This window comes from Phyllobates terribilis, unplaced genomic scaffold (assembly GCF_046119375.1).
Source record: "Phyllobates terribilis strain yellow unplaced genomic scaffold, ASM4611937v1 Scaffold_4__5_contigs__length_816908805, whole genome shotgun sequence".
Taxonomy (NCBI): domain Eukaryota; kingdom Metazoa; phylum Chordata; class Amphibia; order Anura; family Dendrobatidae; genus Phyllobates; species Phyllobates terribilis.
The window spans coordinates 694,606,557-694,750,735 of NW_027362764.1; the positions used below are offsets into that span (position 1 = coordinate 694,606,557).

Genomic DNA, 144,179 nt, shown 5'->3' on the forward strand with positions numbered 1-144,179 from the left:
GGTATAAAGGGACCCGGTGTCCGGTATATATATCGGGGTGAGCCTGGAATGCTCCTCTGCCCCCTCGCTACTTCTTCCTTCTCCTCTCGCCTTCAGCCACACTCAGGACCCTCACTAAGCCTTCACACGTGCTGTAGACCTTGGCTCGCCTAAGCACGGCAGCCAGCGTGCTGCATCTTCGCTGCTCTCTGAGCGTCAGCACGCTCTCTGCTCACAGACTAAACTGAGCTGCCTGGCTCCACCCTCCCTATATACATCCCTAATGGGCTCCCTCTGCTGGTCTGAGAGGGTAGCGTGGAGGTGTGTGAATGTGTGAGGGCCTCTTGTGGAGAAGTCCGTCCATGCATCCTTCTGGATTCTGTGGCACCATTGCGCAGCAGGGCGCCACAATCCCCTCTAGTAAAACTCAGTACTCCTGGACTGAAGCAATTTTTTTAAAACAGGTTAAACAATAACATTTCTTCCCTTTATGGGAGGCACTTTTCTTGAATGTTACAGGTAACATTATAATGCAATAATAACAATTATAAATAACATTAATTAAGTCACAGTAAGTCCCGTAACCTGGTGTCCATTTCACCGGTGAAAAAACATGAGGGACCCGCCTGAAAACCCTCAATGTAGGCCCTGGGCGTGGCTACAGGGCATAGGTGATCCAGGTGCAGGACCACGTCTTCGGCCACGCCAAACGGGTTTTTGTTCCGTGGTCACTTAAGGGGTACTCCAGGGAGCGCAACTATGTACATGACAGTTTTTGGGCTGCTCACAGTCCTCAGCCACCGAGTCCTTTATATATATACCCTTACGGGTAACTAAGTGCAATTAGAAGTGTCCGTGTCACATAAATTGTCCATTAGCAAGGCAACATAAATCAATAAATAAATACATGAAATTATTACAAGAACATACCCTACGGGGTAACTATTTATACTGTCAGTGTTTCTCTATTTACTCCCTATACCTCACAGGAGTCTGGCCTTTTGTGCTACGCGATGACCTACGTAGTACTGGAATGCGTGTAGTGTGGATGCTTGCGCTATTTTCCGCTCTATCAGCTCTATGTGTGGGTGGACTGCAAGACTGCCTTAACCTCTCTACGGGACTGGCAAGTACACTGGTTACTGGGCCTACTGGCTCTGCTTCTACCGGTGATCCTTCTTCCGAGGATTCTTCCTGAGCAGGCTCTTCCGGGACACTTACAGGTCTTACTTGCAGTGGAGAGTCTTCTGGCTGTTGGTAGAAGTGTATCACAGGTATTATTACCGCTCCATCCAGTTGAGGCCAATCTGCCGGGAAATCTCCTAAGACAGTATGGAGTACTTCTTCTTTAGGCTCCTCCGGTACGGTGAGAGGCACTTCCTCTGGGGGCTTCAGCGGACTTGGGCACAACTTCAGATGGTCTCTTGATACCGTTGCAGTTGTTCTTCCTCCGTCTTTGCTAATTAGACAGGTTTTCCTATTGTCAAATCTGGAATTCAACACAGTGTAAGGTTCCCTTTCCCACTGGTCATCAAGCTTGTGGCTTCTTCTCTTTCGTTTCAGCACAACTTCTCCAGGTGTCAAGGGTTCTGCGGGTGCACTCTTGTTGTACTGTGCTTCCTGCTTATCTATCACTCTACTTAGACTGTCTTCGACACAGGCCTGTACCCTCTTGTACTGCTCCTGTCGGGTCACATCCCAGTCTTCAGTGGACATATCTGCTTCTGGCTCTATCACTCCAAGCTCCAGATCCATGGGCAACTTTCCGGGTCTTGCTCTCATGAGGTACGCTGGAGTACAATTGGTGGAACTCACAGGTATGTGATTGTACAGATCTACCAGGTCAGGTAGTTTGTCTGGCCACTGGTTTCTTTCTTCTAGAGGTAAGATCTTCAACGGGTCGATGACTATGTTATTCATCTTTTCACATAACCCATTGGTTTGGGGGTGGTACGGTGTAGTCCGGATCTTCTTACACCCGCACAGATGGCAAAACTCTTTGAACAGCTCAGCTTCAAAGGCGGGGCCTTGATCCGTCAGCACCTTATCCGGCTATCCATGGGGCCTGCAGAAGTATGCTTGAAACGCCCTTGTTGCAGTTTCTGCCATCAGATCCTTGATGGGGGCTACCATCAGGAACCGGGAGTAGTGATCCACCATGGTCAGGGCATACGAGTAGCCTGACCTGCTTCGTGAAAGCTTGACGTGATCCAGGGCGACGATCTCCAGGGGCTTGGTTGTCTTGATGGACTGCAGGGGTGCCTTCTGGCTGCTGTAGTATTTTCTTCTGAGGCTACAGGGTCCACAATCCCAACACCACCTCTCTATGGAACTCCGCATTCCAACCCAATAAAAACGATCCTTCAGGAGGGTTTCCAGCTTCTTCCAGCCAAAGTGCCCTGCTTGATCGTGATAGGCCTCCAATACCATCTGGATGTCTGTCCTGGGCACCACGATCTGCCATACCATCTCATGGGTCCTAGGGTTGACATACCTTCGGCACAGCTTCTCTCTATAGATGAACAGCCGGCTTCTCTCATTCCACAGTTGCTTGGCTTGGGGAGGAGCGTCCTTCTCCAGGGAGGAATCTTCCTGGGTTATCAATTCTTTGATACGGCTGACAACCGGGTCGCTGTTCTGGGTCTCTTTCCAACTGTGATGAGGTAAAGGCTTTAATGTCTTACCACGATACCTCCTGGCGGTACGCTGCTCGTGGACCATCCCATTTCTCTGGAAGGCAGGTAGCTCAATCTCCTCCAGGTCATCCACTTCTTCTTCAGTGTCCAACTGGTGAGGCATTCTGGATAGGGCATCAGCATTGGCATTCTTGTGGCCTGCCCGGTACTTGATGGTGAACTGATAGTTTGACAAGCGGGCCATCCAACGCTGTTCCATGGCTCCCAACTTGGCTGTTTCTAGATGTGTCAAGGGGTTGTTGTCAGTGTAAGCCGTGAACTTACTGGAGGCCAAGTAGTGCTTGAATCGTTCAGTGATGGCCCAGACCAAGGCCAGAAACTCCAACTTGAAGGAGCTATAGTTTTCCGGATTTCTCTCGGTCGGACAAAGCTTCCTGCTAGCATAGGCAATCACCCTCTCCTTGCCATACTGCTTCTGACTCAACACAGCTCCTAGTCCCTCGTTGCTGGCATCAGTGTACAGCAGGAAAGGTTGGTTGTAGTCAGGGTAGGCCAGGATTTCTTCGCAGGTCAGGATCTCTTTCATTACTGCAAAGGACTCAGCCTGTTCTTTACCCCACTAGAAGGGGGGGTTCTTGCCTCTGTTGGACTGTCCTACCAGGAGATCTTGCAAAGGCACTGCCTTCTTGGTGTAGTCCTTCACAAATCTCCGGTAATACCCTACCAGTCCCAGGAACTGACGTACCTCCTTGAGATTCTTCGCTTCCGGCCATTTCTGGATGGCAGTGACCTTCTCCTGGTCTGGTGCTACTCATAGGTGGATTATAATGAGGGCAATCTGGGCTACCGCCTGGGGCCCGGCCGTTCACGAGGGCCCATGGTCCAAAGAGTAATTGCCCCCATTATAATCCGCACAGCGGCCACAGCAGCCGCAGCTTGTTTAAATAAAGCTGGGTCCTCCCTGCCGAATGACGTCTGGCAGGACATACCCAGCAAACAGAGCGCGGGCGCGTCTGTTTAAGTCACACCTACCATCTCTCTGCCGGAGAGGAGCATCTAATGGCGTCGCTCCTGAAGACTGGAGAAGCTGTGCCGGCCTGCGTGGTCTCTCAGTCCTCTGCACATCACCGTCTGCTTCCTCTGTGCGCAATGAGTGTAAAGTATCTACGTGGCAGACTGGGAGTGTGCTCTGTATGTAAAGGCAGGGAGCTCGGGGCCATTGTAATTACTACAACTTGTGGGGGGATGGGAGTGTGATTGAACTACATGGGGCAGATGCCCCTCACAATGTGCCCTCCACTTTGGGAATTAGCTTGTATCATGTATTTATATAGCACATGAAGAGATCACAGTTAAATAGATGTAATGTTTTCAGTCTCCATGTGACCTCCGGCTTTTCTTCTTAGCCTGGATCACCCCTTTCATTTGAGATGGGTAATAGAGGAATTTCTGCTGGCAGCCCAGTAAAATATTACATTTAATTAACTGGCATCTGTTTATGTGGTTTATAAATATATGATGCAAGCAAAATGCCAAAGTGGAAGGCAGTGTGCAGGGGCATTTGCCCCATGTAGTTGCCAATTGCCTTTAGATACAGAGCACTGCTGCAAATTCTGCTTCTGTGTGTTTATACCATTGTCACTATTTCACATGCAGATATGCTGTTAATAGCGTTCAGAAGCAATGTGACCAGTGCACTGAGAGTCCCGCTGCCAGCAGTAATTATACTTTATTCCTCTCAGCTGCCTCAGGCTTCCCATCATAGATGTGCGTCCAGCATGGCTTTATGGCTGTAACCACATCCTAGCACTCAGCATTAGGCAGGATTCACACGGTACCGGAAATATCCGTGTGTCCGTGTGCCACATCAGGATCACACAGACTGGCACCTGGGAATCCGTGTATAGTTAGCGCTTTTCCCAAGCGCCGGGTGCGGAACACTGCTCTCGCAATGTCCCTGTGTAAAAATAAGAATAAAATAATAATAAAATCCTTATACTCACCTGTCCGGAGATGTCCCCTCCTGTAATCCTCCGACCGCTGACGTCGAGGAGCCGGGCAGAATGAGCTGCTCCAGCGAGTCACTCACTGAGCGCAGCTCCGGAGCGGCTCATTCTCCCCAGCATCAGCGGTCAGAGGATTGCAGCGGGGGACATCTCCGGACAGGTGAGTATATGGATTTTATTATTTTATTCTTATTTTTACACAGGGACACAGCAAGAGCTGACACTACTACCCACATCATTGTCCCTGCTGGTGCTGATCACAGGGACAATCAGCGCTTAGGAACAGTGCTAGCTGTAGCGCTGGTTCCCAGGCGCCGGTACGTGTCACACGGATGTCATCCATGTGGGATGTTTTGCGTACCATGCATCCACAAAAAAACGGACATGTCAGCGTGTGGAGCATATGGACACACGGTCTGTGGAAACACACTGACATGTGCACAGACTCATTCATTTGAATGGGTCTGCGTGTGTCAGTGTCTCCTGTACGTGTGAGATTGACTCGCCCCCAGGGCCGTGGGGTACTCGGCAGCCGGGCCTCTGGATGCCGATGGGGGATATCACCGTGGCTGGCCCGGTCCGTGGCCCAGGGCGGTCAACAAAAAGGGGAATTATTTATAGGGGATTTGTAAAGTGTTCGTGACGCCACCTATGGAATGCGGCTAAAGGGAGCCGCCGCTGCGAATCAGTCCTCTGGAGCTGGTGTTATGGCAGCAGGGATAGTGTGGCTCTCCACAGGTAGAGCTAGCTCCAGGGCAGTGTAGGAAGTTTAAGTTGCGCTGGGCGTTGTAGTGCCGGGAGGCAGGAGGGGGCAGATGAACGAATGGACGGAGGCAGTACGGTGCAGTCATACGAGTTTTTACTCACAGTTCTTATGACAGTTCCACTGGTGCACTGTACGCGTGCCAGCCTCCCACGTCGCGCTGCGTTCACCAGGCAGGGGTTCAGCTCTTCCTCAGGCAGATTAGGAGCACCTGACGGAACCCCACTTTCTTGTGTTCCTAGCTAGACCGTCTTCACGCTGGGTCTTTCTCCCTCCTGCCCTGCGCTTCCCCACTCTCAATCCCGCTCGGGTGCTCTCCTGTCCCTCCTGTTCTGTCGGAGTTCCCAGACCTGCTTGACCCTCACGGAGATTAGAATGAGGCTTCGGCAACTGACTATATAAGCCAGAAGCTTCCGGTTTTCCCAGCCGAGACTTGGAGTTACATGACTTGTCCAGGGGCAGGTCCCCTTCTTGCGGCCTACGATCCCTCTGTCTTCTGGCAGATTCGGGGCGTACGGGTGCTGTCCCGCACTCGCCGTACGCCCTGGGATCCCTTCTTTAGATCGGAGCCTACTCCTCAGCTCCCCTCCTGGGCCTCTAGGACTGGGCCCTACTTGTGGAGCAGAGCTCCTAAAGAGACTGTGCTCCCTGTCTGACTGACACTCTCTTCTGTTCTGACCTCCTAAGATGGCTTCCCTTTATATACCTACTACTATGGTGCTCCCCTAAACTGCTTCCTCCACCCACACCCACTACTGGTTCCCCCCTACCTTTGGGTTCCCCCCACTCCAGCCAGGGACAGGGTTCAGCTCTACGCACGCATGTTGCCCTTCCAGCCGGCCTGGAGCAGTGTAGTGTTGGATGCAGGTGTTGGGGTTCCGGGCAGCACTCCCTCCTTACCTGAGAGAAGAAGACACCACACCTCTGGGTGAGGTGAAGTACCTCTGTGGCGACCGAACCCTCAGGGGCGCTACAGAAACGGTCACCACATGGACTGGAAACACGGACGTGTGAAAGAGCCCTTAGATCCAGCTTTCAATCAGTGCAGGGATGCAGTTACAGCCGCTGCTCACTATGCACAGAGCAGTGACTGAAGCCGTGCCGGCCTCACCCCTATGACTGGAAAGTTAGGGTCACACAAGCATATAAAAAAAAATCGGTCCCATTCTCATGAATAAAATTGGTATGATTTTTTTCCTCACTTGTGATATATAGGAGGCTCTGTGCGGGCTCATACTGTATATGGGGGTTTATACTGTTGGGGGTTATGTGCGGACTCATACTTTATATTGGAGGCTATGCGTGGGCTCATACTGTATAAAGGAGATTATATGGGGGCTCACTCTGTATATAGGGAGCTATGTGCGATCTTATTCTGTATATAGGTAGGTATGTGCAAGCTCATACAGTATATAGGAGGCTATATGGGAGCTCATACTGTATATATGGAGCTATGTGGAGCTTATACTGTATATAGGTAGTTATGCAAGTGCTCATACTGTAGGTAGCTATGTGGGGGCTCATACTATATATATATATATATATATATATAATATGTGTATATATATAATGTATATATGCATGTGGGCTCATACTGTATCTAGGGAGTTATGTGCGGGCTCATACTGTATGTAGGGGGCTGTGTCCTCATTGCAGTACAGCTTATGGTCTCCTTTTCTTGTCCTGATTGAAGGAATAACCTGATGAATCCCTGAATGACCAAAAGAGTGGGGAAACGCGTTGGAAGAAAATGCCAATAAGCTAAGTACACAAGTGTTCAGGCTATATACATATATAGGATACTCAATGTCCTTAGAAACGTGACTGAGGTATATGGATGTTTTGGGGTTTTAATTGCAAGGACATCATATACACTTCTTCTTGGACTTTGTTAGGGTTTTTTTCTGATCAGATAGTTGAATAATATTTCTGATACATACCCCTCAGCCCACTAGTATCTATCCTGTATACATTTGTATATGTTCATTACATATTATCTGATCACCTACTGAGGATGCCTGGCCAGTTAGAGTAGTGGTAGGGCTACATAGGGGCAATCGGCGAGGAGCGGGGGCGCCATATTGTTTCAAGTTAGGGTGGCAACCTCCGCTGTCAGGAAGGGAATTGTGAAGGCCAAAACTAATCCCTATATCCCCTCATTTCTGCTCTTATTTTATGTCACTGTTTTTCTGTGCATAGTGTTTGCATTTATGTATGGGGTTTTTAAACTAAATAGAGATTTTTTTTAAGTTTTTTTTTTTTTGTTATGGTTTACATGTATAAGAGCCCCCATAGGTTGATCACTCTGTTCTATTTTATGTAGCGCTATGTACAGTGCTGTACATAAGGGAAAAACATTGTCGTTTTCCATCTACAGATGTGAACTAGAGCACCTGTGTGTTACTCACATGACCCATCACATGAGCTATCAAAGGAGATTATGTGACATGATGGGGAGCCCATGCCGTCCATACTGCCCGGGGCCCTGGCTACTCTTAATCTACCCCTGGTGCTGCTCCTTCAGGACTGACGATTTGCCCCAGGTACTGAACCTTCTGTTTGAGCAGGTGGCACTTGGAAGGCTTCAATTTCATCCCATACCGGGACAACGACTCAAATACTTCCGCCAGGTGCTTCAAATGGTCCTCATACGTCTTGGAGTACACTATCACGTCATCCAGGTATAGCAGCATGGTCTAGAAGTTACGGTGTCCCAAACAGCACTCCATCAATCTCTGGAACGTTCCAGGAGCGTTGCAGAGTCCGAACGGCATACTGTTGAACTCGCAGAGTCCCATCGGGGTAGTGAAGGCCGTCTTCTCCCGGTCCTCTTCAGCAACTGCTACTTGCCAGTACCCACTAGTGAGGTCAAGGGTAGAGTAGTAATTTGCAGACTTTAGTGCAGCCAGGGATTCCTCTATACGGGGCAAAGGGTATGCATCTTTATGTGTTATGCGATTTACCTGTCTGTAATCTACACACATCCTCATGCTTCCATCCTTTTTCCTGACCAGGACCAGGGGAGCTGCCCAGGGGCTACAGCTATCTCTTATTACCCCTGCCTTCTTCATGTCATGCAACATTTCCTTCGCTTTCTGGTAGTGTGCTGGTGGGATGGGCCTGTAACGTTCTTTGATGGGTGGATGGTCACCTGTGCGTATATGGTGTTGTACCCCTTTAATCCTCCCAAAATCAAGTGGGTGTTTGCTGAATACCTGTTCGTATTCCTGGACCACCCTGTATACACCTTGTTTTTGATGGACAGGAGTGGCGTCAGTCCCAACATGGAGCAGTTGACACCAATCCTCCAGCTGAGCTTCTGAGTCATTACCCTCCACTGCGTCTGATGAGGTTAAGGACTCTACTGTGTGTATGGCATCATCATTCACAGTATACAACCTGGCAACCGAGGCGTATCTTGGTAACTTAACTTCATCCTCCCCACAATTAAGGAGACGTACGGGTACCCTCCCATTGGGTACATCAACCACCCCTCTGGCAGTTAAGAGAGTAGGTCTGTGCTATGAGCTAATGGGCTCCACTACCGCCTCGTAGTTCTGTCCCTTGAGTCCTATTGCTGCCCTACACCAAATCAGCATTTCACTCATTGGGGGAATCACAATGGGTATCGGGTCTGTCACCCGTACATTACCAATTTCACCACCTGTTAGATTTACCTGTTGCTGGTACAGGAGGGCTCATATCTCTCTCTGGAGCACCTTCCTCTGCCCTGGTTTGGCAGTGTCAGTAATCTGTTGGAGCAAAAACAACACTTCTCCCAAACAGTTACCGACAATATTTGTACCAAGTATCATATACAAGTCTGTATCACCAGGGTTAGATTCCACTACAATCAGTCCTTGGTCCTTTAGTTCCGCTCTCCCCACCTTCACTGTCACATCCTTAACCCCTACTAGGTTAAGAGGAAGGCCATTAGAGGCATACACGGAGAGGTTCGGGGCTGGCAGCTGGAGTTCATCTACGGACCAGTACCTTTTGTAGAGGACATCAGGTATGATGGTTACCTGAGATCCAGTGTCCAGCAGGGCAGTTGTCACGATGCCATCCAGCACAATGGACAGGAAAGGTCTTCCTTCCACGAACCGATGGTACCAGCTTGATTGGCCTGCTTGATTTACTCCTGGGTGTCGGCCCTCGACCCCAGGGTTTGCTCGTTTAAAGGACAGTTCCGCGCTGTGTGGCCTGCCTTCTGGCAGCGGTAGCAGATGAATTCTCCAGGAGGGTGACGTTGGTCGTTGGCCCTCCCACGGGGTGGCGTTGTCCTCCTCCGGGGTGGCGTTGTCCTCCTTCTTCTCCTCTTCCAGGGGACGTCCTCAGGGCTGTCGGCCAGTAGGATCCTTCCTTCCGGCTCAGGCTCCGTCTGTAGCTGCAGGGTGCTCAGGACGGTGGCCAGGGTTTTACTTAACTGGTGTACTTCAGAGCGTAGGCTGTCCAGCTCGCTAGGAGGCACTGTTTGCATCCTTGTTTCAGCCGTTAATGAAGGAGCAGTGGGTGCTGCGGGCACTGGGGTGGCACCACCCTGGTAACGCTGGATAGCAGTATCTGTTGTTTCCAGGGGCTGCAGCCCCTTTATAGCCATGTCCTTAAGGGTGTCAAAGGTGGCATCTGGATGGTCTAAGGCCCACCACCGTACAGTTCTGCTCTCGTCTTGGGACCTCAACCCCCGGATGAACTGTTCCATCAGCATTTTATTTTCATTTTGTATGATGGCGGGACTAACCTGTTTCAGGGCCCGCAGGACTTCCTGTAAGCGCCAGACGTAGTCCCGGACACTGTCCTCAGGTATCTGGACACAGTGGTAGAACCTCATCCGGAGATCTGTCTCAGTGCGGTTTTCAAACACAGTTTGTAGTCTCTTAAAGATGATGAATACCGACTCCTGGTCTGCGGCTGGCCAGGTTTCAACTTCCCGCTCTGCGGCACCAGTCAATTGTCCCAGCACAACAGCGGCTCTCTCTTACCAGTCATAGAATACATGTCTAGCACACCGCATATTTTTCTCTTGAATCCGGACAGGGTGTCTGGTTTGCCATTATACTGGGGAAGCCATTTTGCTCCAGGGATATACGGCAGGGCCATGGGTATCAACGGAGTCACGATCCCTGCTGGTGGAGGGGCCGCTCCGGCCTGTGCAGCGCCGGGCGCAGGTTGGGCATCAGGAGCGTTAACCGGTGCTCCGGCGGCTTGCTGGTCATCGCCCCTGGTTACGCCCCCCTAGTGAACCGGAGCCTACCTTCTTCACTTTTTATCAGGTAGGCCGCAGCTCCGCGGGCGACGGTCTTCTTCCAGGACCTTGCGTCGCTCACGTCTGACGTCAGAGCGTCCTCCGGGCTCCTTCCAGGACCTGACGCTTCCTGGTTCGACGTCAGGGGGCGGGGCGTGTCCTAGTCTTCATGCGCTTCCAGCGGTTACGCCTCTCCGATTCCTGCGGTTACGCCCCTCTTCTTCCCGCGCGGCGACAGGAAGATGGCGGACAATGGCGGGAAATCTCGGGAATGGCGGGAAATCTTCACCACAGTGAGTATTACAGTCTTTTTAAGGCGCACAGTACCCGGTTGCGACGGGCACCGAATCCTGTTCGTGACACCAAGTCTGACGCGCCCCAGGGCCGTGGGGCACTCGGCAGCCGGGCCTCTTGTGGATGCCGGTGGGGAATATCACGGTGGCTCGCCCGGTCCGTGACCCTGGGCGGTCAGTAAAAAGGGGGATATTTATAGGGGATTTGGAAAGTTTGTGACGCCACCTGTGGAATGCGGCCGAAGGGAGCCACCGCTGCGGAGCAGTCCTCTGGATCTGGTGTTACGGCAGCAGGGATGGTGTGGCTCTCCACAGGTAGAGCTAGCTCCAGGGCAGTGTAGGGGTAGATGGTGGGTGCTGGGTAGAGACAGTAGGACGGTCCCGGAGGAAAGACGGACACTCACACGGGGGTAAGCTTCATTACCTTTACTGGTGATGACGCAGGCACAGTCCAGGGTACTCCGGACGAAGGGTGCACTTTTGAACTCTCCCCAGTGAGCGGGTATAGGGCCTCCTGATCCGTGGCTTTACTCGCTAAGCTTCTGGCCTGCCTGGAACTAGGCCTAGCTTGATTACTGTCTCTCTCCTTGCACCTGCTGACCTGGTGGTAGGGCCTTCTTTTGGAGATCACTCTTGCTGGACGCTTTGGCCTCCTTGACTCCTAGCCCTGGTACTGTAGTCAGCGTTTGGTAAACCTGGGACCTGTAGTCCTCCAGGGGTTCCGGTGGTCCCTACTGGGTATAAAGTGACCCCGTAGGCGCGGACCCGGTGTCCAGTATATATCTCGGGGTGAGCCTAGTATGCTCCTCTGCCCCCTCGCTACTTCTTCCTTCTCCTCTCGCCTTCGGCCACACTCAGGGCCCTCACTAAGCCTTCACACGTGCTGTAGGCCTTGGCTCGCCTAAGCACGGCAGCCAGCATGCTGCCTCTTCGCTGCTCTCTGAGCGTCAGCACGCTCTCTGCTCACAGGCTAAACTGAGCTGCCTGGCTCCACCCTCCCTATATATATCCCTAACGGGCTCCCTCTGCTGGTCTGCGGTGGTAGCGTGGAGGTGTGTGAATGTGTGAGAGCCTCTTGTGGAGAAGTCCGTCCATGCATCCTTCTGGGTTCTGTGGCACCAATACGCAGCAGGGTGCCACACTAACACCAGGGGCATGAAAGGGTAGATTTTTTCTGAGGAACTAATCAATTAAATGGGATGAAGAACCCTGAATGATGCCCGCATGCAAAAAAATGGGTGAGATCCACACATATCATTAACGTTTGATAACACTGTATTTTTTTCATTTACTGACCAGGATTGGTTTGAAATTATTGGCCTTTTTTGGGTCATATGGTTACATTTGAAGAGGGCTATTTAGACATTATATGTCTTAGATCTATTTGTCTGTTTCTGACATCTTCTGCCTCTTGTTTGATGAACTTTAAGAAGTTATATTTGTCCATCTTGATGTGAATAAGATGTAATTAGTGGCTGGTATCAGATATCGGAGGTATTTATGATACACTTTTTTAGAGATTTATTAAAGGTTATATTCTAATCTGTAAAATACCCACAACACCCAAATTTCCTGCGATTTTTACTGAACTGAATTTACATTACCTCAGAACTCCATTGTGATCTAGGTTTGGTTCAATAGAACCATTGTAGTCTAAGGAGCAGGCTTTTATCAGCGGTATCAGTTGTCTAGTGTCTTTCTTACTGTATAGCTCCCGAAAGTCCCGATTTGGTGGAGCTGTCTCGCCATCCAGGGAGGTCAGGACAATCTCCCAACTTCCACTCATTTTATATGATATATGTCCTGCCTTTCTCACTGCTATATAGTTTATCTTCCTCCTCCCCTGACTCCGAGGGAAAGGGGCCAGTATCTCTCTACTCCGTACATACTTACATTCAATTAAATAACTCATTCTTCTATTCCTTTCGGAAACCTGATCTCTTCAGGATTCGAACACCCAGCCTGTATCATTGGAGGCAGTAAAAGATAAGGAGCCACAGACTGTACTGTGTAGCTTTGGATATTTTCTATGCTTGAATGTGAATAGTATTCTATTGCATTACAGGCAAATTGTACTGGTAAATAGATATAATCTCTATTTACCAGTTCCTTTCTATACACTTATATTCTAGGGGTAAAATAAAAGTAATTTTTTTTTTCTTCCTAGAAAATTACTATGAAAATAATGGAAAACAATGACAATAATGACATTTTGCACTACAAAAAAACAGATCAGCAAATAACAGACATATTTGGTATTCCTGTAATCGTAAGAACCAATACAATACAATGAACAGACCATTTATGGTGATCGTAAAATGGTATACAAAATGGCGTGATTGATTTTTTTTTTCTCCAATAAACTCATAAAAAATGATAAAAATGTAACGCTGAGGTTGCATGTTTCTTGCTGGTTTTTAGCTGCACGTTTTCTGCAGGTGTCAGCACCTCAATAACGATCTTCTCTATTTATGGTGTCTTTAGAAATCACATCCACTTTGCTTGGTATTAGTTTAAAAGGAACCTGTCATGTCCTTTTTAGCACGAAAACTGTCTCCAATCTGCATCACTAACACTTTTTTTTCATTAAAAACGGTGGTCTAATCATGTGCAAAAAGCACTTTATATAGTTATATCGTACCTGCTCGTTTAGTCATAGGAGTGTGCTTCATTTCATTCAGTCATGCTTGTCATCGCCCACGCAATTTGAATGATGTTCCCAGGGTAGCGCCTACATCACTCAAATACGCTTTGAAAAATCCTGCGCTTGCTCAGTGTCGATTTGGGAGCCGCGCTTGCGCAGAGTCGATCTGGCAGCTGCGTTTGTGCAGTGTCGATCTGGGAGCCGCGCTTGTGCAGTATAAATCTGGGAGCTGTGCTTGCGCAGTGTCGATCTGGGAGCTGTGGTTGCGCAGTGTCGATCGAGGAGCCACGCTTGCGCAGTGTTGATCGGGTAGCCGCACTTGACGAGTGTATATTATCCAGCTTCACTGACTGTGGAGCTGGAGCTGCTTGTCACAGTGAATGCGCTGATCACCGATTGACACTGCGCAAGCGCAGCTCCCAGATCGACACTGCACAAACAAAGGATTTTTCAAAGCCTATTTGAGTGACGTCGGCGCAAATCCGGGAACATCATTCAAATTGTGTGGACGGTGACAAGCATGACTGAATTAAATTAAGAACACCCCTATTGTTACACGCATGCCGCTAGGTTCAGATAAGGACGAGACAGGTTACATGAATTCTTTGGAATCCTGGGGGAACCGTTACTCAGGGCGACCATAGACCATGTGCTGCAGCTTCTCTCAGGCACACAGTTCTAATGCAAAAGCACATTAATGAACACAGCATTCTTTACAGCACAGTTAGATGGAGGAGGGGGGGGTTTGCTGAGGGAGATGATCCCTGTGACACCATTTCTTCCAGTCCTTATCTTTCTGCCTGACAATACTCTGCACTGTTAGTTCAGGAACTCTACCTGACCTGTGCTTAGCTTCACTCCTGATTTGAATCCTTTTCACTTGCAGGGGCACTTCTGTGAGATACAGTACACACACACCACCTTTCTCTTCAGCTCCAGCCAGACAGTAAACAACTTCCCCACAATCCCCCTGGGGCTCTGCTAAAACACTCCCCTTCTACTGTGACTGTATTAACCCCTCTAGTTGCTGGATGCTTTTAAAGCACCAACATTACTTCTGCATGTCAGACTATGACTAAACGAGCAGGTACAATCTAACTATATAAAGTGCTTTTTACACATGATATTAGCGCCGTTTTTAAATTAAAAAATGTGTTAGTGATGCAAATTGATTTGTAACTTCTTAAAAATTAATAATATTAATAAAATGTTCAGTCTTTTATAGATGTCCTAACCATTAAGAGATTATTTTTTTTACTCTGTGCATTTGTGGCGCCCTGCTGCACATTGGTGCCACAGAACCCTTCTCCACAAGAGGCCCTCACACATTCACACACCTCCACCCTACCACCTCAGACCAGCAGAGGTGGCCCGTTAGGGATATATATAGGGAGGGTAGAGCCAGGCAGCTCAGTTTAGAGTGAGTTCAGTTAGTGTTCAGTCAGACTGAGAGCGTGCTGACGCTCAGAGAGCAGAAAAGAGCCAGCACTCTGGCTGCTGTGCTTAGGCGAGCCAAGGCCTACAGCACGTGTGAGGGCCCTGAGTGTGGCCGAAGGCGAGAGGAGAAGGAAGAAGTAGCTAGGGGGCAGAAGAGCATACCAGGCTCACCCCGAGATATACACCGGACACCGGGTCCGCGCCTACAGGGTCATTTACACCCAGTAGGGACCACCGGAACCCCTGGAGGACTACAGGTCCCAGGTTTACCAAACGCTGACTATAGTACCAGGGCTAGGAGTCACAGAGGCCCCAGCGTCCAGGGAGAGTGATCTCCAAGAGAAGGCCCTACCACCAGGTCAGCAGGTGCAAGGGAGAGAGAGACAGTAACCAAGCTAGGCCTAGTTCCAGGCAGGCCAGAGGCTTAGTGAGTAAAGCCACGGATCAACAGGCCCTATACCCGCTCACTGGGGAGAGTCCAAAAGTGCGCCCTTCACCCGGAGTACCCTGGACCGTGCCTGCATCATCACCAGTAAAGGTACTGAAGCTTACCCCCTGTGAGTGTCCGTCTTTCCTCCGGGACCGTCCTGCCGTCTCTCCCTAGCATCCACCATCTACCTTACACTGCCCTGGAGCTAGCTCTACCTGTGGAGAGCCACACCATCCCTGCTGCCGTAACACCAGCTCCAGAGGACTGCTCCGCAGCGGAGGCTCCCTTTAGCCGCATTCCACAGGTGGCGTCACAAACTTTCCAAATCCCCTATAAATATTCCCCTTTTACTGACCGCCCTGGGTCACGGACCGGGCCAGCCACCGTGATATTCCCCACCGGCATCCACAAGAGGCCCGGCTGCCGAGTACCCCACGGCCCTGGGGGCGCGTCACATTTTTCTAATATTTCCATTATTTAGCATTCAACAAGAAGACCTCAGTAAGCAGAACTCAGTGATATACTGACATAAATCATTTACTGCATACATATTACCAATGTCATTCTCATGGAAGGAAATTTCTCAATAAGTGGAGAAATGACAAACAGGAACTTGTACTAATATAAAGATCAATCTAAGGACAGCTTGTTACATCAGAGATCCTTGGAGAAAATATGTTGTAAATGTCTCATTCGGTTCAGAAGGAACTGACTAAAGGCTGGATTTCCCTTAAAAGACATTTAAAGAAACATAGAATGGGAGTACTTCCATGTCACATTGCCCCTGCAATGCCCCCACTGTTATGAAAGTCCTAAAAACTGAACTGGGTTTCAAAGAACTTGAGTATTTTGGTTACAAAACACTGACTTAACCCAGGACCGACCAAGTCTGTTTGATAATACCCAAGTTTATTGTTTGCAATTTTTTCATTTTTGCATTAAAAGAGACATAACTTTTAAAATTTTGCATTGATATAGTTATTGTATCGCATATTCCTGATGTTTTTTGCAAGATACATATATATATATATATATATATATATATATATATATATATATATTTTTTTTTTTTTTTAAAAAAGGATTTTTGTGTTCCTGCGTCGCGAGAACCATAACTTTATTGTTAGGCAGTATAGTCTGCACAACCTTTATTTTTCTGTACAAAAATAACAGATAGCTGACAGAATGGACGCTTCTGATATATTTTTTTAAACATTAAAGTCTATGGTAAATGGATCACATAGATGGTCATCCATTTAATGGAACGTGCTTTTCTGATGAATCGGACTAAAAACGGACATGCGCGTTTTATCTGCGGATTTTCGATATCTTAAGTTAATGGGAAAAATCCGCAAAGAAAATTTACTGCAAGAGAAATTGACATGTTGAGTATATTAAACATGCACCGCAGGTTAGGTTACGCTATGCAAAAAAAAAGCATCTTGGGCATGAGATTTCTATAAATCTGAGCCTACTCCATACCGGACAGACGCCAGGTGTAATATATATATATATATATATATATATATATACAGTACAGACCAAAAGTTTGGACACACCTTCTCATTTAAAGATTTTTCTGTATTTTCATGACTATGAAAATTGTACATTCACACTGAAGGCATCAAAACAATGAATTAACACATGTGGAATTATATACTTAACAAAAAAGTGTGAAACAACTGAAAATATGTCTTATATTCTAGGTTCTTCAAAGTAGCCACCTTTTGCTTTGATGACTGATTTGCACACTCTTGGCATTCTCTTGATGAGCTTCAAGAGGTAGTCACCGGAAATGGTCTTCCAACAATCTTGAAGGAGTTCCCAGAGATGCTTAGCACTTGTTGGCCCTTTTGCCTTCACTCTGCGGTCCAGCTCACCCCAAACCATCTCGATTTGGTTCAGGTCTGGTGACTGTGGAGGCCAGGTCATCTGGCGTAGCACCCCATGGCTACCACAGCATCTTGCAGCGGTATGCTATTCCATCCGGTTTGCGTTTAGTTGGACCATCATTTATTTTTCAACAGGACAATGACCCCAAACACACCTCCAGGCTGTGTAAGGGCTATTTGACCAAGAAGGTGAGCGATGGGATCCTACGCCAGATGACCTGGCCTCCACAGTCACCAGACCTGAACCCAATCGAGATGGTTTGGGGTGAGCTGGCCCGCAGAGTGAAAGCAAAAGGGCCAACAAGTGCTAAGCATCTCTGGGAACTCCTTCAAGATTGTTGGAAGACCATTTCCGGTGACTACCTCTTGAAGCTCATCAAGAGAATGCCAAGAGTGTGCAAAGCAGTCATCAAAGCGAAAGGTGGCTACTTTGAAGAACCTAGAATATAAACCATATTTTCAGTTGTTTCACACTTTTTTGTTAAGTATATAATTCCACATGTGTTAATTCATAGTTTTGATGCCTTCAGTGTGAATGTACAATTTTCAAAGTCATGAAAATACAGAAAAATCTTTAAATGAGAAGGTGTGTCCAAACTTTTGGTCTGTACTGTACATACATATACATACTGGACCTATGACCTTTTAAAGGGGTTGTCCAGTTGGAACAAGTATCCATAAAATAGATGATAATTTTTAGATCAGAAGGGTCATTGTTGAGACTTACACCGATTGTCAGAACAGTGCACTTTTATCCTCGTTAGAAAGGAGCAGCACTGCACATGCTCGACCGCAGTGCCATTCATTCTCTAGTAGAAAGCCAAATACAGTGCCACATCAACCTCACAAGAAATGAATGCAGCGGTGGGCAGGCATGCGCACTGACACTCCATTCAAATGGGTACAAAAATTAATTAATCTTAAAATTATCACCCATCCTGTGGATTAGTCATAACTTGTCCCAAATGGACAATCCCTTTAAACCAGATCTGTTACCAGATTTCAACATCAAAAACTGCAGATAAATAAATCTCATAGACCTGATGAGACTTTGCAATTTCTTTGGAAAATCTGCTTTGATATGATCATCCGAAGTGAACACTTAGCAACAAATGTTAATATTTAAGATCTGTACAAAGAACACAATGAAATGCCCCCAAATTCCCGCTTTGGATGTGGTTTTACTAATCCTGCCCCTTTTGTGGTTTGATTTGTCCTGGCAATAGTGTGACTGTTCATATGTATGGGAGTGATGCGATGTTCCTGCCATCTGACCAGGTATTAAGAAGAAATTTAACGAGCAAGAATCTAATTATCCAAGAAGGAAAGAATCTGCAGTAATAGCGAGTGGTCAAAGTAATATCTACAGATGTATAAAAACTACATATTCCATACTGTGCCGGTATTAACTATACTGATAATAAATACCCCTCTGCTAACATGATGAGGATTATAATGTGTGTTGAATTTGAGCATTTACTTATATTAGTCAGGTATACGCTAACTGATAATTTTCTTTGTCGAAGTCAAGTGCTCCAACTGACCATGAACGTCCAGATGTCCTTCTTGTTATAGCTTCAAGCCTTTAAATGATGCATTATTGATTATAGAGTTCTCAGTCTCTGATTACTGATGAGCAGGATTTTACTAATCCAAAATGTCCTTTCTAGTCTCATCATGGTTTATTATCTACACAGAGGATTTAAAGAGAACCTATGATTGGGATATTTTACCCCAAGACAAATGATATGTATGCAAAGGTCCTTTAATGCTGATTAAATCCTTACCTTACTTGTAGAAATCCGTTTTGCTGTTTTTGAGTAATCCATAGCAAGTGCAGTGGGGTTGGATATTGCACTTGCAGTTTTCCTATTCTCCTTCCCCATTTTCCACCTGCTGCCTGATTCCTGACCACAGGATTAGTGACAACTCATTGACCGATGGGAGTCCGACCTTTAAATGTTCTATTGATCATCAGAATGGGGAACTTTTATCCCAAATAGAATTGATCATCAGTGAACATGTGTGATCTGCCCTCCACTCACTTCATATGGGGCTGCCGAACATTGCGCTTGGCTTTTACTGGCAGCCCCATAGAGAATAAATGGAGCTGTGGTCAGGCATGCGCACTGCAGGGACACCCACCGATCAGTAAGCTATCCCATGGATAGGCAATAACTTTTTTTAAAACTAGAGAACCCCTTTAAGCCCCACAAATACCTTGATCTGCTTCTTTTCAACTGTCCCCTCTGCCATCCTGCGTTTTTTTTTGCTGTGTTTTATTGTGCAGAAATTCTTCATTTAACTCTCCAAGCGAAGTAGATGTGATTTGGCCCTCGGTGCATCTACAGACGGTGTTGAACTTTGCAGTTTTGGTGCTTTTTTCCTCTAAAGGCTTCTATTAGGAAGGCTGAAAAAAGCATGTAAAATATTTAAGTAAAAAAAGCTGTTGCTTTTTTATGTGCAGAATTAAAGCTTTCCTAAGTTTTCATAAAAATAATAATTTAATAATAATAATAATAATAATAATTAACCCATATGGTAAAAGCAGTAACAAGTAAAAAAAAAATGAAAACAACAGAATTATGTTTTTTCGGTCCCTAAAGAATGGAATAAAAAGCTATTCAAATGTTGTATGTAGCACAAATTTGCATCTATAAAACTGTTATCCCAGCAGGCAATCGGCAGAAAAATAAAAATGTCGTGGGTCTCAGAAAATAGTGAATAAAAATAAAATTCTGAATTAAAAAAAACAAATGATGGAAGTTTTTGCTGTAATCATACTGACCTGGAGTATGATGATTCAGAGTATTTTTTACTGAGGAATGAACGCCGTAGAAACAAAACCCAAAATTCCATGACAGAATAGCATTATTTTTTCAAAATTTTGCAGCACTTTGAATTTTGTTTCCCACTTTTCCATTTATTGAATGTCAAAATGAATGGTGTCGTTCAAAACTGTAACTCGTCCCACACGAAAAACAAGCCCTCATACGGTTGTCGCTGGAAAAATAAAAGTTATGGCTCTTGGAAGAAGGGGAGGAAAAATTTAAAATGGAAAATGAAAAATTAGCTTGACTTTAAAGAGGCTGTCCACTACTTTAACATTGATGACCTACCCTCGGAGCAAAAATACAGTTGTGTGAACAATCCCTAAGTCTATAAGAACCTTGTTCTGAGTCTCATAGACTTACATTGAGAAGTGACGTCCCATCCACCCAGCAAGCACTGGAGAGATCCAACTAGTCATAAGTCACTTGGTGCAGCAGAGGACCGGAACTGCGCTGAAAACGGCAGAAGACAGCAACAGTGAAGACAGATACACACAAGAAGCACAGATTACTGATATCTATCCAGTGGTGAAATACAGAAATCTCAGACTGGTACTTTAAATATTTGGACCACATTGCAGCATGCTGGATAATTATAGAAGTTTTAGCCAGGTCTTAGGCTGTGTGCCCACGTAGCGTTTTACAAGCGTTTTTGATGCGGAATTTCCGCAGCGGAAACGCTTGTAAAATGCTTGGTAACCCGCACCCCATGATCCCCAATGGGTTTCCGCAACTTCTATGCACATGCTGCGGATTTTTCCGCAGCGTTTATGCCGCGTTCAAAAATCCGCAGCATGTCATTTAATTTTGCGTTTCCGCATGCAGAATTGCCTTTGTCCAATGCATAAAAAACGCAAGGCAATTCCGCATGTGGAAAACGCGTGAAAAACGCGCGAAAAAAGCGCGATAAACGCGTGCGGAAATCCGCATGCGTTTTTCCGGGAGAGGACTTGCATTTATGCAGCAGAAATTTTCTGCTTCATAAATGCAACGTGGGCACATAGCCTTACTATCACAGTAAAATATTGTCTCTGGGCGCCATCTAGTGTCCAAGCACTAGATATATCCATAAACTAGTCTGTAGCTTCCATTCATAGAAATAGAAAATTCAAAAATACTTGTGTCGAAGACAAAGACAAAATACATGAAGAGGAAATAGCAGCTTTGTTATATTAGATAAGCCATGGTCCTGATGTAGAGAAAACAGAATGAAACTTTGCTATAAAATATGGACAAGACTATCTGTATTTTGTGATGGGTGGATAAGGGAACCGGGCCCTGAAGGGGGCCACCCCCACCCCCAATATGTAAAAAGAAAAAAATATGTCCCCCACAACTTTAATATTAAATTAATGCACAGGTGCACAAATATTGGCCACATTGCGTATTTGTGAACCTGTACATTAATTTAACTCTAAATGTGTTCGGGCTTCTTCTAAAGCTGCTTCTAAAATGCGTTGTGTGCACATGCCCTTAGGCCTCATTCAATGTAGGAAAAGCTTCATCAGATTTTGCAGATTTTCCTCATTGTTTGGTCCGTGTCTTATTACCATCAGAGTTTCATCAGTGATTTTCTCATTTTCAAAAACAAATGGTAAAACTTCTCATACCCAAAAATGGACCCCGCACGGATAGCATCAGTTTGCTGTCGGTGATTTTCACAGACCCGTAGACTTGAATGTGCGATTTTGATCTGTGAATTGGATCTAAGTGAGACATGTCTCCATGATATCTTCAAGGACACACGGCTCGTAAAAAAAACACAGATGTGAACAGACCCATATAATATAATGGCTAGATGTCCTACACGTGAAAAACAAGCACAGCAGATGTACGTGAATCACAGACGTCTGAATGAGGCTTTAGGGCTTGTTCAATCTGGTGCATTCTATAGGCGCATGTAGTCCACGTGCGCCTCCGTGCCAATTTTCCACATGGACCAACGTTCTGCATGAAAAAAATGATAGCATGCACTACTTTGTCCGATTTCCAGACTAGTGCAAATAAATAGTGCGCAGTTCCTGCCCTTGTCCGCTATGTGAAAGCACGGGGCACGTCACGTCCACACCTGGCACATGGGACAGGTCCAGGTTTTAGTACGGCCATCTGATCCCGGCCTGAGCTGTGAGGTGTTATGAGATTGTATTTTGTTCTAAGGACTAATTCAGACATCAGTGATTTTTCTTTAGTACAAAAAAGTCCAATCGACATCAGTGTTTGGTGATTTTCACATATGAGTAGACTAATTGGGTAATTTTGATCCATGACTGGGACGTCGCTATGATTTATTTGTGGACACACGGTCTCCAAAAATTACAGATATATGAACAGACACACAGATTATAACAGATACGTGTCCTATCCGTGAAAAACAAGTATAAAACAAGTGTGAAAACCCGGTTATCTGAACACTGTGGACTGCCACTTCTCTGCTTTCCCCTGCTGCACTGAGGAATAATAGATTTCGGTGCTGTTAGTCCATCCTATCAGACTCGTATCTTAGCTAAAAGGTTAAATCTTCTTTTACTTATTTAGTTGCTTTGTTCTTGCATATTCATTTATTAAATCATTTATTTTATGGGATAAATATTTGTCCAAGTACTGCACCCAAGGCTAGGGTCACACGAGCGTGGTAAAAAAATGTCTTACTTGTCATCCGTGTATAATCTATTTTATACAGCAGTAATTAAAAATTTACAAGACCATTTACAGTTTCCTATGCTGCAATATATTTGTAAAAATCAGATACTATACTGCGTCTCCATGTGGAAACCGATTTTTTTTTTTTACGCACCCATTAATGGGAGAGTCTAATCCGATTTACAGAAAAAAACAGTGCACCTTGTGATTTTCTTTTCAGCCACAGATTTCATAGTGAAAATAAATCATTCATCGGCACTGCTCCATTGAATAACATTGGTCCGAATTTTTCCCGGACAGCACTCGGACCGAAAATGTGGTCGTATGAACGAGACCTAACAAATAAAATTGCCCCCTATGTGAAGTTGTAATGTTGCTTTATGGTGGCTTCTCTAAAAAAAAATGCAAAGTTTGCTACTTACTTGTCATAACACCAAAATATTTTTTTTTATTATAATGGTGCCAAGGACGCCATGAAAACATCCCATCCTGAGAAAATTGGAAAGTGCTGAAAAGATTTTACATTGTTCTGTGCTGTATGATATTCTATAAAATCTAGGAGATATGGCTGAGGAGCGTCACAGCCATGGATGTCATTATTTCAAAGAGGAGCGCCGTTTATATTGATTGAAGCCCTGTTGGTCAGTTTCTGCTAACATAAGCACAACCACTAGGTGGCACATAGATCCAGATTTGCAGATCTCCTATTCTAGCACTTATTCATCTGGCCTAGACACTACGTTATACTTTCATCCAATACATCACTCAGCCAACTATGACCCCAACTTTTTTAGTAAAATGCATATTTGACTAACCATGCATGTTAAAAATGTTTTTTTAAAAAAAAAAAAAAAGCATAAAAGCTCAAATCTCCCTCTTTTTCCCCCATTAAAAATAAAGATAATAATAATAATAATAATAATAATAATAATAAAAAAACATATATGTGGTATCACCGGATTCAGAAAAGTCTGATCTATCAAATTAAAAAAATAATTAATTTGATCGGTAAACATTACAAATGAAAAATTTCAAGAACACCAAAATTAAGTGTTTTTGGTTGCTGCAATTCTACAAAAAATGCTCTAACATGCAATCAAAATGTCACATCTATCACTAAATGGTATCAATAAAAACAATGTCTCGCCCTGCAAAAAATAAGCCATCACACAAATCTATCGACCAAAAAATGAAAATGTTACGGGTCTCGGAAAATTGTAAAACAGACCAAAAAATTTTTTTTTCAAAACTTCTGATTTTTTTCACCCACTAAAATAATTTGAAAAAAAACTGGATAGGTTGGGTATTGCCATAATCGTACTGATGAGGCGGATCATATTGCGAGGTCATTTTTACCACAAAATGTACATGTACACTGTAAAAACAATTCCCCAAAAAAATGTCAAAATTCAATTTTTCACAATTTCTCCTCACTTGGATATTTTTTCCCGGTTTCCAGTACCTATATATGGTAAAATGAATGATGTCAATTCAAAAGTACAACTCATCTCGCAAAAAACAAGCCCTCATATGTGGACAGAATAAATACAAGGAATCATTTTTTTTTGTGAGAATCTGAAAGCTTTTTGTTTATTTGTTTGTTTTCAAAACTGCAAATCTTAAATGTATGATTTTTTCTGACTTTTTTTTCCAGAGGCCTCTCTTTAGAAGTTCCAAAACATAAGAAAAAAATGGCCCTGATTCATCGAGCCATTTTCACCAACTCCAAGTTGCGCAAACTATTTAATGACTTTTGGTATTTTTATCCTATTATCATGAATTGAGGCCAAACGTTTGCATATTACAAAATAATAAAAGTCATTTCACAAAAAACGCAATGAAAAATACTGGAAAGCTATTTTAACCTTAAAAAAAAAAAATGGGGAGAATTCATCATAAGAGGTACATTTGAAGTTGGTTTTATTTCTGGCTTTGTTGTTATTTGTGCCAAATTTATGAAAGTGCAGCATTTGATAAATCTGACACATCTGTGGAAATAAAATTTTTGTCTGGAACTGTTTCTATACCCCACTGGTGAAGTTGTAAAACAGGCTGGGCTTTTCTGAAATGCACACAGCACAGCTGCTAAATGGTAAGAGTCAGAGAATGTGCATGTTGTGTAATCTGTGGCTTGTGTGTGTGTGTGGGTACAGCACTTTCGAATGTTTCCGGGGGAAGCCAAGTGGAAAAAAGGCCTCAATTCAAAACCACAACCTATGGGAGAATTCACCCGTCACACAGGCCTGAGAACAGCTGCTGGATTTACTAACTTCAACCAAAGAAATAAAACTTGAGATGGAGCAATGTGATGCTTCCATACATCTTTGCTACTGACCTCAAGTGTAAAGTCTTATTTCAATGTTCCTCAGTAAACAAATGGAACTAATAAGACGTTGCGGAAATTTCTTCAACTGAAAACCAGTTACATCTGAATAGGGTTGTATCTGCATCATGCACATGCCACGTTGGCTCCCACTCCTGAGAAAAAATACTGACCGAATACTGATAGAGGGGTCGTGGCCTAAGACTATGTTCCCACAATGAGCTTTTGGTGTGTTTTTGATGTTGCAGAATTTCTGCACCTCTTATTTAAATTCATTGCCTTTTTGTGTGCATTTTTTAAACATGCGTTTTCATTGCGTTTTTGATGCTGCATTTTTTATCTCTGTTTGGTGTGTCATGCTTTAAATGAACCGACTTTGTTTTTGCTACTTCCTGTTTTTTTCCTTTGAGAAAACTTTTTGATATATCTAGGTGTGGATTACATGCGTTTTTGATGCGTTCTGCTGTGGAAACGCACTAAAAAAAAGTAAACCAGACAGCTGAGAGCTGATATTATCAGGCTGAGTAGGTCCATGGTTATGGTGCTCTTCCCAGCCTTAAAATACCAGCCTGCAGGTGCCCCAGAAATGGCACATCACATTAGATGCACCAATTCTTATGCTTCGCTTTTGTTCTTCCCGATTGCCCTGGTGCGGTGGCAATCACTGTAATGGGGCTCAGGGTTCATGTCAGCTGTGATTTGGCAAAAATCACAGATGACATCAAGCCCTGGTGTTAGTAATTGAGAGGTGTCTATCAGACACCCCCATTACTATCCCAGTAATAAAAAATAAAAACACACACAAAAATACTTCATTTGAATAAACACTCCAACACTTTCCCTGGTTCACCAATTTATTAAAAACAAAAAAAACAAAACCCAGGCATGTCCACCATAGTCAAGCGAGGGAATCTGATGTAGTACACAAATGGAAACCTGAAAAACATAAAAAGAGAGAAAAGAAACAAGACGCTGTCTCTCGTTCAAAGAAAGTCACAATTAAGGCTCATACGCATATGAGTGAAAAAAAACGTTCCAATATCTGGACCGAAAAATCGGACAAGTGTCATGCAAGTGTCATGTGATTTTCATGTGAGGACAATGCGATTTTTCAAACTTAGCATCCGATTTATATCCAATTGCGATCCAATTACAATGTGATTTTAACATGGGCTTTTCCATAGAGGAATTCGCTATGTCATTTACTCATACTTTTCCAAGGAAATATTCTTCACTACATATACATATATATGTATATATGTATATATATATATATATATTGTAAGGTGGCTAACGGTCGCATAGTCGATGGCAGGTATGTATCACAGAGATGGCTGTCCTCTGTGATGTAACCCGGAGTGTTGCACTAGTGCATGTAAGCACTAAGAGGACTGATTGGTGCACCTGGGACCGGGTTATGGGACGTTTGGCAAATTGGGCGGGTTCAGCTACCCACATACCTCACCTCTGAGTGTGGTTAACAACCTATAGAATGGAGGCCGTTGTTTGGCACATGGTCTGTGTGTTTGGAGGGAGAAGGCCTCCTGTGTGTTGTTGTCTCCAGACTGAGCCAGGATACAGGACGCTACCTAGCCTGTGTGTCCACAGAACTGGCTAAGCAGAGACTTGCTTAAAGGACACTTTACTTTGTTTGCCTGAACTAAAGGCTGTTTGTATTCCTTTTTGATTTTTGGTTCATGAAGTAATAAACCAACATTAACTTTTAAAGGAACATGCCTCCTGTTTGCATCCCGTCACACCCAAGTGTGATTTCTTGCTGGTCTGAGTGAAAGGGTTAAGGATTTGCTAATTGCATTCCCTGCACCTGAGACTCTGCAGGAAGCTATGCAGTTAGCTGTTCGTGTGGACAGGAGACTGAGGTCCAGGGTTAATGATGTAAAAACTCCTGTAACTTCAGGTCTTAGTTCCCAGAAAATCTGCTCTGACAGCGGAGAACCAATGGAGGTTGGGGCGATGTCACTCCGCTCTCAGGAAAGAAATCGGAGATTCGCCGAGAGTTTGTGTCTTTATTGTGGTAAAGATGATCATTTGATTAAGTATTGTGAGCGTCGTTTAAGTAAAGAAAAAAAAAGGTCAGCTACACCCATATAGCCTGTTTACGCTCTGCAGGAGTGTATCTTTCTGGGAGTACTACTCTGCAGGGAGATTTGATTGAATTTCAGGTATTTGTGGACTGTGGTTCAACACTTAATGTGATTGATAAAGGGTTTTTGGAAAACCTTAAATTGAAATCCAAACCTTTGTCATCACCTATTTCTGTGGTTGCAATTGATAACACTCCTTTGAAATGTATTACTCACAAGACTGCTGCATTTCCTCTCACTATCAATGGAGATCACCAAGAAATTTTGGACTTGGTTGTTTTGGATAATTTGCCCTCTCCAGTTGTTCTAGGATTGCCTTGGTTAAGACTGCACAATCCTTTATTGGACTGGTCTACTAATGTGATTAAGTCTTGGAGTCCGAAGTGCTATGATAAATGTTGTAATGGTCGCATTGCGGCTGTGGAAAAGGGGGAATTACCTGTACCTATTCAAGATTTTTGGAGGGTTTTTTCGGAGGAGGCGTCGCAAGTTTTACCTCCTCATAGGGATTATGATTGCGCCATTGAGTTTGTTCCGGGTGCTACTCTTCCCAAAAGTCTCTTGTTTAATTTGACTATCCCTGAAAGAAAGGCCTTGGAGGAGTACATACAGACTAGCCTGGCTGCTGGTCACATTAAACCTTCTAAGTCACCTGTGGCAGTTGGATTCTTCTTTGTTAAAAAAAAAGGACGGCGGCTTACGTCCATGTCTAGATTTTCGTGAAATTAATAAGATTACCGTACGCAATTCCTACCCATTGCCGTTAATTCCTGACTTGTTTAACCAGTTAGTGGGGGCCAAGTGGTTCTCTAAAATTGATCTCCGGGGGGCATACAATTTGTTACGAGTGAAGGAGAGTGATGAATGGAAAACTGCTTTTAACACTCCGGTAGGTCACTTTGAGAGTCTGGTGATGCCTTTTGGCCTTTTTTTGATGCACCTGCATTTTTTCAGAACCTTATTAATGACATCCTGAGACCTTTGATTGGTAAGAATGTGGTTGTGTATTTGGATGACATTTTGATTGATTCACCAGATCTCGAGTCCCATTGGCAGAGTGTATGTGAAGTTTTGCAGTTATTGAGTGATAATTCACTCTTTGCTAAGCTGGAGAAATGTGAATTCGCTGTGCAGAAAATTTGTTTTTTGGGCTACATTGTCTCCAGCGAGGGCTTTGAGATGGACCTGTGAAGGTTCAGGCTGTGCAGGAATGGCCTAGGCCTATTGGTTTGAAATCTATACAGAGATTTTTGGGTTTTGCCAATTATTACAGGAAATTCATTAAAAAAATTTCTGTAATAGTTAAACCTCTAACCGATCTCACCAGGAAAGGTGCGAATACGGCCCAGTGGACTACTGAGGCCATTGAAGCGTTTGAGTATCTCAAAGAGAGGTTCAGTTCTGCCCCTATCCTTATGCAGCCTGATGAGACCAAGCCTTTTTTGGTCGAGGTCGATGCTTCATCAGTGGGATTCGGAGCAGTTTTGTCTCAAGAGAACAAGTGTGGAGTATATCCTTGTGCCTTTTTTTCGAAAAACTTTTCGGAAACCGAACTGAATTATGATGTTGGAAATTGGGAGTTGCTAGCTATTAAACTTGCGTTTGAACACTGACGTCATTTTTTGGAAGGCGCTAGATTTCCTATTTAGGCTTTCACAGATCATAAGAATTTGATCTATCTGGATGCTGCCAAGTGTTTGAATGCCCGTCAAGCTAGGTGGGCACTTTTTTTTTCTCGGTTTCATTTTTCTGTTACCTATATCCCTGGTACTAACAATGTTAAAGCCGATGCTTTATCTCGCAGCTTCTCTCCTACGGTCGGTGCCGAGGAGGAGGAGAGCATTTTGCAGAAAGGAGTTGTGGTGGCGGCTTTGGACACCGTTTTGGAGAATGGGATTCTGAATGCTCAAGATGATGCTCCATCTAACACTCCCCATGGGAGGTTGTTCGTGCCTAGAGCCTTTAGGAGAGATTTGTTTGTGGAGTGTCATGAGTCTTGGTTGGCAGGTCATCCAGGAGTTTCAGAGACTAAGAGACTTATCAGTCGCAGTTTTTGGTGGCCTGGATGGCAGAAAGAAGTCATCAAGTGGGTGCGTCAGTGTACTGTGTGTGCTAGGTCAACGGCTTCACATACTCCTGCTGCGGGGTTGCTTTGCCTTCTGGAGGTTCCTAGTGCGCCCTAGACGCATCTCACTATGGATTTTATTACTGATCTTCCTGTGTCCGAGGGTTTTACAGTCATCTGGGTGGTCGTGGACCGTTTTAGTAAGATGTGTCATTTGGTTCCATTCATTAAGTTGCCCTGCGCCAAGACACTCGCTAAGACGTTTGTTAAGGAGATTGTCAAGCTCCATTGCGTTCCCACGGATATTGTTTCTGATAGAGGACCTCAGGTTGTGGCTCGCTTTTGGCGTGCTTTTTGTGACAGGTTGGGAGTCCATTTGTCATTTTCGTCTGGTTATCATCCTGAGTCGAATGGACAGACTGAAAGAAAGAACCAGGATGTAGAGCAGTTTTTGCGTTGTTTTGTGGCGGACAATCAAGAGGTGTGGTCTGAGTTTCTGCCTCTCGTAGAATTTGCTCTTAACAATCATACATCCTCCTCTGCTGGGTGTTCTCCTTTTTTTTGTTGTACTGAGAGACATCCGTCTTTTGGTTCGTTCTCCAAATTGGGGTCGGCGGTGCTGGAGGAGGAGAATTTTTCCGGTGATTTGGAGAGAGTTTGGACTAATGTACGTTGTAACCTGCAAGAGGCTAACAAGAAGTCCAAGAAGTATTTTGACAGGAAACGTAAAGAGGTTTTGTTTACGGTGGGTGACATGGTTTGGTTGTCCTCGAAGTCCTAAGTTTGTGGGTCCATTGCTTCAGGTTGTTAACCAGTCTGCTGTTAGGTTGGATGTCCCTACTTCCTGGAAGTTTAATCCTGTGTTTCATGTTTCCTTATTGAAAAAGGCTGATGTATCTAATAGGGACGCCACTGTCACAGTTCCTCCTGTGGTGGAAGACGGCGAATATGAAATTTCTCGTATTTTGAATTCTAGATGGCATAGAGGGAAATTACAGTATCTTGTCTCCTGGAAGGGTTTCGGTCCCGAAGACAACTCCTGGGTAAGGACAGATGATGTCTCTGCTCCTAGGCTTGTTAAAGCTTTCCACAGAAGGTTTCCTGATAGGCCTGGGCCTGGAGGATCCTCATAGAAGAGGGGGTACTGTTAGAACCCTCCTGTTAGTTTTTGCTATCTTGTGTTTTGCGGTCACGTGACCATCTGCCTATTTATTTCTGCTCCGTCCTTCTGGCTTTGCTGGACTTCAGTGTTCTTTGACTGTCTCTCTAGCCAGGTGCTTCGGTGCCTATCTCTGTCTAGTTCGCTTGGTCCTCTGGGACCTCTAGTACTTTTTGTCTGTTTGTCTTTTGTGCTCTGCATCTACTTCTGTTTAGGAGGTGTCCCATTTTCATCCCAGTCCTTAGTTCTTTTAGGGACCCCTCCCTTATCTCTATAGGTCTTCGTTCAGACTAGCCGAGGACTAAGGTGGGTCTGTTCACAAGGAACACGCAGCCCGCTACATCGTAGGGATTCAGCTTAGTCTTAGTGTAGGGATAGCTTTCCCATATCTTTCCTTAGTTCATGTTGCAGATCATAACAGCTGTTGAAGCTCCATGCTTGATGGTCAAACCAGAAGGTGAGGTTGGAGGAGTCGCAATAGCGGAGACGCTAACGGAGGCCAAAAACAGCAGTGTCGGGAGTTGGTTCAGAAGAATAGGGATCTGTTCTCGGAATTGCCGGGCTGCACAAGGGTCATAGAACACAACGTTCTGACGGAGCCACATGTGCGGATGAACTTGAAGCCCTATTGGATACCTGAGGCCCAACGAGAGTTGATCTCGAAAGAGGTGGCTCGTATGCTGAAACTCTGGGTCATTGAAGAATCCAAGATCGGTTGGTCGAGCCCAATTATCTTGGTCCCAAAGCCTGATGGTGAATGGAGATTCTGTAATGACTATCAGAAGTTGAATGAGGTCTCCAAATTTGACGCATATCCCATGCCACGTGCCGATGAGTTGATCGAGAGACTTAGGCCAGGAAGGTACATAACCACATTGGATTTGACAAAGGGATATTGGCAGATCCCCATGGCACAGGAAGCCAAGGAGCAGACTGCTTTTTCAATGCCGGATGGATGCTTCCAGCATGTCCGGATGCCGTTTGGACTGCAGGAGGCCCCTGCCACCTTCCAGAGAGCCATGGATCGAATCCTTGCACCCCATAAGAAATACGCCGTGGCATATCTGGACAATATTGTTATCTTCAGCCCGGACTGGAAAAGTCATCTGGAAAAGGTCCAGGCTGTGTTTGATGCTCTAAGGAAGGCGGGGTTTTCAATAAACCCGAAGAAATGTGCCATGGGGAAAGAAGAAGCCAAATACCTGGGATATGTAGTGGGTAGAGGCGAGATCAAACCCCAAATCAGTAAAGTGGAGGCAATCCAAACCTGGCCGAGACCGCTGTTAAAGAAGCAAGTTAAAGCCTTCCTAGGGATCGTGGGATACTACAGAAGGTTCATTCCAAACTTTGCCACGATGGCCGCACCCCTGATGGACCTCTTTAAGGGAACAAAATCAGCTATGACCAAGTGGACAGCAGAGGCGGGACGACCTTTCAAGAAATGAAAGTGGCTCTGTGTAGGTAACCGGTTCCGGTTGCCCCCGACTTTAAGAAATAATTTATACTCCAAACGGATGCCTCAGATGTCGGTTTAGGAGCAGTCCTTTCCCAAGAGATACACGAGTATGAAGCTGTCGTCATGGGAGAGGAATTATTTGGCCATAGAGAAGAAGTGCTTGGCCATAAAGTGGGCAGTGGACACGTTATGGTACTATCTGTTAGGACAAAAGTTTAGATTGGTATCCGACCATGCCCCACTCAGATGGATGAGGGAAACAAAGGGGAAAAATGCTAGGGTCACCCGCTGGTTCTTAGCCCTACAAGATTTCCACTTCCACGTAGAACATAGAGGAGGGAAGCTACATGGCAATGCCGATGCTCTCTCGAGAATCCCCTGTCTGGTAGTAGAAGGTGCCAAACCGCACGGCTTTAGGCAGAGGGGGGGGTATGTAAGGTGGATAACGGTGGCATAGTCGATGGGAGGTATGTATCACAGAGATGGCTGTCCTCTGTGATGTAACCCAGAGTGTTGCTCTAGTGCACGTAAGCACTAAGAGGACTGATTGCTGCACCTGGGACTGGGTTACGGGTAGTTTGGAGAGTTGGTGTGGTTAAGAACCTATAAAATAGAGAACGTTGTTTGGCACATGGTCTGTGTGTTTGGAGGGAGAAGGCCTCCTGAGTGTTGTTGTCTCCAGACTAAGCCAGGATACTGGACGCTACCTAGCCTGTGTGCCCACAGGATTGGCTTAGCAGAAACTTGCTTAAAGGACATTTTACTTTGTTTGCCTGAACTAAAGGCTGTTTGTATCCCTTTTTGCTTTTTGGTTTATGAAGTATTAAACTGACATGAACTTTTAAAGGAAAATGCTTCGTGTTTGTCTCCTGTCACACCCAAGTGAGTAAAAACACTACAATATACAGTACAGACCAAAAGTTTGGACACACCTTCTCATGTAAAGATTTTTCTGTGTTTTCATGACTATGAAAATTGTACATTCACACTGAAGGCATCAAAACTATGAATTAACACATGTGGAATTATATACTTAACAAAAAAGTATGAAACAACTGAAAATATGTCTTATATTCTAGGTTCTTCAAAGTAGCCACCTTTTGCTTTGATGACTGCTTTGCACACTCTTGGCATTCTCTTGATGAGCTTCAAGAGGTAGTCACCGGAAATGGTTTTCACTTCACAGGTGTGCCCTGTCAGGTTTAATAAGTGGGATTTCTTGCCTTATAAATGGGGTTGGGACCATCAGTTGTGTTGTGCAGAAGTCAGGTGGATACACAGCTGATAGTCCTACTGAATAGACTGTTAGAATTTGTATTATGGCAAGAAAAAAGCAGCTAAGTAGAGAAAAACAAGTGGCCATCATTACTTTAAGAAATGAAGGTCAGTCAGTCCGAAAAATTGGGCAAACTTTGAATGTATCCCCAAGTGCAGTTGCAAAAACCATCAAGCGCTACAAAGAAACTGGCTCACATGAGGACCGCCCCAGGAAAGGAAGACCAAGGGTCACCTCTGCTTCTGAGGATAAGTTTATCCGAGTTACCAGCCTCAGAAATCACAGGTTAACAGCAGCTCTGATTAGAGACCAGGTCAATGCCACACAGAGTTCTAGCAGCAGACACATCTCTACAACAACTGTTAAGAGGAAACTTTGTGCAGCAGGCCTTCATGGTAAAATAGCTGCTAGGAAACCACTGCTAAGGACAGGCAACAAGCAGAAGAGACTTGTTTGGACTAAAGAGCACAAGGAATGGACATTAGACCAGTGGAAATCTGTGCTTTGGTCTGATGAGTCCAAATTTGAGATCTTTGGTTCCAACCACCATGTCTTTGTGCGACGCAGAAAAGGTGAACGGATGGACTCTACATGCCTGGTTCCCACCGTGAAGCATGGAGGAGGAGGTGTGATGGTGTGGGGGTGCTTTGCTGGTGACACTGTTGGGGATTTATTCAGAATTGAAGGCATACTGAACCAGCATGGCTACCACAGCATCTTGCAGCGGCATGCTATTCCATCCGGTTTGCGTTTAGTTGGACCATCATTTATTTTTCAACAGGACAATGACCCCAAACATAACTCCAGGCTGTGTAAGGGCTATTTGACCAAGAAGGAGAGTGATGGGGTGCTACGCCAGATGACCTGGCCTCCACAGTCACCAGACCTGAACCCAATCGAGATGGTTTGGGGTGAGCTGGACCGCCGAGTGAAGGCAAAAGGGCCAACAAGTGCTAAGCATCTCTGGGAACTCCTTCAAGATTGTTGGAAGACCATTTCCGGTGACTACCTCTTGAAGCTCATCAAGAGACTGCCAAGAGTGTGCAAAGCAGTCATCAAAGCAAAAGGTGGCGACTTTGAAGAACCTAGAATATAAGACATATTTTCAGTTGATTCACACTTTTTTGTTAAGTATATAATTCCACATGTGTTAATTCATAGTTTTGATGCCTTCAGTGTGAATGTACAATTTTCATGGTCATGAAAATACAGAAAAATCTTTAGCCGGTTCCCGACCGCCCACTGTAAATAAACGTCCGCGCTGCCTGGGCTCTGTGCAGCGCGGACGTTTAAAAACGGTGGGTGGTCTCGAAGCGCTCAGGACCCCCAGGGTCCTGCAAGTGCTGCGATTCCGGTGCAGAGCGTTAGCTCTGACAGGGGACATCATCGGGACCTGATTGGATCAGGTCCCAGTGATGTTAACCCTTTGCTATGTTCTATATGCCGCGATCTATAGTGATCGCGGCATATAGAAGATAGACAGAGGAGAGGGGGTTGTCTTACTTAACTCTCCGATGACCCCTGATACCTTCCAGGACCTGGGGTTGCTATGGCAGCTGGAGGTCACATGACCGCCTCCAGATCTGCCATATATGGTGTCAGTAAAGATCTCATGTAATGTAATACATGTCTATTACATTACATGAGATCAGTGATCAGAAAAATAAAAATTAATGTCCCATACAGGGACTAAGTAAAAATGTAAAAAAAAGTAAAAAAAAATGTTTTTAAACTGTAAAAAAAAAATCACAAAATAAATAAAAATAAATAAATAAAATATTAAACCAATAAATCCGTATATTTTTACAAAACCAAAAAAAGTACACATATTTGGTATTGCCGCGTCCGAAACAACCCGAACTATAAAACTGGCACACTAATTAACTCCTTCTGTGCACTCCGAAATAAAAATAAATAAAAAACGGAGCAAAAAAATATGCTTTTTCATCATATTGCCAAACAAAAAGTGGAAAGAAATGCAATCAAAAAGCAAAATAGAAATAAAAATGGTACCGCTGAAAACGTCATCTTGTTCTGCAAAAAAAAAGCCGCCATACAGCTCCATCAGCCGAAAAATAAAAAAGTTATAGCGCTCAGAATAAAGCAATGCAAAAAAATATTTTTTTCTCTAAAATTGTTTTATTGTGTAAAAGCGCCAAAACATAAAAAAAATTACAGTAAGTGTAGTATCGCTGTAAATGTACTGACCCGAAGAATAATGCTGCCTTATCACTTTTACCACACGCAGAACGGCATAAAAAAAAACCTCAAAAAACAATTCCTGAATTGTTGGTTTTTGTTAATTTTACCTTCCAAAAAACGGAATAGAAAGCGATCAAAAAATGTCACGTGCCCAAAAATGGTACCAATAAAAATGTCAACTCGTCCCGCAAAAAACAAGCCATCACATGACTCTGTCGGCCGAAATATGGAAAAATTATAGCTCTCAAAATATGGTGATGCAAAAACTAAATTTTGCAAAAAAAAGCGTCTTTTAGTGTGTGACAGCTGTCAGTCATAAAAACCCGATATAAATCTGGTATCTCTGTAATCGCACTGACCAGAAGAATAAAGTAATCTCATCACTTATACCGCACGAGGAACGGCGTAAAAAATAAATAAAACCAATTCTTCATCTGCTACTGATTTGTTTATTATGTCTCCCAAGGATCGCAGTAAGGCTCTGCTCACATTTATCCTGCACTCTGCGCTGAACGCTTACACCAGAGTTTCCGTGTAAATCTCTGAAATACGTGATTCAGATGGAACCCATGATGGAAGATTCCCTGTAATGAGGCAGATATAGGCCACTGTGGACGCCGTCTAGCCTGTGATCCCACGGTGTCATTTGTTTTAGGCGTGCATAAAAGTGCGGTTGGCCACAGTTTTGTGCACTTCTGAAAAAAAGGACACCGCTAAACAGAGGCCAGACGGAGTCCAGAGTAACTCTGCTGCCTCATTACAGTGAATGGATCCCACAGGGGTTTCATCTGAATTACATCACTTGGAAATTTAGATGGAAACCCCGATGTAAGTGCTCAGCCTAGAGCGCCGGATAAATGTTACGTAAAATGTTCCCAATAAAAGCCTCAACTCAGTCCTCAAAAAAAGCTAGTCCCCACTCAGGTCTGTCATCTGTAAAAAATATAAGGGACTTCCAAGTTACTGGTAGCAGAAAGGCTCTGGAAAAGCGAAATGGCCCTTGCCCCCCAAACGAAATTCAGAAAATTTTGTGCTCCCAAATCCAAATGCCTATTCTACAATAATTTGTTCTCCAATTGTCAAATAGCACTCCGTCCCCCCCAGATCTCGCCGTATGGCTGAGCGGTACGATACAGCCACATATGGGGTATTGCCACTTTTAGAAGAAATTGTGTGACACATTTCGGCACCATTTTTACCCATTGCCCTGTGTGAAAATGTAAAATCTGAGGGTAAAACATTTTTTTGTGGTAAAAATATAATTATGCTTTTTTCACTGCCCAATGGTATAAATTTAAAAATTAAAAAATACTCACTACTTCCCTAGATGAATTACTTGAGAGGTGTAGTTTACAAAATGGGGTCACTTGTGGGGGTTTCTGCTGTTTCGGCATGTCAGCGACTCTTCAAATGTGACATGGTGTCTGCCACCTATCCCAGCCAACATAGCGCTCCTTTCTCTTCCGAACCCTGCCGGACACCAAAGCAGTGGTTTTCCCCACATATGGGGTTTCGGCGTACTCAGGAGAAATTGTACAACAAATTTCATGGTGCAATTTATCCTGTTACCCTTATGATAATACAAAATTAGGGAATGAAAAACATTTTTTGTGGGAAAAATGCGAAAATTTTATTTTTACGGCTCAATATTATAAACTTCTGTGAAGCAGCTGGGGGTGCAAGGTGCTCACCACACATCTAGATAAGTTCCCTAAGGGGTCTAGTTTCCAAAATGGTGGCACTTGTGGGGGGTTTCCACTGTTTAGGCACATTAGGGGCTCCCCAAATGCGACATGGCGTCTGCTAATTATTCAAACAAATTTTACATTCAAAAAGTCAAATGGCGCTCCTTCCCTTTCAAACCCTGCTATGCGCCCAAACAGTAATTTTCCTCCACATATGGGGTATCGGCGTGTTCAGGAGAAATTGCACAACAAATTTCATGGTGAAATTTATCCTATTACCCTTATGATAATGCAAAATTAAGGGATGAAAAACGGTTTTGTGGGAAAAATGTGAAAATTGTATTTTTACAGCTCAATATTATATTCTTCTGTGAAGCACCTTGGGGTTCAAGGTGCTCACCACACATCTAGATAAGTTCCCTAAGGGGTCTAGTTTCCAAAATGGTGGCACTTGTGGGGGGTTTCCACTGTTTAGGCACATCAGGGCTCCCCAAATGCAACATGGCGTCCGCTAATTATTCAAACAAATTTTACATTCAAAAAGTCAAATGGCGCTCCTTCCCTTTCAAACCCTGCCGTGCGCCCAAACAGTGGTTTGCCTCCACATATGGGGTATCAGCGTGTTCAGGAGAAATTGCACAACAAATTTCATGGTGCAATTTTTCCTATTACCCTTATGATAATGCAAAATTAAGGGATGAAAAACGTTTTTTTTGGAAAAATGTGAAAATTTTACTTTTACAGCTCAATATTATAAACTTCTGTGAAGCACCTTGGGGTTCAAGGTGCTCACCACACATCTAGATAAGTTCCCTAAGGGGTCTAGTTTCCAAAATTTGTGGGGGGTTTCCACTGTTTAGGTACATCAGGAGCTCTCCAAACGCAGCATGGTGTCTGCTAATTATTCAAATTTTACATTCAAAAAGTCTAATGGCGCTCTTTCCCTTCCGAACCCTGCAGTGCGCCCAAACAGTGGTTTTCCCTCACATATGGGATATGAGCACGCTCAAGAGAAATTGCCCAAAAAAAATTGGGGTCCATTTTTTCCTGTTACCCCTGTGAAAATAAAAAAAATTGGGTCTAAAGTAACATTTTTGTGAAAAAAGTTAAATGTTAATTTTTTTCTTCCACATTCCAAAAATTCCTGTGAAGCACCTGAAGGGTTAATAAAGTTCTTGAATGTGGTTTTGAGCACCTTGAGGGGTGCAGTTTTTAGAATGGTGTCACTTTTGGGTATTTTCTGTCATAAAGGCCCCTCAAAGTGACTTAAAATATGATGTGGTCCCTAAAAAAATGTTTTTGTAAATTTTGTTGGAAAAATGAGAAATCGCTGGTCAACTTTTAACCCTTATAGCTCCCTAACAAAACAAAAATTTGTTCCAAAATTGTGATGATGTGAAGTAGACATGTGGGAAATGTTATTTATTAACTATTTTGTGTGATATATCTCTCTGATTTAAGGGCATGAAAATTCAAAGTTTGAAAATTGCAAAAATTTTCAAAATTTTCGCCAAGTTTCCGATTTTTTCACAAATAAACACAAGTTATATCGAAGAAATGTTACCACTATCATGAAGTACAATATGTAATGAAAAAACAGTCTCAGAATCAGGGGAATACGTTGAAGCGTTCCAGAGTAATTACTTCATAAAGTGACAGTGGTCAGAATTGAAAAAATTGGCCCGGTCACGAAGGCAAAAACAGGCTCTGGTGCGAAGTGGTTAAATGAGAAGGTGTGTCCAAACTTTTGGTCTGTACTGTATATATATATATATATATATATATATATATATATATATATATATATATATAAATACAGTACAGACCAAAAGTTTGGACACACCTTCTCATTTAAAGATTTTTCTGTATTTTCATGACTATGAAAATTGTACATTCACACTGAAGGCATCAAAACTATGAATTAACACATGTGGAATTATATACTTAACAAAAAAGTGTGAAACAACTGAAAATATGTCTTATATTCTAGGTTCTTCAAAGTAGCCACCTTTTGCTTTGATGACTGCTTTGCACACTCTTGGCATTCTCTTAGTCATAGTCATGAAAATACAGAAAAATCTTTAAATAAGAAGGTGTGTCCAAACTTTTGGTCTGTACTGTATATCATAGATAGATACACACAGAAAGATACATACAGAAAAATGTATACATACATACAGAAAGATATATACATAGATTTAAATTTGTGAGTGAGATATATATTCTTTGGTTTGCATGTGTAGCTTACTGTACATGTAATTTATTATTAAATAAATATTTTTTTTTAAAAAATGGCATGGGATTCCCCGTAATTTTGTTAGCCAGCATAGGGAAAGCTGACAGTGGGGGGCAGATGTTTATAGCCTGGGAAGTAGGTAATACCCATGGAGCTTCCAAGGCTATTAATATCAGCTCACAGCTGTATACTTAGCCTTTACTGGTTATTAAAACGGAGGACCCCCCCCAAAAAATGATGTGGAGTCCCCCTATTTTAACAATCAGAAAAGTCTAGGCACAGCGCTCTCCTTAAGCGACGTCGGTCGCACACACAAGCACGTTTTTCTGGGAGTTCCAAACCTAAAGCATTCAGTTCTGATGAAGGTCTGTATCAGGACCGAAAACATTTCATAGAATCATAGAATCATAGAATGGTAGAGTTGGAAGGGACCTCCTGGGTCATCTGGTCCAACCCCCTGCTCAAAGCAGGATTCACTAGATCATCTCAGACAGATGTCTGTCCAGCCTCTGTTTGAAGACGTCCATTGAAGGGGAACTCACCACCTCTCGTGGCAGCCTGTTCCACTCATTAATCACCCTAACTGTCAAAAAGTTTTTTCTAATATCTAATCTGTGTCTCCTCCCATTTAGTTTCATCCCATTGCTTCTAGTCTTTCCTTGTGCAAATGAGAATAAAGATGATCCTTCTACAATGTGACAGCCCTTGACATATTTGTAGACAGCTATTAAGTCTCCTCTCAGTCTTCTTTTTTGCAAGCTAAACATTCCCAAATCCTGCAACCGTTCCTCATAGGACATGGTTTGCAGATCAGTCACCATTCTGGTCGCTCTTCTCTGAACTTGCTCCAGTTTGTCTATGTCTTTTTTAAAATGTGGTGCCCAAAACTGTACACAGTATTCCAGATGAGGTCTGACCAAAGAGGAGTAAAGACCGATAATGACTTCACGTGATCTAGACTGTATGCTTCTGTTAATACATCCCAGAATTGTATTTGCCTTTTTTGCTGCTGCATCACACTGTTGACTCATGTTCAGTCTATGATCTATTAGTATACCTAAGTCTTTTTCACATGTACTGTTGCTTAGCTCTATTCCTCCCATTCTGTATATGCTTTTTTCATTTTTATTGCCCAGATGTAGTACTTTGCATTTTTCCCTGTTAAAAACCATTCTGTTGGTGGCTGCCCACTGCTCCAGTTTATTTAGGCCTTTTTGAATCCTCTCTCTCTCTTCTCTAGTATTAGCTATCCCTCCTAGCTTTGTGTCATCAGCAAATTTAATCAGTTTACCCTCAATTCCTTCATCTAAATCATTGATAAAGATGTTGAACAATACAGGTCCCAGGACGGAGCCCTGTGGTACCCCACTTGAGACATTCATCCAGCTGGATGTGAAGCCATTTACAACCACCCTTTGAGTCCGATCACTAAGCCAGTTATGAATCCACCTAACAGTTGCCTGGTCCATTGCATACTTGGTCATTTTTTCAATAAGGATGGTGTGAGATACTTTGTCAAATGCTTTGCTGAAGTCAAGATATACTATATCTACAGCATTCCCCTGATCCACCCAGTCAGTGATTCTGTCATAGAAGGAAATTAAGTTAGTCTGACATGACTTGTTAGTTACAAACCCATGCTGACTCTGGTTAATCACTTCATTCTTATCCATGTACTTACATACATGTTGTTTAATAATTTGTTCAAAGATCTTTCCTGGTATAGAAGTCAGACTCACCGACCTATAGTTCCCTGGGTCCACCTTCTTCCCCTTTTTGAAGATAGGAACAACATTTGCTCTTCTCCAGTCTTCTGGGACTTCTCCTGTTCTCCAAGAATTTTCAAAGATTATGGAGAGTGGTTCTAAAATTTCTTCTACGATCTCCTTCAGTACTCTGGGGTGTAATTCATCTGGACCTGGAGACTTGAACTCATTTATGTTAGCTAAATATTCCCTCACAATCTTTCTGTTTACAGATAACTTGGATTCCTCTATTCCTTTAAAAGGACAGTGAAGATCAGTTGATGTTACATTTTCTTTCTGAGAGAAAACAGATGCAAAATAGGAATTAAAAAGTTTGGCCTTCTCAACATCCTCTCTTACCATTGCTCCATTTTCATCCTGTAAAAATCCTATAGCATCTTTGACTTTTCTTTTACTTTTGACATACCCCCAAAATCCTTTTTTATTGCTTTTGACATCTCTTGCAAGCCTTAATTCATTGTCAGCTTTAGCTAACTTGATACGTGCCCTGCAGGATCTGCAGACTGCATTATAATCTTCTTTAGATATGCCTCCCTCTTTCCATTTAATAAACATTTCTTTCTTTCTTTTTAGCATGTGTTTAAGTTCTGTGTTCATCCATCCTGGTTTCCTTAAATGCTTCCCATTCTTCCTACTTTTCGGGATTGTTAACGATTGTGCTTTGAGAATCTCATTTTTAAAAATTTCCCATCCTTCCTGGACATTTTTGTCCTTAAGGACATCAGGCCATTGGATCCCTCCTATTCTCTTTCTGAGTCTCTTAAAATCTGCCTTTCTAAAATCTGACCTTGAAGTTTGAGTCTTCACATGTCTTCCTCCTCTAGTTATCCAAAATTCTATAATAGCATGATCGCTGCCTCCTAGGGTCCCAGCCACCTTTACCTCCTCAACCATTTCCTCCCTGTTTATAAGGATTAGATCCAAAGTAGCAGATCCCCTTGTTTTCTCCCCTACCTTTTGGAAGATAAAGTTGTCAGCAAGAGAGGATAAGAATTTGCTTGACCTGTTAGTTTTACTTGAGAGAGATTCCCAACAAATGTCTGGATAGTTGAAATCTAACACTACAGGAATGCAAATAAAAGGAACTTATTTTCAAAGAGTGGCAAGTTTTTCTGCTCTATTTTTCCAGAAAAGGCTAGGCAGACAGCTGGGAGCTGATATTAATAGCCTAGGAAGGGGCCATGGATATTGGCCCCCTCCCAGATTACAAACATCAGCTCTCAGTTGCCCCAGAAATGGAACATCCATAAGATGAGCCAGGGCACCTCTGCTCTTCCCACTTGCCGTGGTGTGGTGGCAAGTGGGGTAATAGGATTGGGGTTTATGTCAGCTTTGTATTGGCAGCTGACATCAAGCCCAGGGGTTAGTAATGGAGAGGTGTCAAAAGATGCCCCCATTACAAACCCCATTGTTAAATAGTGAAATAAAACACCAACACCCAGAATAAAATAATTTATTTGAAATAACCAAACAGACTCCTTTAATAAATCTAAATTTAACCAAAAGCCATATACTTACCATAACACCCACTCCATTGAAGCCCTTGTCACCTGCAATAAAAATAAAATAAAAAAGCAACATAACACTCACCTGCACCCGTCGTGCAGATAATCCTCCTGATGCCCTTGTCCCATGTAAAAGAGTTTAAAAAAATAAACAACCATGTTTCTCATCTCTCCGACATGCTGATATTAATCCATTTGTCCTGCAGCATGTCCAGCTCTGCTACATTTGCTTGTCAGACTGAACGCTGGCATGATGCCAGTGCTCAACCTGTCAGGCAGCAGAGACACTGAGTTGTGCATGCTTGCACAGCTCAGTGCCTCACGATGCCATCAATTACGTGAGTGGAGTTCCTAACTAATGAACTCCATTCACCTCATTGAATGGGTATAGTTACTGATGTTACCACTGTTTAAAGCCACCGGGTCTCGCGGAGCGCAGTGTGGGCCGGTGATTCTGATGAGTGGTGACGTCAGTAGCGGTCGAATGTGAATAGCAGAAACATTACAGCTATTCAGAGTTGCCGGGGCCGGATTCGGGGAACGCTGGACTGCGTCAGATCTGCGTGAGAACATTTTTTCTAATAAATTAGTGAACGTGGGACAGTGTTTTGTTTTTTTCTCTCTTTTTATGTTTTTAAGGTTTCCATTTTTGGACTTTGTCGGATTCCCAGGACTATCGCAGACCTGAAAGTTTTTTTTGTTAAAGTGGTGAACTGGGGAAAGTGTAGGGGAGTGTTTTTTTTCAAAATAAAATATTTTTCTATGTTTGTGTGTTTTTTTTTTTATTACGGGGTTAGTAATGGTGGTGCCTTGATAGACACCTCTTCATTACTAACACCAGAACTTGACACCAGCTGTGATTTTTGACAAATCACAGCTGACATCAACCCTAGTCCCCATTACCCCAATTGCCAATGCACCAGGGCAATCAGGAAGAGCCTGGGTGAGAATCTAAGCGATTTTATACATGCAGATGAGGATAGTGGAGGAAGCTTGGAGCTGTGTTTGGGCAGTGTCTTCACCATGAGTACTGTGAAATTACAGCCTTTGTGTACACAGGCACGATGCAGTCAGCCCTATGCACTTACTGAGAGTCGTGAGAACACGTTCATCATGCAGCTGCTACCCACACACTGCTCCAAGACATCTTTACCATTTTCAGCATTAGTATCAGAGTAAGGATATGTTCACACGGAATTTTTTTTTTATGTGGATTTAACATGCTGAAAAATCCATATCAAAGAAAAGATTCAAAAACTTTTTTTTGTGTGTGTTCTTTATGCATGGGGTCTTCTTTTTTCTACTTGAGTTGTTTCACAAGTCAAATTTGGAGAATTTTTTTCTAGCAGAAATGCCTGAAGAACTGACATGTTATAAAAAGAATATTTTTAAGTTTTTGTAAATGTGACCATAATCTTTGCGTTTGTTGTAGGCATATGGAGAATACTGCCACCTTTACATCCTTTGCCATCACAAAAATATATCCAATAAAAAACTTTATTAATTGTAATTCATCTTACAGTATATAGTTTATCTCATAACTTGCAAAATCTCTGACATTCAATATGTGGGTTGTATGGAGAACAGAAATGAGCCCTCCACAAAATTGGAAACTACAATTGTACAAAATGTCTCGTATGCTGATTTAAGGGGTAATGTCTCTCCTTGTGGAAAGCATCAAGCCAGTGTAAGGAGACTTATAGGCCATGTCATGCTCCTCTAAGAAATTAAAAATGTAAATTGTCTCTTCACAGGACTTGAACTCTAGCACCACCTATTGGAAGTAACAGTCTTAAGAGTCAATATTAACCATTAAATGAGCCTTGCCACGTTGGCTTTTATCCTAAGATTTGTGGCAAGGTTTGTTAAAGGGTCGATTTTGACTTTTAGGATTGCTTCTTCCAATAGTTGGCACTAGAGCTCAGGTCCTCTTCCTTTCTGAAGAGACAATTTGGCATGCAGAAGCATTAAGATTTTCTTTTCTTTCTTTCACAGGAACTAAGGGGTCTAGGCCCACCACTGAAAGAATATCCCTCCTCCACCAAACTTTACAGTTGGCTCAATGCCGTCAGACAGGTAATATTCTCCTGGCATTCGCCAAACCCAGACTTGTCCATCATCACATGATTCATCACTCCACAGAATAATTTACTCCACATTCCAGCAATGTCGGCGCCATTGTTATGCCATGTGAGTCCTGCAGCCAATCAGTTGGCAATGGGTTAATTTCATTTGGATAAACCTTGGATGTCCGGAGGAAGAGTGAGCTCTGCAGCCTATGAGCAGCTGCTGATTGGCTGCAGGGCTCACATAGCATAACAATGTCATTGGATTCTCAGGAGACCCAGGGCCAGAATCGTTGGAACGGCGCCGGTAAGATAGGTGAGAATAAGGTATCTTTATTTTACATTGGGGAATATAGCATTTAAGAAGTAGTCCTAATAGTGGATAACCCCATTAATATGATATGTAAAATATAAATTTATCACCTGTAGGATTCTATAAATCAAGTTATGGGAACCACGGGTAGCAATCACTAGGAAGCAAAGTTCAGGTGTCTGGAGATGAGACATGGTCATTCAGCAGGTTTATATCTGTACAAATACTAATTGGTTGTCAAGTAAATACAGGACAAGCTGATAACGAGCAGAAATAAACCAGACAACTTCCACACGAAATGATTCAATAGTTCCATTATTAGTCAGAGATTCAGAGTCCACATCTCAGGATCAAGAAGCAAATGCCTAACCCTCATATTATCTGGTCATTACACTACACATCAGGTGACAGCACTGGACACTGATTATCTACGGGTGTTGGGAAATGAGCGCCAGCATTAGCAAAGACCAAGTAAAACATTTTTATTGCAAATACAAAGTTCACATTGCAAAATCCATAATCCCCTTACTCCAGCGCATTTCTAAAACGTATGTTTAAAGAAAGGCATGGCGGTTCCTTCAATCGCTGCACTTGTACTTGCTTCCTGCATCCTTTAGGACTCATTCAGATGAGCGTATTTTACATACATGTGTCATCTGAGTTAAAACCCCGTAGCACATTGACCAATGTTATGGAACAGGGCAGATCAGATGACAGTTCTTTCACAATGACCGAGTGTTCAGGTAAAAAGAAATCGCAACATGCACTATTTTCTTCTGTACGTCGGATGACACTTGCCTATCCAAGTTTATGGGTGCGCAAAAAATATCAGACCCCATACAGATCATCAGTGAAGCATCCAATTTTTACAAACTAAGAAGCTGTATTTGATTGTGTGTATTTTAAACTGTTGATGTATAAATATGGATTTCAAAAGCCAGACACATAGATGACAATATGGATGAAAATTGTACAATTTTTCATATGCTTGTCTGAACTTGGCCTTAGGCTGGGACTAGACGGTAACATTGCATGTAGTGATGTCCTATGCCACCTGCAATCATACAGTCGCAAATATTTGGATTTTCTGCTACTGGTCACAAGTCGCACACGACTCCCTTGCCATACACAGAAGCAAGTCCCATGCAACTGTGACTTACATGTGACATTTCTGCAATTGGGCAGGTTTTTGCAATGCTCTAAAATAGTTAAGATACACAAGTTGCACAAATGTTTTTGGCTGTGCAATACATGTTGACGTGTAGTCAAAGTCTTATTTCCACCGTCACCCTTCTCCATGGGCAGTATCTGGTACTACAGATTCATTCCATTCCAGTTTATGGGCTGAAGTGTAGGGGACTGGAAACAGCCAGTAGAGAGGACTGGTGACGTTTCTGGGAAACAATCAGACCTTTTTTATTCAAATTCTAGACATTGCCAAGTATAAACGACTGATACTGCTGCTGGACTTCACTTGGCAGGTGGCCCAAGTGTGAGTTCCCTGTGATTTTGTTTTCTCAAAGGGTCATGTGTGGTGGTACACAGATTGCCTTCAGTTTTATACATTGACAGTCGGCTCCCCGCTGCCTACAGTAGTATATGCAGCCCAATATCACTAACCAGATTAATCACTGTTTTTGGCATAAATTGTATTACCACATGTCAAAGAATTTACCAGTTGGTCCAGTAGATTCTAAGAAAACCGCCAGACTCAGCATCCATGATCTGCATGTTTTTGAGTCTGCGTATTTGAATAAGGTGGCCCTTACTTAACCCCTTTACAACCCAAGGTGGTTTGCACGTTAATGACCGGGCCAATTTTTACAATTCTGACCACTGTCACTTTATGAGGTAATTACTCTGGAACGCTTCAACGGATCATACCTGATGAAGACAGCCGTAGCTGTCGAAACGCGTAGGATTGCACTTTAACCCAGCAAAAGAGGCACCAGCCAGGCCTCCGTAACATCAGTACTTTGCGTACCACGTGACCGTTCGTCACGTCGCTTCTCTCTAGCGCGCTTTCTCCTGGAGCGCGCCCCTTCCCTCTCTTCTCCCCTCTCCTTCCCGCTACCCGGAACAGCGAACACGCGGCAGTCACCGGCCGGGACTCCGCATTCGCCCCGGATCACTGACACCACCTGACATCGCGGGACAACTTACTGTAAGTAGATTCGGGCCACGGCCCCACCGCACCGCACACCATAGTCTTACAGTGACGACAATTCTTCTCCTCCCAGAAGCACCTGCAGTTCCACTCTACCCCCTAGCAATTGGGATAAGCACTACCAACTGCAGCCTCCTACTGCACCATCCTGCTGCCATCCATACCCTCTTCTAGGTACTCCAACCTTACTATACCGACTAATGACCAACGTGCCAGCTCTATTTAACCTTTTTACTGATCTCATTTAGTCCGCCAGACGCTGACCACCTCTAGCTCAGTCAGAGCCTCCTGATGCAGCTGTAGCCCCGTACCTCACATATCTCAGGCTAACAGTCTCAGAAATTACTACCTACTTGAGACATCACTCAGACCAGTCGCTTAATCCTATACCAGCAACCGGGCAGGTAATTATAACCGTATACCTCCAGATAAAGCATCCACTGTGTTTAACTTGGCCACTTCGCCAAGACTGACACCACTATACACTCATTGATCGCTTACTTATTTTTAGAACCAGAGCCTCCTGCTATATGGTAGTCTACTAAACTTTGACCTGACTGGCCCATCCAGAGCCTCCTGGTGCAGTCTTAACCAGCTATTGAACCCACCTAAGGGGACTATATTCACAAGTCTAATTTTACTTTCCCTGAATTCTCTCTGGGAGATTCTTTGGACACCCCCCACCGTTTCTCCAGCATTACAGGTACCCACTCTATTTTTTCCCAAGCAATAGCTTACTATCGCTATACATATTCTTAATATTTTCCTTTCAGTACGATCTAGAACCATTTCCATTCTACTGGCGTCATCACCCTAGGAGGATCGTCCCATCTGTAACTATACTTTGAATCCTACCCCTCACTCCTCCTTCACAGGTACACCCACTAGATCAACCAAATAATCGGGCATCATCCATTATTCCTCTATTTTTACATCTCCTTTATTGTCCCTCCTAGATCCACTTCCATCAACAACCCCACTGGATACCTTGCGTACCCTCTACTACCTGCTGAATGCCACATCTATAGCAGGTATTTTTACAGTTCTTCATCCTATAACTATAATTTTTTAATTTCATAACCATTTACCTAGTGGGACCCCACCCACTATAATAATACTCCCTCTCCCCTTCTCTTGCTATAGGCATTACGAGAGTCCCTACCTATAAACAGGCCCAGCCGATCCTATCTACCCGTCACATCTGAGAAGGAAGATCTCTTATCTATTTTTAATTTGTATTTATTACTTTATTGATGTTCCATCTCCTCATATAATTAGCTTGGTGCACTCTAAAGCTATTGGTCCATTAATCTGAGTGATACCTATCACCTTTTTATATCCTTGTCCTCACCCTCATACATTTTATATCTTTTATTTTATTTGCTTTTTATATCTTCTCAATAAATATTTTTAAATTATCTACCTCTGGCTTCCTTTCTCCCAACCCACTACCACTAGCGCGAATTTACACCTATTACATTAACCTGACTTTTACCTGGACACCGGTGGTTCCCTGTCCACTAATTCGCTGCTTTGCTAGTGATTAGCCGGTAGCGCCTTCCAAACTTACTATTGCTTCAACGGATCCCACTGATTCTGAGATTGTTTTTTCGTGACATATTGTACATTATGATTGTGGTAAAATTTCTTCGATATCAATTGTGTTTACTTGTGAAAAAATTTAAATTTGGCGAAAATTTTGAAAATTTTGCAATTTTCAAAATTTTAATTTTTATGTTCTTAAATCAGAGAGCTATGTCACACAAAATAGTTAATAAATAAAATTTCCCATTTCCCATTCCGGTGACTACCTCTTGAAGCTCATCAAGAGAATGCCAAGAGTGTGCAAAGCAGTCATCAAAGCTAAAGGTGGCTACTTTGAAGAACCTAGAATATAAGACATATTTTCAGTTGTTTCACACTTTTTTGTTAAGTATATAATTCCACATGTGTTAATTCATAGTTTTGATGCCTTCAGTGTGAATGTACAATTTTCATAGTCATGAAAATACAGAAAAATCTTTAAATGAGAAGGTGTGTCCAAACTTTTGGTATGTATTGTACATCAAGAAAAACATATCCAAGTAAACATGTCAAATGTGTTACCACATACATATATATAGTTTCCTTGTCTTAGGAATGTCACATCGCCATTTGACTTTTTGAATGTAAAATCTGCTTGAATAATTAGTGCACGCCATGTTGCGTTTGGAGAGCCCCTGATGTGCCTAAACGGTGGAAACCCCCCCACAAGTGACACCATTTTGGAAACTAGACCCCTCAGGGAACTAATCTAGATGTGTGGTGAGCAACTTGTACCCCCAGGTGCTTCACAGACGTTTATAACATTGAGCCGTAAAAATAAAATTTTCACATTTTTCCCAGAAAAATGTTTTTCAGCCCCCAATTTTGCATTTTCATAAGGGTAACAGGAAAAATTTCACCATTCAGTTTGTTGTGCAATTTCTCCTGAGTAAGCAGATACCCCATATGTGGGGAAAAACCACTGCTTGGGCATACGGCAGGGTTCGGAAGGGAAGGAGCACCATTTGACTTTTTGAATGTAAAATTTGCTTGAATAATTAGTGGATGTGCCCCTGATGTGCCTAAACAGTGGAAACCCCCCACAAGTGACACCATTTTGGAAACTAGACCCCTCAGGGAACTTATCTTGATGTGTGGTGAGCACCCTGAACCCCCAAGTGCTTTACAGAAGTTTACAACATGGATCCGTGAAAATAAAAAAATCTAACTTTTTCCACAAAAATTATGTTTTAGCCCCAATTTTTTTATTTTCACAAGGGTAAGAGGAGAAAATCGACCCAAAAAAACTTTTCTGCAATTTCTCCTGAGTACGCCAATACCCCATATGTTGGGAAGATACAGTGTTTGGGCGCACGGCAGAGTTCAGAAGGGAAGGAGCACTGTGTGACTTTTTGAACGTAAAATTGGCTGGAATCGAGAGCGGACGCCATGTTACATTTGGAGAGCCCCTGATGTGCCTAAATAGTGGAAACCCCCCACAAGTGACCCCATTTTGGAAACTACACCCCTCAATGATTTTATCAAAGGGTATAGTGAACATTTTGAGCCCAGAAGTATGACACAGAATTTGATAACATTAGGTCATCATATTGAATAAGTTGAAATTAGTCTTGAGCGCAAGTGGCCGCTATTTGAGTTTGCATTGGGTACTCAGGTATGCACCATGAATCGCGCGAGCTCGAGTGACATGCTCGAGTCCCCACCCGCATGTTTCACGGTTATTAGACACCCCTCAAAAAAAAAAGGGGGGATCGCTCGTGCATGGCAGGCAATCCCAGCGAGGTTTTTTTGGCCGCGAAGCATATGGGGCAGAGACTCGAGCATGTCACTTGAGCACCCGCGATAATCAGTGCATACCCGAGCACCCGATGCAAACTCAAGTAGCGAGCACTTGCACTCAACATTAGTCGCCATATCGTCATCTTTTTTTTTTTTACTTTTGAAAAAAATCCCAACCCTAACCCTAGCCCAACCCTAAACCTAGCCCAACCTTAACCCTAACCCAACCGTAACCCTAACCCTAGCCGCCCAACCCTAGCCCAACACTAACCCCAATCCTAACCCCAATCCTAACCCCAATCCTAACCCTAACCCTAGCCCAACCCTAACCATAGCCCAACCCCAACCCCAACCCTAACCCTAGCCCAACCCTAACCCCAACCCTAGCCCAACCCTAACCCTAGCCCAACCCTGACCCCAACCCTAACCCTAGCCCAACCCAACCCTAGCCCAACCGTAACCCTAACCCAACCGTAACCCTAGTAGCCCAACCCTAGCCCAACCCTAACCCCAATCCTAACCCCAATCCTAACCCCAATCTTAACCCTAACCCTAGCCCAACCCTAACCATAGCCCAACCCCAACCCCAACCCTAACCCTAGCCCAACCCTAACCCCAACCCTTACCCTAGCCCAACCCTAACTCTAGCCCAACTCTAACCCTAACCCTAGCCCGACCCTAACCCTAACCCTAGCACAACACTAACCCTAACCCTAGAGTTTATTTTTTACACCATTCCTCGTGCGTTATAAGTGATCAGACAACTTTATTGTTCGGGTCGGTGCGATTACAGAGATACCAGAATCATATTGGGTTTTTATGATTGACAGCTGTCACACACTAAAAGACGCATTTTTTTTGTAAAATCTAGTTTTTGCATCGTCATATTTTGAGAGCTATAATTTTTCCATATTTTGGTCGACAGTTATGTGACTGCTTGTTTTTAGCAGGATGAGTTGACGTTTTTATTGGTGTCATTTTCAGGCACGTGACATTTTTTGATCGCTTTCTATTCCGATTTTTGGGAGGCAGAATAAACAATAACTAACAATTCAGGAATTGTTTTTTTTTTTAAATTTTTTATGCTATTCCGCGTGTGGTAAAATTGATAAGGTAGCTTTATATTTCGGGTCAGTACGTTTACAGCATTTATATAGTTTTTCTATGTTTTGGTGCTTTTACACAATAAAAGCTATTTTATAGAAAAAATATTTTTTAGCATAGCTTTATTCTGATAGCTATAACTTTTTTAATTTTCGGCTGATGGAGCTGTATGGCGGCTTGGTTTTTGCGGGACAAGATGACGTTTTCAGTGCTACCATTTTTATTTATATTTGTCTTTTTGATCGCGTGTTATTCCATTTTGTGTTTGGCGGTATGATGATAAAGCATTATTTTTTGCTTCGTTTTTTATTTCGTTTTTTTACCGTGTTCACTAAAGGGGTTAACTAGTGGGACAGTTTTATAGGTCAGGTCGTTCTGGATGCGGCGATACCAAATTTTGGTACTTTTATTGTTTGTTTTTTTTCATAATAATATTTATTGATGGGTACATTATATTTTTATTTTTGTGGATTATTTTTTTCATTTTTTAAAATATTTTTACAATTTTTGTTTATTTATTTTTTATTTTTAAACACTTTTTTTTACTTTTATTCTTTGTCCCACTATGGGACTTTCACTTTTTTTTTATATTCTGATCGCCTGTATAGCATAGGGATGGAGCACCATCCCTGTGCTATACAGGCTGTCAGGGCTGCAGATGCAGAAGATACTTTGGTCATGCACTGCACATAACCAAAATATCTTCCGGGTCTGGTGACCCGGATGTTGTCATGACGACATTGGGTCGACATGGCAACATCCGGGAAGCCGCGGCAGACATCGCTGGACGCCGGCAGGAGAGGTGAGTATCCCGATCACCTCCTCTTGCCCCCGCAATACTGCGATCGACTTCGATCGCAGAATTGCGGGGGTTAATGTGCCGGGAGCGGTGCGGGACCACTCCCAGCACATAGCACTGGATGTCAACTGTGACAATCAGCTGACACCCGGCGGCGATCGCACCCGCACAGCCTGTGTGCGGGCGCGATCGCCAAGATGTACTAATACGTATCAGGCTCTTAAGTCCCAGGGCGCAGATACGTATTAGTTCGTCTTGGGCTTTAAAGGGGTTAAAGGGAAGGGGCCATCAAAAAAATTTTTTGCAACAATTGAAAAAATGTATAGTATTAATGTTTTGATTTTTTAAAAATATTATCATTTGTTTTTAATGAAGTAAAATATGAAAAATAATTTAAAATCATTTGGTATTTCCACTTTTAAACACTAGGTGGAGCAGCTGCTGAAATTTGCCATGAAAGCCTAGTGTTCAGCTAGCTCACATTAGGGGACTGCAGTAAATGTGGGCTGGATCTGCTCACGTGTGTGACGTCACTCTTCCCCTGCTCTTCTGGGTGTTTGCGATCCTAAACTTCATCCTTTCTTATCCTGTTGCAGTATGGAGCCATTTTGATGGTGACTGCCAGTGATGCTGACAAGTACAGTGTCACCGAGGACGGCTGGCAGCGCTGATTCTGTTAGTGCTGCTTGTTGTATCATAAATTGGGGTTAGATATGCAGAGTGTATCACACACTGGGATTATTCACAGCACATGATACACTACACGTATCTACATACAGGGCTCAGTGTAATGTATCCAGGGCCGCCACCAGGAATTTCGGGGCCCCATACTGGAAACATTTTCGGGTCCCCTTGAGACTCCACTTAGGCTCCACTCCAGCTCCGCCTCCATCCCTCGAACCTTCCACAGTCCCACCACCAGGGGTGGGGTGGGGTGGGCTGGGCCGGGGGGGGGGGGCAGGAAGGAAGATGCCCCCCAAGCCGGTCTTCCAGCAGCAGTTTCAGGCCGCTGGCTGCCTGATGCTGTAGAAGTCGGGTACCGACACTGTACATGCAGAATGCGTACAAGTCCCGGCCAGCCCAGCATTGCAGACACGCTCACATTGTGAGCAGTGTCTGCTGAACTTACCTAAACAGTGCCGGGCTGCTTCAATTTCTTCTGGCTGGAGAGTGGAGACGGAGAGGAGCTGGGGAACAAGATGGAGGTCAGCATGGGGCCGAAGCAGGAGGTGACAGGACAATATTCATAGCACTATTTGCAGTCGCTCTGTCTGTGGCTCAGGCTGATTTATTGCTGCAACCTGAATCCTCACACAGATCAGGTCAGTGGGGTCATCGGCTCCAGCGTCACCTGATCTGTATGGAAGGTCAGTCTGCAACGATAACTCAGTGAGAGTCAGATAGAGACTTCAGGCCGCGTATACAGCACCCTGCACTGACTGATCCTCAGGACACCATATATAGGTGCATCTCACTAAATTAGAATATCATCAAAAAGTTAATTTATTTCAGTTCTTCAATACAAAAACTGAAACTCATATATTATATAGAGTCATTACAAACAGAGTGATCTATTTCAAGTGTTTATTTCTGTTAATGTTGATGATTATGGCTTACAGCCAATGAAAACGCAAAAGTCATTATCTCAGTAAATTAAAATAATTAACAAAAAACATCTGCAAAGGCTTCCTAAGAGTTTAATAAAGTCTCTTAGTCTGTTTCAGTAGGTTCCACAATCATTGGCAAAACTGCTGACTTGACAGATGTCCAGAAGGCAGTCATTGACATACTCCACAAGGTCCCAGAGTTCCAATTTTCATTTGGAAATCAAGGTCCCAGAGTCTGGAGGAAGAGTGGAGAGGCCACAATCCAAGCTGCTTGAGGTCTAGTGTGAAGTTTCCACAATCAGTGATGGTTTGGGGAGCCATGTCATCTGCTGGTGTAGGTCCACTGTGTTTTATCAAGACCAAAGTCAGCGCAGCCATCTACCAGGAAATTTTAGGTCACTTCATGCTTCCCTGTGCCGACAAGCTTTTTGAAGATGGAAATGTCATTGTCCAGCAGGACTTGGCACCTGTCCACACGGCCAAAAGTACCAATACCTGGTTTACAAACAACAGTATCACTGTGCTTGATTGGCCAGCAAACTCACCTGACCTTAACCCCATAGAGAATCTATGGGGTATTGTCAAGAGGAAGATGAGAGACACCAGACCCAACAATGCAGACGAGCTGAAGGCTGCTATCAAAGCAACCTGGGCTTCCATAACACCTCAGCAGTGCACAGGCTGATCGCCTCCATGCCACGCCGCATTGATTCAGTAATTGATGCAAAAGGAGCCCGACCAAGTATTGAGTGCATTTACTGAACATACATTTCAGTAGGCCAACATTTCAGATTTTAAAATCATTTTTCAAGCTGTTGTTATAAAGTATTCTAATTTACTGAGATAATGGCTTTTGTGTTTTCATTGGCTGTAAGCCATAATCATCAACATTAACAGAAATAAACACTTGAAATAGATCACTCTGTTTGTAATGACTATAAATAATATATGAGTTTCACTTTTTGTATTGAAGAACTGAAATAAATTAATTTTTTCGATGATATTCTAATCTAGTGAGATGCACCCATATTATACACAGGACCATATATTATAGCATGTAAGGTCCTGTAGGCCGAGGATCAGTCAGTGCATATTATATATCTGTGCACAGTGTAACACACATAATATTGTTACATGTCATCTGATGTCTGTAGCCACAGTATAGCATATACTAATCTCTATATTGGCTGTGCTGTACCGTCTGCACAGACATCAGATGGTCAGAGGTATAACTAGAGTCCTACAGGCCCCACTGCAAAATTTGGACTGAGGCCCCCACCAATATGTTGGTCATATCTATGGGCCCCTGTAATAACGTTCCCCGTCCTTCAATTACGTCCCCATCCTGCAATAACATCCCCGTCCTGCAATAACGTCCCTTGTCCTGTAATAACGTCCCCCGTCCTGCAATAACATCTTCCGTCCTGCAATAATGTCCCCCCTCCTGCAATAACATCCCCCGTCCTGTAATAACGACCCCCGTCCTGCAGTAACGTCCCCCGTCCTGCAATAATGTCCCCCATCCTGCAATAACATCTCCGTCGTGCAATAACATCCCTTGTCCTGTAATAACATCCCCCGTCCTGCAATAACATCCTCCGTCCTGCAATAATGTCCCCCTTCCTGCAATAATATCCCCCGTCCTGTAATAACGACCCCCGTCCTGCAGTAACATCCCCCATCCTGCAACATACCCCGTCCTGCAATAATGTCCCCCGTCCTGCAATAATGTCTCCCGTCCTGCAATAACATCCTTTGTCCTGCAATAATGTCCCCTGTCCTGCAATAATGTCCCCCGTCCTGCAATAACATCCCCCTTACTGTAATAGCGTCCCCCGTTCTGCAATAACATCCCTTGTCCTGTAATAACATCCCCCGTCCTGCAATAACATCCCCCGTCCTGCAATAACATCCCGTGTCCTGTAATAACGTCCCCCGTCCTGCAATAACATCCCCCGTCCTGCAATAACATCCCTTGTCCTGCAATAATATCCCTTGTCCTGTAATAACGTCCCCCCATCCTGCAATAATATCCCCCTTCCTACAATAATGTCCCTTGCCTGCAATGACATCCCCCGTCCTGCAATAACGTCCCCCGTCCTGTAATAACGTCCTCCGTTCTGCAATAACATCCCTTCTCCTGTAATAAGGTCCCCCATCCTCCAATAATGTCCCCCGTCCTGCAATAACATCCCTCCTCCTGTAATAACGTCCCCCATCCTCGAATAACGTCCCCCGTCCTGCAATAACATCCCTTGTCCTGTAATAGCGTCCCCCGTACTGCAATAACATCTCTTGTCCTGTAATAATGTCCCCGGTCCTGCAATAACGTCTCCCGTCCTGCAATAGTGTCCCCTGTCCTACAATAACGTCTCCCGTCCTGCAATAGCGTCCCCCGTCCTGCAATAACGTCGCCCATCCTGCAATAGCGTCCCCCGTCCTGCAATAACATCCCTTGTCCTGTAATAACGTCCCTGGTCCTGCAATAACGTCTCCCGTCCTGCAATAGTGTCCCCTGTCCTACAATAATGTCTCCTGTCCTACAATAACGTCCCCCGTCCTGCAATAACATCGCCCATCCTGCAATAGTGTCCCCCGTCCTGCAATAACATCCCTTGTCCTGTAATAACGTCCCCCATCCTGCAATAACGTCATATGGCAGTAACATCATGCACCACCCATGTCAGTCCCGCCGACGTCAGCTGCCGGTCTATGATAGGCCGGGGGCCACTATAGCTATTGCAGTGCAGGGAGCTGGTGCTTTTCTGCGCCCCAACACATTTGATCAGAATGTGCATCTGTGGGCTCACATTAGCTGCAGAGAGGACAGGCGTCGGCGGCCCCCTGACTCCATGGCCTGGTCACAGTCACACTCTCTGCGAGCCTGAGATGTTATATACAGGATAATAAGGGCTGGCGTAACATCTGATGTCTGTAGTCACAATATATAATACACCGGTGATATATTACCTGTATACTGAATGTGGTATAATATGTGCAGATATCAGATGTTATATACAGCATATTACGTGACTCATGTAATATCTGATGTCTGTACTCATAGTATAGTATAAAACAGTCATATATTATCCTGTATATCAAAACAGGTGTCTGTAGTCAGTATATCATATACCAGTCATATATTATCCTATATAATTTATGTGCTGTACTATGCACAGATATCAGATGTTATATACAGGATATTTCTCTGACACATCCTATACTAAGACCTTTTTCCATTGTGGAGTTCGTGTATATGGGTGAGTTGGTTTGAAAAAAACCAACAACACAAAAAAGGTATTTAGAGGTACAGATATTATGTAGCCCACATAATTATGTGTGAAAACCTTTACTCTAGGAATATCCTTTTTTTTCTTTAGGACAGAGGTTTTCCGGGCTGTGTAGACAGGCTTCTGTAGTCCCTTTGTCACTGCAGACTGCTGAGTCGCGATAGCGCGCTGTACACTCACTGTCACGATTCCCCGCTATTCCCAGCATAGTGACCACAAGTGTTCATAGTTGCGGTCACGTGCCAACTGGAGTCTCAGCTGCTTCTATCAGTAGAAAATTGAGAGAAGCGGATAAAAATCTAGTTGACATTTGACCACAATTATGAAAATCACATATCTGTGATCATCACTGGACCGCTCGCTGGGAATACAGGGGAATCGTGACAGCGTATGAATCATTAGCAGTGTTTCCGAAAACCCCCTTAAGGGTATGTGCGCACAACATCTGGCCAAGTTTTTCCAGGCAAAGATGCTTCAGGAAAATGCCGGCGTTCTTTTTCCTGAAACAGTTTCACTGGTGGCTTTGCCATACTTTTCTGTGGTCACCCCGCTGCTGGAGTCTTTTCTCTTCATTTTACACAATAGTGGTTAGTAACTTCAGCAAAGAATGAGCGTTTCACTTCTTTTAGACTCTTTACGGTTTCAATACACTGAAGCAGTTAAAAGAGGTAACAAACCACTAAACACATGCACAGCAATGTTGATTAAACATTGCTGTGCATTATGTTCATTTTTTTGTGGCTTTTTTGCAGCTCTTTTTCAAGCGGAATCCACCTGACAAACACGTGCATCTACACTGAGCTTTGTTTTGATACCATGTCTGTGTAGTAGGTTGGGGCCTTTCACTGCTTCTATGTAACCCACTCAATGGTGAATTGCAGCTGCCTATAAAAGTCTTAGGCATAAACTCTCAGCTGAGATCTCAACCTGTTAAAAAGACTCACCACCCTAATTAGCTTCATGCCTCTCTGTTGGACGTCCTTGACACCACAGGTAAACCTCTTATACTCCTAGTCAAGCATTGTCATTTACTAGGTCCTATCACTTCTTAAACCCGAGTCCTGTTTCAAGCATAACAAAACCAAACTCATTCCCAACCCTCCGGAAGTGGATGTGTCATCCACCCACGCCGACTTTGGACTATCCCGGGTACCAAGCACCTACTCGGCATCTAAGAAGTACTTGCTATACGCAGTTAAACTGGTACCCCTAATTACTATTCCTTTCTCTCTCTAGGGGACCTTCCACCTCTGAACTGATGTGACATGCAGAAGTAGTGCTGTTGCTTTAAAAGCATTCAGCAACCATTAGAAGTAATACAAGCACATGAGACAGGAAGTGTTGTGCTCCAGAAGCATCCAGCAACTAGATAGGTTAACACAGTCACAGGAGAAGGGGAGTGTTTTAGCAGAGCCCCAGGGGGATTGTGGGGAAGTTATTTACTATCTGGCTGGAGCCGAAGAGAAAGGTGGTGTGTGTGTTCTGTATCTCACAGAAGCTCCCCTGCAAGTGAAAAGGACTCAAGTCAGGAGTGAAGCTAAGCACAGGTCAGGTAGAGTTCCTGAGTATTGTCAGGCAGAAAGATAAGGACTGGAAGAAATGGTGTCACAGGGATCATATCCCTCAGCAAACCCTCCCCCCCTCCTCCATCTCACTGTGCTGTAAAGAATGCTGTGTTCATTAATGTGCCTTTGCATTAGAACTGTGCTGTCCTGTACTACTGGGAAACTGTGAACTGCTGTGCTGCTAAGGAAACTGTACTGTTTGTCACTGGAGCCTGTTGCTCATAAGACTTAACTTGCACTGGCTGTGCGGCTTCTTATTAAATGCTACTGTTCTACCATTTATGAGGACTCTTGTCAAGTGTGTCTGGTCAGCAAGTGAAACAACCTACGTGTTTGTGTATGAGGGTCAACACCCCAGTGTGCCTGAGAGAAGCTGCAGCACATGGTCTATGGTCGCCCTGAGTAACGGTTCCCCCAGGATTCCAAAGAATTCATGTAACCTGTCTCGCCCGTATCTGAACCTAGCGGCATGCGTGTAACACTGACCATCACATCAGCTCGCGCCAATCCAGCATCATCACCCACAATATATGGTTCAAGTCCTCACTCCTTGAGTCTGTGATTTTTATTTATTTTTAATAAACGGTATCTTGTTCAATCACACAAATCTCCTCCAATTAATCGGCTATCACCTTAGCCCCAGTAGGACAAGCGCAGATTCTTTAATATTCATAGCTCTCTTTCACCGCAGTTTTGGTTACTGCTCCTATCCGCAGCAGGTCCAGTGGGTGTACTTACCAGCGCCCCTCCCCAACGACCCTAATGTTTCAGAGAACTAGCATTAGCAATTCAAATAATGTTCTATTAATTCCAACGCGTTTCGCCATTTTTTTTTAACTTGAGAAAGACACTGGTCCGGCAACGAAACAAATTGGAATTAATAATTTTTTTTTTATTTGGAACGTCAAGGCTCTTTTACTCCCGCAGCATAACCCACCTAACATGACACCCTTCATTCTGGCTAACACAAATATGGAAGAAGTTTTTCTTCCAGCCACGGGGCTGCAACAGCGTTTATTCACTCTTTAATCGATGTTGTGCCTGTACACAACATTTCTAGGTGAGTGCTAATGCCACTTTCCTTTTTCATCTTATCGGACACTATTTTTGTGCACTTCTGTCCCTTCATACAGCTTTCCAATGTTTCAGAGAAAACATACTTTGAAAGGCCAGCCAAGGACTATGCGTCTTGGGTGACTAGTCTGAAGCAGTATTTTGCACCTGTGCAGCCCCCGCCTTTTTCATGGGGGTCTGCTGCATCCTGCTGGTGCATTGGTAATCTGACCTGGCATTGGTAAGACTGATGGCTTTTCTGTGATGCTTTTTGAATTTATGTCCTTTTCTGTGAGTCGTTTTTAATCTTGGTGTAGTGACTCGTAAGTGACCCTTGACGTGGGTTGTGAGATTGCGTATTTTTGTCAAAATATCGACCAATACATCATGTATTGTATTTATACATTATTTTTCATCTTTCTATTGCACATTTTTCCATTTTTTACAGGGTGCAGCCAGGCCATTTAGTGTTTATTGGGCGAATTGGGGCGTCTGTCATGTGGGATGCACTTATATAGTTCTAGGCAGCCCGCCCAATCTAATAGTATAGGCGTCATCAATAGGCTGTAAGCCAGACACTGTGCATCACACATATCTGTGTGACTGGTGTCCTATGCAAGCCTCATCTGTGTGCATTTTTAATACTAGGCAGCCACCCCCCTCCATGAATTGGTAGGTTTGTGAGTGGCCGTTTGACTATTTTGCACCTGTGCGCTTTTATCATGGGGGTCTTCTGCTGCATCCTGCTAGTGCATTGGTAATCTCACCTGGTGTTGGTAAGGTTGGTTTCTTTTCTGTGATGTTTTTTGAATTTTTGTCCTTTTTTGTGAGCTACTCTGAAGCTGATCCCCAGCAGCTTCAGGGTTCGGAAACCTTAAAACAATTCAAAGTGACCTGCTCATTTTAAGGATAGTATAGAGTGAAACCCACAAGGGAAACAGGTTCAGGAAAACAACCACCAATGTTTTTCTGAAGCAGCTTCGCTTGGGAAAATTCTGTGTCTGTGCTGGCATGTAAAAGATGCCGTGTGCACAGTAAGACTAAAAGCAGTGTTCTCTTTGTAGAAGCAGCATACAGTATGTCCGTCTAGGGCCTAATTCACACGTCAGTGTGGTGAGTTTTTACAAGTACTGGACACACTTCCACACGTAGACCCATTCAAATCAATGCGTCTGCACACATCAGTGTGTTTCCACAGACCGTGTGTCCGTGAGCAAAGCACGCTGACATGTCCGGTTTTTATCAGCTGCACATGCCGTAAAACGTCCCGCACATGTGCACACTGGAGAGTCGATATTGACTTTTAGGATAGCTACTTCCTATAGGTGGCACTACAGTTCTAGTCTTCTTCCTCTCTGAAGAGACAATTTGCATGTTTCCCAGAGGAGCATTGCAGCAACCACTTCGCGCCAGAGCCTGTTTTTGCCTTCGTGACCAGGCCAATTTTTTCAATTCTGACCACTGTCACTTTATGAAGTAATTACTCTGGAACGCTTCAACGGATTCCCCTGATTCTGAGATTGTTTTTTCGTGACATATTGTACTTCATGATAGTGGTAAAATTTCTTCGATATCACTTGCGTTTATTTGTGAAAAAATCAGAAATTTGGTGAAAATTTTGCAATTTTCAAACTTTGAATTTTCATGCCCTTAAATCAGAGAGATATGCCACACAAAATAGTTAATAAATAACATTTCCCACATGTCTACTTTACATCAGCACAATTTTGGAACCAAAATTTTTTTTTTGTTAGGGAGCTATAAGGGTTAAAAGTTGACCAGCGATTTCTCATTTCTCCAACAAAATTTACAAAAACATTTTTTTAGGGACCACATCATATTTGAAGTCACTTTGAGGGGTCTTTATGACAGAAAATACCCAAAAGTGACACCATTCTAAAAACTGCACCCCTCAAGGTGCTCAAAACCACATTCAAGAACTTTATTAACCCTTCAGGTGCTTCACAGGAATTTTTGGAATGTGGAAGAAAAAAATTAACATTTAACTTTTTTCACAAAAATGTTACTTTAGGCCCAATTTTTTTTTATTTTCACAGGGGTAACATGAAAAAATGGACCCCAAATTTTTTTGTGCAATTTCTCTTGAGCGTGCTGATACCCCATATGTGAGGGAAAACCACTGTTTGGGCGCACGGCAGGGTTCGGAAGGGAAGGAGCGCCATTAGACTTTTTGAATGTAAAATTTGTCTGAATAATTAGCAGACGCCATGTTGCGTTTGGAGAGCTCCTGATGAGCCTAAACAGTGGAAACCCCCCACAAGTGACACCATTTTGGAAACTAGACCCCTTATGGAACTTATCTAGATGTGTGGTGAGCACCTTGAACCCCAAGGTGCTTCACAGAAGTTTATAATATTGAGCTGTAAAAATAAAATTTTCACATTTATCCCACAAAACCGTTTTTCATCCCTTAATTTTGCATTATCATAAGGGTAATAGGATAAATTGCACCATGAAATTTGTTATGCAATTTCTCCTGAACACGCTGATACCCCATATGTGGAGGCAAATTACTGTTTGGGCACATGGCAGGGCTCGGAAGGGAAGGAGCGCCATTTGACTTTTTGAATGTAAAATTTGTTTGAATAATTAGCGGACGCCATGTCACATTTGGGGAGCCCCTAATGTGCCTAAACAGTCGTAACCCCCCACAAGTGCCACCATTTTGGAAACTATACCCCTTAGGGAACTTATCTAGATGTGTGGTGAGCACCTTGCACCCCCAGCTGCTTCACAGAAGTTTATAATATTGAGCCGTAAAAATAACATTTTCACATTTTTCCCATAAAAAATGTTTTTCATTCCCTAATTTTGCATTATCATAAGGGTAACAGGATAAATTGCGCCATGAAATTTGTTGTACAATTTCTCCTGAGTACGCCGATACCCCATATGTGGGGAAAAACCACTGCTTTGGTGTACGGCAGGGTTCGGAAGAGAAAGAAGCGCTATGTTGGCTGGGATAGGCAGCAGACACCATGTCACATTTGAAGAGTCGCTGACATGCCGAAACAGCAGAAACCCCCACAAGTGACCCCATTTTGTAAACTACACCTCTCAAGGAATTCATCTAGGGAAGTAGTGAGTATTTTTTAATTTTTAAATTTATACCATTGGGCAGTGAAAAAAGCATAATTATATTCTTACCACAAAAAAATGTTTTACCCTCAGATTTTACATTTTCACACAGGGTAATGGGTAAAAATGGTGCCGAAATGTGTCACACAATTTCTTCTAAAAGTGTCAATACCCCATATGTGGCTGTATCGTACCGCTCAGCCATACGGCGAGATCTGGGGGGGAAGGAGCGCTATTTGACAATTAGAGAACTAATTATTGTAGAATAGGCATTTGGATTTGGGAGCACAAAATTTTCTGAATTTCTTTTGGGGGGCAAGGACAATTTTGCTTTTCCAGAGCCTTTCTGCTACCAGTAACTTGGAAGTCCCTTATATTTTTAACAGATGATGGACCTGAGTGGGGACTTGCTTTTTTTGAGGACTGAGTTGAAGCTTTTATTGGGAACATTTTACGTAACATTTATCCGGCGCTCTAGGCTGAGCAATTATATCGGGGTTTCCATCTAAATTTCCAAGTGATGTAATTCAGATGAAACCCCTGCGGGATCCATTCACTGTAATGAGGCAGCAGAGTTACTCTGGACTCCGTCTGGCCTCTGTTTAGTGGTGTCCTTTTTTTCAGAAGTGCACAAAACTGTGGCCAACCGCACTTTTATGCACGCCTAAAACAAATGACACCGTGGGATCCCAGGCTAGACGGCGTCCACAGTGGCCTATATCTGCCTCATTACAGGGAATCTTCCATCATGGGTTCCGTCTGAATCACGTATTTCAGAGATTTACACGGAAACTCTGGTGTAAGTGCTCAGCGCAGAGCACAGGATAAATGTGAGCAGAGCCTTACTGGGATCTTTGGGAGACATAATAAACAAATCAGTAGCAGGTGAATAATATTTGTTTTATTTATTTTTTATGCCGTTCCTAGTGTGATATAACTGATTAGATTACTTTATTCTTCGGGTCGGTGCGATTACAGAGATACCAGATTTATATCGGGTTTTTATGATTGACAGCTGTCACACACTAAAATACGCTTTTTTTTGCAAAATCTAGTTTTTGCATCCCCACATTTTGAGAGCTATAATTTTTCCATATTTCGGCCGATAGAGTCATGTGACGGCTTTTTTTTTGCGGGACGAGTTGACATTTTTATTGGAACCATTTTTGGGTACGTGACATTTTTTTGATCGCTTTCTATTCCGTTTTTTGGGAGGTAAAGTTAACAAAAACAAACACTTCATGAATTGTTTTTTGAGTTTTTTTTTATGCCGTTCTGCGTGTGGTAAAAGTGATCAGGCAGTGTTATTCTTCGGGTCAGTACGTTTACAGCGATACTACACTTACTGTATTTTTTTATGTTTTGGCGCTTTTACACAATAAAACAATTTTATAGAAAAAAAAATATTTTTTTTGCATTGCTTTATTCTGAGCGCTATAACTTTTTTATTTTTCGGCTGATGGAGCTGTATGGCGGCTTTTTTTTGCGGAACAAGATGAAGCTTTCAGTGGTACCATTTTTATTTCTATTCTGCTTTTTGATCGCATTTTTTTTCCACTTTTTGTTTGGCGATATGATGAAAAAGCATATTTTTTTGCTCCGTTTTTTATTTATTTTTATTACGGTGTGCACAGAAGGAGTTAATTAGTGTGACAGTTTTATAGCTCGGGTTGTTTCGGACGCGGCGATACCAAATATGTGTACTTTTTTTGGTTTTGTAATAATATACGGATTTATTGGTTTAATATTTTATTTATTTATTTTTATTTATTTTGTGATTTTTTTTTTTAATAGTTTAAAACCTTTTTTTTTACATTTTTACTTAGTCCCTGTATGGGACATTAATTTTTATTTTTCTGATCACTGATCTCATGTAATGTAATAGACATATATTACATTACATGAGATCTTCACTGACTGTTTGTCAGTTTCCTGTCTGGCATCAGCTACATACAGGCTGAAGCCAGACAGGAAGGACACCATATATGGCAGAGCTGGAGTCGGTCATGTGACCTCCAGCTGCCATAGCAACCCCAGGTCCTCAAACGAAACGGAGGTCTTCGGAGGTAAGTAAGATGACCCCCTCTCTTCCTGCTGTCTCCTATATGCCGCGATCACTATAGATCGCAGCATATAGAAGACAACAAAGGGTTAACATCACTGGGACCTGATCTAATCAGGTCCCGATGATGTACCCTGTCAGAGCTAACGCTCTGCACCGGAATCGCAGTGCTTGCAGGACCCTGGGGGTCCTGAGCACTGCGAGACCACCCACCGTTTTTAAACGTCGGCGCTGCACAGAGCCCAGGCAGCGCGGACGTTTATCTACAGTGGGCGGTCGGGAACCGGTTAAAAGTCTCCTAACCTCGGCATGTCAGGCTTGACCTGTCACTCTCCGCAAGGAGAAACAATACCCCTTGGATCCCAGTTAGAAACCTCTCACCCAGCCAAACCAGATCTCACACTTTGCACTGACGAGGGGCAGTACCCCGATACACAGTGTCTGCAAATTGAGATTCTGGTTTGGCTTTTATCCTAAGTCATGTGACAAGGCTCGTTAGAGGGTCGATATTGACTTTTAGGATTGCTACTTCCAATAGGATGCACTAGAGTTCTAGTACTCTTCCTCTCTGAAGAGACACCATGCATAGTGATACCAAACACACACACAGTAAAGTCCCTTATTGGAAATAAAGACACCCCAACCCTCTTTTGGGGTGTCTTTATAGATAATTAAGGGACAAAATGTACAATTGGTGGAGAAAGATTGGACCTGGTCTTTTTTCAACCTATGTAACTATGTAATGCATCTTAGCACCAGATCAGCTATGAAATTAACTTAAAGATTCCTTAAAAACCTATTATAAAAGATTCCAGACTAGTTGCATAGAAGAAGGCAGATTGAATTTTTCAAAGCTGTGAATATATCTAAGTAGATTTATTTTTCTGTTCCAGAAAAAAAAAAAAAAAAAAGATTTTCACAGATTCACTCAACACATCTGTTAAATCGTAGTTTATTATTCCATAGCTGAACTGCAATAACTCAGATGAAAATTCACATTTCAAAAGTCCTGAGTAAAAAAGGGGGTCAGTTTTACCATCTCGAAAAACAAATTTATCACGCGTCTTACCTTCAAAATGGAATAAATGTGCAAAAGCAAGTGGACCAGACACCGTACAGCAATGTACAAGTCAGAGCACTTGTGCACTGCACACAATAAAGGCGGTCATTTTGTGAAAAAAAAGTCAATTTTTACAACCTAAAAAAAAATTAAAATAAATGCTTGTCGATAACTTCTACCGCCACTGTGTGTGAGCAACAAATGCAAGCTTCAAATACAAAAAAATCCAAGCAATGGCTATACATATACCATCTTAAAGCTTATATTACAAGTGGAAATAAAAATAAATAAGCATAAAAATTTGAAGGCCACTCAATAGTCCGTGCTGCAGACAGTCCAGCATTTAAAAATCTAGAGATCTCGCCATCCCCATAAATTTCTAGACATGTATTGTCGATGTACCATATGAGTAAGTAAGCAATACCCTTACAACTACATCTACAAAAATAGAATAAAAAATGATTTTTACAATACATACATATTGCCATGTACCATATAGTATAAGTGAATTGTGTAGAGTCTTACGTATCAGAAAGTCCAACACAATGAGAAGACGTCAAGTCTAAAAAATAGTCAAGAGGGCCAGAACTACTTTAAGTTTAATCGCGCCCTAAAATAAATATGGACTTTTCAAGAGGAGTAATAACTCCATACGGACACACAGCAGTGTGTGTATAAGCCTGAAAGGGAAGGTCTCACAGAAAAAGACATGATTTTAATCAGGTTTTAAGGTTTTTTTTCCTTATCATTATGTAAATTTACAAAAAAAAAAAAAAAAAAACAGACATCTTGCAATTTTCACACTTGCCACTAAGCCGACTACTAGACTCATACTTCCTGTGCTATGGACCAGCTCTCAGAAGTATTTTTTTTTTTGGGCATGCTCTTATTTAGGCAAAGGTCATTGGGAAGGGAGTGGGAGGAGGTGAGCTGTGACCATCACCTATTGTGTGTAGTGGTATTATACTTTATTACACACCTGTCTGTAATGATAATGAAACTGCTGAAAACTCTTATGCATAGAACAGAATGCGTGAATCCATCAAAAGGCTTAGTGGAGCGTGAAAAAAAAAAAGTTGCAGGATTTGTTGTTTTTTTTTTTCCTTAAGGATATGGAAAATTAAAAACCTTATAATTTTTTTTACAAATATATGTTTAACATAAAAACCTGATTTAAAATATTAGCTAATTTTCTGAGGACACATTACGTTCCTTTCACAAATTTCTGCCCGCAGCTGAAAATATATTGTATATTCTAGTTGTTCGGCGCTCGCACGATTGTTTGTTCTTGCCATTATTGTCAGCAGCACTTTTCTAGTTACACGGGGGGGATGTGCTGCCGACAATAGGTTGTTTTCATGCCCACACAAGTAATGCCATCAGCTGGCACAATCTTTAGCGTGTTTATTGGCTGGACACTTTGTATGTAAGCACTACCGTCTCTAGTAGGAAAACGATGACTGTCAGTAGATCTAGCCCTTACATCAACATGGCTTTAACCCGCAACAAACAAAAACTCCAGTTGTGTCTAAGGAACTCAAAAAGGTAACAAAATACAACTGGTTTAAGAGCACTTTGTAGGGGGGGCAACTTCAGAATTGTTTCTCTCGGACAATAAAAATGGTCCTGTAGTTATTAAACACTATCCAGGCAATTATTAAAGAGCTAGTAAGTCTAATACAGAAATATTTTTCTATGAAAGTCACCTAAAACATTCAAAAACATGTAAAAGGTCCCCAAAACTACATGTAGCTGACCAAGCATCTACCGTGGTCAATATATTTTTGTCCTTAGACAGTAAAAGAAGGTCCATCTAAAAAGGGGTTGTCTGGGCAAAATAAAGATAAAATTAATTCATATTCACCTACCAATACCAACCTAGACCCAGCGCAGGTCGCTCCATGGTCTATGCAGAGAGAGGAAGCAGTGAGGTCACAGTTCCATCAGTTGGTGATTGGCTGCAGCGGTCAGGTGACGGAGCAGCGCATCATCATCTGGCCAATCAGGCTGCAGCGGTCAGGCGTCTGGTGGAATGAGGACATCACCGCTTCTCATCTTGACAGAGTTAGATAGATAGATATTTATCTATCTCCAGCCAGTCCACTAGGCAGTGTTTTATTTTTCCCGGACAACCCCTTTAACATTTTTTGTATTGTCCAAATGCATCAAAAACAAACAAAAAATGATGCAAAGTTGCAAATAAGACATTTTCCTTTTGAGTCTACAGCAACTATGCAAACTAATGTGTCACCAAGGTAAAAGAGTACAAACAAACTCCTTATCCTGCCATTCATCCAGCTCTACTTCGAAAGGGAAAGTGCCGATATGATCAGACTACAAGGTTTCTTTGTAGTCTGTTTCCATGGAGACACATAGATTTGTATTACAGCACAAAATAGTTTCAATTTCTTTTTTTAACTAAGCAGATTTGCAAAAAGTTGCTTCATTTTTCATTTAAGATGAACTGGAACAATATAAAATAATACTTCTGAGATGCCCCTTCCCTTTAACTTGACTGGGACTTTTAGATACAGATTTCTGTATCTATTTTTGTTTTCTACGACTTCACCTGTATTTTAGGTGCGGTGATTTTCTAACAATACTATAAATGCAAAAGAAAACATGAAATCACAAACATAATTTAGCATTTTATACAAGTTTTCTTCTTCATTTTGTATGAAATAGCCGTGAGCACTAATAAATAAATATGCCATGACAAATTGTTCTTAAGAGCTGTGCAGGAAAAGTGCATTGCATATGCCATGGCACACACACAAGATGTGAAGATCAAAGGACGCTGCCAACATGGAGATCCTGATGGGCATCCTGGCAAAGGAAACCGCTTAAGGTTCATTTGGAAACTTCTGGCGGAGCCCAAGTCTTCCACACACAAATGGAAAGTCACTGGAATATTGGCAATAATGAAGGCTACACGACTTGAGCGGAAATCATACGATGTTGATCCCACCCATGGATAACAAGGTTCTTTTGCTGCAGAAAACAGAGCTGGCACCATTGAGCTGACTGCCTTTCAGAGACGACTTCAGCTCCATTTCACAAGCCATGATAGCTGCATTCAGTTCAACTTGGGCCCGGTGTACGACATAAAACATAAGAGCTATGCTTATAACAATCTGTGGATGAAGGAGAGAATAAAAATAAATAATTGTCAACCAACTTTGCATAAATCAATAGTAAAAGCAAATATAAGAAACTTTATAATATGCCTTATCTGAGAAATCAGCTTCTTTCTTCACTTATGAGCCACTTCTCTTCCCTCTGCCTCCTGAACTCCTTATGCACTCTGAAATACAGCTCAAATCTATTGGCAGCTCACTGAGGTATCAGATTACAGCTGCAGTGAGAAAAGGGTCTTTTCAAAAAAGATCTGCGCTAGGTCATGTTTTCTGGTATGTTCCCATATCTGCAGTGACGTCTTTCAACGACACAGCGCTAACGCTACTTCAATCTAGCAGCGGGTCGGGTCCATAGTTGACCCTGGGAAGACAGAATCGGTTATAAGCTGCTTCTGTCTTCACTTTTTCAGCATACTTCAGCACAAAGAGCGCGATGTAGGTAATAAAAACATGGCGAATGGCACTGCTTCTTTTAAAGCATAACTCCGATGTTTTTTTTGTATTTCACTCCTCGAGAGGCATAGACAAGGTGGCTGAGTGGTTAAGGTGATGGACTGCTAATCCATTGTGCTCTGCATGCATGGGTTCGAATCCCATCCTCGTCGGTATAATCTGCTTCTTTCCCTTTGACAAGATTGGCTTTCATTTTTGGGATAGTATCTTCAGTAATAGGAGCACGGATAGAAAATGGGAAATTTTCAAAACAGTCCTACATAGTCACTGTAGAAGGTACATACCTTATGGGAATAAAAGGGCTAGGAATAGGAGGAAGCCAATGTGGCTAAATAAGGAAGTCAAGAGGGCAATGAAAAACAAAAAAAGGGCTTTCGGTAAACTTAAACAAGAAGGCAACGAGGAAGCGCTAATATCTTATAGGGAAAAAAACAAAATCTGTAAGAAACAAATAAGAATAGCAAAAGAGGAGACAGAGAGACTAATTGCCAAAGAAAGTAAAACGAATCCCAAACTGTTCTTTAACTATATAAACAGTAAAAGGATTAAAACTGATGGAGTTGGCCCATTGAAAAATAACCTGGGTAAAATCATAGAGGGCGATGAGGGTAAAGCAAACCTACTCAATAGCTTCTTCTCCACTGTTTTCACAAAAGAAAACAATTTATCGGAGGAAATGCAAAGTGATAAAGTAAACCCTCCGCTAAATATCACCCACCTAACCCAGGAGGAAGTTCAGAAACGCCTAAATAATATCAAAATAGACAAGTCACCAGGCCCAGATGGCATACACCCCCGGGTACTAAAAGAATTAAGTAATGTGATAGACAGACCGCTGTATCTTATATTCAAGCACTCTTTATGGACAGGGACTGTCCCACTAGACTGGCGCCAAGCAAATGTGGTACCAATATTCAAAAAGGGGTCTAAAAGTGACCCTGGGAACTATAGACCAGTCAGCTTAACGTCTGTTGTGGGTAAATTGTTTGAAGGATTTCTTAGAGATGCTATTGTAGAATATCTTAATGATAATAACTGTCTAACTCCATATCAACATGGATTCATGAGGGATCGCTCCTGCCAAACAAACCTGATCGCCTTCTACGAGGAGGTGAGCTCACAGCTGGACCGGGGAGAGTCAGTGGATGTTGTATACCTTGACTTCTCCAAAGCGTTTGATACCGTGCCACACAAAAGGTTGGTATATAAAATGAGAATGCTTGGTCTGGGGGATAATGTGTGCAAGTGGGTAAATAGCTGGCTGAGTGATAGAAAGCAGAGGGTGGTTATCAATGGAGTAAGCTCAGGGTGTGTCAGGGTTACTAGCGGGGTGCCTCAAGGGTCTGTCTTGGGCCCTATATTATTTAATATATTTATTAATGATCTAGTGGAAGGGTTGCATAGTAAAATAGCAATATTTGCAGATGATACTAAACTTTGTAAAGTAGTTAACACAGATGAGGATAGGGCACAGCTACAGGAGGATTTAGATAAATTGGGGAGTTGGGCCAAAAAATGGCAAATGGGGTTCAATGCCGATAAATGTAAGGTCATGCACATGGGAAAGAAAAACAGCAGTCACCCATACATATTAAATGGGAAAACGTTGGGGAAATCTGACATGGAGAAGGACCTGGGCGTCTTGGTTAATAGCAAATTAAATTGGAGTGCCCAGTGTCAGGCAGCAGCTGCGAAGGCAAATAGAGTCATGGCATGCATCAGAAGAGGAATAGGGGCATATGATGAGAACATTGTTCTTCCTCTGTATAAAGCGCTGGTAAGGCCGCACTTAGAATATTGTGCACAGTTCTGGGCTCCGGTGCTCAGGAAAGACATATTGGAGCTAGAGAGGGTACAAAGGAGGGCGACTAAGGTAATAAAGGGAATGGAGGGACTAGAATACCCAGAGAGGTTGTCAAAATTAGGCCTATTTACGTTGGAAAAGAGAAGGCTTAGGGGAGACCTCATAAACATGTATAAATACATCAGGGGGCAGTACAGAGATCTCTCCCATGACCTGTTTATACCAAGGATGGTGACTAAGACGAGGGGGCACACTATGCGTCTGGAGGAAAGGAGGTTCCTGCACCAGCATAGAAGGGGATTCTTTACGGTCAGAGCCGTGAGACTCTGGAACTCTCTGGGAGAGGAAGTGGTGATGTCCAACTCACTTAATGAGTTCAAGAGAGGCCTGGACTCCTTTCTTGAGAACAATAAAATTACATCTTATGCTTAGTGATAGTTAATTAATCCAGATTGGTGTCGGAAAGTGAATTTTTTCCTCAATGATGTCAATTGGCCTATACCGCATGTTTTTTTTTTTTTTTTTGTTTTGTTTTTTTTTGCGTTCCCCTGGATCAACGCTGCGGAATAGCTGCAGTGCACAAGAAATAGGCTGAACTGGATGGACGCTTGTCTTTTTTCGGCCTTATAAACTATGTAACTATGTAACTATGTAACTAATGTACGTTCCCTGCCTACAGTAGAATGCTGACCAGTTGCCGTCTTCTGCACCACTCTGGTCCTCTTCTGCTAGTTGTGTCCCGCCAGAACACTCCAGCGTCTGCTGGGTGGACAGGAGGACATTCCTAAAAGTGTAAGCAGTCTAGGTGAGCCAGAACGATGCTCTCATAGACTTACATTGAGTGCATGTGACCAGTAGCTGTGAATTTTGGTCAGTCAAGAGCTGCGGTAACAAGATGGTGGAGAGGGACCAGAGCGGCAACAGAAAAAGCAGAAGGCAGCGGCAGGTAATTATTTTACTTCAAGGAGGGAACATGCATTAATAGTTTTGAAATAAAAAAACAAAACAGCGGAGTAGTTCTTTAAAAGGCAAGATAACCTCCTCTATGGTGCATTATTAATTACTATTATAATTATTAGTAACTTCTATAACTTGCTATTTATCAATCATTTAGCCATAATTTTATAGGCTGGTAAAAACCCTTTAAAAGGGAGTTTGTGAACCCAAACTGCTAGTATAAACTAAGCACATAGCCTATAGCTTTGTACGTGACGGTCCGTACAAAAGAGCTTTAAATTCTGCCTCCATTCTACAGAAACTGAATTTAACTCAGAAATGCTATGTGCACCCTCGGTGTAGCCAAGAGGCTCAGTGGGCCGCTCAGTCCACTAGCTTTGCATGTTGCCACCTCCCTGCACTGTCTGCAGAGAAAGCTCAGGCAAGTCAGCGCTGTCCATCACCAGTGAAGGAGGCAGAGGCGTGCAAAACAAGTGTGTGGAATGGTGCCGTGAGCCTCCTGGCTACACCAAGTGTGCACCGAGCACCTGAATTAGCATATTAACTTCAGTTTGTGCTGAACGTGGGCTATTAGAAGACTGCAGGTGTGATTTTTATAGGGCAGTCTCTCCTACAAGGCTCCGTGCTTTTGTTTATGCTGGCAATTTGGACTCACAGACTCCCTTTATTAAAGCCATGCTGTTTGCCGCAAAGCGCAACTTGTTAATGATTTTAGTAATTTTTTAAATTAAAGCATATTATATAGGAAAACAGTGATCAACTCCATTAAATAGACCTTGTCATACATGTTTGTGCTCCGTGTGACGATGGAAAGTTCGTTACCTGGAAGCTGAATATAAAGTATCCGCTGACGCTTTGCTCTGCAATGACATCCTCCATCGTACGCAACGTGGTCCCCAAGTAAGAATTCAACAACTGGGTTGGGAATAGGCCGACGGAAGATGCCGCAAGGTAGTTGGGCAAGGAAAGATCTGTAATCTAAAAAAAAAATAAAAAAAATTATTAATAAAAATAGGAAAAAAAAAACAAAACTTGCAGTTTGTTTTAGTTCTCAGACCATATTAAAAGGGTTTTCTGGGATCTGAATACAATGATTTATAATGGATATGTCGTCAATATCAGATCGGTGGCAGGGGTCTGACTCTTGGATGTTTCAAGGAGCTGATGAGCACCGCAGCCTCTTCAAGGTTCACATTTGGATCATCAAACCTGGAATGGAAAGGTGTTTTGGCTGGTTACCAAGGGCAACACTAATACCTCCATGGTTCCTTTTTGTGCAGTAGGCCTAGATTAGGAATCTCAATGTCACATCAGGCCCCTCTCTTGAGGGAAACATGTGACCAGGATAAATCAGTGGTGGGACCCCCATCTTTTTAGCGTTTATCACCTGCCCAGTGGTTAGATGAACACTGACTGGAAAATCCCTGTGTGAGGCCCTTATAGAAGTGCAAGGACCTGCAACATCCCCGTCATCAGCAGGTGTCCTATGTGGTAAAAACCTGTCACTTGCCATAAATATGCCATTTTTTTTTTCCTGCTGTAAATGCCGCTGTTCTCCTGAATCTAGCGTTGTTTTCTTTTATTCTTGCTGTCTCTTCCCTTCCTTGTACAGAAATCTAAATCTTTTTAGCCAAAGAGGTGTGATCCTCAAGATGTCGTAGATAGAGAATAGTTGAGGACTACGTCCAGTTGACTAAAAAGACCAGATTTATATACACGGAAGAAGGAGCTTATCTCAGAATTCAAGAGGTGCAAAAAAACACCAGATTCAGGAGAACAGCGCCATTTCCACCAGGTAAAAAAAATAATGATGGAAAATGTCCGGTCGTGCTGAAATAAAGAACTTTTGATATCACAATGCCTGCTTAATAGGCATTTTACTATATCAGAGAATTATGAACCTGGCAACGTGGCAGAAGCCAAGATGGCCGGATTCCTTTCAGTTACTGAAAAGCCTCGATAATGACTTTCTGCCCTTTTATTAAGGGGTTGTTTTAATCTTCTGTCTTCAGGAGCCCACCAATCTCCCGGCTTGCTGTTTGCCTAGGGACGGTGTGCTCCTGAAGATTGATGATCGAGATCGTGCTGTGGACTGCACTAAACTATTCATCGTTCAGATCCTCACTCTTATAGCTATCAACTTCAATATGGGAATGAGTGCTGTAAAATGCTACGATGCTCATTCCCCACATTGAAGAAGGAAGCCTTGCAGCAAGAGGCGCCCCGCTTACTGCAGCACATACCTCGGGAAGCAGGGGCGAGGGGGGCAGGGGTGCTGCAGGTAAACCGCTAAGGCTGTGTGCCCACTATGCGTTTTTTAAGCATTTCCGCAGCAGCAATTCCGCTGCAGAAACGCTTAAAAAACGCTTGGTAGGAGGTCTGCCATGTTCCCCAATGATAATCCGCATGTGCTGTGCACATGCTGCGGAAATTTCCGCTGTGGATTATCATTGCGGAAAAATCTGCAGCACTACCAATTATTTTGCGGAATCACAGCGTTTTCGCCACCATTGACTTGCACTGGACTGCATGACATCTGCATCACTATATGTAACATGCAGATATCATGCGGTTCAATGTGCGGATGGTACCCGGGTTTGGAGAAGAGGAGACTCTCCTCCAGACCCGGGTACCATAGTACCTGTAAAAAAAATAATAAAATAAAAAATATACATTATACTCGCCTTCTGATGGCCCCCAGTGTCCTTATCCGATCCGTCCTGGCTCCCCGGCAGCTCGGGATGGTCTAAAAGGACCTGCTATAACGTCATTTAGTCATGTGACGGGTCACGCGTCCGCTGGCGTCGGCGGTCGCGTGACCCGTCACATGCCTAAATGACGTCATGGCAGGTCCTTTTAGACCACCTCGAGCTGCCGACAAGCCAGGACAGATCGGATAAGGACACCGGGGGCCATCAGAAGGTAAGTATAATCTTTATTTTTTACCATTCTTATTCTTTTTTTTAACTATTACTTGGTCACACTATATAAATCCATGTCGGTTGCATGGATTTATATAGTGTGACCAAGTTGTGAAGCACTTTCCAAGTGATGCTAAAATCGGTTGGAAAGCGCTTGACAACCTTAATACAGAAATGCATGTGAAGAACGCTTCACTTACGCTTGTCCCTGGCAGGAAAACGCATGTACAATCCGCATGTACAATCTGCATGCGTTTTTTTCTGCCAGGGAGATGCAGAAACGCTCAGGAAAAATCCGGAGCATTTCTGCATCGTGGGCACATAGCCTAATAGTGATTAGAAAAATTATTAAACTGCAGAGTTCTGCACGGTAATTCCTGTTGACAGTGGTGGTATGCTTTAACAAAAATCTTACAAGTCACCTTGAGATAGTTTTTTACAATATGTTACACTGGAAAAAATGTCATGATAAATTAAGCAAAAATCACATTTAGTTGCGCAGACTAGCCTTAAGACCTACTTTCAATGGTTCGCGTGAATGAACTTGATGAATTTGCTGCCGGTGTATTATGTAACCAGGATTTGCACAGCTGACAATATGCATGCTACAACCTAGGGCCACAGTGGTTGTAAGTCACACGGGACACACCTGACATAGACAAGTTGCCGGAGACATGAGACCTGTGCATAACTTGGTTTTTTTTTTAATTTACAGCAAAATCAGAGCTGTAAAATAGTCACAACGTGTGAGAACTGGTCCCAGACAAGTCTCCAAATGATTTTGTCGCGTGACACGTCAGATGTGTAGACCCAGCCGTATGCAGTCAGAACAATTATATTAACGCGATCGTTCTTTCCCAAGGCCATAGTTTGTCAGCACTTGCTTACTAGAAGAAATCTGATATAGTCTAAAAGTATAGGAGTTTCCAGAAGAAGAAGCATGAGATAAAATGCATATACCCCACCAATCTCACAAATGCTTGGCTCCCGGTCAATTTTAGCGCACATATGTTTGAGCATGCCTTTTTTCTCTTCAATGAAATAAATTATTGCAAAAATTATGAAACCGAACAAACATAATAAACATGTAAAAAATGACAATACATTTTTATTTTTTTTGCAGTTTTTAAGCATAACCCACTTTTTTTTTCTGCAGTGTGCAATTATAGCATCACCCTGCAAGCAGGCTGACATCTCAGCAGCCCCATGGTGAGGACTTTGGGATCCTTCATTAATGAGATGCTGGCTCTGCTCTTTGTATTTTCAGCAATTTAATCCAGCAGTCAGCAGCAGAAGACACTGCGAAATTTAATTAAAGTAAAGCAAACACGCTGCCAGGAATCTACATGGCGCGGCTGGTAACCACGGAATTGAAATAATTAGGAAAAAAAAAGTCAGAGCAAACAAATCTTATTACAATTCATGACCAACATTTGGTTTGTGTTATTTTTGGAGACAGGAAATAAAAATTGTTATGCGAAAAGGAAAACCTATCTAGACTCTCTCTTATTTAATGACGTAGGATCCGTCGATACATTAACTACTACAGGATATTTTACATTTCCCTACACCTCCATCTGTACCAATGTTACCAAACCGAACCCAAAATTCAGACATCGGTGAAACACAGTCCAACTACAGACCGTGATAATTGAAATCAGTTGCGAGTCTCCTGACTGAAAAGTAACAGCCTCATAGGCATATAAAAGGCTGGTCAGTGCAGGTCAGGAGACACATGGCCTGTCCAGACATTGCAGAGATGGCCAAGTGCTGATCTCAGATAGATCTACCAATCCCATTCTCAGGATCGGTGTGGTTCCTGATTAAAGGGCCTCCCAAGTATCAGCAAGTTATCACCTATCCTAAGTTGTCACAACCCCTTTAAAAGGCAGCCAGACCTGAGACAATTTAATGTTTACTAGAGTCTCCCAACTGTTCAGATGTTGAGATGTTCTCCAGGACACGTCTGGCAGTGGCTTACTTACAAGCGTGCATGTCTATGGGGGAGCTGAAGAGAGAGCAGCTGGACAACCACCATTTAACGATTGCTCACTGAGATGGGATCATGGGAATGAGATTAGCCGGATGCCAAACATGTGACATCCCTTTAAATTTTTAAAATCCAATGAGTATAGGATTTGTGCTGGTGGTTTAAAGTCCATAAGGGTACGTCCACACTTCGCAGCATTGATACTTATTGATGTCCTGCAGATTTCAACTGTTATCTTAGACTTTTCCACAATAGAATAGGTAAATTTGAGATTGTACAACATGCCCTCATTTCTGAGAATATTTTTTGCACATAAATTGTTCTGTAAATTGTCACAAAATCGTAGGTGAAAAAAAAAAATAGTACTAGTGGCTTAATTGGCTCCTAAAATCTACAGAAATGTGTCCATGCCATTTCCCAATTAAACAGTATGGATTACATACACACAACCATACACATGAGACAGCACATGCTGGGGAAAGGGGAAAGCGAGACCCTCATTCTCATCACCCATGAGTGGCCCAGCAGAAGAGGCCAACTAATCCAACACTTATAGTATATGTGCCATTTATCATGGTGGCCAGATGACTATTCTTGGAGGGAATTTGCAGGCACTAGAGATAAAGACCACAACCACCAAGTATAGATGGAGTCAAAATGGCCGATGGCAGAGGTGGTGTTAAGTAATCATCATGGCACAAATGCAGGTTTCATGGCATGTGTGAATGCTCTCCTCCAGACAAGTGAATGTCCCTAGAGTAGCCTATAAATAGCCTAAATAATGTTTCTTAGCTCAGACAGGGACTTACATGGTAGTACTAGAAAGAGCAGATCTGGGAAGAAGTATTTTACACACTTTTTGCCTAGGTAGCATTGCCCTCGAGACTAGCCGGTAGCTCTACCTTTCCAGACATTGATGCCTTAAATGCCATTATTTTACTCGCTCTAATATAGCGCCAATAATTCCACAGCGCTTTACAGACATTATGGACACTGTCCCCATTAGGGCTCATAATCTACATTCCTTATCAGTATGTCTTTGGAGTGTGGGAGGAAACCAGAGAACTCGAGAGGAAACCCGCACAAACACGGGGAGAACATACAAACTCCGTGCCCATGGTGGGATTTGAACCCAGGACCCCTGTGCTGCAAAGCAACAGTGCTTCCCATGTGGTATGTATGGGTAACTATACTACAACTGGACAAGAAAAGCTTCTTTGAAAGGCATCTGTCAGTAGGATCAACCCTCCTAAGCCATCTATACGAGTACTCCGGTCATAGGAAGCTGAATAAAATGATACCTTGATATCTGCAATCCGATGTCTTATTCCAGAGAGATCCACATTTTTCTTATTATGTAAATGAGCTGTTCGGGACTATGGGCCGGACATAGATCTGTATGAGACTCCGCCTCCAGCTTATTGTAAATGAATAGGGCTCATTTGCAAACATGACCATATAGACGGCTTAAAAGGGCATATCCTACTGACCGATTCCCTTTAATTAAAGTAAAGAAACTGGTGTCAGTGAACTGGTATGAATCATACACACATACCAGGAGTCTGTGGGCAAAGGATTACGTAATATACAAATAATTAACTCAGCTGATTCATTTTATGATGACTTGTGAGAACAGCTTTGCTATTGATCTGCATCTACTATAAGCCAGTCATACAGAACATAGAAACACAATGCAAAGACTATCCTGTTAATTACCAGCTCCTGGCTTTCAGGAGATAACAGAGTGCCAGGGACAGTGGCTCACTGACTGGCATCTATACCCTCCAGAGTGCTGGTCGTGTATGCCCAGATTCACGCTATAGTTGTATCAATCAGGAATTATCACGGTAATTCTCTGAATAAGTGCAGAGCAGTGCAGGATGACCGCTTACCACAATATCAGACATATTATTGGGATAAGTATACAGTGAAGCTCGTCTACATAAAAAAAAATAGGATGCAAGCAAACAAGAAGTAAAAGGAAATCCACACCCAACTATATATTAGAGGGTCAGTAGACTAACTTTCTAAATGTCCACATCCTAATGAAGATTGTAGCTGTTTGGCTTGATGTGTAATTTCACGTTCACAATCTATTTATATGGCCCCAATGCATAATACAAAAAATAAAGGCAGCAAGTCTGATCTTCTATCGTTTGTACAGCTCCCATGCAAACCTATATGGTTCCATACGAACTACAAACCCGGCAGTCACAATGTCATCCAGCTGTACTTTGTTATTCTACCAAGTGTACAGTGGGGGAAATAAGTATTTGATCCCTTGCTGTTTTTGTAAGTTTGCCCACTGGCAAAGACATGAACAGTCTATAATTTTAAGGGTAGGTTAATTTTAACATTGAGAAATAGAATATCAAAAAAAAAAAAAAAGAACAAAAAAAACCCAAGAAAATCACATTTTATAAATAAGATACATTTATTTACATTTTGCAGTTAGAAATAAGTATTTGATCCCTCTGGCAAACAACACTTAATACTTGGTGGCAAAACCCTTGTTGGCAAGCACAACAGTCAGACGTTTTTTGTAGTTGATGATGAGGTTTGCGCACATGTCAGGAGGAATTTTGGTCCACTCCTCTTTGCAGATCATCTCTAAATCATTCAAATTTTGAGGCTGTCGCTTGGCAACTCGGAGCTTCAACTCCCTTCATAATTCTTCTATGGGATTAAGGTCTGGAGACTGGCTAGGACACTCCATGACCTTACTGTGCTTCCTTTTGATCCACTCCTTTGTTGTTTTGGCTCTATGTTTTTTGTCATTGTCTTGCTGGAAGATCCAGCCACAACCCATCTTCAATGCTCTTACTGAGGGAAGGAGATTGTTGTCCAAAATCTCGTGATACATGACCCCATCCATCTTCCCTTCAGTACGGTGCAGTCGTCCTGTCCCCTTTGCAGAAATGCACCCCTAAAGTATAATGTTTCCCCCATAATGCTTCACGGTTGGGACGATGTTCTTAGGGTTGTACTAATCCTTCTTCCTCCAAACACAGCGAGTTGAGTTAATGCCAAAGAGCTCAATTTTTGTCTCATCTGACCACAGCACCTTCGTCCAAGAACTCACAGAATCATCCAGGTGTTTATTGGCAAACTTCGGAAAGGGTCTGCATATGTGCCTTCTTGAGCAGGGAGACCTTGCGGACACTGCAGGATTTTAAACCTTTAAGGCATAATGTGTTACCAATGGTTTTCTTGGCGACTGTGGTCCCAGCTGCCTTGAGATCATTGACAAGTTTTCCCCCGTGCAGTTTTAGGCTGATCTCTCACCTTCCTCATGATCAAGGATACCCCAGGAGGTGAGATTTTGCATGGTGCCCCAGGTTGATGTTGATTGACAGTCATTTTGTATTTCTTCCATTTTCTTACTATTGCACCAACAGTTGTCTCCTTCTCACCCAGCGTCTTACTTATGGTTTTGTAGCCCATTCCAGCTTTGTGCAGGTCTGTGATGTTGTCCTTGACATCCTTAGACAGCTCTTAGACTCTAACCTCTACAACATGGGTTAGACCAGACTGATTGAGTCTGTGGACAGGAGTCTTTTATACAGGTGACCATGTAAGACAGCTGTCTTTAATGCATGTAACGAGTTGATTAGGAGCATCTAACTGGTCTGTAGGAGCCAGAACTCCTAATTGTTTGTAGGGGATCAAATACTTATTTCTCACTGAAAAATGCAAAAAAAATTATCTAATTTACACAATGTGATTTTCTTGTTTTTTTTTTGGATATTCTCTCAATGTTAAAATTAACCTACTTAAAATTATAGACTGTTCATATCTTTGTCAGTGGGCAAACTTACAAAAACAGCAAGGGATCAAATACTTATTTCCTTCACTGTACATTCAGAAGAAGCTTAGGAGGGAGCGTGATTGTTGGATCAGACACCTACGGCTGCGCTGGGACTGTAGACTTTACTTATTTGCATTGATTTTCTCTATTTTAGATGCACTGGAGAAAAAAAAAAAAAAAGGTTCTGTAAGTGGACACACCCTTAACCGCTTCCCGACCGCCCACTGTACATAAACGTCCGCGCTGCCTGGGCTCTGTGCAGCGCGGACGTTTAAAAACGGTGGGTGGTCTCGCAGCGCTCAGGACCCCCAGGGTCCTGCAAGTGCTAAGAGAGCGGTGCAGAGCGATAGCTCTGACAGAGAACATCATCGGGACCTGATTGGATCAGGTTCCAGTGATGTTAACCCTTTGCTGTCTTCTATATGCCGCGATCTATAGTGATCGCGGCATATAGAAGACAGCAGGAGGAGAGGGGGTGGTATACTTACCTCTCCGAAGACCCCTGATACCTTCAAGGACCTTGGGTTGCTATGGCAGCTGGAGGTCACATGACCGCCTCCAGCTCTGCCATATATGGTGTCCCGCCAGCATCAGCCTGCAGCTGAAGCCTGGCAGGACACACTGACTGTGTGAAGATCTCATGTAATGTAATATACAGTGCCTACAAGTAGTATTCAACCCCCTGCAGATTTAGCTGGTTTGATAAGATGCAAATAAGTTAGAGCCTTCAAACTGCAAACGAGAGTAGGTTTTATGAACAGAAGCATAAATCTTACAAACCAAAAAGTTATGTTGCTCAGTTGAATTTTATTACATTTTAAACATAAAAGTGTGGTCAATTATTATACAACCCCTATGTTTAATATTTTGTGGAATAACCCTTGTTTGCAATTACAGCTAATAATCGTCTTTTATAAGACCTGATCAGGCCGGCACAAGTCTGTGGAGTTATCTTGGCCCACTCCTCCATGCAGATCTTCTCCAAGTTATCTAGGTTCTTTGGGTGTCTCATGTGGACTTTATTCTTGAGCTCCTTCCACAAGTTTTCAATTGGGTTAAGGTCAGGAGACTGACTAGGCCACTCCAACACCTTGACTTTTTCCCTCTTGAACCAGGCCTTGGTTTTCTTGGCTGTGTGCTTTCGGTCATTGTCTTGTTGGAAGATGAAATTACGACCCATCTTAAGATCCTTGATGGAGGAGCGGAGGTTCTTGGCCAAAATCTCCAGGTAGGCCGTGCTATCCATCTTCCCATGGATGCGGACCAGATGGCCAGGCCCCTTGGCTGAGAAACAGCCCCACAGCATGATGCTGCCACCACCATGCTTGACTGTAGGGATGGTATTCTTGGGGTCGTATGCAGTGCCATCCAGTCTCCAAACGTCACGTGTGTGGTTGGCACCAAAGATCTCGATCTTGGTCTCATCAGACCATAGAACCTTGAACCAGTCTGTCTCAGAGTCCTCCAAGTGATCATGAGCAAACTGTAGAAGAGCCTTGACATGACGCTTTGAAAGTAAAGGTACCATACAGGCTCGTCTGGAACGGAGACCATTGCGGTGGAGTACGTTACTTATGGTATTGACTGAAACCAATGTCCCCACTGCCATGAGATCTTCCCGAAGCTCCTTCCTTGTTGTCCTTGGGTTAGCCTTGACTCTTCGGACAAGCCTGGCCTCGGCACGGGAGGACACTTTCAAAGGCTGTCCAGGCCGTGGAAGGCTAACAGTAGTTCCATAAGCCTTCCACTTACGGATGATGCTCCCAACAGTGGAGACAGGTAGGCCCAACTCCTTGGAAAGGGTTTTGTACCCCTTGCCAGCCTTGTGACCCTCCACGATCTTGTCTCTGATGGCCTTGGAATGCTCCTTTGTCTTTCCCATGTTGACCATGTCTGAGTGCTGTTCACAAGTTTGGGGAGGGTCTTAAATAGTCAGAAAAGGCTGGCAAAAGAGATCTTTAATCCACACATGTGAAGCTCATTATTCTTGGTGCCTGAACTACTTCTTAATACTTTAGGGGGACCAAACAGAATTCTTGTGGTTTGAGGGGTTGAATAATAAATGACACTCTGAATTAACTTTTAAAAAAAAAAAAAAAATTTGCTGCAGTGCATTTCGCACTTCCAGGCTGATCTACAGTACAAATGTCACAATGCCAAGTTAATTCCGCATGTGTCAACCAGCTAAATCTGCAGGTGGTCGAATGCTACTTGTAGGCACTGTATGTCTATTACATTACATGAGATCAGCGATCAGAAAAATAAAAATTATTGTCCCATACAGGGACTAAGTAAAACTGTAAAAAAAAGTAAAAAAAATGTTTTGAAACTGTTAAAAAAAAAAAAATACAAAATAAATTCAAATAAATAAATAAAATATGAAACCGATAAATCCGTATATTTATGCAAAAATAAGTACACATATTTGGTATCGCCGCGTCCGAAACAACCTGAGCTATAAAACGGTCACACTAATTAACTCCTTCTGTGCACACCGTAATAAAAATAAATAAAAAACGGAGCAAAAAACTATGCTTTTTCATCATATCGCCAAACAAAAAGTGGAAAAAAATGTGATCAAAAAGCAAAATGGAAATAAAACTGGTACCGCTGAAAACGTCATCTTGTTCCGCAAAAAAAAAAGCTGCCATACAGCTCCATCAGCCGAAAAATAAAAAAGTTATAGCGCTCAGAATAAAGCAATGCAAAAAAAATATTTTTTTCTATAAAATTGTTTTATTGTGTAAAAGCGCCAAAACATTAAAAAAAATACAGTAAGTGTAGTATCGCTGTAAACGTACTGACCAGAAGAATAAAGCTGCCTGATCACTTTTACCACACGCAGAACGGCATAAAAAAAAAACCTCAAAAAACAATTCCTGAATTGTTTGTTTTCGTTAATTTTACCTCCCAAAAAACGGAATAGAAAGCGATCAAAAAATGTCACGTACCCAAAAATGGTACCAATAAAATGTCAACTCGTCCCGCAAAAAACAAGCCGTCACATGACTCTGTCGGCCGAAATATGGAAAAATTATAGCTCTCAAAATATGGCGATGCAAAAACTAGATTTTGCAAAAAAGCGTCTTTTAGTGTGTGACAGCTGTCAGTCATAAAAACCCGATATGATTCTGGTATCTCTGTAATCGCACCAACCCGAAGAATAAAGTAATCTCATCACTAATACCGCACGAGGAATGGCGTGAAAAATAAATAAAACCATTTCTTCACCTGCTACTGATTTGTTTATTATGTCTCCCAAAGATCGCAGTAAGGCTCTGCTCACATTTATCCTGCGCTCTGCGCTGAGCACTTACACCAGAGTTTCCGTGTAAATCTCTGAAATACGTGATTGAGCCAGAACCCATGATGGAAGATTCCCTGTAATGAGCCAGATATAGGCCACTGTGGACGCCGTCTAGCCTGTGATCCCACGGTGTCATTTGTTTTAGGCGTGCATAAAAGTGCGGTTGGCCACAGTTTTGTGCACTTCTGAAAAAAAGGACACCGCTAAACAGAGGCCAGACGGAGTCCAGAGTAACTCTGCTGTCTCATTACAGTGAATGGATCCTGCAGGGGTTTCATCTGAATTACATCACTTGGAAATTTAGATGGAAACCCCGATGCAAGTGCTCAGCCTAGAGCGCCGGATAAATGTTACGTAAAATGTTCCCAATAAAAGCTTCAACTCAGTCCTCAAAAAAGCTACTCCACACTCAGGTCCATCATCTGTTAAAAATATAAGGGACTTCCAAGTTACTGGTAGCAGAAAGGCTCTGGAAAAGCGAAATGGCCCTTGCCCCCCAAAAGAAATTCAGAAAATTTTGTGCTCCCAAATCCAAATGCCTATTCTACAATAATTTGTTCTCCAATTGTCAAATAGCGCTCCATCCCTCCCAGATCTCGTCGTATGGCTAAGCGGTACGATACAGCCACATATGGGGTATTGCCACTTTTAGAAGAAATTGTGTGACACATTTCGGCGCCATTTTTACCCATTACCCTGTGTGAAAATGTAAAATCTGAGGGTAAAACATTTTTTTGTGGTAAAAATATAATTATGCTTTTTTCACTGCCCAATGGTATAAATTTAAAAATTAAAAAATACTCACTACTTCCCTAGATGAATTCCTTGAGAGGTGTAGTTTACAAAATGGGGTCACTTGTGGGGGTTTCTGCTGTTTCGGCATGTCAGCGACTCTTCAAATGTGACATGGTGTCTGCAACCTATCCCAGCCAACATAGCGCTCCTTTCTCTTCCGAACCCTGCCGTACACCAAAGCAGTGGTTTTCCCCCACGTATGGGGTATCGGCGTACTCAGGAGAAATTGTACTACAAATTTCATGGTGCAATTTATCCTGTTACCCTTATGATAATGCAAAATTAGTGAATGAAAAACATTTTTTGTGGGAAAAATGTGAAAATTTTATTCTTACAGCTCAATATTATAAACTTCTGTGAAGCACCTTGGGGTTCAAGGTGCTTACGACACATCTAGATATGTTCCCGAAGGGGTCTAGTTTCCAAAATGGGGTCACTTGTGGGGGGTTTCCACTGTTTAGGAACATCAGGGGCTCTCCAAACGCAACATGGCGTCTGCTAATTATTCAGACAAATTTTACATTCAAAAAGTCTAATGGCGCTCCTTCCCTTCCGAACCCTGCAGTGCGCCCAAACAGTGGTTTTCCCCTCACATATTGGGTATCAGCACGCTCAAGAGAAATTGCACAAAAAAATTTGGGGTCCATTTTTTCCTGTTACCACTGTGAAAATAAAAAAAATTGGGTCTAAAGTAACATTTTTGTGAAAAAAGTTAAATGTTAATTTTTTTCTTCCACATTCCAAAAATTCCTGTGAAGCACCTGAAGGGTTAATAAAGTTCTTGAATGTGGTTTTGAGCACCTTGAGGGGTGCAGTTTTTAGAATGGTGTCACTTTTGGGTATTTTCTGTCATAAAGACCCCTCAAAGTGACTTCAAATATGATATGGTCCCTAAAAAAATGTTTTTGTAAATTTTGTTGGAAAAATGAGAAATCGCTGGTCAACTTTTAACCCTTATAGCTCCCTAACAAAAAAAAATTTTGGTTCCAAAATTGTGCTGATGTAAAGTAGACATGTGGGAAATGTTATTTATTAACTATTTTGTGTGACATATCTCTCTGATTTAAGGGCATGAAAATTCAAAGTTTGAAAATTGCTAAATTTTCAAAATTTTCGCCAAATTTCCGATTTTTTCACAAATAAACACAAGTTATATCGAAGAAATTTTACCACTATCATGAAGTACAATATGTCATGAAAAAACAGCCTCAGAATCAGGGGGATCCGTTGAAGCGTTCCAGAGTAATTACTTCATAAACTGGCAGTGGTCAGATTCGAAAAAATTGGCCTGGTCACGAAGGCAAAAACAGTCTCTGGTGCGAAGTGGTTAAACCCCTTAATAAAATTTTCTATATACATAGCACTTCCACCAAGGTGTTCAGGAAACTTGCTGGCATGCACGATGCGGGCTCAGAAGCCAACTCCCCCAGCAGTGCGTATCAGCCGCATATTACAACTGACGAGAAGGCTTTTGCCAAAACATGCATCAGGGTTGGTGCCATTCTGGTAAACGGATAAACTTTTATTGGAATAATGATTGAAGATTCATTATATGGTTGAATCCAGAACTTTACCAATATATACTGTACATTATGCACATACGATCCTTGGCAATACATGAGCCTGGTACATATGATATTTAGTGCCGCTATGATGACGATGTACAGGGGAAGAGTCGGAGGGATTAACCAAAAACCTCCCATGAGGAAGTGATTGGAACTCCAATTTTAGTCCTGATCTCACCAGGCCGAGGATCCAGCCACTTGCTGTAATACGTTCCCAGGCTGGGAGAAAAGAGGCCCGATTGTCCAGATTTTCATGCACCTTGGGAAGATGAGCCAAAAAGTAGACCTCTACCTTTCTGGCTAAGGGCTTTATACTTGTCCTGTTCTTTAGTTGGTCTTCTGCGGACAAACAACTTTTTTCTGAAAGACTGCTTATAAGTAGGTAAGGATACAGAGAGAAACCCCTTTTTTGAGACTCCAGCTTTGTCCAACAAATCAACCATGGTGGGACCGAACAGGTACTGTCCTTCACGAGGGATAGAACACAGTCTAGATCTGGCCTGTATGTCTCCCGGCCAGCATTTGAGCCACGGAGCCTGTCGGGCAGCATTGGATAGAGCCGCTGATCTTGCTGCTAATCTGGTGGTGGTGGTGGGGGGGGGTGGAAATCAATCTCCAGGCCAAGAACCGCTCCTGCATCCCACGGTCTGGGCCACGAGCGAGCGGCTGACCCCAGGCAGGGGACGCCGCTGCTACCCCAAATCACACAGAGCAGCCCCCCTGAGCTCTACCATGGCGTCTCCAGGGAATCCAGACCGACAGAGGCAGAGAGGATATCCCTGCCTGGACGGGCCGGCCTGGGACCGGAAGCTTTCTTCTTTCTTTCTTGCATCAGGTAAACCAGCAGGGGTTCCCATCAAGGACAGGAAACCAAGCCGAGAGAGAGAGATGCCGCCCTTTTAACCTGTAGATTTCCTGTCCTTGGTGGGCAGATCCCCTCTCTCGTGGTGCTGTCATGGGTGAACGAATAAGTAGTTCTAATACATAGATGTTACTAAGGCCTTTCAGACCATTAGGTTATGCGCACACAGCTTCTTCTAGATGCCGGCGTACCGGCAAAGTTTTTGAAGCAGAAGAGGAAAACTTTGGTGGTGTTTTTCCTGAAGAGTATTCTTTGGCGTCCTCATGGTCAGGCAAGGAGAATTTAAGTTGACTGGGAGTCAAAAAGGCATCTACCTAAGCCCCAGGCAATCTGTTTATTGGGGAGATTATTGGAACCACTGAGCCATGTTGAAGGTTCACTGCTGGTAGTTCTAGTAGTTATTGTATGTAACATGACGAATACTTCATGTTATATGTACATGGTGTGGTAGAACAGGTTTAGCCTCTACACACGGAGCAGGCAGATGCTATGGCAGAAATGGGCTAACATCGTCATAAATGGATACACCTTAATCTATTTTGAGATTCAATCTTTTCTCATCGCATAAAATTACGAGCTGAAGAGACTGACCCAGAGAACATGGTCTCGTATCCGCCAGACACCGGCTCATAAAATATACAATTTTATCAGCCTGGTCTTCTTGTGACGTCTTATCAGACACCTGCACGCTTTCTCATCCTGCAGGCTGCGATTATACAGAGGAGCAGAATACAAATGATTGCTTTACTAAAGAAAAAAAAAAAAAAAAAAACATTTTTTTATTTTAATCCAGATCATCTCAGTTTTGTTTTTTGGAAACAGCTTCTAACCGTCCCTGTCAATTATCCTTGTCTTGATACTTGACCCTGCTACCGTTTGTAAAGTCTCATCATGGCACTCACATTATGATGAAACAACCTTGATTATATAGCTCACCCTTCAGTATCTATAAAGGACATAGTTACTTTATTTTCAGATAGAATGGATACATTATTTTTAGACAAAATCAAAAATTATACAACCCGACTGTCATTTGGTTATGCATCACTTCTGTGAGGCTTTGTTGGGGGTTCCTAAAAATAATCTCACAAATTGAAAAAAAATCTGCTTTGTCTTTTTTTGTTTGTATTTGGATCTATTCCCTCTTTTTTTAAACCAAAATAGGGCACAATTAAAAAACAACAACACCCAAATAGGGTGAGAGTTGCCCAAATTAATATGCCGTGTGCCAACAACCAAACCAGGGTGGAGCTTACAGCTTCTGATAGGCTTCTAGAAAGGAGGGTTGGATCGGATTGGTTGACTCTTATTTTTTCTTTTCACTAATTTTGTAGAGAGGAGAAAATACAATCCACATAAAAGAAAACCTGGCAGCAGTCTTATGGTCCCCAAAAGGATTACATTGCTGGTAGTGTAGTAAAAGACAAATGGGAACACACCTTCCTGGGAGGAAATAAATATTCCATCGCTATAAAAAAATAACAACTTTGAATTTTTATGTAAATAAAGCTGCAAGTGCATCGAGGGCGGGCCAATCCCCAGTTAGCGGTCTGATCCTCCATTTTATTCCCTGCCTGTTACTTCTCTGTCGATGATGCGTGACTGCCAACGTTATGTTGATTGACAGCCGGCTCAGTCTAAGGCCTCCTTCACACATCAGTATCTCCAGTACATGTGGTGACAGCTTTCACACGAGTAGACCCATTTAAATCTATGGGATTGCACACATGACCGTGTGTCCATGTGACCCACAAGTGGACATATCAATTATTTCCGGTAGTATGCACGTCAATACGTACCGCACACGTGCATAAGGAAGACAAAGTGTGTCACGTACCGGAATTAAATACTACTGCTTTTCCCAGGCGCCGGGTGCTGATTACAACCATCATCATCCTTGGCTGGTCTCCCTGCAATCAGCGAGACCAGGCGATACTGATGACAGTTATAGTCAGAACTCGGTGCCTGGGAATAGCACAAACTTTACTGCTTTTCCCTGGCGTGCATTAAAAAAAATTAGAAAGGGCATCATAGCAGGTATGTGGGGTTGAAAGGATATTGGCACCGCTCACTTCTACTGTTAACAGTTATGCAAAAAGGGGGGAACAAGGCTGTCTTGGCCACTAGAGGAAATGGCTGCTGTGTCTACTTGAAGATTGAGGGGGACACAACATTTACTACTAATTTATTTCATAAATCAATAATACACATGAAAATAAGAAACTTTGTAAAATATCTTATCAGAGAAATCTGCTTTTTTCTCCTCCTGGACTGAACATTCACTCTCAATTCTCAGCTAAAATATGTCTTCAAAGTTTATCTCATTGTATCCTGAGATAGGAGAGGACAGATGGTTGTCATACAGTTCTATGGAGAACTCCTCCCCAGGCATAGAATTTATAAAAGCACCAACTGTCATCTCCTTTTGAAGGGGGGAAAAGCTAGAGGCAGACACAGACATTCAGCTGCAAGTTCTCCTGAAACTGCAGTTACAGTTCTCCATAGAACTTTATAAGCACCAACTATCATCTCCTCTCTCAGTAATGGAAAAGTCTGTATTCACTGATGACAAATTTTACCCAGAAACAGAAAATTTAGAGAATGACTGATCAGTCCAGGAGAAAAAAGCAGATTTCTCTGATAAGATACTGTATATTACAAAGTTGCTTATTTTTGTATTTACTATTGATTTATTACAGAATTGTAAAATGTATATATATATATATATATATATATATATATATATATATATATATATATATATATATATACACATATACACACACATAGTACAGAGCAAAAGTTTGGACACACCTTCTCATATAAAGATTTTTCGGTATTTTCATGACTATGACAATTGTACATTCACACTGAAGGCATCAAAACTATGAATTAACACATGTGGAATTATATACTTAACAAAAAAGTGTGAAACAACTGAAAATATGTCTTATATTCTAGGTTCTTCAAAGTAGCCACCTTTTGCTTTGATGACTGCTTTGCACACTCTTGACATTCTCTTGATGAGCTTCAAGAGGTAGTCACTGGAAATGGTCTTCCAACAATCTTGAAGGAGTTCCCAGAGATGCTTAGCACTTGTTGGCCCTTTTGCCTTCACTCTGCGGTCCAGCTCACCCCAAACCATCTCGATTGGGTTCAGGTCTGGTGACTGTGGAGGCCAGGTCATCTGGCGTAGCACCCCATCACTCTCCCTCTTGGTCAAATAGCCCTTACACAGCCTGGAGGTGTGTTTGGGGTCATTGTCCTGTTGAAAAATAAATGATGGTCCAATTAAACGCAAACGGGATGGAATAGCATGCCGCTGCAAGATGCTGTGGTAGCCATGCTGGTTCAGTATGCCTTCAATTTTGAATAAATCCCCAACAGTGTCACCAGCAAAGCACCCCCACACCATCACACCTCCTCATCCATGCTTCACGGTGGGAACCAGGCATGTAGAGTCCATCCGTTCACCTTTTCTGCGTCACACAAAGACACGGTGGTTGGAACCAAAGATCTCAAATTTGGACTCATCAGACCAAAGCACAGATTTCCACTGGTCTAATGTCCATTCCTTGTGTTCTTTAGCCCAAACAAGAGTCTTCTGCTTGTTGCCTCTCCTTAGCAGTGGTTTCCCAGCAGCTATTTTACCATGAAGGCCTGCTGCACAAAGTCTCCTCTTAACAGTTGTTGTAGAGATGTGTCTGCTGCTAGAACTCTGTGTGGCATTGACCTGGTCTCTAATCTGAGCTGCTGTTAACCTGCGATTTCTAAGGCTGGTGACTCTGATAAACTTATCCTCAGAAGCAGAGGTGACTCTTGGTCTTCCTTTCCTGGGGCGGTCCTCATGTGAGCCAGTTTCTTTGTAGCGCTTGATGGTTTTTGCAACTGCACTTGGGGACACATTCAAAGTTTGCCTAATTTTTCGGACTGACTGACCTTCATTTCTTAAAGTAATGATGGCCACTCGTTTTTCTTTACTTAGCTGCTTTTTTCTTGCCATAATACAAATTTACAGTCTATTCAGTAGGACTATCAGCTGTGTATCCAACAGACTTCTGCACAACACAACTGATGGTCCCAACCCCATTTATAAGGCAAGAAATCCCACTTATTAAACCTGACAGGGCACACCTGTGAAGTGAAAACCATTTCCGGTGACTACCTCTTGAAGCTCATCAAGAGAATGCCAAGAGTGTGCAAAGCAGTCATCAAAGCAAAAAGGTGGCTACTTTGAAGAACCTCGAATATAACACATATTTTCAGTTGTTTCACACTTTTTTGTTACGTATATAATTCCACATGTGTTAATTCGTAGTTTTGATGCCTTCAGTGTGAATGAACAATTTTCAAAGTAACGAAAAGACAGAAAAATATTTAAATAAGGTGTGTCCAAACTTTTGGTCTGTACTGTATATACACACACACACACACACACACACACACACACACACACACACACACTGTGCAATCACAAATGAGCTAAAAATATGGGAAAAAAAACTCTGTATAAAAGGTACAAGGGTGCAGTAGGGGCCTCAAGCAACTTAGAACCTCTGGTCACAAAAACAGATATTCCAATGAATGGCTCCTCCGATTGAAAAGAGATGGGAGCAATCAGAAAAGCTTATTTCCACATTGCAGTAACCTCAAGTCTGAGCACAATAGCAGCAGAAATGGGAAAATAAAAGACCATAAGAAATTATGTAAGATGACATGATGGTACCTCTGAAGAGCCAATGCTTAATGTGTCATTAGTGCGGGAAGGCTGCTATCTACTGGCTAAAGGGGACCATGCAGAACCAATCGGCACCAGAAGAATTGCAGGTGGAACAAGTTCAACGGAAGGACCAGGTCAGGTGCCTTGGCTGACAGAGTTCCCAGCTATAAAAGCCCTGTGTGCCCAACTGCAGGGGGCTTTGGCGTCAAAAGAGCGTAAGGTGCAGACGAGCACCATAGAAGACACTACAGCCAGGGTGACAGGCCTCAGCAGGAACAGTGTGCCCGGAGGGTGCTGGCCGCTTGTGGACGGGATGCAGACAACACTAAATCAGATACCGGGCCCTGACTACGAAGGTCAAGTCCCGAATCCCAGACCTGTGGCAGTTAAGATACCGTACCCAGACGACGCCAGTCAAGATCCGAAGCCCAGCTCTCTTCTCCCCAGATCTGTTGGTCCGCGGGAGACAACCGCTGACGGTCCGCGGGAGACAACCGCTGACGGTCCGCGGGAGACAACCGCTGACGGTCCGCGGGAGACAACCGCTGACGGTCCGCGGGAGACAACCGCTGACGGTCCGCGGGAGACAACCGCTGACGGTCCGCGGGAGACAACCGCTGACGGTCCGCGGGAGACAACCGCTGACGGTCCGCGGGAGACAACCGCTGACGGTCCGCGGGAGACAACCGCTGACGGTCCGCGGGAGACAACCGGTCTGTCAAGCACCGCAGACCCCTGAGGAAACTCTGTCTGTGGTTACAGAAGGACGACATGAGTGAGCCGGCCGTCACTTCCAGCAATAACGTACAGGGGCGGCCTGGGTTAGGACAACAGGTGGGCCGGTTGGTACACAGGAGACTCAACGTTCCTTGATAGACTTTGTAAGAAGGACTTGCGGCCTAGCGGGAAGACTCTGTGATCCCCCACTAGGGCCATTGCTGCAGGAAGAGCTAACGTAGTAGCTCTTCAGGAACGGGAGTACCACCTTGTAGGAAGGACACAAGTATAATCCCTGAGAGACTTATTCGTTATTCATTGTATTCTGTACTGTATGGTATGTCTACTCTGGTATGGTTTACTGCTGTTTGCACGGTATGGTATTATTAACTGTTCCCTGACCACAGTGAATTCCGACATATTGGGAGGAAGTTAATAGTTCATTGACTGTTCCCGCCTCGTGTTGCATTTGGTCACCTGCATTACAATGACACCGCTTATCCTGTAATCTGATTATAGACAAAGCAAGGATCGCTCAGATAAGAGCTAATGAAACATGACCTCAGTGTAAGACACCTCATAGTAGTAAGAAGATTACAGCTTACACTTTCAATGGTAAAAAGAAAGTCTTAATGTGAAGCAGCACTGGGCAATCCTAGGGGCTCTGACTGGTTACTGACTCCACACAGCATGACATACCAACAAGCTCCTTCATTAACAAGAAGAACCATGTGCTGACATATTTCTGACAAAACATGGGTTTAAAACGATCCAGGGATGGGAGGCAGTGCTCTCTGGGCAGCGCCGCGCCGGCTTCTCCCCGCCCGACATAAATAGTGTAGAGCAGGGAGCAGTCAGGGGAGCCGCCCCGGGGTCAGTAGTGCCCGGCTGGTATTAAAACCGTTTTCTGTGATCGGCTGCACCGTTTTACAGTAAGGTTACGTCCACACAAAAAACCCAACAGCACTCAAACTAATGCTCTTTAGCAAGGCTGTTCAGATGAGACTTTTTTCTCTAATGGAACGAAAGTCCACTGGAAAGTCAATCTGCAGCATGCACAAGTCCTCGCCGTACTTCACATGAGACTCGCCTATTCAAGCACAAAAGAAAATCAGATCCCATATGGATGAACAGTCTAGCATTGGGGTTTTTATGGAATACACTGCAATTCTTCATCATAGGTAACAATTTGTTATTGTTCATTTTAATAAGTGCCGATGTATAAAAATGGAAGCCATACATTTTTTTTTCTATACCCTCGTGTGAACTCATGTAAAGTGTATGGCCACCTTTAGGCGATCAGCTGCACACTCGATTGATAGCTAGCCCGCCTGTCTTCCCCATAAACATGCATGCTGGGGTCGGATGAGCGTGCAATATGATCTCCATAGGAAGAAATTAAATCTCTGCACGAGCTTAATTCTCTGGGCTCTTTCACAAGTCAGTGTGTCCGGTAGGTGTGGTCACAGGTTCCACACGTACCGGAGACACTTACACATGCAGACCCATTCAAATCCATGGGTCTGCACACACGTCAGTGTGTTTCCACGGACCGTGTGTTCCACACGCTGACATGTCCGTTTTTTTACATGCTGCACGGTCCACAAAGTGTCCCACGCTGAACACACACGGATGACATCTGTGTCTTCAGTGTGACACGTACCGGCAACGCTGTTCCCCGGATGCTGAACGCTGCCCTCATCATTGTCACTTGCTTGCACTGTAATCATCACGAGCAAGGGACAATGTTGGGAGTTGTAGTCTGCTCCCGCAGTGTCCATGTGTAAAAATAAGAACAAAATAATAAAATCCTTATACTCACCTGTCCAGAGATGTCCCCCGCTGTAATCCTGTGACCGCTAACGCCAAGGAATCGCAGAGAATGAGCAGCTCCAGCGAGCAACTCCGGAGCTGCGCTGTGCTCAGGAGCGGTGTCCTGTCACTCAGTGAGCTTCGCTCCGTGCAGGGCCCCGCTCGCTGCAAGAGTCATTCTCTCTGGCTCCTCTGTATCAGCGTCAGAAGATTTGAGTGGGGGAAATCTCCGGACAGATGAGGATAAGGATTTTAGTATTATTTTTACATATGGACACTTCGGGAGCAGACTACTACTACTCCCAACACTGTCCCTTGCTCATACTGATCACAGAGCCAGCAGGGGACAATGATGAGGGCAGCTTTCAGCACCCGGCGCTTGGGAACAGCGCTAACGGTAAACAGATTCCCAGGCGCCGGTACGTGTGCTCCTGATATGGCACACGGACATCTCCGGTACGGATTTTTCCGAAAAATCAGGGCGTGTGAAACCGGACTTAAGAACAAAACGATTGAGCACACTGAAATCTAACATGCCTGTCTCTTCCTCCCACTGTAGATGTGACGCCACTGATGCTGAAATAACCCTTTAATATTACACCCATTTAAACCTTAAAGGGGTCTACTACTACTACTTTTATAATTATGAACTATTCTTACTTTTAGAACTGGTGTGAATTTATCCACACGTCCCATTCTATCGCCCAAGACCATGGTCTGTGGCCACTGGACAGGAGATTGAGTACCGCAGCTTACCTGGTGGTGTCCGTGGCTCTGCTTCTGACTTGCTGGCCTGGCACGACATCACACTTGTTATACCACTACGTTGCACTAGCCCAGTCAACTCTACTTACTATAGATCATCAACATAAGATCGGTTAGAGACCAACACCCCAACCATTTAGCTATTATACCCTCCAGGGCGAACTGGACCACCACAACTCCATTCACTAGCTGGTGCGGTGTACTGCAGATCAGCTGCTATTGAATAGAATAGAGTTCGATTTGCAAAACACAGCAGCGGCCACTACACAGTCTGATGACAACTTATTGATGGGGGTGTCATTAATCTTATTGTATCTAGTTTTTATTTAATTCATCAGTAGTACAAGTGAAAATAAGAAACTCTAATATATCTTATCAGAGAAATCCGCTGTTTTCTCCTCCTAGACTGATCAGTCATTATAAAGTTCTATGGAGAACCGTAACTGTGGCTTCAGGAGAACGTGTACTATGTGTCTGTCTCTGCCTCTAGCTCACCACTCTCCAAAGAAATTTTTATGTAGATTTTTTTCTTAAAAAAATATATATATTAAAATAATAAATAATAATAAATCACTACTATATTAGCAGGAGATTATCACTAGATGACTAATAAACCTGCTGCCAGATAGTCCAACCACGCCCCCCACCACTGATTGGCAGCTTTCTGCCTATGCAGTGTGTACACATCAAGCAGCCAATCAGTGGTGTGGGTGGGGATATACAGAGCTCAGCATTCAAAAAACTGGTAGATCTGCAGCAGATAAAACAGTGATTTTATCAAAACTGTTGTAAGCAGCCCAGTAAGTGACATATCATTGAAATCAGGGTCTCTGCTCCTACATCGTGATGCTCTCAGTCGAGTAGCAAAAACCTGGTAACAGATTCTCTTTAAGAGCCATAACTTCTTATTTTTCCATCAATACAGCTGTATAAAGGACATGTTTTTTATTTCTGGGAAAAATGAAATTTTTTATACCAGCACCATTTAAGGGGATATATAAATTAACTGATTATCTTTTTTTTTTTTTTATTAAAAAGAGATGCAAAAATAAAACAATTTATTGAACTTAAAGTGTTATTCTCATCTTTATAGATGGATATTGTCTGTTAGTGCTTGTAAAATTTTAATTTTATATTTTACTGCTTATTAAAATTTGCAATCATTCTTGAGATATTAACACTTTTCATTTGCTAGCAGCTCGTTGCCCAGGAGACCGACCACCTCTCTAGCTTGTAAGCCCTGCTCTAAAGCAGACTGGGAGAAATAGGTAACAGTGTGTCCAGCAATCCAGGCCAGCTTTAAAACAGTGCTTATAAGCCCAATAGAGAAAAGCATGTACGCACTGTGCATGTTCTGCTCTCTGGCTGCGGCGGTCGGTCTCCTAGACAACGAGCTGTCAACAAAAGAAAATTGTTAATGTCTCAAGAAGGGCTGATAAATTTAAAAAATCAGTTAATTGCAAAATTGCTTGTATTTACAAGGACTATCCTACAATACCTGATTTACAAAGATGGAAATAACCCTTTAATAAGAATTATTTTGTCACCCTATTACATTATGTAACTGCTGCTGCAAGGACATGGTTTAAAAGGGCTGTATGGGACTGAAAAAAACATCTGTCTAGAAACAGTATCACCATGGACAGGCGTACGCCTACGTCTCTGGAAGGAAGCAGCTATGTGTTCTTAATCTGATACAACCCCTTTACATCCAATTTCTGGCCCTCACTGACTAGATTTAAAGGGAAATATCAAGTATATGCTTTAATGTTCAGGAAGGAGCTTGTCATACAATATCTGAGAAAGAGAATATTAAGCAAATAGACAACTGCACTGATAATAAAAGGTCAGCAGTCGAGGAAGGGGGAAAAAAAGGGAGAGTTGTACAAAAAGCTAATAAAAGAGAAAAAACTGGCCAATTATATGCTAAAATACAAAACCCGGTGCTAAGACAGATTGTCCGGTACCGGGTTCAAATTGCCTACTCATGTCCAATATGAAGAACAAACGGAGAACAAAGGAGTAGTTAGCAAAGAGACAAAATCTTTATTAATGATTCATAATCACAGTGATAAAAAGTTATATAGAGAAATAGCAAGGCAAGGGGATCAGGAAGAACAGTGCCAGAAACAAGACGACCCCTGGCAATAAGGCTGCTGGGCAGTCCAAAATACAAGGGTACAAATAAATCTACAGGCAGAGGGACACTCCATAATTATGTAACTACAAGTAAAAGCAGTAAATAAGTATCACAATTCACCCATTAAGGGATAAGAGTCAGTAAGATAGGTATAATCTACCATAGCATGTGCAAGAATCGCTAAGTAGCAGCAATAAAACAAAGATACAAATTAAGGATGAGTTGTACAACTACCCTATGCCATGTAGTGTTAAGTAGAAAAATATACCAAAAGTACCCGGAACGTGGATGGAATCACTCACCCAGTAGCAGAGTGCCCGGGTGGCAGGAAGCCCGCAAGATGCCAGGGGAGCCACAGAACGTGCTGCAAGTAAAGACGCGCCCCGACGCGCGTTTCGCTCTTCTTTATCAAGAGGCGCTGTATGTGTACCCGGCAGGACCTGATTATATACGCCCACCACTAATCACGTGATGGATAAAGGAGAAGCACATTGGTATGTAGCGGCGCGTGTACCCGGAGCCGCGCCCCCCGCCGCACACGTCACAGCTGTCAAGTCCCGAGCGCGCGCCAGGTAGCGCGCCTAGGAAACGCTCCCAGGGGCGCGCCAGGGACAGGAGACAGCCGGACACGGGCATGGGTCAGCCAGGAGCCGGAGAACACGCACCATCAATGTGTAAGAAAGGATAAATATTAGAAATACAGACAGAAGAAAGAGAGCAAATGACTAGATAGTATAATACACATTAAATAAGACAAGATGCTCTCAGGCACACACAAATGCGTAAGATAACTTAATGGAGCATAATTATAATAGGGATCCATCAAAAAACTCCTAGATAGTTACAATAAGTACCCAAAAGGATAAATATATATGAGTCCAGGTATATATGTGGATACTAGTCGGCATGGGACCATTTCCCACAAGGAAAGGAAGGATGATAGTCGAGGGGCTCTTGAAAGATGCTCCATGTTATCAGCTATAGGATGCCTTGAACAATAGATTGAAGGAGGTCCATATGGTGCACAAAGATAATGAGTTAGTAGCCTCGAGTCTAGAAGGGTAAGAAACAACAAGGTTAAAAACAAATAAAAAAAACAGGCTAAAAACTAGAGCACGGATTTTAGATCAGAAAAAGTAAACACTGAGGGAGAGCAAAGCCAAACAAGGAGGCCCAATCACAAAAATGAGGAGAAGCTCAGATTTTCATTGAGGCCACGCGGTGCCAGGGTGTCCAGGGTACTGATCCACCTGGCCTCTTTTTGTTCCAATGTCGTGAGAGGACCCGCCTCATAGTGACCCACTCATGATTGGAATGTTCTTGGGGCGGAGCCCTCCCTGAGGGATGTGGTGGGACAATTTCCACTCATGACTGCCAGACGAGCTAGAAATCTGGGTGATCTGGTCACTTCAAGTCATTATGTCCCACCAGCACCTAACCCTTTCGGGTCGCGCGGTCCCAGGGTTGGGTCCTATCCATGTGGCCATTGCAGGGCCTGCGCTAATGTCCTTCTCAGTTCGTCTTTCACGAATTCAGATGGCTCCCGCACATACCGAATCCTCAGATATATTTCCTGTAGTACAACACACGTGGTCTATTATGCCACGTGTAGTTGTCAGAAAATCTATGTAGGTCTTACGACAAGGGAATTGAGGATTCGGGTGCGGGAGCATGTGCGGGACATTGGCGCAGCCAAATCTGTGTCGGACCCCCGTGAGCTCAGAACTTTACCACGACATTTCAAACAAGTTCACGATTGTGACCCACGCAGCCTTCTGGTGCGTAGAATCGATGTGGTACATCTGGGCTCTCGGGGGGGGTGACCACAAACTTTGCCTTGCACAAAAAGAGGCCAGGTGGATCAGTACCCTGGACACCCTGGCACCGCGTGGCCTCAATGAAAATCTGAGCTTCTCCTCATTTTTGTGATTGGGCCTCCTTGTTTGGCTTTGCTCTCCCTCAGTGTTTACTTTTTCTGATCTAAAATCCGTGCTCTAGTTTTTAGCCTGTTTTTTTTATTATTTGTTTTTAACCTTGTTGTTTCTTACCCTTCTAGACTCGAGGCTACTAACTCATTATCTTTGTGCACCATATGGACCTCCTTCAATCTATTGTTCAAGGCATCCTATAGCTGATAACATGGAGCATCTTTCAAGAGCCCCTCGACTATCATCCTTCCTTTCCTTGTGGGAAATGGTCCCATGCCGACTAGTATCCACATATATACCTGGACTCATATATATTTATCCTTTTGGGTACTTATTGTAACTATCTAGGAGTTTTTTGATGGATCCCTATTATAATTATGCTCCATTAAGTTATCTTACGCATTTGTGTGTGCCTGAGAGCATCTTGTCTTATTTAATGTGTATTATACTATCTAGTCATTTGCTCTCTTTCTTCTGTCTGTATTTCTAATATTTATCCTTTCTTACACATTGATGGTGCGTGTTCTCCGGCTCCTGGCTGACCCATGCCCGTGTCCGGCTGTCTCCTGTCCCTGGCGCGCCCCTGGGAGCGTTTCCTAGGCGCGCTACCTGGCGCGCGCTCGGGACTTGACAGCTGTGACGTGTGCGGCGGGGGGCGCGGCTCCGGGTACACGCGCCGCTACATACCAATGTGCTTCTCCTTTATCCATCACGTGATTAGTGGTGGGCGTATATAATCAGGTCCTGCCGGGTACACATACAGCGCCTCTTGATAAAGAAGAGCGAAACGCGCGTCGGGGCGCGTCTTTACTTGCAGCACGTTCTGTGGCTCCCCTGGCATCTTGCGGGCTTCCTGCCACCCGGGCACTCTGCCACTGGGTGAGTGATTCCATCCACGTTCCGGGTACTTTTGGTATATTTTTCTACTTAACACTACATGGCATAGGGTAGTTGTACAACTCATCCTTAATTTGTATCTTTGTTTTATTGCTGCTACTTAGCGATTCTTGCACATGCTATGGTAGATTATACCTATCTTACTGACTCTTATCCCTTAATGGGTGAATTGTGATACTTATTTACTGCTTTTACTTGTAGTTACATAATTACGGAGTGTCCCTCTGCCTGTAGATTTATTTGTACCCTTGTATTTTGGACTGCCCAGCAGCCTTATTGCCAGGGGTCGTCTTGTTTCTGGCACTGTTCTTCCTGATCCCCTTGCCTTGCTATTTCTCTATATAACTTTTTATCACTGTGATTATGAATCATTAATAAAGATTTTGTCTCTTTGCTAACTACTCCTTTGTTCTCCGTTTGTTCTTCAAAAAGCTAATAAAAGTAAAGTCAATATGTCTGCACCGCGTGCTATCCTACAATAGGCCCGAGTATAAAAAAAAACATAGGTCATAATAATGCAGAGCAGACACTTTTCCATCTCTGGAGTACAATTATATTTAGATAAGCAAGTCACCAAATCCAAATCAGGACAGGGAACTTCGTGATCAAAGATAGGCAATGCGTCCTTCTCTCAAGGAAAGTACAGAATGGGAGGAATAGAGCCAAGCAACAGCACATGTGAAAAAGACTTGGGTATACTAATAGAGTCAGCAGTGTGATGCAGCAGCATCTTGAAGCCTCCATCAGATCCTCCTTCATAGATTACCTCAAATCTGACCTAATAATTTTAAGGCTAGAGAACAACCTCTCTACACTAACTTGGGTTGGAGGCAAAGCCGTAACCACATGGGAAACATCTCTAACAATTTCCGGGTATAAAGGAATTGCCTCATGCACAGTCAGTTTTGATGAACGGTTGAATTTTTCTATTTCTTTGAAAGCAAGTGAAACATTTTGCTGAAATATGGTCAATCTGCTTGCTATAGGAGACGGAGTGAAATCTTTTTCCTTGCGGCAACGCTTTGCCTGCTCCATGTCATCCAAATACTTGTCAAAGTCAAACTCCTCATCTGATGAGGATGAAGATATGGCAGCAGTAGCACTGTCAAGACCCAAGTCCTCTTGCGCCTGGCAGTCCTCCTGTAGGCCACTCATCCTACCTGCTACCTCAGTCGGAGCTTCTTTTCCTTTAGTAAGCTGTTGATCATCAAGCAGTATACAATGACTTGGGTCCACATAAACAGCTGCCAGAAAAAAATTAATTTTCCAATAGCTGTGTCTCTCTCCGTTTCATTGAAGCAGAAATGCCATCTGCGATTAAACCTCCTCTTTGGGACAGGCAAAATAGCAAGTTCTTCCACTCCCTTATGAAAATGTCAGGAGTTAAATCCTCAGCTTGTAATTTTTTTAGTCACGGTAAATGGGTGATTAAGCAATTCCTTCAATTCAGCCACCTGTGTCCATTGACCTTCATTTAGGGTTACCTGAGGGTTCGCCATATCTATAAGAAACTGTTTTAGTTCAAGCAATCGCTCAATCATTAAATAAGTGCTGCCCCCCCGAGGGGCTTGATCCACAATTGCCCCTTTCCCAGCACGTCTCTTCAAGATGGAATCAATTTTAGGGGTTCTGGCGGCAATAACCAATTTCCTCACTTTTCCAGTCAGATTTCCAGCATGTCCCTCTTGCAGACTATCTCTCATTGCCAGCTGCAGTGTGTGCACAACACAGCGCATGTGATGAATAGGAAAGAGGTGTGAAGCAGCTTCAACAAGATCATCTATTTCTAAAGTATAATTTTGCTGTTCTTCTGTTGTAATATCTGTTTGTTCCTCAGTTACATGAACAGCACTGTGGCCTTCCATCCCAAACATACTGAATCCTACATTTTCTTCTAGCTGTTGTTCATTCCTCTCATTCATCAGTTTAATTGTACTTATCATGTTTGAAGCATTGTCCGTTACAATAGCAAGAACCTGTTCTTTTTTGAGTTCGTAATCTTGCAGAACTTTTTCCACTAAGGCCTGGAGAACCTGGCTGCTGTGAGGAGCTTTAGGATCTTTTACTGCCAGTGTCTTGGTAACATATCGAACATTGATGGCAAAATAGTTCACTCTGTGACGTGTGCAGGCATCCATTTTAAGAAACATGAAGCGTCTTTTGAGTCTTTTTAAGATCTTCCTTTTGTTTGCTTCTTCAATCACTAATTTTCTAATACTTTCTCTTTCCAGAGAAACACCAAGTTTGCGGGCCATTTCTCCATTAAGAGCTGTAAAAGCTGGTTGTGCAAATAATAATGGTACACCGTCCTTCACAGCAAGCTGTATGAGCTGTCTTTTAAACATATCTGCCCCCTGCCCCTCGCTGGCTACGGCCATGATTCACACACAGCGTTTTTGTGGATCCGTTTTTTGCAGTAAAATGCAGCGTCTCTGGGCATCCCAGCAAAGTCAATGGGTTTCAAGATGACACTCAGACACATTGTTTTGTGAGGATCCGTTTTTGGGCTCAAACACCGATCCTCACAAAGAATGAGCATGTCAGTTTGTGCGGCGTTTTTCTAATCTGCTTTTGCTATTGAAAACATTATCTATGAGCTCAAAAACCTTTCAGGTGATGCGGTTTTTAAAAAAGCTGATCTGCTTTTGCAGCTGAAAAACATATCCTCAAAAAACGCAGCAAAAAAGCTGTGTGTGAATGTAGCCTTAGATCAGGAATAGAACAGTCATTTATAGGACATTCCATAACTTTCCCAAATTCCTATGAAAAAAATATTCGCCACAAACTGCTTTGAACTACTGCACCCAATTTATTATATATTTTAGGAGTCGGAGTCGGTCCATTTTATACCGACTCCACCTCCACAGCCCTGTCTATAACACCAAGATATTCCACAGCACTATACCATTTTTAATGGTAGAAATTCATGGAGAGAGCTGCGCTTGTGTGGCCTCCTCTCCATTGCTGAAAGTGCACAACAGGGTCAAGCTCTCAAGACAGATGTGGGTACAAGTGGTTGAAACCCCATGTATGGGACATTTATGGCATAACCTTTCAAAAGTTCATAAATTTCCCAGGAGCGAAAACACCTTAATTTAAAAGGAATCTATGATCAAGTGTTTGCTCCCCCCCATCTGAGAGCAGCATGACGTAGGGGTAGAGACACTGATTCCAGAGATGTATCACTTTCAGGGCTGCTTACTGCAGTTCTAATATCCCCATTTTCTCAGCTGCAGATCTAGCAGTTCTCTAAATCCTCAGCTGTGCATAACCCCACCCACAGCACTGATAGGCAACTTTCTGTGTACACTGTGCATAGGCAGAAAACTACCAATCTGTGGTGGGGGTGGGGTTATATAGAGCTCATGAATATGGAGGACTAAATGGCACTAGTGCTACTATTCCTTTAGTGATAAAAAAAAAAAAAATCACTGTTTTATCAGCAGGAGATTATTAAAACTACAGCAATCGGCCCAGTAAGTGTGTCTCCACATTATGCAGCTCTCGGATTAGGTGGCAAAAACCCGATGACAGATTCTCTGTAACTATGATGAGTAATATAAACCAGGGTTTATTATAACCTATGATCATTATCTTCATTGCCATTTTAATAAATTTTTCAGTTAGTTTTTACGCTCTTTAGCGTTGAAAATAAATCAGCTGTCAAATTTAAACAGTCAACAAGCTGGATAAACATTTATCGGCAGAACCTACAGCTTGTGGGAGAACTGCCATATAATTATAAATGAAAGAGTTAGGCTATGTTCACACACGTTGTGTTTTGCTGTGTATTTTGCAGGAGATTTTTATGCAAATTTTCAGCTGCGTCTGGCAGTACCCGCAAAGTGTATAAGAAACCAGAATTCTCTGTTCACACACGTTGCTTTTTGTTTGCAGCGTATTTTCTGCCTTGCTTGCACTTTTGGGAAAAAAAAGCATGTCATTTTTTTCACCCATAGGAAGTAATGGGTGGTGAAAAAAATGCTGCAAAAACACACCAAAAAAAGTAGGAAAACCTGCATTTTTGACACAGCTGTTTTCCTGCCAGAGAAAAGTTGTCAGCGTATTTGCAGCAAAGTGTGTGAACATAGCCTTAAAGAGCACTTTTACTTCCTACAAAAATGTTATCCTTTTAATAAATTACAATCATATTATAAAGCAATGTGTACTTACAATTGCTCATTTTGCCTTTCTACCCAGTTAATTCTTCTGTTTTCCAGTAGGTCTATGACATCATGTGATTGAACACTGACTAGCTGAATCCATCTAAGCTTTATGTAGAAACAGGAGGTCAATTTTCCCTGTAAGAGTCATGAGTCACTGCAAAAGTCCCAGGCGGAGGAGGAGCAGCTGGGTCAGGAGTTGAATAGGGGAATGATAAATGCAGGGTCAAGAGACTTCCGGTTTCTACATAGAGCAGAAAAAAAAAGAAGAATTTGCTGGGTAGAAAGGCAAAATGAGCAATTGTAAGTACACAGTAAATATGATGATTGCAATATATTAAGAGGATAAAAACTTTGATGGGAGGAGGAGGAGAAGAAGGAGCACTTCTTTAATGAGCTTCCAAGCTAATCAAAACAGTCCCTCCTGTACGTAAAGATCTGTCAAGAGCAGCTTGCTCACAGTTTCCATAAACAGAAATTTTTGGTGTGGATTTCCTATTGATTTTTATGAATCACAGTCTTATAAATCACAGCCATAGAACTTTTTAAAACTTTGCATAAAAAAGTGTCGTCTTTTTCTGGAGTTCTGGATTCTGCAGATGGTTGTGGAGTTTAAATTCCTCTTTGAACTCAATGTGGAAATTATGCAAAAAATCTGCAACTCACTCAACAAATTAATTTCCGTTTGGATTTTTTTTGTGCAGCGAGTGGGTAAGATTTGTTATAACTTGAGACCACTTTACCAGTACTGTAATATACAGTGGATTTTCCACTAGAAAATGCGAAAGGAAAATCCACAGTGGATCCACCCCATATGAACGTACCCTCACACACAATCTATACTCCCACCAATGACAACACTATATATTCCCACACACAAGATGAACGTCGCTAAAACTGGCGATTTCCACAGGACCAGCCGACCATCTCTGTCGTATCGGAGTAAAGAAGGACTGTTAAAGTCCAGCGTGCCGATCCTTGGTTTTTATGGGTGACCGGCCCCCAACAGGCGCCTGGCAGATGCTTATCCCCTTTTGTTTTATATTAGATTTTTATGGTTTATTCTGTAACCTATTATTGCCATAGGAATGGATCAGTCGTCAGTATTTTGTAATAAATGAAAAAAAGTTATAACTAAATACTAATTAACCAGTGTCTTGTAACCTTTGTACCGCCGGCGCTAACATGTCGCTGCCTCTGTGAATGAATACAAAGTACATTAAGATATATTCTAAACCTCTGACATAGAGAAGGCTATTCTGGGGGGATTTTTGGGTCATAAATAAGAATTAAAGACAAAAATAAACAGTATTTTTGTTTGTCAATGGGTTATTGAAAAAAAAAAAAAAAAGTATACAATACACCGCAAGACACAAAAAAAAAAAAAAAAAAAAGGGAGCTGAATAGGTTGTCAAGGTTTGGGATGAAAGTCTGCACTCGCTCTATGCGACTGCGGACTTGTGAACCATCACACTGTACGTACAATGTGCGCTGTCAGGATTCTCCACTGCTGGTGTTGGGAGCGGGAGGTCACGTTCAGAATAGACGTGCTCGACAGAAGTGAATTGAGCGAGGCTGCACACGTCTAGTCAGCATGTGACCGCAAGTATGCCAATGGCATATAATCGCCTGCTCTTGCCGCTGGTACTGGAGAATCGTGACAGTGTGCGGTGCGCACGCAGTGAGGATTCAGAAGTAAGCAAGTCACAGAGTGAGTGCAGACTTTCATCCCAAACCTGGACAACCCCTTTAATAAAAAGTGCAAATGATGAATCAAGGCCCAAAGTGTCAGATCCCTATGTCTGCTACATATGCCAGGAAAAGCTCCCAGGTACTCGTCAAACTACAGGGCCACCATGAGAATGAGGGTCCCGTGCCCAGTTTTATTGGATCTTTTCATTCACTATGAATTCTCTCTTCTGTTAATCTTCACCACATATTACACCCCCTTTCAATTCAGAGGTGTAACATCCACCACAAATACGCCATTTTCCAGTCCATGTGGACATTCACTTTGGGGAAGATTTATCAAGAGTGACTAAAAGGAAAACGGTCTTCATGGCCCATTGCATCCAATCACAGCGCAGCTTTCCTTTTACCAGATCAGTTTATGAAATGAAAGCTGTGCTGTGATTGGTTAATATGAGCGACAAAGCTAGTTTTCCTTTTAGACACTTAATAAATGTATTACTGTGAATTACACAACCCAGTGACCAGCACAGGGCTTTTGGTTGCCCGGGTTGGCAACTTTACCATTTACACTATATGGGGCTGATGAAATCGGAGTGGATGTTAGCTACAGCCCAAAACCATATCAAGCTGCAAATATGAGAAGCAGCTCTTCAAAAGAAAGCAACATGTCTAATATTCCTGCAGACAACAAGCCTACGGGCTACATAGACATTGTATAACAAGCATAAATCATAACTTAATATCAGTGACGTAAGGAAAGTGTCCTACAGATCCATGGACGGGCTACAACATGACTTGTGCAGTACACATGTACGGCCACGTTCACACGTTCAGTATTTGGCAAGGTTTTTTTTACCTCAGTATTTATAAGCCAAAACCAGGAGTGGGTGATAAATACAGAAGTGGTGACGTGTTTCTATTATACTTTCCCTCTGACTGTTCCTTTCCTGATCTTGCCTTACTTCCTTAAAGACGAGCTAATTAAATCTTTTAGGATTGAAAATGGACTCAAAATAAACTCTCAAACCTACTGCCAGTTTCAGAAGACACGTTCTTCAAGCAGGGGTCCAGGAAGAAGTCTGCATCTTTCAAGAAAACCATTATTTTAGGCAGGACAATGCTCCATCACAGCATCGAAGTCTCCACTGCTCAGCTGCCAGGAAAGGCCTTAAAGAAGTTGTCCACTACTTGGAAAATTAATGGTCATCCCTAAGCTTGGCCCCGATAAAATAATGAAGCCTATATTCCTCTCTTGTGCCGATGTCGTTCCAGTGGTGTCAGCACTCGTGGTCCCGGGACTCTCGTGCGTTTGTTGTGACATGTGACCCCGGTGCCCAATCAGTGCTGGCATCACTGACTCCACCTCCTGTTGAATTGAACATGAAGAGGAAGTGAGCGATCAGCTGCAGCCCGGACATCCTCTTCATGTTCGATTTGTCCAAAGGCAAAGACTGTGACGCCAGCGCTGACCGGGCACCGATGTCACGTGTCATAACAGCAGCATGAGAGTCCCAGGACCGCGAGTGCTGACACCGCTGGAACGGCGCCGGCACAGGAGGGTGTATAAGCTTTATTGGGGACAAACATTTAGATCAAGAAGCGGTTGTCCTAGTAGTGGACAATCACTACTACTAAAGATGGAAGAAAAGTAACACGGCCCATTCCTGACCGGATGTCAACACTATGGAACTTGTGGGCCTTTCTTAAATGGGAGATTAGCAGTGTTGGAAACCAGTCACCTCTCTGAACAGTGTCTGTGGGGCTGTGGCAGAAATGTATTTTTGTTTGTACATTTTGAGCTGTTTGGTTATTCTCACTTTAAAACAGGTGAAAATGAACAACAGATGAAAAATTTACATTTTTCATTTAGTTGCAGAATAATTCTGCATCCTAAGGGCGGGTGCAGACAACCATATATTTTCTCATCCAAGAGAATCGGGCTGATTATGTAAGTCACAATCTGATCAGAGCGTGATCCGATTTTCTCGGATGAAAAGAAAATGGGGGGGGGGGGGGGGAAGAGTTTCATCTTCTCAACTTTGTCAGTCTGTGGAAATCAGACTGCACTCAAGTCATCCAAGTGGAGTCTGGTGGTGTCCTCGCACTCACTGACTTGCATGGCTGAGTGTGATATGAATATTGGATCAAACTCAGAAAGGCAGCAATTTTTTTTCCATGGACCAGCTCTGCCCAAGGAAGGAAGAGAAAAAAAAATTGGACATGTGTTCGACCCCATAGAATAACGTGGGGATGAGTGCCGTCAGTCAAAATGCCGGCTAGCCCTCGTCTGATTATTAGTCGTCTGCATGAGCCCTAATAGTTGTCCATTAATTATGCACACAGAGAATCTGTATGTTACAGCAAAAGCTATCAGATTCCAGAAATCTCCTGCACACGTGTGGGTTTATTCCTGGTTGAATTTCAGAACTGCAGCGCTTTTGAAATCTGCAGCATGTCAACTCTTTCAGTGAAAAAATGCTTCAGTGAAAAAAAAAAGACAAAAATGCCCAAAAATAGGCAAAATAGCCCAAAAGCAGGGCTGTGGAGTCGGTGTCCATTTTGGTGGAGTTGGAATCGTAGCCAGTATAAAATGGACTGACTCTGGCTCCTAAAATATATAATAAATTGGGTACAGTAATTCAATGCAGTTTGTGGGTAATATTTTTTTCATAAGAATTTGGGAAAGTTATGAAATGTCCTATAAATGTCTGTCCTATACCTGATCTAAGGGTCTAGACTTTTAGCTGAGATGAATCTGTGCTACAGTAAATGTATCACTTAAACATGAGCCATGTATGAGGGAGTCGTGGAGTTGAAGTCGGTGTCATGGAAATTGAGGAGTCGGAGGTTTGGCTTACCGACTCCACAGCCCTGGCCAAAAGAGGAGGTTTTGGTTGCAAAAAAAAAAAAATGCAGTAAAAACTGCATGTGAACATAGCCTTAGGATGCATTTGACTTCGGGGCAGAGACCTTGGATTAGAAGCTCCACTGGAGTGCAGCTTTAAAGATTCAGGCTTATTAACCTTTTGGATTGACCGACATTGCTGGAGTTATTCTGTTATAAAATGAATCATCAACAATACAAATTGCTTAAAAATTCAATTCCTATAGGAAAAATGAAAAAAAAAAAATCTTCAGCTGCTAAAATAATCTTCTGAAACATCTGCCTTGGTGGGTCGGCAGCTGTGGGGCGCAGTCAGACGCCTGGAATGTGGCGGAGCAGTCTTTCCCCGAGTCTTATAAATCACCACTGTCACAATGAACCAGCCGCGCTGCAGACACCTGAGGAGCTCTGTACAAGTAGAGAGGTGATTTCTAAGGTCTGAGCATAAAAGATGCATAAAAAAAAACAAAACTAAAAATAGATGGAAGAAACAGAAGATTGTGCACAGAGAAGCGGAGGAAAAAAGAGAAGAACAAAAGGTGGTATCCTCATCACCAGTATGGACTTCAGTGGTCGCTGTACTGTCAGACACATCCGTCTCATTGGTTAATGTGATAATCTGTCAATAAAGTGAGGCTGCTTTATGCGGCCCGCAGGCACAGACCCCTTGACGATCCCGACCTGGTCCAGGAGGAGCCGCCGCCAGCAGCGCTGAATTGCCACACAGACTGTTTCCCAGCACTGCATTTCCAATGCCAGCCGCTGGCCAATCAGAGGCCAGCAGCTGATATCTGCGTGTCGGCGCAGCGAGTATGACGTCATTGCCATATGCAGACGTCAGCTGCTGGCCTCTGATTGGCCAGCGGCTGGCATTGGAAATGCAGTGCTGGGAGACAGTCTCTGTGCGGCAATGCAGCGCTGCTGTCGGCGGCTCCTCCTGGACCTGGTCGGGATCGTCAAGGGGTCGGACTCTGTGGTGCCTGCGGGCCACATCTGCAGGAAGGCCGCCGAGGGAACGGAGGACAGGTGAAAATCATCTTTTTTTTTTTCTATTTTATGTGTGTGAAGAACAACACAGGGGGCACAGAGCCACAGGATGGGGACCTGGATGGGGCACATAGCCACAGGATGGGGACCTGGATGGGGCACATAGCCACAGGATGGGGACCTGGATGGGGCACATAGCCACAGGATGGGGACCTGGATGGGGCACATAGCCACAGGATGGGGACCTGGATGGGGCACATAGCCACAGGATGGGGACCTGGATGGGGCACATAGCCACAGGATGGGGACCTGGATGGGGCACATAGCCACAGGATGGGGACCTGGATGGGGCACATAGCCACAGGATGGGGACCTGGATGGGGCACATAGCCACAGGATGGGGACCTGGATGGGGCACATAGCCACAGGATGGGGACCTGGATGGGGCACATAGCCACAGGATGGGGACCTGGATGGGGCACATAGCCACAGGATGGGGACCTGGATGGGGCACATAGCCACAGGATGGGGACCTGGATGGGGCACATAGCCACAGGATGGGGACCTGGATGGGGCACATAGCCACAGGATGGGGACCTGGATGGGGCACATAGCCACAAGATGGGGACCTGGATGGGGCACATAGCCACAAGATGGGGACCTGGATGGGGCACATAGCCACAAGATGGGGACCTGGATGGGGCACAGAGCCACAGGATGGGGACCTGGATGGGGCACAGAGCCACAAGATGTGGACCTGGATGGGGCACAGAGCCACAGGATGGGGACCTGGATGGGGCACAGAGCCACAGGATGGGGACCTGGATGGGGCACAGAGCCACAGGATGGGGACCTGGATGGGGCACAGAGCCACAGGATGGGGACCTGGATGGGGCACAGAGCCACAGGATGGGGACCTGGATGGGGCACAGAGCCACAGGATGGGGACCTGGATGGGGCACATAGCCACAGGATGGGGACCTGGATGGGGCACATAGCCACAGGATGGGGACCTGGATGGGGCACATAGCCACAGGATGGGGACCTGGATGGGGCACATAGCCACAGGATGGGGACCTGGATGGGGCACATAGCCACAGGATGGGGACCTGGATGGGGCACATAGCCACAGGATGGGGACCTGGATGGGGCACATAGCCACAGGATGGGGACCTGGATGGGGCACATAGCCACAGGATGGGGACCTGGATGGGGCACATAGCCACAGGATGGGGACCTGGATGGGGCACATAGCCACAGGATGGGGACCTGGATGGGGCACATAGCCACAGGATGGGGACCTGGATGGGGCACATAGCCACAGGATGGGGACCTGGATGGGGCACATAGCCACAGGATGGGGACCTGGATGGGGCACATAGCCACAAGATGGGGACCTGGATGGGGCACATAGCCACAAGATGGGGACCTGGATGGGGCACATAGCCACAAGATGGGGACCTGGATGGGGCACATAGCCACAAGATGGGGACCTGGATGGGGCACAGAGCCACAGGATGGGGACCTGGATGGGGCACAGAGCCACAGGATGGGGACCTGGATGGGGCACAGAGCCACAGGATGGGGACCTGGATGGGGCACAGAGCCACAAGATGGGGACCTGGATGGGGCACAGAGCCACAAGATGGGGACCTGGATGGGGCACAGAGCCACAGGATGGGGACCTGGATGGGGCACAGAGCCACAGGATGGGGACCTGGATGGGGCACAGAGCCACAGGATGGGGACCTGGATGGGGCACATAGCCACAGGATGGGGACCTGGATGGGGCACATAGCCACAGGATGGGGACCTGGATGGGGCACATAGCCACAGGATGGGGACCTGGATGGGGCACATAGCCACAGGATGGGGACCTGGATGGGGCACATAGCCACAGGATGGGGACCTGGATGGGGCACATAGCCACAGGATGGGGACCTGGATGGGGCACATAGCCACAGGATGGGGACCTGGATGGGGCACATAGCCACAGGATGGGGACCTGGATGGGGCACATAGCCACAGGATGGGGACCTGGATGGGGCACATAGCCACAGGATGGGGACCTGGATGGGGCACATAGCCACAGGATGGGGACCTGGATGGGGCACATAGCCACAGGATGGGGACCTGGATGGGGCACATAGCCACAGGATGGGGACCTGGATGGGGCACATAGCCACAGGATGGGGACCTGGATGGGGCACATAGCCACAGGATGGGGACCTGGATGGGGCACATAGCCACAGGATGGGGACCTGGATGGGGCACATAGCCACAGGATGGGGACCTGGATGGGGCACATAGCCACAGGATGGGGACCTGGATGGGGCACATAGCCACAGGATGGGGACCTGGATGGGGCACATAGCCACAGGATGGGGACCTGGATGGGGCACATAGCCACAGGATGGGGACCTGGATGGGGCACATAGCCACAGGATGGGGACCTGGATGGGGCACATAGCCACAGGATGGGGACCTGGATGGGGCACAGAGCCACAAGATGTGGACCTGGATGGGGCACAGAGCCACAAGATGGGGACCTGGATGGGGCACAGAGCCACAAGATGGGGACCTGGATGGGGCACAGAGCCACAAGATGGGGACCAGAGCCACAACATGGGGACCTGGATGGGTCACATAGCCACAAGATGGGGACCTGGATGGGTCACATAGCCACAAGATGGGGACCTGGATGGGGCACAGAGCCACAAGATGGGGACCTGGATGGGGCACAGAGCCACAAGATGGGGACCTGGATGGGGCACAGAGCCACAAGATGGGGACCTGGATGGGGCACAGAGCCACAAGATGGGGACCTGGATGGGGCACAGAGCCACAAGATGGGGACCTGGATGGGGCACAGAGCCACAAGATGGGGACCTGGATGGGGCACAGAGCCACAAGATGGGGACCTGGATGGGGCACAGAGCCACAAGATGGGGACCTGGATGGGGCACAGAGCCACAAGATGGGGACCTGGATGGGGAACATTGCCACAGGATGGGGACCTGGATGGGGCACATTAGTACAAGATGGGCGCCAGGATGGGGAACGTTGCTACAGGATGGGGACCTGGATGGGGCACATTAGTACAAGATGGGGACTTGGATGGGGAACATAACAAGATGTTTTCCATTATTACTATATGATGCTAATTGTAAGACAATATTACTGTATGTGGCCAATTGGGGGAAATAAAATTGTAAAAAAAATAAAAAAATAAAATAAAGCATGAAAAAATATTGGGCACTAAAAATGCTGTTTTATATGTAAACTAAAGTAAACACAAAAAAGTGCACGTTTATTATCGCCACATCCATAACGACCCAAGCCATAAAAAATAAACACGGCAAAAATGTTCAAAAGGTGTATACAAAAAAAATGGTATCACTAAAAATGTCACATTGAACAAAGAATGCGGCCCCCCAAATTCAAATTTTTTCCATGTGCGGCCCATATACCCAGCCGAGTTTGAGACCCCTGGTCTATACAAACAAAAACTTGTAGTTGGTCTCTGTCTCTCTATTTAACCAAGCATAACAGAGTTGGACTTTTATGCAAGGTGAGGGGAAAGGAAGTTCCAGCACGTATAGTGCTGCCAGAATGCTGATAAAGAACCACTTAAGTGAAGAGTATTAAAAAATGGGACAGTTCCAGGATCATCTAGACTGGTATGAAGTTTTTTTTTCTGTTTTTTGACAATTTGCTTTTACATGAAAAAAAAGACAGGTCCATACAAGGCCCATATGTTGCAGGAGTGTCAGGGCTCTTCCGCACATCAAGATGTGGTTTGCAGAAATTCATGCACCCACAGCTGATTGGCAGTTGCATAAATGTTGATCAGCTGCGGGTGCATGGATTTCTGCAAACCACATCTTGATGTGCGTAAAAGCCGCTGACACTCCTGCAACTGGAAACATCAAATCTGCTACATGTGAACACAGCCCAAATGGAGTGTGGAGTCTCACAAAGATTCAGGCACCCCTACAAGGAGTATGAAAGGAGCACGGGGGGGGGGGGGAGGGGGGTTTGAGCGAGCTGCAGACCCTTCATTCCAGATTTAGTGCTGAGTAAACCTGGCCTCCTAGATCTACGATTAGAGAATAACAACAGATTAATAGAAGAAGGGCCGACTGTCTGCAGACGATCACTGAGCTGCCACTCGCTGGATCCATGACCAGCTTAGCACCGCGCGGTGTATAATCTGCTGTATATCCCGGCACAGATCACGGGCAGCACAGAGCCACCGGCTGATCATTCATTACAGCAAGAAATATCCCAGATAATCCAACTGCGGATTTGTAGTGGGATCATCGGACTTCACCCTCCTACATTTGGGGAAAATAGACGCCAAAAACTTGTATCAAGTAATAAAATCCGCACCTCAGATCGATTTCTGTGCAGAAAAACTCTGCAACATCTGAAAAGTCTGTTCCCATCCCATCCACGTGGCCGGGAGAGCACGTCCATCTGTGCGGAGGCTGGCGCAGCGTGCCAAGATCTGTGTGTGCCACACAAGTGAAGAATTAAAGAAACAGCGCAGTTGGCTCAGCTGCATCCGTAACCTAGACCACCGCCGGCAGCCACACACACTGGGGTCATCTCTGCTACAAAGACCACGATGGGAAAACTGATCAAATGAAAGGTCATGTAACACTCCTGGACCCTCCGTGCACCATGTGATCACTGGCTGTCTTGTTCACACTGAGTTTTTTAAACTTCTAAAAACAAAGTTTTTAAGTGAGAATGGTTCAGGAAATCTATATTTTTTGAAGTGGGGGTCTGATCAATGGCTCCAAGCACAAAAACAGACAGTCTCTTTTTTCTACAGTATTTGGTCAGAAAAACAAACAAACATGTGAACAACAACATAGACCAGTCTGAACGGGGCCTGACGGTGGGAGGCTCTGAGCAGAAAGTCCCCTCTAAGACGTCTTGTATAGACCACCACTCTAAGATTTAATGGCTTACATGCAGAGGCTATTTATCACCTTCCCCGATCCCTCCACGATTACCAGAATGGGGGTCCTGAGCTCCCTACGCTGCAGGTGAGAATGGATAGGTAGGGACAAGTGCTTTATCGGGCACTGCAGGCGCAAGGCGGCATCACCACTCTGTTATTCTTACCATGCAGGGAGACCCCCATTCTAGTGATTGGGGGTCCTGAACCCCCCCACTGCAGGTTGGAATGGATCGGTAGTGACAGGCGCCGCTCTATATAAGGTTTATCGGGTCACTGGTAATAGAGGCACAGGATGGCATCACCACTGTATGATCCTAGTCATGCAGGGAGACATTGTAGTACTCGGGGGTCCTGAACCCCCTATTCCCTCACACTGCAGGTGGGAATGGATCAGCAGGGACAAGTGCTACTCTGTATATTGTCTATGGGTGCACTGGTAACAGCCGCGGAGCAGCATCACCAGTGTTATCCTGATCATGCAGGGAGACCCCCATTGTAGTGCTTGGGGGTCCTGAACGCCCCATTGCCCCTCACTACAAGTGGGAATAGATAGGTGGTGACAGGCACCGCTCTGTATAAGGTCTATGGGGGCACTGGTAAGAGGCGCAGGGCAGCATCATCACTGAATGATCCTAGTAATGTGGTGAGACCCCCATGTAGTGATCGGGGGTCCCAGTGTGCAGACATCCATCTCCCATCCTCAAGTCACATCCACATGACCCTGCAGCCCTCCATACACAGATCTGGGAGGACAAGGGCCGCCATGGCCACAATGCCCCTCTGTCCCCCCAAGACCAGCAGGGGAAATCTAGCATAAAGTTATTCCAGGAGTTGTGGAAGTTTTCGCACGATGGGAGTTGTAGTGTTACCGCAGCAGATGACCGCTGGCACTGCTGGGAGTTGTAGTTCCACCACTTACCGAGAACACCGCATTCTGGAGGCCGAAGGGGATGGGGGTGAGCCTGGCCAGGGCCACCACCTTCAGCCCGCTGCCGCCCTCCACCACCCTGATGACGGCTCCCAGCCGCTGGCTGCTCTCGATCTTCGCCAGCACCCAGTGGGTGAGCAGCTTCTTGCAGACGAGGTGGGCGATGAAGGTGCCGATCAGCACACCGACAATCACCAGCCCGATCCCCAGCACCAGGCCGTACAGGTAGCCGGCCGCCACGTTCAGCACGATATAGCCCCACACGCAGGGCAGGGACACGAGGATGAAGCCCACGATGAAGAGCAGCACCCCGACCAGGCTGTCCAGGCTCTCCACCCACAGCAGCAGGTCCTTCAGGTAGTGGCGGGCCAGCGCCAGGGAGGCGCAGCACACGGCGCTCACCGCGCACAGCAGCACCAGGCTCCGGCACCAGCACATCCCCGGACAGCTCCACGGATCCCCCCCGCCGGCAGCTGCAGAGGCGGCGCCCTCGTGTGGCGGGGCAGTGTGCATGAGCGGCCGCACATCTTCCCCCAACTCGGAGCCGGCGAGCAGGCTGTCCTCCCGGCCGTGCATCCAGCGGCCCAGGGTCTGGCGGCCGTGAGAGGCGAGGAACTGCAGCGCGGAGCCCGACATCCTGCCGATCAGTCCCATATCGTGGCGGCGGATTCCAGCGGGGCCGAGCTCCCGGCCGCCCGGCTCCGGCACATCGCGCAGCGCCGTGCACACCGACCACAACACAGGCGCAGAAGTCGCCGCGGCTCCCACAGCGCTGCGACTCTGACAACGTCACGAGAAGCTCCTGCTGATTGGCAGGTGGGCGGGACTAGAACACTATGTCCCCACCTCTCTGCTTTGTGATTGTAAAGTAGCTTATGGCAAGGCGAAGCCGTGTGGTCACGCCCATCACCAAGCCCCGCCCACAATATACAGATGTGCCTGATCTGTTCCTCAGTGGTGGCTATGCTCACTATGCTCAGAGCCCTCTTACTCTGCACATGCTCCCAAGCTTCCTGCCCTTATGTGTGGCTCTGCTCAAACCACAGGTTACTCGGCAGATGCTCACAAGCCTCCTGCTCCTCAGTGGTTGCTCTGCACATGCTTACAAGCCTCCTGCCCCTTAGTGGTTGCTCTGCACATGCTCATGTAGCACCAAGAGGACTCGGCTGCTACAGGGGTATTGCACCTCGATCCAGAGGTGTGGTATTCCACTCCCGGGTAAGGATGGAGTGTGGAACATAGCTCAGTAAGCTGCATGCACTACATACATCCCATTTCCGGGGGACAGATCAACGGTACTCCCACCAGATAGATGTGCAGGTACGACAGCGTCTGTCCCTGGCTGGAGTGGGGAGGGGGGAGGAATATCCTAGTGGTGTAGGAGCAGACAGGGGAGGGACTCTGGGCATAGGTAGGAGCCCATTGGTTGCTGGTCACCTGGGCTCGGGTGTCAGAAGGAGGTATATAAGGTGGGCACCATCTTAGAGCAGTGTGGAGTTCGGTCTGTCTGTGCAGAGAGGAGCTCAGCCAGAGAGGGCTGACAGGGAGCTGTGGCTCAGTCTGGGCCCAGCTCCAGAGCCAGGCCTGGAGAGGAGGCCTGAGGCAGAGAGAGAGAAAGAAGAAGAAGGAGGAACAGAAACACCAGGAAAGGCCCAGAGATGCAAGAAAAGAGGGAACCCTAAGATCCCACGGAATATCGGGTGAAGGGTTGGCAGAACAGGGTACCGAATCCCAAACTGGTGAAGGCAAATGATCCTTAGCCAGGAACCGGAGGTCGTGGTCAAGTTTTGGTGCGACCCCTCACCACATCCACCAGGAAGGCATACCATATAGGGTCAGGGAAACCGGGAAAGGTTTCACCACCAGAAGGCCCGAGGGAGCTGGACAAAGGTGGGTCCCTGGTGGGGACGGCCAGTAGGAAGGAAGAGAGGGGAGCTCAGGACCACGCTCTGGAACTGCCTGGGAGTTGGCCGAGTCCCGCACCTGGTGGACGCAGCACGGCTCGGGTGGTCCTAACTGTGCACAAGGGACCTGATAAAGAACTGTGAGTAAAGCTGTGAAAACTGCAATTGCACGTCTCAGTGATTCCTCGTCGCACCGGCACCATCAGTGCTGGGACATACACACCATCTCTCCCAACATCATTCACATCCTCTGCCCTGAGGCCATACCCCTCCCGTTGGGGGTTATACCATCCACGCTGCATATCCATACCACCGGCCTCAGCGGACTGCCCTGCAGCGGCGGCTTCATAGCCGCATTCAACGGGTGGCGTAGTCGGACAGTAATACCATCATACCAATAACGCCACTTAGTTTGACACCCTGGGCACGGACCGGGTCACCGCCACGAGGACTACTACCCCTATCGGATCCGGCTCCGGGTATTCCCCGCGTGCGCAACGCTACACAACATGGCCCAGGGGGCGCGTCACTCACAAGCCTCCTGCTCCTCAGTGGTTGCTCTGCACATGCTCACAAGCCTCCTGCCCCTCAGTGGTTGCTCTGCACATGCTCACAAGCCTCCTGCCCCTCAGTGGTTGCTCTGCACATGCTTACAAGCCTCCTGCCCCTCAGTGGTTGCTCTGCACATGCTTACAAGCCTCCTGCCCCTCAGTGGTTGCTCTGCACATGCTTACAAGCCTCCTGCCCCTCAGTGGTTGCTCTGCACATGCTGACAAGCCTCCTGCCCCTCAGTGGTTGCTCTGCACATGCTCACAAGCCTCCTGCCCCTCAGTGGTTGCTCTGCACATGCTCACAAGCCTCCTGCTCCTCAGTGGTTGCTCTGCACATGCTCACAAGCCTCCTGCCCCTCAGTGGTTGCTCTGCACATGCTCACAAGCCTCCTGCCCCTCAGTGGTTGCTCTGCACATGCTTACAACCCTCCTGCCCCTCAGTGGTTGCTCTGCACATGCTCACAAGCCTGCTCCTCAGTGGTTGCTCTGCACATGCTTACAAGCCTCCTGCTCCTCAGTGGTTGCTCTGCACATGCTCACAAGCCTCCTGCCCCTCAGTGGTTGCTCTGCACATGCTCACAAGCCTCCTGCTCCTCAGTGGTTGCTCTGCACATGCTTACAACCCTCCTGCCCCTCAGTGGTTGCTCTGCACATGCTTACAAGCCTCCTGCCCCTCAGTGGTTGCCCAGGTTATGCCAGCCCTTTGCTGTCAGAGTCCCAGAAGGCCCCTCTCCTCTTTTGATTGTTGGACAGTTATTTTTTTATATATTAGATCTTATTTACTATTTTTTTTCATTTTTTATTTGTCCTTGGGGAGCTGAACCTGCGATCACTTGATACAACCCTGTAATAGCGCAGTGTATGGTAAATGTGCCGATCTCCCATGAAGCTCAGCCACAGGCTGGTCTCAGGTACACAGACGTGGCAGACACGGGCCCCGGGGGGACCTCGCTGTCAGGGCCGTACCTCCGGTAATCTGGTTGGAAGGGAGACTTTCCCCCATTTCCAGCTTCTTTAATGACACATTTAAACGCAGCATCTAAAAGATTACGCTGCTGCGTGAGGCGCTGCTCCCATCAGAGCGGTTAGATATGGGTGTCGGCTGTAAAACACAGCTGGCACCTGCCCTGTATGACGTGGGCTCAACGCTCAGACTTTTTGTTCTTGGAGGGGAGAGTAAACTGTTAACATAAGTGTCATCCAGCTGCTTACTCCCCAACCAAAGCGTGCATGGTGTATGAGATAGCCATTGATGGAGCTCAGCCACTTTTACAGAGAGCTGCAGCCAATCATCAGCCCCGTATATGGAACTATTTCTCGTTTATTGCCTTCAGACAGTTCCAGATATCCTGGACTCCATGTGAGGTACGGGACGATTTATAGGGGAAATCAATGATCGGTGATCACCACAGACGGAAGAACAGCTTGGTCTTCAGAGTTTTCCTATGAATTCTCCACATCTTTCAGTTTGTGGACTTTATTGGAACTTAAGGGCACATGCAGCGAGGGCTTGTGCCATCAGCTATGGGGTTGGCTACTGTCTGTATAAAGCCACGTTCACAAGATCAGTATTTGGTCAGTATTCGGTCAGTATTTTTTCTCAAGAGTGGGAGCCAAAACCAGGTGAGGAACAATCAGAGAAAAGGTATAATAGAAACAAGTCACCTTCTACATTTATCACCAACTCCTGGTTTTGGCTCCCACTCCTGAGAAAAAATACTGACCAAATACTGATGAAATACTGATAGTGGGGCCGTGGCCTAACAAACAAATTCTGACTACTCTAAAATTGCTGCTTCCAATAGGTGGCACTAGATTTCTAGTCCTCTTCCTCTCTTAAGAGGCAATTTGCATATTTCATTTCCCAGAGGAACATTGCATGGCGTATATAAGTCTCCTCACTGACATGCTAGGCATAGTAACATAGTAACATAGTTTTTAAGGTTGAAGGAAGACTAAGTCCATCTAGTTCAACCCATAGCCTAATATGTTGATCCAGAGGAAGGCAAAAAAAAACCATGTGGCAAACACTAAGCTCCACATTGGGGAAAAAAATTCCTTCCCGACTCCATACGACAATCAGACTAGTTCCCTGGATCAACGCCCTATCAAGGAATCTAGTATTTATAACCTGTAATATTATACTTTTCAAGAACGGCATCCATGCCCTTCTTAAATTTTAACAGTGAATCACTCATTACAACATCATGCGGCAGAGAGTTCCATAGTCTCACTGCTCTTACAGTAAAGAATCCGCGTCTGTGATTATGATTAAACCTTTTTTCCTCCAGACGTAGAAGATGCCCCCTTGTCCCCGTCTCCGGCCTCAGAGTAAAAAGATCAGTAGAAAGGTCTTTGTACTGTCCCCTCATATACTTGTACATAGTAATAAGATCACCCCTAAGCCTTCTTTTTTCCACAGTAAATAACCCCAAGTGTAATAACCTGTCTTGGTATTGCAGACCCCCCAGTCCTCTAATAACCTTGGTCGCTCTTCTCTGCACCCGCTCTAATCCAACTATGTCTTTCTTATACACCGGAGACCAGAACTGTACACAGTATTCTAAGTGTGGTCACACTAATGACTTGTATATAGGTAAAATTATGTTCTCCTCATGAGCATCTATGCCTCTTTTAATGTATCCCATTATTTTATTTGCCTTTGCAGCAGCAGCCTGACACTGGCCACTAAACGTGAGCTTGTCATCCACCAATACACCCAGGTCTTTTTCAGTGACAGTTTTGCCCAGTGCTTTACAATTAAGCATATAATTATACATTTTATTTCCTCTGCCCAAGTGCATTACCTTACATTTATCCCCATTAAAGCTCATTTGCCATTTATTAGCCCAAGCTTCTAGTTTACATAGATCCTCCTGTAATATAAAATTGTCCTCCTCTGTATTGATTACCCTGCAGAGTTTAGTGTCATCTGCAAATATTGAAATATTACTCTGTATGCCCCCTACAAGGTCATTAATAAATATGTTAAAAAGAAGGGGGCCCAATACTGACTGAAATATTACTCTGTATGCCCCCTACAAGGTCATTAATAAATATGTTAAAAAGAAGGGGGCCCAATACTGACCCCTGTGGTACCCCACTGTTAACTGAGACCCAGTCTGAGTGTTTTCCATTAATAACCACCCTTTGTTTCCTATCACTGAGCCAATTCTTAACCCACATACATATATTTTCCCCTATCCCCATTGTTCTCATTTTATGTATCAACCTTTTGTGTGGAACCGTATCTAAAGCTTTTGAAAAGTCCATATACACAACATCCACTGCATTTCCTTGGTCCAGTCCGGAACTTGCCTCTATTAGAACCTTGCTGTTAGTTTTTTTTTCCTTTGCTGGTCACATGACCTTGTTGGCCTATTTAATCCTGCTCCGCCCTTCTGGCTTTGCTGGACTTCATTGTATATCTACTTTCTAGCTAGCCTGTGCTCTGTATCTAACTCTGTTAGTTTGCTTGGTCTACGGACCTCTATGTTCTATCTATTTTGTTTGTTCGTCTGTCTGCTACTATTTCTGTTAGGAGGTGTCCCATATTCCTCCCAGTCCTTAGTACTTGTAGGGATTCCCTCCTCACATCTATAGGTCTCCGTACAGACTAGATTAGGACTTTAGCAGGTCTGATCGCAGGATCAGGTTCCCTGTTACATCGTAGGGATTCAGCTGAGTCTTATAGTAGGGACAGATCTCCTCTCTTTCCTTAGCTTTGGTAGCAGAACATAACAGTAAGTCCAGCCTGCAAATTCTCTAAGGAAAGATTTTTTTTTTTTTTTTTTGTTCCATCATGGTGTCGGTTCAGGATTTGGCTAAACACCTGCAGGGACTCTCTCTGGAAGTGGCCGAGCTCCGTCAGCACGTGAGTAACTGTCCTGGAGCATATTTCTTGGAGCCTAAGGTATGTTTGCCGGATTTATTTTTTGGTGAACATCGAGAATTTTTTTCATTTAAAAATGCTTGCTTATTGTATTTTCGTTTGAGACCCAAGTCCTCTGGGGATGAATCCCAGCGCGTAGGGTTCATAATGTCACTTTTGCGCAAAGAGCCTCAGGAGTGGGCCTTTTCTTTGCAACCTAGTGATACATGCTTCAGATCAGTGGATAGTTTTTTTTCTGCTTTAGGACTATTATATGATGATCCTGACCGTGTGGCATCAGCTGAGACTGAGTTGAGACGTTTAAAACAAGGATCAGGTAATGTCGAAAAATATTGTACTCATTTTCGTCGTTGGTCCACTCAAACAGGGTGGAACGATTCTGCTCTGAAAAGTCTATTTCTTGCTGGGCTCAGTGAAAGGGTTAAAGACCTGCTAATTGCTTATCCTACACCTGAGGATTTGCAACAGGCTATGCAATTAGCTATATGGGTGGATAGAAGACTGCGTGCAAGGGTTAATGAGAGCAAATCCTCTGCTATGTCAGTTTCTGGTTATGATAATGTGTGTACTAACAGTGGTGAACCGATGGAGATTGGATCGGTGGCACCTCGCTCTCAAGAAAAAGACCGTCGTTTTTCAGAAGGCTTGTGTTTCTATTGCGGAAAATCTGGTCATTTGATTAAAGGCTGTGAGCTTCGTATGAAGAAAGAAAAAAAAATGGTCAGTCATGCCCGTATTGCCTGTTTAAATTCCAAGGGTATATTTTTAGCTGCTTCCACGATTGCTCAGGAAAAATTAATGGAATTTCGGGTGTTTGTTGATTGCGGGTCTACACTGAATGTAATTGATGGGGGATTCGTGGAAAAACTCAATTTAAAACCTGAACCTTTATCATCCCCCATTGCTGTGGTTTCTGTGGATGGCTCCCCTTTGAAGAATATTACTCTCAAGGTCAGTGAATTTCCTCTCACTATTAATGGTGTTCACCATGAGAAATTGGATTTGGTAGTGTTGAATAACTTGCCTTCTCCAGTAATATTGGGTTTGCCCTGGTTAAAATTTCACAATCCTGTACTGGATTGGTCTACCAGTGAAATTAAATCCTGGAGCCATAAATGTTATGACAAGTGTTGTAACGGGCGTATTGCAGCTTTGGATAGGGGAGAATTGCCTGTTCCTATTCAGGATTTTTGGAGAGTTTTTTCTGAGAAGGAATCGCAGGTTTTGCCTCCCCATAGAGACTATGATTGTTCTATTGAATTTGTCCCTGGAGCGACTCTTCCTAAAAGTCGTTTATTTAACCTTACCATTCCTGAGAGGAAGGCTTTGGAGGAATACATACAGACAAGTTTGGCCGCCGGTCACATTAGGCCCTCTAAGTCTCCTGTGGCGGTTGGATTTTTTTTTTGTAAAAAAAAAAGGACGGCGGTTTACGTCCTTGTCTGGATTTTCGTGAGATTAACAAAATTACGGTACTCAATCCTTACCCACTGCCATTGATTCCTGATCTGTTTAACCAGTTATTGGGGGCCAAGTGGTTCTCTAAAATTGACCTTAAGGGGGCATACAATCTGTTGCGCATGAAGGAGGGTGATGAATGGAAGACTGCTTTTAACACTCCTGTGGGTCATTTTGAGAATCTGGTTATGCCTTTTGGTCTTACTAATGCTCCTGCATTTTTTCAGAATCTGATTAATGACATCCTTAGACCTTTGATCGGTAAAAATGTGGTTGTATATTTGGATGACATTTTGATTTATTCGCCAGATCTGGAGTCTCATTGGCGGAGCGTGCGTGAGGTATTACAGTTATTAATGGACAATTCGCTTTTTGCTAAGCTGGAGAAATGTGAGTTCGCTGTACAGAGAATTAGTTTTTTGGGCTACATTATCTCCAGCAAAGGTTTTGAGATGGATCCGGTTAAGGTTCAGGCTGTGCAGGAATGGCCTAGGCCTATTGGTTTGAAATCGATACAGAGGTTTTTGGGTTTCGCCAATTACTACAGAAAATTCATAAAAAAAACCTAACAGCAAGGTTCTAACAGCCTCCTCATAAAAACTGATCAGATTAGTCTGACAGGAACGGTCTCTCGTAAACCCATGTTGGTATTGGGTCATGAGGTTATTCTTCTTCAGATACTCTAGTATAGCATCTCTTAGGAAACCCTCCAGGATTTTACCCACAGTAGAGGTTAAGCTTACCGGCCTATAATTTCCAAGTTCGGTTTTTGTCCCCTTTTTGAATATTGGCACCACATTTGCTATACGCCAGTCCTGTGGTACAGACCCTGTTATTATGGAATCTTTAAAGATTAAAAATAATGGTCTATCTATGACGTTACTTAATTCCTGCAGTACTCTCGGGTGTATCCACAAGGATAAAAGTTACCCCTTAGACTACTCTGGCTAAAATACGACCGGTAATAATCTACCTGCCGTGTGTCACGTGACCAAGACCTGACATCATCATAATGAGAACCTGTGGAGGTAATTATTACCTATAATGGAACAGCCGTCATTTATAGGAAACCTCTGCCTTCAGGCCTTGTTAGGTCACAGATTAGATCCTCACCACACACAACTGTAAAACTGCCCTAAATCCAATTATTGGATTTGCCAAGATCTATTAGAAGATGAAAAATGCAGCAGAGCTGCAAATACAGAGGATAAAAAGTAAGCCTAACAGCCTGTCTGTCTATCTACCTACCTATATGCAGATATAGAGATTCATCAGGGGTTGCACCACTGCTACGTCTGCCCCTTATGTATACAATAGATCATCATCACCTGTTTATTATAATCGGTTACTTACACACCTGATTATAATCCTGCAAAATCCCTGACTTTGTGAGAGTACATGTATCTATAATATAACCGGGGATGCGTGTCTCTGTCTGAAGCCTCTATAGACTGCGCAAGTGCGACACGCCTACATAGTCTGGCTCCAGACAGAAGCATGCATGGAGCCGTTATACAGGTAAGAGGAGTGTATGGCGCCGGAGATCACGGTATGCGTAGACACTGAACGCATACCGCGATCTCCAGCGCCATACATACTTACCTGACTGGGAGGAGTGTTACCGCGCCCCCTCTCTTCGCCAGAGACCGGGGCAGGGGTGAGGCGTCGGAATCAGCGCATGCGCATAGCGCTATCTGGCACCATTTTACTGAAGACACATTTGCAGTGTGTCTTCAGCAAAATGGCGCCGGACAGCGCGGTATGGGCACGCACGTAGTCCGGTGCCACACTTCTCCGCCGGCAGAACAGGACACAGCAGCACTGGAGCACAGGGAAGAAAGGTGAGTATTAGTGTTTATTTTTTTGTATGTGTGCAGCGTGAAAGGGATGAGGGGTGCCAGGCATACCAGGAATGGGGGGTGAGCGGTACCATACATACCAGGATTGGGGGATGAGGGGTACCAAGCATACCAGGATTGGGGGGATGAGGGGTACCATGCATCCCAGAATTGTGGGGTGAAGGGACCATGCATATCAGGATTGGGGGGTGAGGGGACCATGCATATCAGGATGAGGAATGGTGTGCCATGCATACCAGGATGAGGGGTACCACACATACCAGGATTGGGGGGTGAGGGGACCATGCATACCAGGGTGAGGGGTACCACACATACCAGGATTGGGGGTGAGGGGACCATGCATACCAGGATTGGGGGATGAGGGTGACTCGCCCAGGGTGATGGGGACGACTCGGTACCTGGGCCTTTTGCCTGACCTTGGAGATGTCGCGGTGGTCGGCTCCCGGGCCCGTACCCTGGGGTCAGCTTTTAAAAAGGGATTGTTTGTTAATTTTATGAAAGTTCGTGACGCCACCTGTGGTTTCTGGTGAGATTCACCAGCGCTGCGGCAGTCCGCTGAGGCCGATGATAAGGCAGCTTGATGGTATAGCTCCCCACAGGTGGAGCTAGGCCTCAGGGCAGCGTACGGAGAGGGGGATGCAGGACAGGCAAGACCCAGCCGGGTCTGAGCAAGAACGGGGACAGACACGATAGTCACTTCAGTACCTTTTACTGGTGGAAATTCAGGCACATCCCGGAGCACTGTAGGGTGAAGGGTGCATATCAGGATCCTCCCCAAAGAGCGGGTGTAGGGCCTCCTGTTTCTTGCCTCTGCGTAGTAAGTTTCTGACCTGCCTGAAGCTAAGCCTAACTTTGTCTCTGTCCTGCACCGGCTGACGTTGTGGTAGAGCCTTCTCTTGGAGTGCACGCTCCCAGCTTACGGGGCCTATGTGTCTCCTGGCTCTGTTACGTATCAGCTTTCTGGTGATCCTGGGACCTGTAGTTCTCCAGGGATTCCGGTTATGCCTTACTGGGTCGTAGAGATCCTGGTAAGCTCAGACCCGGTGTCCGGTATATGTTTCGGGGTCAGCTGGGTAAGCTCCTCTGCCCCCACTGCTACTCACTTTCCCCTTGCCTTCGGCCTACTCGGGCCCTCACTAGGCTACTTACACTAACGGCAGCTTGCCGCTCTTCACCGATCTTATTGCGCCGGCACACCTTAAGCTCACTTACTTGAGCTCCTGAGTCTAGCTGGGCTTCAGGACCGCTGGAGGCCTAGCTTGCCTTCACAGCTACCCGCGTGCTTCTCTCTCTGTGCACTCCAGACTGACTAACTGCCTAGCTCCACCTTCCCTATTTATATCCCTGACGGGCTCCGTCTGGTGGTCTGAGGTGGAAGGTGGAGATGTGTGATTGTTTATGGGGGCCTCTTGTGGAGGATTCCATCAATGCACTCTTCTAGGATCTGTGGTATCAAGCGCAGCTGGGCGCCACAAGGGGACTATGCATGCCAGGATGAGGGGCTACCACATATACCAGGATTGGGGGGTGAGGGGACCATGCATATCAGGATGAGGGGTACTACACATACCAGGATTGGGGGTTGAGGGGACCATGCATACCAGGATTGGGGGGGTGAGGGGACCATGCATACCAGGATTGGGGGTGAGTGGACCATGCATATCAGGATTGGGGGGTGAGGGGACCATGCATATCAGGATGAGGAATGGGGTGCCATGAATACCAGGATGAGGGGAACCACACATACCAGGATTGGGGGTGAGGGGACCATGCATACCAGGATTGGGGGGTGAGGGGACCATGCATACCTGGATGAGGGGTACCACACATACCAGGATTGGGGGGTGAGGGGACCATGCATACAAGGATGAGGGATACCACACATACCAGGATTGGGGGGTGAGGGGACCATGCATACCAGGATTGGGGGGTGAAGGGACCATGCATACCAGGATGAGGGGTACCACTTATACCAGGATTGGGGGTGAGGGGACCGTGCATATCAGGATGAGGGGACCAGACATACCAGGATTGGGGGGTGAGGGGACCATGCATACCAGGATGAGGGGACCACACATACCAGGATTGGGGGGTGAGGGGACCATGCATACCAGGATTAGGAGGTGAGGGGACCATGCATACCAGGATTGGGGAGTGAGGGGTGCCATACATACCAGGATTGGGGATGAGGGGTGCCATGCATACCATGATTGGGGATGAGGGGTGCCATGCGTACCAGGATTGGGGATGAGGGGTGCCATGCATACCAGGATTGGGGGTGAGGGGTGCCACGCATACCAGGATTGGGGGTGAGGGGTGCCATGCATACCAGGATTGGGGATGAGGGGTGCCATGCATACCAGGACCTTTTGCTTTGATGACTGCTTTGCACACTGTTTGTATCCCTTTTTGCTTTTTGGTTTATGAAGTAATAAACTGACATAGACTTTTAAAGGAAAATGCTTCATGTTTGCCTCCTGTCACACCCAAGTGAGTAAAAACACTACAAAATACAGTACAGACCAAAAGTTTGGACACACCTTCTCATGTAAAGATTTTTCTGTGTTTTCATGACTATGAAAATTGTACATTCACACTGAAGGCATCAAAACTATGAATTGACACATGTGGAATTATATACTTAACAAAAAAGTGTGAAACAACTGAAAATATGTCTTATATTCTAGGTTCTTCAAAGTAGCCACCTTTTGCTTTGATGACTGCTTTGCACACTCTTGGCATTCTCTTGATGAGCTTCAAGAGGTAGTCACCGGAAATGGTTTTCACTTCACAGGTGTGTCCTGTCAGGTTTAATAAGTGGGATTTCTTGCCTTATAAATGGGGTTGGGACCATCAGTTGTGTTGTGCAGAAGTCAGGTGGATACACAGCTGATAGTCCTACTGAATAAACTGTTAGAATTTGTATTATGGCAAGAAAAAAGCAGCTAAGTAAAGAAAAACAAGTGGCCATCATTACTTTAAGAAATGAAGGTCAGTCAGTCTGAAAAATTGGGCAAACTTTGAATGTGTCCCCAAGTGCAGTTGAAAAAACCATCAAGCACTACCAAGAAACTGGCTCACATGAGGACCGCCCCAGGAAAGGAAGACCAAGAGTCACCTCTGCTTCTGAGGATACGTTTATCCGAGTCATCGGCCTCAGAAATCGCAGGTCAACAGCAGCTCTGATTAGAGACCAGGTCAATGCCACACAGAGTTCTAGCAGCAGACACATCTCTACAACAACTGTTAAGAGGAGACTTTGAGCAGCAGGCCTTCATGGTAAAATAGCTGCTAGGAAACCACTGCTAAGGACAGGCAACAAGCAGAAGAGACTTGTTTGGGCTAAAGAACACAAGGAATGGACATTAGACCAGTGGAAATCTGTGCTTTGGTCTGATGAGTCCAAATTTGAGATCTTTGGTTCCAACCACCATGTCTTTGTGACGCAGAAAAGGTGACCGGATGGACTCTACATGCCTGGTTCCCACTGTGAAGCATGGAGGAGGAGGTGTGATGGTGTGGGGGTGCTTTGCTGGTGACACTGTTGGGGATTTATTCAAAATTGAAGGCATACTGAACCAGCATGGCTACCACAGCATCTTGCAGCGGCATGCTATTCCATCCTGTTTGCGTTTAGTTGGACCATCATTTATTTTTCAACAGGACAATGACCCCAAACTCACCTCCAGGCTGTGTAAGGGCTATTTGACCAAGAAGGAGAGTGATGGGGTGGTACGCAGGGGTGTACATAGGAATCATGGGGCCCCATAGCAGAAGTTCTAAATGGGCCCCCTCCCCCCACAAAAAAATGTAAATAATTGTCGGGGTCACAGAAGAGCAGATCTCACAACTTTTCATCCTTTACATAGATGATAGATAGAATTTTCCTCCTGCTGAAGTCCTAGATTCCTCTTTCATTGCCCCAGAAAGTGTGATGCCAACAAAAGTGCCCCCAAACCCAGTGTGATACCCCCATGGTGAATTCCTCCACATGCGCAGTGTAATGACCCTACTGTACCCCACCTCAACTCCCAGGGCGAAGTATGCTGACCCCAACATAGTATGATCCCCCAACTGTGACCTCCTAGAGCTAGAGAGGATGGTACATAATAAGGGAGAGTGTTATACATAATAAAAGAGGAAACTATATAACTAAGGATGGCGCTATACATAAGTGAGTTCACTATATACTAAGGGAGTATGCTTTACATAATAAGTGAGTACACTATATACTAAAGGACTGTGCTATACATAATAAGGCTACATTCCTGCATCTGTGTGCAGTGTCGGTGTGCTGCCCTGTTTTACAGACGCATTGAGCATGTCCTATTCTAATCCTCAAAATCAGATCAGAACAGGACATTCTCTGACCCTCTTAGATCTCATTCTCAGATCCGTGATTTTCATGGATGTGTGAATGGATCTATAAAACTCTACGAGTCCGTGGACCATCCGATAAAAAGATCTGGCAGCACACGCACATTTCACACAAATGTGAGAATGCAGCCTAAGAGATTTTACAGACAACATTATCACTCCAAGTCATACAGCGCAGATACAGAATAATATTTACATCCAGGCACTTACCGCTGACGTGTCATCTGATCAGAGTCGGTTTCTGCTGCTTCTTCTCCATCTGGTCAGACCTTCATGTCGACATCTCCCAGTCACGACTTGTCTTGTCAAGATGATCTCCAGCCTAGAAAATAACAAGGTCACATATATTGTACATACATCTCCCCCACACTGCGCTACTGACTACAGAAATGTACCCCCCCCCCATTAATATACTATTAGCCACTTAGTAATCAAAATATAAAGTGATAAGCAGCACTGTGCCCCCCATTAACTATAATCTCCACCAGCCAGTAATATAAATTAATCAGTCTCTGTGACTCTCTGCAATTAACTGTAAGGCTATGTGTACACGGAAAACATACAAGGCTTTACAGTACAAGCAAAGTGAAACCCCCATCATTGCTCTCTCCCACCACCTCCATCATTGCTCTGTCCCAGCACCTCCATCATTGGTCTGTCCCAGCCCCCCTGTCATTGCTCTCTCCCAGCACCCCCATCATTGCTCTCTCCCAGCATCCCTGTCATTGCTTTCTCCCAGCACCCTCATCATTGCTCTCTCCCAGCACCCTCATCATTGCTCTCTCCCAGCACCCTCATCATTGCTCTCTCCCAGCACCCTCATCATTGCTCTCTCCCAGCACCCTCATCATTGCTCTGTCCCAGCACCCTCATCATTGCTCTGTCCCAGCACCCCGGTCATTGCTCTCTCCCAGCACCTCCATTATTGCTCTCTCCCAGCACTCCCGTCATTGCTCTCTCCCAGCACCCTCATCATTGCTCTCTCCCAGCACCCTCATCATTGCTCTCTCCCAGCACCCCGATCATTGCTCTGTCCCAGCACCCCGATCATTGCTCTCTCCCAGCACCCCCGTCATTGCTCTCTCCCAGCACCCCCGTCATTGCTCTCTCCCAGCACCCCCGTCATTGCTCTCTCCCAGCACCCCGATCATTGCTCTGTCCCAGCACCCCATTATTGCTCTCTCCCAGCACCTCCATCATTGCTCTGTCCCAGCACCCCCGTCATTGCTCTCTCCCAGCACCCCCGTCATTGCTCTCTCCCAGCACCCCCGTCATTGCTCTCTCCCAGCACCCCCGTCATTGCTCTCTCCCAGCACCCCCGTCATTGCTCTCTCCCAGCACCCCCATCATTGATCTCTCCCAGCACCCCCATCATTGCTCTCTCACAGCACTGCAATCATTGCTCTCTCCCAGCACCCCATCATTGCTCTCTCCCAGCACCCCCATCATTGCTCTGTCCCAGCACCGTCATTGCTCTTTCTGAGCACCCCGTCATTGCTCTCTCACAGCAAACCCCGTCATTGCTCTCTCACAGCACCATCATTGCTCTCACAGCACCGCCATCATTGCTCTCTCCCAGCACTCCCATCATTGCTCTCTCCCAGCAACCCGTCATTGCTCTCTCTTTCCCCACATCCCTATCAATTCTCTCCCCAGCCCCCCATCACCATAATTGCTCTCCCCAGCCCCACCATCCCTATCATTGCTCTCTCCAGCCCCACCATCCCCATCATTGCTCTCTCCAGCCCCATCATTTCTCTCCCCAGCCCCACCATCCTCATCATTGCTCTCCCCAGCCCCATCATTTCTCTCCCAAGCCCCACCATCCCTATCATTGCTCTCTCCAGCCCCATAATTTCTCTCCGCAGCCCCACCATCCCCATCACTGCTCTCCCAAGCCCCATAAGCCCCATCATTGCTCTCCCCAGCCCCATCATTGCTCTCCCCAGCCCCATGAGCCCCATTATTGCTCTTCCCAGCCCCATCATTCCTTTCCCCAGCCCCATCATTCCTCTCCCCAGCCCCATTATTGCTCTCCCCAGCCCCACCATTCCATAATTTCCCTCCCAAGACCCATTATTGCTCTCCTCAGCCCCACCATCGCATCATTGCTCTCCTCACCTCCCCTCCCCAGCGGTAAAAAAAACAAACAAAACAACAACTTACCTCAGCTCGCTCCCCTGCAGCATCCTCCTGGTTGCCGGCAGCTTCCTACCTGACCCAGGCGCACGCAGCATGATGACATCATCAAGCTGCGTGCGCCTGGGTCAGGGAGGAAGCAGAGGAGGAATCCCTTCAGCTCCGCTGCCATTCTCCTCCTGTCAGCAGCGGAGCTGCAGGGATCGCTCCCTGCCCGCCGCTGGCAGGGAGCAGCTGCACTGGCGGGCCCCCCGGCGCAGCTGCACCGGCAGCGGTATGTCCGCCCCTGGACTGCTATGGGGCCCCCACGGCTCACGGGCCCCATAGCAGTCGCGTGGCCTGCCGCCATTGGCGGTACGCCACTGGTGCTACGCCAGATGACCTGGCCTCCACAGTCACCAGACCTGAACCCAATCGAGATGGTTTGGGGTGAGCTGGACCGCAGAGTGAAGGTAAAAGGGCCAACAAGTCCTAAGCATCTCTGGGAACTCCTTCAAGATTGTTGGAAGACCATTTCCGGTGACTACCTCTTGAAGCTTATCAAGAGAATGCCAAGAGTGTGCAAAGCAGTCATCAAAGCAAAAGGTGGCTACTTTGAAGAACCTAGAATATAAGACATATTTTCAGTTGTTTCACACTTTTTTGTTAAGTATATAATTCCACATGTGTTAATTCATAGTTTTGATGCCTTCAGTGTGAATGTACAATTTTCAGTCATGAAAATACAGAAAAATCTTTAAATGAGAAGGTGTGTCCAAACTTTTGGTCTGTACTGTATATATATATTATATATACACACATCATCAGCATTAAGGAGAAATCCCAGCACACAGCAAAAACAGTTATCCTTGAATATCCAATTGGTGCTCACTAGTGATGAGCGAGCACTAAAATGCTCGGGCACTCGTTGTTCGAGTCGAGCAAATTGGAATACTCGAGTGCTCGGTCTGAGTAACGAGCCCAATGTACATTACAGACCAAAAGTTTGGACACACCTTCTCATTTAAAGATTTTTCTGTATTTTCATGACTTTGAAAAATGTACGTTCACACTGAAAGCATCAAAACTATGAATTGACACATGTGGAATTATATACTTAACAAAAAAGTGTGAAACAACTGAAAATATGTCTTATATTCTAGGTTCTTCAAAGTAGCCACCTTTTGCTTTGATGACTGCTTTGCACACTCTTGCCATTCTCTTGATGAGCTTCAAGAGGTAGTCACCGGAAATGGTTTTCACTTCACAGGTGTGCCCTGTCAGGTTTAATAAGTGGGATTTCTTGCCTTATAAATGGGGTTGGGACCATCAGTTGTGTTGTGCAGAAGTCAGGTGGATACACAGCTGATAGTCCTATTGAATAGACTGTTAGAATTTCTATTATGGCAAGAAAAAAGCAGCTAAGTAAAGAAAAACAAGTGGCCATCATTGCTTTAAGAAATGAAGGTCAGTCAGTCCGAAAAATTGGGCAAACTTTGAATGTGTCCCCAAGTGCAGTTGCAAAAACCATCAAGCACTGCCAAGAAACTGGCTCACATGAGGACCGCCCCAGGAAAGGAAGACCTTATACCAAGGATGGTGACCTTATACCAAGGATGGTGACAAAGACGAGGGGGCACACTATGCGTCTGGAGGAAAGGAGGTCTTGCCCCAGCATAGAAGGGGATTCTTTACGGTCAGAGCCGTGAGACTCTGGAACTCTCTGGGAGAGGAAGTGGTGATGTCCAACTCACTTAATGAGTTCAAGAGAGGCCTGGACGCCTTTCTTGAGAACAATAAAATTACATCTTCTGCTTAGTGATAGTTAATTAATCCAGGGATTTAATCTGACTGCCAGATTGGAGTCGGGAAGTGAATTTTTCCTCAATGATGTAAATTGGCCTATACCGCATGTTTTTTTTTTGCCTTCCCCTGGATCAACGCTGCGGAATAGCTGCAGTGCACAAGAAATAGGCTGAACTGGATGGACGCTTGTCTTTTTTCGGCCTTATAAACTATGTAACTATGTAAGTCACCTCTGCTTCTGAGGATAAGTTTATCCGAGTCATCGGCCTCAGAAATCACAGGTTAACAGCAGCTCAGATTAGAGACCTTGTCAATGCCACACAGAGTTCTAGCAGCAGGCACATCTCTACAACAACTGTTAAGAGGAGACTTTGTGCAGCAGGCCTTCATAGTAAAATAGCTGCTAGGAAACCACTGCTAAGGACAGGCAACAAGCAGAAGTGACTTGTTTGGGCTAAAGAACACAAGGAATGGACATTAGACCAGTGGAAATCTGTGCTTTGGTCTGATGAGTCCAAATTTGAGATCTTTGGTTCCAACCACCGTGTCTTTGTGAGACGCAGAAAAGGTGAACGGATGGACTCTACATGCCTGGTTCCCACCGTGAAGCATGGAGGAGGAGGTGTGATTGTGTGGGGGTGCTTTGCTGGTGACACTGTTGGGGATTTATTCAAAATTGAAGGCATTCTGAACCAGCATGGCTACCACAGCATCTTGCAGCGGCATGCTATTCCATCCGGTTTGCATTTAGTTGGACCATCATTTATTTTTCAACAGGACAATGACCCCAAAAACACCTCCAGGCTGTGTAAGGGCTATTTAACCAAGAAGGAGAGTGATGGGGTGCTATGCCAGATGACCTGGCCTCCACAGTCACCAGACCTGAACCCAATCGAGATGGTTTGGGGTGAGCTGGACCGCAGAGTGAAGGCAAAAGTGCCAACAAGTGCTAAGCATCTCTGGGAACTCCTTCAAGATTGTTGGAAGACCATTTCCGGTGACTACCTCTTGAAGCTCATCAAGAGAACACCAAGAGTGTGCAAAGCAGTCATCAAAGGAAAAGGTGGCTACTTTGAAGAACCTAGAATATCAGACATATTTTCAGTTGTTTTACACTTTTTTGTTAAGTATATAATTCCACATGTGTCAATTCATAGTTTTGATGCCTTCAGTGTGAATGTACAATTTTCAAAGTCATGAAAATACAGAAAAATCTTTAAATGAGAAGGTGTGTCCAAAGTTTTGGTCTCTACTGTAAGTCTATGGGAAACTCGAGCATTTTTCCAGCGACTCCCCCCGGCGGTCTGCAGAGGGAATAAAAATTGTCCAAATAGAAGGGAACAGTGCTCAAATGACATGGGAACAGCATGGGGAAGACCCCTGGAAGCATTTCTGACTCCCAGGTCACTGCTGTCAACAATGTTGTCAGAGGTATTGCGCCACTTTTACGGACTCAAAATAAAACATACAAAAACTAAACCAAAATGTATTTTCTTGGGAAATATGTTAAGGGACATCCTTTCCAGGATAATGACTTGTATATAAGGCAAAATAAATAACCAAAAACAAAAATGCTCCTCCACAGCTTGGGCTATGTTCACACGTAGCGCTTTTGATGCGTTTTTGCACTTTTGCATTGCTTTCAACCGTGACAAATGCATTCACCGGGAAATGTCATTTTAACATTTTACAACCTTATCTGGCCATGTGGTGTGTGACACATCATCAGACACAACCTGCTTCATTTATGAAGGAGGGTTTGTGAAAGTTACAAACACTATTTTTACAGCCTTACTATTCTTAAAGGGCCAGCAGTCGGCCAAGCTTTGTTGTTCCCATTATTATAGAGTGGGTCTTCTATACTGTTATTGCGTATGCAGTGACTGCAAGGACTGCCATAAATTTGGACGCAACCCAATACCCCTTTGAAGAGAGATAGAGGAGGGTCTCAGTAAAAAAAATATTCCCATTTTAAAGGAGTGGGTCTTCAAAAGTGGTAATGCCCCCAAATCCTAGTATGTGTGGTACCACTCATCCTGGTATGCATGGTCCTCTCACCGCCCAATCCTGGTATGTGTGGTGCCCCTCATCCTGGTATGCAAGGCACCCCATTCCTCATCCTGATATGCATGGTCCCCTTTCCCCACAATTTTGGTATGCATGGTACCCCTCGTCCCCCATTCCTAGTATGCCTGGCACCCCTCATCCACCATTTCTGGTATGTATGGCACCCCTCATCCATTTCACGCTGCACACATACAAAAAAATAAACACTTATACTCGCCTTTCTTCCCTGTGCTCCAGCAGTGCTGTGTCCTGTTCTGCCGGGGGAGGAGTGCGGCACCGGAGTACGTGCGTACCCATGCAGCACTGTGAGGTGCCATTTTGCTTCAGACACACTGCAAACGTTCCCATTAAAAAGGAGAGGGTCTCCCATACTGTTTGCCTATGCAGTGAATGCAACGGCTGCCAAAAATTTGGAGGCACTCCAATGCCCCTTGCAAGAGACTTAGAGGTCGGAGGGCCTCCTGAAAACAATGTTCCCATTATTAGGAAATGGGTCTCCCATGCTGTTTGCCTATGCAATGAATGCAACGGTTGCCAAAAATTTGGAGGAACTCCAATGTTCCTTGCAAGAGACGTAGATATGGTGATATGATAGATATGGTGGTGATATGGAGGAGGATGTGGAGGATGAGGAGAAGGAGGAGGACAAGAGCAAATAGACAAAATCAGGAAGCGTAGAAGTCTGGTCCAATCCAGTCCTTGTTCATTTTTCAGTCAGCCTGTCAGTATTTTCAGTTGACAGGCAGATGCGCCTATCGGTTATAATTCCACCGGCGGCACTAAAAACCCACTCTGACAAAACACTGGAGCCAGTTCATGCCACGTGTCCAGCTTGGATACCAAATAATTATAAGGCACAGAGGAATCACGGAGGACGTTGGTACGGTCGGCAAGGTACTCCTTCACCATCTTCTGAAACTTTTCCCTCCTTGGGAGAGCACCCCGCGCCTCAGGGCCTGTGTGATGGGAGAGTCTGTGATGGGCTAGTCTGAGAAAACTATCCCAAAACATTAACAGTGATCCCCTGCCTCTGCTGGATTGCATTTGTGTCTCTCTCGCCTGCACTCCTTGGATGTCCAGCGAACTGGGACCTCTGCCGCCAGCGTTTTCAGATGGGAATTTTTTAAATAATTCCGCAACAAGGGTCTTCTCGTATTGCACCATTTCATTAGGCCTGTCCTGCAAGGGAATAAGAGACAGAAAGTTCTCCTTGTAGCGTTTGTCTAGAAGTGTCACCAACCAGTAATGACTGTCACCCAAAATTTGGACAACGTGAGGGTCATGGGAAAGGCAGCGTAACATAAACTCAGCCGTGTGTGCCAGACTGCTAACAGGCAAGAATTCAGTGTCCTCACCAAGAGGACGACTGACCATGCTCTCCTCCTCATCTTCCTCCTCTTCCTCCTCCCTGTCCTCAGGCCATCCACGCTAAACAGACAGTATGAAAGTTGTGCAGGTAGTTCCTTCTATAGCACAGGAAACTAGCTCCTGTTCTTCCTCCTCCTCCTCCTCTTCCTCATTGTCACCCAATCCACGTTGGGATGAGATGAGGCTGGGCTGTGTGGAATCACGCTATATGGTTCCTTGCTCCATCTCATCATGCTCCGCCTGCAATGCATCCTCTTTAATTGTGGGCAGAGAGCTTTTCAGAAGACAGAGAAGAGAAATTGTGACGCTAATTATGATGTCACTGCTCACCATCTTGGTGGAGTCCTCAAAGTTTTGGAGGATGGTACATATGTCTGACATCCATGTCCACTCCTGAGGTCTTATGTGTGGAGTCTGAAGTGAATACCGATGGCCTTGTTGATGCTGATTGTCAACAACTGCCCTCTTCTGCTCACAAATCCTTCCCAACATCTGCAATGTAGAGTTCCAACATTTGGGGACATCGCAGATCAGTCGGTGAGCTGGAAGCTGCAAATGCTGCTGAAGCACAGCAAGGGTGGCGGAAGCTGTAGCTGACTTTCTAAAATGGGCACACAGGCGGCGTACTTTGACAAGCAGATCGGGCAGATCCGGGTAGGTTTTGAGAAACCGCTGAACCACGAGGTTAAGCACATGGGCCAGGCATGGTACGTGTGTGAGCTCGCCTCGCCTCAGAGCCGCTACCAGGTTCTGGCCATTGTCACACACGACCATGCCTGGCTGTAGGTTCAGCGGTGTCAGCCACATATCTGCCTGCTCTTTCAGAGCTGTCCACAACTCTTCAGTGGTTTGTCACCTAAGCATATTAGCTTCAGCACAGCCTGTTGCCGCTTGGCCGAGGCAGTGCTGCAGTGCTTCCAGCTTGCGACTGATGTGGTCATTTCGGAGATGGAGGTTAAAGAGGAGGAGGAGGTGCAGAAGCTGTAGAATGTAGGGGCAATCTTGATTGACCCAGGGCCCGCAATCATCGGCATCGGGAGGATGTGTTCCGTCCCAAGGTCCGACTGGGTTCCGGCTTCCACTATATTGACCCAGTGTGCCGTCAGCGAGATGTACCGTCCCTGCCCCCAAGCACTTGTCCATGTGTCTGTGGTTAGGTGGACTTTCTCAGTAACTGTGTTCTTGAGGGCACGGCTAATGTTGTGGGACACATGCTCGTGTAATGCGGGGACGGCACACCGGGAGAAATAGTGGCGGCTGGGGACGGAGTACCGAAAGACTGCCGCCGTCATCAGGTTGCAGAAAGCTTCCGTCTCCACGAGCCTAAAAGGCAACATTTTGAGCTCAAGCAGTCGCAAAATGTGTGAATTTAGTAGTGTGGCCTGTGGGGCATTGGCTGTGTATTTGCGCTTGCATTCCAAGGACTGGGGTAGGGACAACTGAACACTGTGCTGGGACAAGGACGTGGACGTGCTTGCTGATGGTACTAGTTGAGAGTGTGCAATGACACGTGCAGGGCAGGAGGCATCTTGGCATGCGCCATGGACAGGGGATTGGCGTGCATGCACAAAAGCGGAAGAAGCAGTGGTGTCACGCGCAGACACTGTTTCTCGACCCTGGGGTTCGACCTACTTAGTCGGGTGCTTTGCTGCCATGTGACTGATCATGCTGGTGGTGGTCAGGCTGCTAGTTTTGCTACCCCTGCTGATGCTGGCCTGGCAGGTGGTGCAAATGGCCTTTTTGGGGTTATCTGCAGAGTCTTTAAAAAACAACCAGACTCGGGAAGACCTAGCAATTGTACTGGCAACTTCTGTCGTGTTGGCGTTACGGCCACCACACTGCTTCTTCCTGCCTGTTGTGGTGCTATGCCTCCCTCCCCCTGTGTGCTGATATCCTCGCTATGTATGTCCTCCTGCCAGGTTGGGTCATTTACTATATCATTCACCACCTCGTCTTCCACTTCCGCACCCTGGTTCTCCTGCTGACTTTCTGGAAATTGTGTCTCATCATCATCATCCATTTCTTGCGACAGTAATTGCACTTTCCCACCGTTGCCTTTTTGTGACCGTGGCTGCTCCAATATTTGGGCATCGCTACACGCGTTCTTCTCTTGACTCGCTTGAAGCTGGCGAGAGGCCCGAATCTGCAAATGAAAAAGTGAACAGCTCTTCTGAGTGTCCAAGTGTGGGATCAGTTGTCTCCGGGCACTCGGCATGGTGGGAGGAAGGAGGATAAGGGTGAGGAATATTCCGTCCAGACTCACTGCTACTGAGATTTAACCGTGTGGAAGACAGGATGGTGGTGGCAAAGTGACTGGAAGAATTATCTGCAATCCAACCAACAACCTTTTGACACTGCTCTGGGTTCAATAGAAGTGTACTGCGGTCCTCTAGTAATTGGGACAGGAAGGTCGAGCGACAAGATGTGGGTGTTTGTTGTGGCACAATTTCAGCTTGCCCATGGCTACGTCCAGCCTCGGCCTCTGCATGCGACATCAAGTCCACTTCCCCGTCCCTTGCCCCGCACCTTGTCCATTTTTAATGGAGGACAATATTTTCTACTTTCACGAGAAATGGCAGATTTTGGAACGCAGTTATATGGGATACGTCTGACAGAGAACCACGGATTTAAATAGCCGGCCTGTAATTTACTAATATTATTCTACACTGAGACCTAGTGTGAATAGCTTGACCGACACACTGCAGCGAAATGAAAATGGAAGAAATGGCTGATTTTGGAACACTATTATAGGTGATATGTCTGACAGTGAACCACGGTTTTAAATAGCAGACCTGTAATTTATTAATACTATTCTTTACAGACACCTAGTGTGAATAGCTTGACCAACACACTGCAACAGAATGGAAAAGGAGGCCAATATTTTCCACGTTCAGTTCAGATTTCTGGATTTTTATCGCTGAAATATGGAACAGATCTGGCTGTATTCTGCAGTGATAACAAGCAAATGGAGAAGAAAAATGGTGTTCTCTGGATTGCTTTTTAAGCAAATAACCAGGATTAAGATAAAAAAAAAATTGCCCTGGCACCTGAAACCTGGGGCTATGTCTACAAATATCTGTAATTATTACAGCAGCAGACAGGACGTTCACTGGACCCTCTTGCACTGCAGTCTGCCACATACACTGCCTGCCTAACTCCTGCCTAGCACTGATATATGCAGCTGGATTAGTCCTCAGAAGGACTGTTATTTCAGATGGATATGTGTGTATATATATATATATATATATATATATATATATATATATATATATATATATATATATATATATATATATATATATATATATATATATAATATATATAATATATATATGTTGTGGAATACCTATTTTAACAGGACGTTCAATGGACTCTCTTGCACTTTATGCACTGCAGTCTGCCACCTACCCAGCCTGCCTGCCTAACTCCTGCTATCATCACTGAATATATGCAGCTGGATTAATCCTCAGAAGGACTGTTAGTTCAGATGGATATACTGTATATATATATATATATGTTGTGGAATATCTATACTAACTATAAACAAGCAAATCTCTTCCTGACTCAGCAGCACCTCTCCCTACTCTGCCTGTTTCCGGGGTAGACTGTGATGAGCATAGTGGCGCCAGGTCTGATATAGACCTGATGAAGCTGTGCTGCCAGCTAATCACTTTAATGCCACAACCAACATGGCTACGGCATTACAATGAGTGGCAGGCAATCCCTGCATGTTCATTGGCTCTCTAAAGAGCACCAAACATGCAGGGAGGGGACCCGAGTTCCCGCCCGAGCAACCCAGAAATACTCGCCGAGCTTGTCGAGCACTGTGATGCTCGGGCGAGGACTGAGTAGTGGCGAGCACATTTGTTCATCACTAGTGCTCACCATATGTAGACAGTCCAGATGTACAAGCAATACAGAGAAGATAAACTGTGGCACTTACCCATTTAAACATATCAGTAGACTGTGGAATACTGTAAAGAACAGACAACAGCTGTTTCGCACCCAACAGACTCTTCTTCCTGGTCCTGTGACACAGGACATTTTCCTTTGAAAAATTGGAATAAAGTCTACTGATATTTTTAATTAGGTAAGTGCCGCAGTTTATCTTCTCTATATTGCTCACATATTTCTCATTTCTCTATATTGCTTATATATATATATATATATATATATATATAGTATGTATGTATGTATATATATATATATATATATATATATATATATATATATATATATATATATATATATATATATATATATATATATATATATATATATATATATATATATATATATATATATATATATATATATAGTATATATATAATTTATGCTGGATTGCAATAGGCATCTGTGCTGGAATCATGGTTAAATTGCATTTTCACCTTCTCTTGCTCTCTGTAGAAACAACTTTGCGATTATCCCAAAATTCTCACCCAGTCATTAGTTTTCCTATAGTTACAAAGTTTTCCACAGACAATAACTTGTGTTACTATGTAGCTCCAACTAACTCACTGATTGCTGTTGATCTGACTGCTGGGACCCCCAGTGATTCCAAGAACAGTGCTCTGAAAGACATGAACCGGACTCTGAAGAGCCCCTAATGAATGATGCTCAGCCTCTGTTCCATTTATTGTCTATGGGACTGCCAGAAATAGTGCTGCACTTGGCTTTCTCCCGCAGTCCCATAGTCAGTAAGTGGAGTGAAGGTTAAAGGGAACCTGTCATGTCCTATCTACTATCTACACTGCCCCCAGCTGGTGCAGCTATAATGATTTTATAATCTTTAATATACTTAGATCCTACCTGCTCGTTCAGTCATAGGGGTGTGATTCTCATATTCAGTCATGGGCGGCGCCACCCATGTATTTGAATATTGCTCCTGGCAAGCGCTGACATTGTGGGGCGCATGCGCATTTGTACATGTCCGGCTGCCTGCGCAGTGAGGCAGTGTGATTACCAGCTTCACTGCGCATGCACGGGGAACAGAGCATCATAGCGCATGCGCATTGTAGCTGCGAACTACACAGCCTCACTGCGCAGGCGGCCGGACATATACAAATGCGCATGAGCCCCACAATATTGGAAGTGCATTGAGGTGAAGGGTACATTGCTGGAAAAAAAAAAAAAAACAACTCTTTAAATCTCTTAGTCTGCGAGTGTGAACGAGCTGCGTGTGTCCGGAGCGTAAGTGCGAACGAAAGTAAGTGTGTGACTTGTTTTTCAGTGACTTTGGATTCAGGGAGTTTGGAAGGGGGGACTTAGGACTGAATTGCTGACTGTATTTCATTCTTTACTTTACTTTTTACTTAATTAATCTACCTGACCTACTTATCTGATTCCCCCGTCCATACTTGATACTTAATTGATCCCCCGTCCATACTTTACTGATCCCCCACCGATATCTAATTGATACACTTGCACATCCCTAATTGATCCCCGTCCATACACCTATATATAAATAATTGTGTTTTGTACTTGTATATATATACTGCCTGTATCCCCATATTTAGAATGACGTCCATTTTGGCCGGAGCCGTGCAGTGTACATCTTGCGCAATGTATGCATTCTGTGAGCAACCGCTCGAGGATCCATACTGCTGCGAGAGATGTGAGCATATCGTGCACTTGGAAGCCCAAATTCTGGATCTAAGTGCTCAGATAGCGGTACTGAGGAGCATCGACAACATGGAACGGAGTTTGCTGCTCACCGAGCAGACACTCAATGGGTCAATACTGGGGGTGGAGCATAGAGGGGAAGTGCAGGCTGAACAGGCAAGGAGCTGGATAACAGTTAGGAGGGATAGAGGGAAGAAGTATAGGAAGGCTGGTTCAGAACCGGCATTATTGGAGCACTACAGATCCTCTGACCGCCGGGGGAGTGTATGCTCCAGTAATGAGGGGGAGGGGGGAAGTGTAGGGCAGGCAAGACAGGTTCTGGTAGTGGGTGACTCTATTATTAGGGGGACAGACAGGGCAATCTGTCACAAAGACCGGGATCGCCGAACGGTGTGCTGCCTCCCTGGCGCTCGAGTCCGGCACATCGCGGATCGGGTTGACAGGTTACTGGGTGGGGCTGGCGAAGACCCAGCGGTCATGGTCCACATCGGCACCAATGACAAAGTGAGTGGTAAATGGAGGGTCCTTAAAAATGATTTCAGGGACCTAGGTAGGAAGCTTAGGGCAAGGACCTCCAAGGTAGTTTTCTCAGAAATACTACCAATCCCGCGAGCCACACAGGAGCGCCAACGGGAAGTTAGGGAGGTGAATAAGTGGCTAAAGAGTTGGTGCAAGGCAGAAGGGTTTGGGTTCATGGAGAACTGAGCTGACTTCGCGGTCGGCTACAGGCTCTACCGTAGGGACGGGCTGCACCTCAATGGGGAGGGTGCAGCGGTGCTGGGGAAGAAGATGGCTAATAGGTTGGAGGAGTTTTTAAACTAGAGACGGGGGGGGGAAACCAAGGAAATAGGTGGGATGTGAGGCAAGCAA

The 144,179-nt window shown here is 44.6% G+C and overlaps 1 protein-coding gene and 1 non-coding gene across 2 annotated transcripts; one reads left to right on the top strand and one right to left on the bottom strand.

The window, feature by feature from the left end:
* Window positions 1-66,756: 66,756 nt before the first annotated feature.
* Window positions 66,757-117,095, bottom strand: TMEM64 (transmembrane protein 64). The gene is made up of 3 exons (XM_073679570.1): window positions 116,279-117,095; window positions 73,257-73,412; window positions 66,757-69,217 (listed from the first exon to the last, which is right to left on the bottom strand). The coding sequence occupies exons 1-3, from the start codon at window positions 116,939-116,941 to the stop codon at window positions 69,032-69,034; spliced, it is 1,005 nt and encodes a 334-aa protein (XP_073535671.1). The 5' UTR covers window positions 116,942-117,095; the 3' UTR covers window positions 66,757-69,031.
* TRNAS-GCU (transfer RNA serine (anticodon GCU)) lies at window positions 69,744-69,825 on the top strand. The gene has a single exon. It is a non-coding gene; the product is annotated as a tRNA-Ser (tRNA).
* Window positions 117,096-144,179: the final 27,084 nt, after the last annotated feature.

What these genes read in the sequence shown, in the direction of transcription:
- TMEM64 (XM_073679570.1), bottom strand. Translation starts at nt 116,941, where the DNA reads ATGGGACTGATCGGCAGGATGTCGGGCTCCGCGCTGCAGTTCCTCGCC. An exon ending in TCCAGAATGCGGTGTTCTCG is followed by an intron (nt 73,413 to 116,278) that starts GTAAGTGGTGGA and finishes TTTTTTTTTTAG; the next exon opens with ATTACAGATCTTTCCTTGCC. An exon ending in ACTTTATATTCAGCTTCCAG is followed by an intron (nt 69,218 to 73,256) that starts GTAACGAACTTT and finishes CTTCATCCACAG; the next exon opens with ATTGTTATAAGCATAGCTCT.